Here is a 144,179-nt window from a genome sequence, read left to right on the forward strand (position 1 = left end):
TAACTTCCAGAACACCTGTAAGCATTGCAATAAACCAAACCCAAGCAATGGAACCCAACAAAACACACAAAATCCAATTCCACCATTAGAGAGCTATAATTAAGTTCTTTAAGCTCAAACTTAGCTCACTCTCAAATCAATCCATAATCTCAGCTCAATTTAACTTAATCAACATCAAACAACCTTTAGAATACCAAATTAAACCATCTTAAATCATACAGCAACTTATCACACAATTTCTTCAAAATAACTAACTTAGGTTTAAGAAAAACTTAAGGAAGAAGAATAGGGGTAGTTACCTTGAATTGGAATCTTGGAACTCAATTAAAATTCTTGATATTCAGCTGAAAACTCACAGCCCCCTTACTGCCTAGAAAAATCGAGAGAGAGAGAGAGGAAGAAGAAGGTTGAGGGAAAAAATGGAGACTTTTCTAGTATTTTCTAGTTTTGTTAAAAAAATAAAGGTGAAGGGCTCATTTCTATAAATGGAATGTTTTAAAAAAATCAGAATAAAATAAAATAGAATAAAGGAAAAAAAGATTAATAATTCTCCTCTAATTAATTTCTAATAACTTAGCAAAAAAAGGTTTTCTAAGGCATTTTAATCATTGAAATAACCCAACTAATAACCAATACTATTAAACCTACTATAATGCCCCGGAATAAAACAACGCTATACTATACAACATATGACTCTCTAAAGGCCCAACGCCGCTGTCCACCGCTTCCGAACACCAACACAACAATAGAGAAATTACATAAATAGCATGATAAATATATATGCGCTCAAATAAATTCCCATAATCATAATATTATTGATAATAATAAAATCTCATACATAAACTTTAATTATTAAATAATTCAACGTATTATTCGTATGCGGTCTTTACAACTCAATAGAGGCTTGAAGCGGGAACATTGTAATAATTGTGTAATATTTTTACTTTTTCAGTATATACCCGAAAAAATCTCGTAGATCGGTAAGGTAACTAATTAATATATGGAGATTTTAGAAAGATTATTTTTCCATGGGCTTAATCAGACAATTGTAAAGAATTCAAGGACCTTTGGTGCAATAAACCTAGATAGAAAAAATTATTATAAAACAACAATAATAAAAAAGAATAGTACCATCAACCATGATAGAAATTAAAATAGCACATTATGTAAACGTTTGAGAGAGTAGAAAAGGGGTTGGAAACAATGGATGGTTACAAATAGTTGTCATTTTGCATCAAAAAGGGCATCTTATTGATTGTCTTTTAAGAAAATAAACAAAACCAACCACAGCCCATCCCAAAAGAATCCTTATCTCTTTTCATTGGCTTCAATCAATAAATATGATATGGACACGTGTCACTCACACAATATGAAAGAATCTTACAACAAGAATCCTAGCTCGAGGTGTGATTTCAGGGAAATTAAAATATGAGAGAATTGACGATTGTAAAATGAATGATCTAATCACTTGCCACGTGTCTGTTTTTGGTTGGTGAGGATAACACATATTTGTTTTTTTATATGAAATTATAAAAAAGAAAAGCAATAAAGAGTGGAAGGAAGAAATGTAACGAAACCAAATATGTCATTGTCATTATTGGATATTATTATTATTATTATCAATGTAACAAATCAACAGTTACTAACAGTGCACCAAAACTATTGCTTTCTTATCAATGGAATCTTTCACATCACAAACGTAACAAATTTGCTTTTTTTTTTTTTTTTTGAGTTTCTATTTTCTATAATTGTATTTTTTTACTAGGAATAACTGCATTGTTATTTATGGGAGAACATTGTCCCACAAGAACATGGGTTACTCCACTCATTACCAATTGGTTTTGAGATGGAATCTCATGATTCTCAACATGGTATCAGAGTCATATCCCTAGCGGGCTTTCGATCCACACTTATCAAAGAGTTAGCCAGCCGCAAGCGAGCAAAATGGTACTCCCAGCCGCGATCAAGAATAAGCGAGCAAATGGAACTCCCAGCCGCAAAACAAAAAAATAAGTGAGCAAATGACACTACTTATGATAAGGTGATTCAAGATTGGTGAGTAAAAATAGCCACCATCTTGAGGGGAATATTAGAGAACATTGTCCCACATGGATTAAATGTAAAAGTATTGAGCCATATATAAGAACATGGGTACTCCACTCATTACCAATTGGTTTTGAGATGGAACCCCATGATTCTCAACATTATTAGATAAAAACTTTGAAAATTTTGGTAGTAGACCTTTTAAAGAGCGATTTTTTTTATTTATTTGGCATCATAAAACATGTGCATACATTTTACACATAAAAACAAGTGAAAATATATTTTCATATTTTTAATTTTTTTTTTAAAAAAATATATGTAGTATTTCATTTAATTTTTCTTTTATATTTGTTTATAAGATAAAGTTATATTTTTATTGATAATTATTTTGCTAATATAGTTTATTTTAATATATATGATTTTATTTATTTATCTAGAATATAAATATATATTAAAATATTTTTGAAAAAAATATTTAAATTATATTTCTTTAACAATCTTGAGTCATTGTTAGATTTTTATTGCATAGTTTCTTATCGATGTGATAAGATCATATGATCATGAATTTACAAATTTGTAAATTTATGTATTTTTAATTATACACGTATGACTCATTCTTATAAATGAATTACGTTCATCACTATTGAATTTAAATCTGAAGTTCAATGTCATATAGTATGTATGAGTTTAAATAAATATTGATTTATTGTGATATATTAAAATTCTTACATGTGTATTAATATTATTAGATATCACAATTTAAAAAATTCTCTCGATCAGGGGGAGATAAGCAATTGGGATCGATGATAATTTTTAAAAAATAATCCTTACACAAAGTATATAAGAAGCATATAGTTCAAAATGATACATACCAACTGCAAATCAATATTATTCAAAGTTGAGTTAGAATGAGTTAAAACGTCTGAAGTGTAAATGAATAATGTAGAAATTATTAATAAATGTTCATTTAATTTGTCCTGAAGTTATTAAATCTAGAGGTACTCATGGAGATACCTTAATGTTATAAAGTATTGATGATTTAAAAATGATAACCGTGATGGAAACGGTACTCTAGAAGAGACTCTTAAGAGAAGTTAGACATAACATATTTGATCATAATTGAATCCATGAAGTAGTTCTATATAGGTACCTATAAATGATAAATATATTTGAAAAATATTTAATTTAAAGAGATCTCAATAAGTTATGTCAATATGAGAGAAAATTATCATATACTAAATTTTTTGTCAACAATAGATGTTGAATGTGTTAGAGATTTTATAACAATGGAAGAAAATCAAGATTTATTACAACTCTATTGTAAAATAATACAAGGACTAAAATAAGAGATTGATTAAATATATGGTACAATACATATATATACACTATATATTACATATATATATGAAAGGTAGAAGAGAAGATTACAACACATGTAATATAATATATGTATATATAATAAGAGAATAATATATATACACTCACTCACAACCTTGAGTGTAGATTAATGGGGATCACCATGACTTGAACAAGGTATTACACCTTTGTCCAAAAGCTTATTTCCCCCTATCTCTAAGCACTAAGGGAACTCTCTAGGAAATAGCTTTGGGAATTATCAAGCCTTTTAGGGTTTTCTAGCAAAGTGCTTTCTTGATAGAAAACTTGACATCTCTTACAAATGAGCACCAAAGACCTCCTTTTATAATGTATAGGTGATCACTTAGAATTCAAAATACACAACACTCATTTCTCTCATATAAATGAGTATTAATATAGTTTGTAACAACTATATTTCATACCATTTGAATCCTATCATCAAATTATGTAACAACCCTTTTATTACACTAATAATGTGTGATCAACACATGAGTTACAAGTGACAACAAATTGTAACTCCTCTCCAAGTTACAACATGTAGGTTACAAAAGTGTAGGTTATAAAATCATAGGTTACACATTTATTTACCATACACTTAATATATATTATTCACATATATTTATCACATTTTAATCTACTTTATTATTATATTATAAAATAATATAACAATCCCCCACTAGATTAAAATGTGTGACACACTTGTAACACACTTGTAACATTTATTTAATCAATCAAAATATTATATCAAAATATAACATTCCCCCACTTTGATTGAATAAATATACACTTTTAAAAAAGTCTTGCTTAGGTGCATTAGGTAAAATGTCTTTCGACTTGAATTTTACCTTAGTGTAGTTACCACAAAGTTTGATAAAATTTTGGTTGCCGTAGCATTGTACCACTATCCCTTTAATACAAACCGGTGATAACACACACACCCTCGCTAATGCTCACTTGAGACCGCATGTCTCGCTCTTGCACCGTTAATGGCCATGTGCAAAATTCCAATTCATGGACTCTCTAGAGAATAACTCCCAATTCTCATAAGAGGCGGCACCACCTCTAGTCCATATAGGTGGAGTTTTAGTGTCTCACCACTCTTTAGACACTTCTTAAGCTTAAGTGAGTTTTCTTAAGCTTAAGCTCCATTAAAAAACCTTTTGGTTTTAACCCTCAATTTTCACAACATGTACTCATCCATAGATGGGACAATTGAGTACCATATTCACTCTATTGACTTGTTATTACCTATTGAACTTAAGACTAGATGTTTACTAGTGTCAAGATAGGTTACCATCAATGAGAGAAACACTAAGGGAGTTTAGGTCCCATCTCTCGAAAATTCTTGCTTTAATCTTGTACGGAGATTAAGCGATTTGTTATAACCTCTCACTATTGATTCCATGTGAATCATGCATGCCAAAATATAGTGTTCACTTTGTGACCACTTTTCTCCTTAAGTACTTAAGCTTTGAAAATTCAATCATAAAAGATTAATTTTCACACAACTCAAATTCTCAATAATATTGATACCAAGCATATCAAAATTAAGCACTAATTTAGACACTAAATATGTCTAAATTACACTTTATTTTAAGACACCAAACATGTCTCAAATTCTCATATTGGAGTATGCACCCCCACACTTTCACATTTGACTTATCAAAGATAATATCTTGATTTAAAATATAGAAGACTACTTTGTCTCTATAATTTCTCTTAAATTTAATTTCTTTCTTGAAATTATTTTCACCAAAATTTGATACCAAATATGTCAGTATTTTCACATATGGACATAGCCAAACTTGATTTAGAATTTGAATTCAAAATCAAATAAATTAATCAACAATGTCTCAACACATTTTGATTAAATTTGTGGCTCACCCCACATTTTTACCATAAAGTGTATATAAAATATCACTTTTGTGTATTTCCTCTTGAAATGACTTTTTAAGGTCACATTAAAAAATATTATTTGATATTTTTAGTTTTCTCACAAAACTAAAAACCAAACTCACATTACTACTCACAAAATAATGTGATTATTATTACCCATTATTTTGAAGTTATCTTCTCAATGAGATTAACCCAAATATTACACTAAAGTTAACAAAATTCTCAACAATTTTGTTCACTACTTTGATCATTTAAGATTCAAAATTGCTTCTCCAATTTTGTTATCTTTTCATAATTTTTAAATCCACCATGATTCACTTTGATTTGAGTCTAAAATTGCTCTTTCAATTTATGACTCATTCACAAGTTTGGATCCACTTTTGATCCATTTGTTCTTGCTATGACAAGACAATTCTCATAAGTGTAACTCTCATATAGTTCACTTTTCTTATCTCATAATATGATATGATTATCTCTTATAATCCAATAAAAGATGTAACTTCTCAAAAGCCATCTTTTATTATCTCATAAAGTGAGATGTTCACCACTAAATTGAAAAAGAATTTAAAATATTCTTTATTCACAAAATAGATGATAATAATTTCCACATTAATAGCAATAAACAATATTATATTATTACTATCAATATTATTATCATACTATATAACTCATACATTAATATAATATGTATGTTACTAATCAACATCTTATGTGTAACATACACATGAGATCAATATTAAATTCACAATATATATATTACATATCTCATATATATAACATATATACTATAATATACATATATATCATATACACATAATATATACATTAATTACACAACTATATATGTTACATACCTCACACATATATAACATATATATACACATTAATATACATGATATATATTATATACACATATATAACATATATTATGTATGCATGTCTCATATAAATACATAAAAATAATTATTTCTACATATTTAATCTCACTAATATATATTATATCACATGCTCTACATATATATATAATATATATTACTCATATATACATGTTATATATTATATATCTCACATATATACATAAAATAACATGATATAAATTTCAAATATCATATATATAATATGATATAAACACATTATCACATATATATAACTCATATATATAATATATATTACTATTATATAAAATATAGTAAATCACATAATATACACCACCATGCTCACCCATGAATGGGTTTTACATAAAATCTCTTATCCTTGTATTCTCACAATCTTGATTTATCACCTCTTCCATTGAAAAGGGATAAGCTTTTGATTGTTAGAGATTTTATAACAATGGAAGAAAATCAAGATTTATTACAACTCTATTGTAAAATAATACAAGGACTAAAATAAGAGATTGATTAAATATATGGTACAATACATATATATACACTATATATTACATATATATATGAAAGGTAGAAGAGAAGATTACAACACATGTAATATAATATATGTATATATAATAAGAGAATAATATATATACACTCACTCACAACCTTGAGTGTAGATTAATGGGGATCACCATGACTTGAACAAGGTATTACACCTTTGTCCAAAAGCTTATTTCCCCCTATCTCTAAGCACTAAGGGAACTCTCTAGGAAATAGCTTTGGGAATTATCAAGCCTTTTAGGGTTTTCTAGCAAAGTGCTTTCTTGATAGAAAACTTGACATCTCTTACAAATGAGCACCAAAGACCTCCTTTTATAATGTATAGGTGATCACTTAGAATTCAAAATACACAACACTCATTTCTCTCATATAAATGAGTATTAATATAGTTTGTAACAACTATATTTCATACCATTTGAATCCTATCATCAAATTATGTAACAACCCTTTTATTACACTAATAATGTGTGATCAACACATGAGTTACAAGTGACAACAAATTGTAACTCCTCTCCAAGTTACAACATGTAGGTTACAAAAGTGTAGGTTATAAAATCATAGGTTACACATTTATTTACCATACACTTAATATATATTATTCACATATATTTATCACATTTTAATCTACTTTATTATTATATTATAAAATAATATAACAGAATGTGTGTATATGCAATAAACTAACATGAGATAGAAAGGATCATGGTATTAGATTTATCGAGAATTATTGACATATATTTTGTTTTTGGCTAAAATATTATGACACAGTCCAGGCAAGTTTACTCGCATAAAGTGAAGTAAGACCTGTAGGGTGTGCAAATAAATATTTCTAATAAGAAATTTGTACATATGTATTTGTACATAATGAATTGTTGTACAAAGTTTGCATAGAGATGAGATTAATTGAAATAAGACTTAAATATTGAGAAAATATAATCATGATTTGATAATTGTCTGGAATATATTTTATGAGAATTCATAAGTGTCACATAAATGTTGTAACAAAAGATTATTTATTTGGAGCTCCTAATATAGTGAGAATTTGAAATAAGCCTAATCTGAAAATTCTAGAAGGATTTAATACATGTCTTAAGTGATATAAATTCAAAGTAGCGCGCACTATATGACAAAGATCTTTATATGAAATAAAGACATGTAAGTAAATTATTAGTTGAAAAATATGTATGATTGCCTATGCAATATAAATTCGTAAATTGTACGTTGTGATAAACTCTTGAAGAGTTTTTGATTATATTATAAATGATTGAAAAACAAATTTTTATTTCTTTTGTATATTGAGAAATATTAAATATAGGTAGTTTGTTCATTTGAGGAGTCCTGAAGTACTTCATATGTATCAAGAATTGTAAATATATAATCATGTGATATGGAAATTAAGATCATACAACAAGAATGGACCAAATATATGGTCTTGGAGTACCATCATTGTCACAAATGAAAATTTATATTATCATTAATATGCTATGTTCTATCTACTTGAAATTTTAAACTTTGGTATGAACAAAGTTGCATACACACATGAATGATACAATTAGTTGGATAACTATTGATGTTCCACAAACCCCTCATCCATAATTTAGAAGTCCACACATACTCGGGAAGAGTTATAGAAACTATATGATCATAGATAATATACGATGATAATTTAAAAGTGATAACAATAATCTTATGACATATATTATCACTAAAATAATTGTGGATCATATGTACATGTGGGGGAGACATATTCATGTTGCACTATTTTTCCCTTAGTTCAACTTTTATCTCACTGAGTTTTCATGGCAAGGTTTTTAACGAGACAACTTGCAAATAGTTATGAATATGAAATATATATTGCACTTTTTTCCCTTAGCTCAAATTTTTTCCCACTGGAATTTCCTGACAAAGCTTTTAACGAGACAACTTTAAATCATGTTAACATACTTGCACTTTATGAAGCAAGTAGAGAATGTGTGGGAGTGAGATCATTGACATAATATATTTAAGGATTATACTTAATAAAGAAGTATCAACACAAGCAGTTCTCTATGAAGATAACGCGAAATGCATTGCTCAACTAAAGATATAATGAATAAGGTATTTTTACCAAATTCTTCTTAACTCATGATCTTTAAGGAGGATGACTATATTGATGTTCAACAAATTCAATCAAATATCAATATTACAAACTTATCACAAAATCATTACCAACATCAATATTTGAGAAGATAGCTCACAAGATTAGAATTCATCGATTAAAAGATCACCACAAATGCCTAAATGAGGGGGAATTAGTTTACACTACACTCCTTTTCTTTTAATCAAGTTTTTCAGCAAGGTTTTTAATGAGACAATTTTTACGGACATCTGAGGGGGAGTATTATAAAATATTTTTTTATGGATGTTTAACTCACCATATTAATTATCACCATTAATGCTTGATTGTATTTTCCTTTATTACATTAATTTAGTTTTTTATTCCTTTAGTCAATACTTTTGTATAAATAGAGATGACCCCATTGAAATAAATAACTGAGAAATTTTCATTTAATTTCTCTTTCTCTCTTCATCTTCTTCTTCTTTTCTTCTTATATATTTTATATTACTTTATAACAGTTATTTCTTTGTTAATAATTATAAAAAGAAATAGAAATATTACTTTTATTTTGTTCATCTTTTTTTATGCCAAAAAAAATGTTGACTGAATTTTTAGTCAACCGACACGGAGTTGTAATAAATGAGATTTAAATCAAAATCGTAACAATAAATGCAATTAATGACGCCAGAATTTGCAATAAATGTAAGGAAAGACACCAGAATTTAAAGAGGTTCAGTCCCAGATATTGGTAATAGCCTACTCCCCTTGTGTTTTATTGATCAAGGTTGTAAAAGTCAAGAACATGCTCTTGATTGCAAAGAATGAAAAGTGTTTGTTTCTTTCTAAGTGCTCATATTTTCCATGCACATTTCAAAATATGGTGTAAAGTTGTTAAAGAAAAAAGGTAACGTCAAGGTATTTTAAACAATAAAATAACATAACATAGCCTAATATTTAAATAAAAAATAATAATTTTAAAGTTTGTTAATCAAAATAAGTAACCAAATATGTATGAGATAAGAAAAATTAGGTTGATTTTTTTTAATAAAAAGTAACCAGTTGATATATTATTTACATAAAAAGAAATCAAAAGATTGTTTTTTTAAAACTTACAAAAAATTGAAATTTCTAGAAGCAAGACTTTTTTTTAGTTTTTTCATTTTCAATAATTAGTTTAGATTTCGGTATTTTAAGTTAATGTGGTACAACGTTATTTCTGTAAATAATTTTATTAAAAATATTTTTGTAAATAAAATTAAAAAAACTCTTTTAATTTTAATTAATATTAGGTGGGAAGCATATTTATTTGGGCCTACCCAAAATACATAAAACTACTTTTGTTTGAAAAGTTTATATATTAGTTTTTGAATTTGGGTTTGGGTGGAACTTAAATACAGGCTTAGTATGCCTTCGCTCAGAGTCAAGGTTATTTGAACCATGATCGCAGACCTAAATCCAGTCTCAGACCAAATATAAGTTGATGAATATTTTATAAAATATTTCATTAGAATTTTCGAAAACAAAGTTATCCTTACATCTGATATTTAACAAAACAAATCTAATTATTAAAAATTTTAAATGCAATTTTTATTGTACTAAAGCATCAAACCATACAAACAATACTCTTATTTTATCTTAAAATTTGGGTAAAATAGTAAAAATCCAAAAAGATAACAACAATGATAACTAATTATTTTCATTATTCATTTTTTTTCTAAGGATTTTTATTATTCATTTTTGAAATTGCATGTGTTGGGTTTTTCTTTAGAATATATTTCTCGAGGGTGCATGATAAGAATATGATTCTCGACACATGGAATCCAAATGTTAAAAACATGAATAAAAATACAACCTCAATATAAGGAACAAAAGTCTTTTAATGGAACATACAGATTTGGATCATAAAATATTGGACATCCTTTTTTTTGCCTTAATTTATAATAATAATAATAAATTTGTAAAAAATGTGATATTCCAACAACAACAACTATACTAGAAAACTTTGGAATCCAATGGTCAAATTGCATTGAAAAAATTATATCTATTAACTCACTTGTCCTGGTGATACCAAAGTTAGATATATTTGCTTCTATTTTTGATATATATAGGTCACTATATATAAAGTGTAGGGATTAGTACCTAAATAGATTTTGTTCAAGAATACTAGTATGAATAGGTGCAAGCATATATACTAATTTTATCTTTTGAGATCGATATCATCTCTCACCAAGAAAATTTAGAACAATATTTAACTTTATGTGAGAGAATATATATTTTTATATATAATAACGGTGTGTAAATTATACAAAAAAAAAAAAATGGTAATACTTGTATAAAAACTGTTTTTTTTTTTTTTTTTTGAGATATGTATAAAAACTGTTAGTTAAATATATTTAGGAGAAATTGTCTAGTTTTATTAATATAGTTAGAATCAAACCATTTTAGTACTTATCAATTATCATCGCTAATTGAAATTGGGTAATATAAAGGATATCTTCATAAAAAAAGTAATATAATATATATAAATATATTACAGACTAGATTTTTTTTTTAAAAAAAAAACAAATTATAGGTTAATGTTTTCAATCTCAATTTCAATAAAATGTACTATTTATGTAACGTTCCCGCTTCAAGCCTCCATTGGCTCCTTACACCTACTGTATGAATGACTCTTATACACGAGTACGTCACTCTGGCTGCTTCATAGACTGACGACTGACCCTACAGACCAACATGAGTGTTTCCAGCATGCTTTGTCCTCACTAGTTTTCCCAGGAGGTCACCCATTCTGAAATTGCCCCAGGCCAAGCACGCTTAACTGTGGAGTTTTTTCATTATGGGCTACCGAAAAACAAGATGCACCTTGTTGATATATGTAGTATTAATCAATTCATTTAAGCCCTCTTCAACTGTGTAGTCACATACCTACACAGCCTCAGAATCATCCCACTTGACCTTCCTCAGGCGATGTGGGATTGCACAGCTTGCCCAGTATTTTCCCTTACGGATCACGGGACTACTGACTATCACAATTTAGAACCATATCAATTATTATTTATTACACCACTTGGATGTTATAAATATTGATTGTTATATCATGTTATTAAAACTCTTCACTTTGCCGCTACTAAAATTTCTAGGAGTTATGTTTAATTTTTTATTTTTATTTCATACTATTAAGATTATCTAACGTCTTACGGATGTTCCTCTAGTTTCAAAGGAATATTAACAAGATTTATTCCCTTATTATATATGCTAAAAAGAGTGAGAAAGAAAGATTAATTGCTAATGTTGAGAAGTATGGAGTTCTATCTTAAAATTAATTGGTAATAAGAGTAGTAACTGTATCAAAGTGTGTGGCTCTGATACCATGTTGAAAAGCAAAATGTTTCATGTTACAGCTAATTGGTGATAAGTAGAATAACCCATGTTCTTATATGACTAAATATTTTACCATTTATTCCATATAGGACAATGTCTACAATAGTTAACCCTAAATTAAACCCAAAAATAATTTAATACCAAAACGAAAAATTATGATTGTATTTTTATTTTTTAAAAAATAGTGTTAATAAAACTCTTTGCATTACTAAATACTAATTAAAAATTAAAATAATTCATTAAAAAACCTCATAAATCAGATCAAATCAAACAATCGACCAAAAAATTCAAATCAAACCTCATAAACATGCCATAGAGTTAAATTGACAAGCGAATGCATGAGCGATACTATTTAAAGCACTCACAAGAATTTCTCTACTCTATATAATTCAAAATGCCTTACCAAAATCTTAATTTTTTTTTTTTATTTTAGCTCAAATTTTTACATTACACCATACATCAATTTCTCTATATTAACTTTACATTATTAAAATATTATATATTCATTATTTATTTATTTATTTAAATTAATAAAAACTTAGTAAAAGAATAAAAACTAAATAAAAAAGAATAAAAATTATTTAAAAAGATTGAAGCACTCTAGCTATCGCCACACGTAGTGATATACTGTAGCATATGTAAAATGTATATGTATAATAGAGAGACTGATGGATGACCACTTTTATACTCTTAGCTATTTTTCTTTTACATATTTAGCTACTTTAAAATAGTTGTTGTGGATGTTCTTAGTCGATTTGGTGAAATATAGTAGTAATAGTAAGTGTTTGGTATAAGGTATTCAAAATAATTTGATTAATTGGAATAATATTAATATCTAAAACAGAGAATATGATTATCTTGAGACTTATAATTGTGTTTGGTTATGCATAGAAATATCTAATTAGGTTAATGTTAATTGAATGATATTGTTTGATTGAACACATGAATCTTATAAATTATTATAAAAAGTTATGTAAAAATTTTAATATATTAAATTTATGGTATTAAGATTAAGGGGGTGTTTGGAATGGGTTAATGCTAATAAGGGAATGGTAATGTGAAACATTACTTTGTTTGTTTTGAGTCTTTAGCCTTGGAATGTTATTCCCTTAGTATTATAACTACCCTTGAGGAGGGTAATGTTGATACTTTAAAAAAGGGTAGGATTGAATCATTACCTTCTATTATATTAATTTAAATATAATTTTTGAATTAATAAATTAATTTAAATACCAATAAAATTATCATTTATTATAAATAAAATATTACGGTATATATTTAGTTTGTGAGATCGATTTTTTTAATTGAGTTATTTTTATATTATTAGCAATAATATATGTATATTCATTATACATAAATTTTATGCGGATGGTGTACACATAAATGACATAGCAAACAAAAATAAATAATGTAGTGATAAAATATATAGAAATATTCATTTTAATTAATAAAAAATACAATAAAATTTAATATGGTCTTTTTCATTTTTACACTTCAAAATATATATATTTTTTGCATTTTTACGAAATTCTACATAAAAATCTCTATTGCAACTAACGCTGCAACCTAAACTGTAACAAAAAATCGTATAAAACCCATATTGCAACTAGCGCTGCAACCACTTTAGAAACCCAAACCGTAAATTTGAAAAAAAGAAATAAAAAAACAGTATATGGGATAATTCCCCAATTTAATATTTACTTATTAATAAATAAATTTCTTTAATAAATAATTATTTTATTTTTATATATAATTAACATTTTATAAATATATAAAAAATATTTTTATTTTCATTTTTTAAAATAATATATAAGAGTCTTGTACTCAACCAAACAGTTTAATTTAATTAACAGGAATATGATTACATATTACCCTACACAACCAAACACAATTTACACATTTCCCTATAATCATATTCTCCTTCATAATATTCTTTATAATCAAATTATTTTGAACACCTCGTACCAAATGCCCCCTAAAGGTAATGTTTAGAACCTACCTTTTTGAAAGAATTTAAGATTAGCTCTTAAGGGGGTAATCTTATTTCCATATTATATAATATTCACATACTTAAATAAAAAAAATCTCATACCAAAGATGGGAGTGCAAAAGATTATTATTTCTTATAAAATATTACTTCATACCAAACAACTCTTAGTAATGTAATGGAATAAGAATGATCGCAATGAAATTTGATTATGATGTTTGGTTTATTGTTGGAATGAATATTATAACAAATGATATGCATTAGCTTCTATATATAAGAATGATATAGTTCAAAATAAAATATACCAACTCTAAATTAATATTATTTAAAGTTGAGTTAGAATGAGTTCAAAAATACCTAAAGCATAAATAAACAATGTAGAAATTATTATTAAATATTTATTTGGTTTGTCCTGAAAATGTTCAATCTAGAGGTACTCGTGGAGTTGCCTTAATGCATGTTATAATAAAGTATTGATAACTCAAAATTGATAATCGTGAAGGAAACAATACTCTAAAGGAGACTCTCAGGAGAAGTTAGATATAACATATTTGATCATAATTAAACCCTTAAAGTGATTCTATATCGGTACATATAAATGATATACATAACATGGGAGGAAATTAACATATAATAAATTTTTTGTTGACAAAAGATTTTGAATGTTTGCATATGCAATAAACTAATATGAGATAGCTAGGATCATGGTATTAGATTTGTCGAGAATTATCGACATAAAATTTATTTTTAGTCAAAATATTATGACGCAGTCCAGGCAAGTTTACTCGCATAAAGTAAAGTAAGACCTGTAGGGTGTGCAAATAAATATTTCTAATAAGAAATTTGTATATATGTATTTGTAAACAAAATGAATTGTTGTACAAAGTTTACATAGACATGAGATTGATTGAAATAAGACTTAAATATTGAGAAAATATAATTATGATTTGATTATAACTGGAATATATTTAATGAGAATTTATAAGTGTCACATAAATATTGCAACAAAAGGTTATTTATTTAGAGATTCTAATATATTGGAAGTTTGAAATATGCCTTATCTAAAAATTCTAGAAGAATTTAATACATGTTTTAAGTGATATAAATTCAAAGTTGTGCGCACTATATGACAAAGATCTTTGTATAAAATAAAGACATGTAAGTAAATTATTATTTGAAAAATACACGTATGATCATTTATGCAATATAAATTCGTAAATTATACGTTGTGATAGACTTTTGAAGAGTTTTTGATTATATTATAAATGATTGAAGAACAAACTTTTATTTCTTTTTGTATATTGAAAAATATTAAATGTATATAGTTTGTTCATAAGTAGAGAAGTCCTGAAGTACTTTATATGCATAAAAAATTATAGATATATGATCATTTGATATGGAAATTAACAAGAATAAAATAAATATATGGTCTTGGAGTATTATCATTATCGCAAATGAAAATTTATATTATCATTAATGTGTTATCTTCATATTACTCAAAATTTCAAACTTTTGTATGAAGAATATTGTATATACACATGCATGAATGATTCAATAAGTTGGATAAATATTAGTCTTCCAGTCTTCCACATATACTCTGGAAGAGTTATAGCAAATATATGGTCATAGATAATATACGATGATATTTTAAAAGTGATAACAATAATCTTATGAGGTATATTATCACCAAAATAATTATAGATTATATATGCATGAAGGGGAGACATATTCATGTTACACTCTTTTTTGCTTAGCTCAGATTTTATTCCACTGGATTTTTCTGACAATGTTTTAATGAGCCAACTTGCAAAAAATTATGAATATGCAACAAGAATTCAGATCGAGTGAAGTCCACTTGCGACCAAGAAGGTCCTGTCAGACTTGGGGGGTAAATGTTATCCTATTTTTTGCATAATGATGTGGCAGAATACTCGTCCTACATTTCCTATATCTGGACGGAAGGGAATGTTCCAAGCAGACTCCATATTGTACATCTGCATGTATAACTTTTGATTACCCGAGCAGGGTGAAAGGCAGATCATCTGGGCAGGCATAGATTTGGTTTTCCGAACTACTTATCATGATTTAACTACTTTAGAATGATCTCGTGAAGTCCAGGCACGAAGGCAATCCCTACGATCGTGGGATTGAATCAGAAAAATATGACAACTTGTTCTAATTTTCTATTTCGTGTATCATAATTATGTAATAAATGTAATTTCCTATTTTATACATTGTTAGCAAAATGAAAACATTTCCTCATGCATTAAGACCCTATAAATAGTGATTTAGCCTCACTGTAAAAAGGATCGAAAGAATTATTTCAGAGAGGGATCTAAGAGAATTTCTCAGAGATTCATTGTAAGAGCTTTGAGAGAGAAAAACACTTCGTTCTTTATCTCAAGTTAATACAATCTAAGGGGAGTAGGCTATTACCATACCCACGGGGCCGAACCTCTTTAAAATTTGGTGTTCTTTATTGCTTATTTGTTTTTGCTCTATTTTAATTATTTTCTTAATCGCTTATTAATTGATTCATTGTCATTGGCTTAAATCGAGGTCAACAAAAATATATATTGCACTCTTTTTTTTTAGCTCAGGTTTTGTCCCACTGAGTTTTTCTGACAATATTTTTAACGAGGTAACTTTAAATCATGTTAACACTTGTACTTTATGTAGCAAGTAAAGAATGTGTGGGAGTGAAATCATGATATAACATATTCAGGAAACATATAGATTGCACTCAATAAAAAGTATCAACACCAACAGTTCTCTATGAAGATAATACTGCTTGCTTCGCTCAACTAAAAAGATGTACATTAAACGAGATAGAATTAAAACACATTTTACCATGTTCTTCTTAATACATTTCAAGAGAATGCATATTGGTATCCAATATATTCAATTAAGTGTACTCAATCTTGCAGACTTATTCACAAAGTCATTACCAATATCAATATTTAAGAAGATTGTTCACAAGATTAGAATTCGTTGATTAGAATATCTCCACGAATGCCTAAATAAAGAGAAGTCCATTCATACTACACTCGTGTTCCCTTGGTCGAGTTTTTGTTCTATTAAATTTTCTAGCAAAGATTTTTAATGATACGGTTATAATAGAAATTCAATAAGGAGTATTATAAAATATTATCTATAACTACTATAAAAGTGAGAATATTTTTAGGCTTTCTCTATATAAATTACATAATTAACCTTCATTAAATATTAAATTACAATTTTTTTTTTATGAACAACAAACCCATTAATATTTTTTTATACTTTCAAAAATAAAATATTATATTATAATCATCTAACTCAATTACATCTAATTAGGAAATGGTTTATTTATTATTTTATTAAAAAAAAAAAGAAGTTTGCTTATACATGTATAATTAGTGTATATAAGATGTTAATTTTTTTTTTTAAAAAAAGAAAACTATATATTTATATCATATATAAAAGGTGAAAATATTTTTAGACATCCTCTAATTGAATTACATAATTAGCCTTCAACACATATCAAATTACAAAAAAAAAAAAAAAATTGATAAAACAAGTACCACATTACACTATACTACTTCTTAAGGGTAATGCTAAATAAGTTTGTCATCTAATTGACATTTTGTCTTATGTGAAATATTTGTGGAGGTGATTATTTTATCAAAATCTCTCAATTACAAATGTAATTTTAAATTAATAAAGTTTCTTTATTATTTGAAGTGAATATTTCGCATTTGATAATTATATAACCAATATATATACTAATAATCATACCATATAATAAATGAATTTATTAATATGTATAATTAAATTGAGATAATATTTATCTATAATGTATAATTGTAATAAAATTGTTAATAATTTTGAAGTTCTATTTACACATGTATACTTCATTATTAAAAAAAAAAATCAAACTTAATAAAAACCTTATGTATTATTTATTTTATAAAATTAATTAAGTATTTTATGTATTGATTATTTCTCTCTTTAAAAAAATCTAAAGTATTCGATTTTACAAAAATAGAATGTGTGTAAAAGATCCTAAATATTTTTAAGAGACACAAAATTAATAAATAATTTTGGCCCTTGTTAATTTACAAAAAATAATGAAGACTAAGAACACATCTCGAATGAAGATGCAAAATATAAGTAATGCAAATATAAAATATAGCATACTTTGTCAAAAGTCTACTCTAATGGTATGTCAAATTATGATGCAATTATCTCACATAACAAAAAGTGATCTAAATTTAGATCACAATATAGTATAATGCAAAATTTGTATTACAATGAATGCTATGATTTTATAATTACTATTATGCTATTTTTATTATTTTATTATAAAAGTTTAGTTAGCATGTTTATTTGCATTATTATTTTATATTTTTAATAAATTGTTAGATGAATATTTAATCGTATATTAAATTTTGCATTAAAATTTATAATAATACATTGGAGCATAATAGTAAAAATTGATACAAAAATATCACAAAATTATTATTTGTACTAAATATAAATCAACTTTTACATCTCTCATTAAAGATGGTCTAAAAAAATAATATATTGCAAATTTATTGAAAAAATATTTGAACTATGGGCTCACGTGCGAAGCACGTTAAACCCAACTAGTATATATAAATGTTCAAATCACTCAAATCAATAATACCATAAATATTATTGTATTTCTTTTTATTTAATTAATTTAATTTCCTATTTTTAACCATATTTTTATATAAATAGAAGTTCAAATTATTTAGAATAAACTAAATTATCATTCAATCTCTCTTTCATTCATAATAATTTTATAACATATCCCACTTATTCATTTTATATTCCTTTTCTTTCTCTGCTTAACTATATATTATTATTCTTCTTGTTCAATCCGTTGGTTGGTATCAATTTTCTCGAATAAAAAGTCCAAATTATCATAAGAAAAAAGTTAGTTGTTACAATTATATTTTGTCAAAAAAAAAATATTTAAAATAGTAAATAAGCATAGGTGAATTAAGATTTTTTCCTCCAAACTTTGACATGTACTAAATCATGCCCTTTGAACTTTTTTGGGCGTCAAAAATTCTACCTGAACTATTGAATTTGTTAGATTTAAGAACTTTTGTCTAATTTTAGTAAAAAAAATTCTAACATGAATGAAAGTTCAGGAAACATAATTTAGTACATATCAAAATTTGAAGGCCATGATTTGGTAGATATTTAAGTCTGAGAAGCATGGTTTAGTACATCAACAATCACTGAAACAGTAAAATTGAATGAAATTAGACAAAAGTCCTTAAATCTAACAATCTCAATAATTCAGGAACGACTAAAAGTTCAAGGAGTATGATTTTGTACGTATCAAAATTCCATAGAAAAAAAATCCTAAGTAGGCTATAAATTAAAAAGGTGTGAATCTTTGAATAAATAATAATAACTTTTAAGAACGGACATCCTTGATATTCAAGTTTTGTAGTTACAATACAATTACTTTTTATGTCAATTATGTGGGCTACCATTAGTCTTTTATTTCATAAAAATAGTAACCAATAATGTAATATCTTAATTGGGTTATGCCAATTATTAATTTCAATTACAAAAGAAAAACAAATAGTAATTTCTTCCAATCCAAATCATAAATAATCTTCCCATCCATCCAAATCAAATATCTTCCAATAAAAGCATATATTATTGTTTAGGGTTCTAAATAAATCTACAATAAGCCTACGAGTACTTTAGAATAATATAGTCCATATTTTGTACGCTATCGGTTACAATCTTTATTATGAGATTCTTTCATACCCACATATAATACTCTTGATTAAAGTGATTTGATGTTCATAAACGTTGGGCATCTTTACAATGTGTATCTCTAAATTGGCATAATTTAAGGGTTTTAATTTTTATTATTTCTTTTTTATAATATGTTTATTGTAGTTATTATAATAAATATTCATTAAGTTTTTGAGAAATTTTAAATAGTTTTCATTGCAAATAAAATAATTTAATATATATTTTCAAAAAAAAAAATAATTTAATATATCTATTCTATATAAAGTGTGCCTATATAACTGAATTATTGGTTTATGAGAAATTCATGGATGTGACTTTTTATTTATATTTAATAAAATAATAAAATATTATTTATATATAATAAAATAATAAAATAAATCTCATTTAAACTGATATTCACTACAAGAATTACCGTTTTTAGGGGCGGAGGGGTCCGCTAGTAATAATTAATAAATCCGCCGGTAATAAGTTTTAGCGGCGGGGTCCGCCGGTATTGCTCCGCCGGTAATACCCCGTCGCTATTAATGATTAATACCGGCGGACTGACACGTCCGCCGCTATTAATAATTAATACCGGCGGACAATTAGCGGCGGGGTCCGCCGGTAAAGGGTTTCCACTGACATTTAAAAAAGACATTATTACCGGCGGACCCCCGCCGGTAATAATGTTTTTTTTAAAAAAAAAATAAATAAATATTAATAAGAAATAACGTTTTTTTTTATATTTTATTAATTAATTTTCTTTTTAAATTTATATTATTAATAAATACTAAAATAAAAACTAACAAATCCACACATAATTATCATTCATACATTATTTAAAACTTAAAAATTAATTATTATCATCCATACATTATTTAAAACTTAAAGAAATCCAAACATAATTAAAAACTTAAATAAATCCATACATAATTAAAATTAAGATAAACTAATTATTATTGTCTTGATCAAACAAATCATCTTCGAAATTTGAGCCAGTAGCGTTTAAGTTAATATCAGGATTTGGTGCATTGTCCTGAGCTTGTGATACTGGCGGTGATGGGTAATATGGTTGTTGGGAAGATAAAAGCTCCACAAATGGCCGAGTCTGTCGTTATTGTGGTAAATTCGGAGATTGTTGCTGTTGCGAAATATTTGGAGATTGTTGTGGCGAGAAGTTCGGGGATTGTTGCTGAAACTGACCCGGGAAAAAGTATGGATTTTGAGAACCGAAAAATTGACCCGGAGAAGTTTGCTGCATTGGACCCCCGAAAAACATCGGCTGCTGAGATGAACTCCCAAATTGGCCCAACATCGGCTGTTGGGACTGTGATCCTCCAAAAAAATCATAGTAGAAAAATGGAGGAGACTGGGAGGAGTGTCCAAACATGTTTGGAATAAGAGGAGATTGGGAGGCACTTCCTTGCACATTAGGAGATTGCTGAGTCTGTTGTAAAGGTTGTTGCGGCCTTGGACATGTTGCACTACCCTGAGGTTGGGTAGGTAAATATTGTTGGAGGAATCTGTCAAATCGTGGGTCATACATATCAGAAGTGTCCTGTCCCGGTGGAAAGCGTTCACGCAATCTCTGAAACATCTCAGCCATAATACCAACATCTTGAGAAATAGTAGACCCTGCTTGAGATTGAGTTTGACTTTGGCTCGAAGAGCTAGATGATGTTGTTGATCTTTTCCCCTTCTTTGCTATGTTGTAACCGACTCCTCGAATGTAGTCACTCCTGTCACCCATGACCTTGCCCATCACCTTGAATTGGATGTCAGACGGCACCTCCGAAGTTCCAGAATCACTGCCAGATTGGCTTTGAAGCCTACTTCTCGCCATCTCTTCTTCCATTTCACGAGTGAGTTGCTCCTGAACATAAATAAAAATTGTTAAATAATCAATTATATAATAATTTATTAGAAAATAAATGAAATATTAGTGTAACTCACAAATTTCTCTTTAGCAGCATCATTGACCCAAGTTTTATCCTTCCTCAGATGGCTGTCTCTCCAAGTTGGTATAACATATTTTTCGGGCTCCTTCTGTAATGTTATCAGTGTTAGATTCTGTAAAAATTATTATTTCAATAAATGAAATATTTGAAGTCTACTTACAAATTCATGACGCTGAGCTGCCATTGATTTTGTGCCTTGAGTTAAGGGATACTTCATTTGTTTTCTATTTTGCTTGTTTTGATTGGAACGCGCTATAAATTTTGGGCTCAAAAACAAATCAATAATCTTTTTCCAATGCTCTCTTGTTACATAGTGCTCAGGAGGAGCATTGAGTGCCGCCTCAAGATTATCTGGGTTCCCCTCATAATATTTTTGGAAGAAAGTATGCCTAATGTTTTTTCTTTCTGAGTATCTTTTGCCCATCTCATGGTAAAGAGTCCTCATCACTTTTTCGGGTTCAGCATGACCATCGATATCATAAAAATACTACATTTGAAGAATTAAATTATTACTTAGTTTAATTATACATGAATAAAATTTATTATGTCCATCAATTTATTACCTTCATTCTCTGCACAACTTGGTCCTTGTGATGTTGAGGTACATCACAGAAGTCCAAGTAGTTCCCCGGCAATAATGTGCTAACTTCAAAACTCACTTGCCGGATGAAAGCTTGGTTCTCCCCGCCAACTACTTTTCCTGTTGCAGGATCAAGTATAAGCGGCAATGGCCCCTCATTCGCACGTCTGCGAGCCTCTAGTGGTATATTAGTAGCACGACCACGACCTTTTCTTTTGGGCGGTGGTGCTGCCTCGCAGGCTGAGGGTACTCTACTAGGATCAGGTGGATCTAAACCTCCACCGTCTCCCCCGTGAGAAGAAGCTACATCGGCTGACATTATGACTCTTCAATAGCAAAGTTGTATGACTAAATTAGTATAAATATAGATTACCAAAAATAGTTATAGTTTGAAATACAATTAACATCATCAAATTCATCACTTATAATATTATTACAAACAAATTAATAACATATGTAAACTAATAGTCACTATCACACTCATCATTTTCAGAAACAATATCGTCTTCACATCGATCAATTAGCAACTCGTCACCTTCGTCATCTATTACGTTATCAGCGTCACCATCCACATCATTTTCATCAGCCTGATTTAGATTCAAATTTTGTGCAGTATCAATTATTGTCGCCACTTCAGAAGGTTACAAAATTAACTCTCCTAGATCCACAGTCAACTGAAAATTTGATGAGCTTAAATCATGTACAACATCTTCATCATCTTCATCCTGCTCAATGTCCCAAATTTGCCGGTGGTTTACATTCTCGACTATTTTCCAATGTCTACCCCTAAGCAAATCATCGAGGTAAAATACTTGCTTAGCTTGGGTAGCAAGTATAAATGGATCATCTTTGTACCATTCACCACTAACATTGATACTAATGATGTTATTCTCAATGATTGTTTTCTTCCTCTGTGGATTGGTATTGAACCATTTACACTTAGAAATAATGTCACTGAATACACACCACAAAAAGTGAACATCATCATATCTTCTAAGGTTCCATAATAATTGAATCCTTCTGTTCCCGCCACGGAGACACCGCTATTCTGAGTAGTACGCTTCTTATCACGTTCAGCTACCATGTAACGAACACCATTCACTAAAACCCCTTCATAATATGTTACTAAGTGATCTGACCCACATGCTAAAGCTAGCAACTCTTCACCATTCTCCAATGATCCAAGCTTGTGTAAATCATATATCTAAATGAACAAAATTATCTTAGAATGACTCATAATTAATCATGATCATTTTCAAATCATAATTGAATCACTCATATCACCTTCTTATGAAACCATCGCTGGAAAATTTTTTTGTGTAAAATGTTATGATCTCCATCTGGGTACTGAAGTTTTATCTCTTCTAAGTGTTCACTGTAAGTCATACAACATCACTATGTTAAATGTTAAATAAGACTATGTAGAATAAGACCAAATATAGATTGATAAAGGAAAAAACTTACTCTAAATATGGTCTGATTTCAGGTGAATTGTCAAAGATGAACCACTCAGCCTTTTCACGAGTCTTTCTGTCTAGAGGCATGATATTTGATCTTGTTAAGGGACGACATTGTGATTGGAAGACGGTAAGAATTCTAGGAATCACTTCATCTTCGTTGCGATCAAGTCGGTTAAATTTGGTTTCTACCCCCTTAAAATACATAGAGCAGAATGTCAATGCCTCATCTGCAACATAGCTTTCAGCTATTGACCCTTCAGGACGAGCTTTATTTCCAACATAATTCTTCAATTTTTTCATGTACCTCTCAAAAGGGTACATCCATCTCATAAACACAGGTCCACCCAAAATTGCTTCTTCAGGCAAATGTAAGACCAAATGAATCATGATATCAAAAAAAGCTGGAGGAAAAATCAACTCCAACTTACACAATATCAAAATAAGGTCTTTTTGTGCTTCCTCCATATCTTTAAAGTTTATGGTTCTTGAACATACTTGCCTGAAAAAGTTGCATAATTCAGCAATAGTTGTCGATACATCTTTAGGGAGAAACTTACGAACACCAATTGCCAATAATCTTTGTATAATTACATGACAATCGTGAGACTTCAATCCAAGAACATTTGATAAATCATTGTTCACTTTCTTCTTCAAATTTGAGCAAAATCCATCGGGAAACTTCACATCCTTGATAAATTGACAAAATTTCAATTTTTCATCAGCTTTGAGGACGTAAGGGGCGTGTGGCTTCATTAACTTGCCATTATCATCTTCATAAATCCACATCCATTCCCTTATTCCTAATTTCTTCAAATCATGTCTTGCGTTAGTTGTGTCCTTTGATTTCTCGTTGTCCAAGATTGTGCCCAACAGACTGTCACACACATTCTTCTCAACATGCATCACATCAATATTGTGTTTCAAAGTATTTGACCACCAATACTCAAGCTCATAAAAGATACTTTTTTTCCTCCAATTTTGATCTTCTGCAACTCGTCTGCGTTTTACACCACCAAATTGGTCATGTTTTCCAGGAACTTGTGGCACAAGTTTGTTTACTTGTTCGAGAATTTCCTCACAAGTAAAACGTCTTGGTGGATGTCTTCTTTCAATTTCTCCATCAAAGTTGGTGTCCCTTCTAAATCGATGGTTACTGGGCAAGAATCTTCTGTGACCTACATATGATGTCTTACCAATCACTCGTATCGAAGAAGTGTCTTCGTTACATGTTGGACAAGCCTTGTATCCTTGACCACTTCATCCAGACAAACTACTTCGAGCAGGAAAATCATTAATAGTCCATAAAAGGGCTGCACGCAACTTGAACACGGTGTTTGTCCTACAATCTCTCGTATCAACTCCATCAACCCACAACTCTTTCAGCTCATCCACCAATGGTCTTAGAAAAACATCCATGTCTTTTTCTGGTGATTTTGGTCCAGGAATTAGTAGGGCCAACATGAAATTATTGTCTTTCATGCACATCCAAGGTGGAAGATTATAGTTTGCTAACACGACAGGCCACATACTATATGCTAGGCTCATGTTGCCAAATGGATTAAAGCCATCAGCAGCTAAACCTAAGCGAATATTTCTAGGTTCACTGGCAAAATCAGGATGTTTAGCATCAAAGTCCTTCCAAGCAATCCCATCAACCGGGTGACGCATCACTCGTTCATCCTTCGATTTTCCAGTATGATGCCATACCATGTGTTTTGCAGTATGTCTTGAACCATATAATCTTTTCAACCGAGGTGTCAATGGAAAATAGCGCAACACCTTACGTGGCACCCTTTTTCCATTAGCTTTTGTTGAAGTAATCCATCGACTAGTTCCACAAATTGGACAAGCATCTTTAGTGGCATGCTCTTTATAAAACAAGCAACAATCATGCTCGCACACATGAATAGACTCATAGCCTAAACCTAATTTTTTTAGTCTCTTTTTAGCCTCATAGTATGTCGATGGAATTTTATTTCCTTTCGGAAAAGCAAGATTCAATAATTTTAATAATTCATCAAATACGCCGATAGGAATTTTTCCACGAACTTTCAAATGCAATAACTTTGCTAGAAAGTTAAGTGAAGAAATCCAATGGCATCCAGGATACAATTCAGCTTCAATCTCTTCAAATAACTCGTCGTAATATTGAAAAGAATCAGAATTGCGTTGAACATCTTCAGTTGTTGGTCGAATGAAATCTTCAACAATGGGAATCATCTCGTCATCTTCATCATCTAAAATATGCTCAACAACTTCCGTCCGTGCAACAACTTCTGTTTCTGACTCCCCGTGGTAAATCCACTTTTGATAACCATTATCAAAACCCCAATCAAATACATGCGCTTCCACAATGTTTAAAGGCTCAAATCGAGTATTTAAGCACTTAACACAAGGACATCTAATTTTCCCATCAGAATTTTTATAATTTGAAGCCATCGCCAAAAATACTTGTAGACACTCCCAATATTCTTTACCGCGTTTTCTCCAAGAAATCCAAGACTTATCAATCGTCATCTAAAAGAATTTTAAAGTTTTATGAGTTTAAGCAATGTTAATAAACTAATTGAAATCTTATGCTATTTTATGAAATTTTATGAATTCGACGTGATAAATTAATTAAAAGCTTATGCTATTTTAAGAAATTTTATTTGTAATTTGTTTTTATTAGCAAAGGAAAATTAATCAACATTGTAATTTATTTGGTTAAAGTTTATTTTTAGTATATTGAAACAAAGTGTACACCAACATTGTTTAAAGTTTTATTTGGTTAAAGACTTTATTTGGTTAAAGTTTTATGAAATATTAGTTATCAATTTATTTTTTATTTATTATTAATTCATGATATTCATTTACGAATTTTTTAATTATATTTTATTTATTAAAATTAATATTCAATACTATTAAATAAACTCATTTTATTTCTCTAATTTTTTTTTAAATAATTACTTATATAAATATTTAATTTACTTATAAATAAATATATCAATTTAATAATTACATAAATATATTTACAAATAAATTTAATTATCATATTATTTAAAAAATTAAAAAAATATAATTAACTTAATATAAATAATTAAATTTAAGTTTGTTAAAAAAATATTTTTTTTTAATAAAAAAGTTTTTTCTAATTATTCTAATGTTTGTTAATTATTTTATTATATAAATACTAATTATTTTTATCAATAATATTAATTTATTATTTACATAACTTTCTTTAAAAAATTAATTTCTTTTTTATAAATAATCACATATTTAAAAATAATTACAAAATAACACTAAATTATTAAAATATTAAAAGGCAAAATTTTATATTTTCAATAATTATTATTTTCATAAATTGTATTAATTCTAAAATTATATAAATTTATTAAAAACCTATAAAATTTTACTTGTTAATTAAGAATAATTACACAAATATTCATATAAGTTTTTTATTTATAATTAAAACATTTAAACTCAATTTATCAATTTTTTAATTAGTAAAATTTTACTAAATACAAAACTGAAATTATTATAACCAAACAAATAATTATAACTAAAATCAAAATACATAAACAATTAAACTCAAACAATAATCTATATATTACACATAAACAATTGAACTCAAACAATAATCTATATATTACACATATTTACTAAGACAAATATTATATATACTATATATAAAAATGTATAAAGATATATATACTATATACTATTTATCTACTGTATAATATATAATATATAGAATACACTATATACTATATACTGTATATATTTATATATATATACAACACATTACAGATTTTTTTTTTCAGAAAAAATTACAGATTTAACAAATTAATACATTTTTAATTTATATACTAACAATATTTTACACATATTAATTAAAATATTTATATATACAATACATTTCAGATTTATAATACTAACTACAAATTTTACAGAAATAAAAGACATACTTTACACAAATGAAACTTTCGGATCTCTTCTCCAAGCAAAAAATTTGAAACCTCTTCTACAATTTCTGAAATTATAACATAAAAATTTACATTAAAAAACAAAACTAAAAAAAATAAACTGTAAAACATATATTGGTAAATATAAATACCTAAACCACTTCAAACGGAGACGGAGGCGAAGGCGGACACGGAGACGACACTGGCGGAGACGAAGCCGGAGGCAGAAACAAAGAGAAAAAATTAGGGGAGGCGGGTTGGAGAGTGTTTGCTTCGGTTTTCAGAGAGAAAATGAGAGAAAAATGAAATTGGGGAAAAAAATTGAAAGGGAAGAAATGGGGGAACCGGGTGTGGGTGTGTTTATATAGGCGAACAATACCGGCGGGGGTCCGCCGCTAATACTGGGCCCCGCCGGTATTAATAGGAAAAATATTATTTTATTACAATTAGCGGCGGATCCCCGCCGGTATTGATCCGCCGCTAATTGTAATTTGAATTAATGAGCGGGTCTTTTCCCGCATTAACTGTGCCTCGTAAATACCGGCGGGGGTTGTCCGCCGCTAATACTGGTACCCCGCCGGTATTACTATTTTTTAATTATATTTTTAATTTTTTTAAAAAAATAAATACTAATACCGGCGGACCCCCTAAATCCGCCGGTAATAACCTTATTATTAGGGGCGGACCTTCCCCGCCGGTAATAGGTCCGCCCCTAATTATCAAAATTCTTGTAGTGATTTAATATTTGAACTAATATTATTTATATATATACAATATTATATATTGTTCTCATGTGATATTATTTAAACCATAAATTTACTATCCTATTTTGAATTTAATTAAAACCAACAAAATATACATACCTAATCTTGTATGTATATCTCTCATTTTTTCTAATTTTTTTTTATTAAAGTTAATTATTTTAAATAAATAAAAATTCATAATAAAAATCTAATTTCTAAATTTTCTCTATTACTATACTATTTTGAATTTAAATAACACCAATAAAATATATGTACGTATATTTTTTATTTTTTTAATATAAATTTTCTATATACATATATATTTATACAAAAAAATAGAGATAAAAAATAGTAGTGAAGAGATCCAAAAAATTTCACATAAGCTCCAAACACACTTTAAAAAAAGTATCATTTATAATTCTATGTGTAACTAATTTATTTGTTTATTTGGATGATTTTAGTCTATATATCTCAAATTATACTTTTTAATTTTTATAATTCGGTTATAGCAAGTAAGAATATTTGGATTGATGTAATCATAACAGTATATATATAGCTTTAGTTGAGCATGAATTGTCCATTTGATTTTGTTTTAAGTTTAGATTTTACAATTGTATTTGAATACTTAGCTATATATATATGTGGATCTTGAGTTTATCGGGTTAATTTGTTGAAAATATATGTTTACTGATTTGTTCAAAACAAATATACATAAACACATATATTTTGTTGAATCCAAATATACATAAACACATATATTTTGTTGAATCTATCATGAAGTGCTATGAGATTGATGAGAGGCTTCAAGAGAAGAATGATATTAAGATAAATTTGGAGAGCATTGCTTTGTTATAATATTATTTGGAAGCTATCATATTTCTTGTTTTTTATATTCTTTCTTTCATATGTTCAGTTATATGCCTGCTACCCCTATTCTTTATAATTTTATTATTACCGGCTCGAGTTAAGTGTCCGTAGTAAGTGTGTAGCATTGTTATTTTTTAAATATATTTCAAGCTAATCTCCATTCTCCTCTTCTCTTTCTGCAAATTTTAAATTTGACTTTTCACTATTGATTTTCAAATAACCCCACACACTAATTAAAATTAATTTTTAAACCATTTTAAATTATATGATTTTTTATTGAATCTTTCTCAATTAAATTATAGAGCAACTAACATAAAATTAAGTATACGTGCCTTGCACGTAACTTTCTTCTAGTTATTTTATGTGTACATATATTAGATTAATATTAGATGTAATTAACGTATACATAATTAATAAACTATCTTAGATTAGATTCCTTCAAATCAAAGATTATTTTATATTAACTTTAACTACCAAATTATCAATAACATCCGTTGTCGTCCAGCGGTTAGGATATCTGGCTTTCACCCAGGAGACCCGGGTTCGATTCCCGGCAACGGAACTTTTGTCCTTTTTCAAAATTATAATTATTATTGCGTAAATAGTATACCATACAATCAATCAGAGTTCGACACGTGATGGACTCGGAAGAAAGATAGGCTGCATTGTCCCATCAAATTAAATAGCTGCTCTCGACCTCGTATCAAATCAAAAAATTAAAATGAAATCGACGCCGTCTGTGGGAATCGAACCCACGACCACGTGGTTAAAAGCCACGCGCTCTACCGGCTGAGCTAAGACGGCTTGGTGACTGTATCACTTAAAACATATATTATTAATCATTGTAAATGTTATTTATTTTAATATTTTCATCAATATCATCTCTTCTCTTTCACGCTAAACACCTTTGAAAGTCCATTAAATCATAATTTAGGTTAATATAGCAGATTTGTTTAAATGGTAAACCTTTGTGTGTGAAATAAAACCAAATTCAACTATTGAAGAATCAACTCATCAAGTAGAAGCTAATGCTGTAGTGGGTGGTCTTATTAAATTATATTTGTTTCAAAAACATTTCCTTTTCCTATTGGACGCATAGAGAGTATAAATTGACTTAGCAGTTAGCATATCTTGTAATTTACATTTTCTATATTCAATTATTCATACAGTAATAAAGTCTATTCTGGTTATATAAAATATTACGAGAAGAACTATACATTGGTAATGAAGACAACGTATTGCATAATTATTCCTTCCAGAATCTCAAGAGTTTCAATTTAATTACGTTAGAATTTAAGTAGATTGTATTTGCAGCAAAGGGGGGTTTTCCTTAAATGACACGTGGCAGGATGGTGGATCTACTATACCTAAAACTTGGTCGTTACTCGTTAGTTAACTTTCATTTCATGGCCAGATTCAAACTTGGGTTATGTTGACATAACATCCAAAATAGACACTAATTATTCTTCTGGAGTTTAGCTGTTGAATTTTGATGTAAAAATGTAATGAAAGACACTTGAATTAAGTTAAATTCTATCGTTTTACAGAGTTCCTATAAGCCAATGTTTATGGACAGTGTAGAAAATTTATAAACAATTGAGACAAAATTAAATTAAACTCGAAACCGAAACCAAAACTACCTCCTCTTCTCTTGGATTTGAACAAGGTGGGGAGGGAGTGATTCGTTAGTCAGTTTTCGTTAAATGAGCAGCTAGTAGTTTTGCAACGGTAAAGCCGACAAAAGAGTCAACATCAAAGAGTTCTTTCAGCTTTTGATCACTTATAATTCTCCTCTTGTCAGATGGATCCTTCATGAGCAAGCAAAAATATAGTTTGAGGTGACTTTTACAGGTAAAATTAGAACGCATAAAGTAAAGGTATGGAGTCCAAAAATGCATTAGGTCTTAATAGAAACTTCCTTACATGCAATCAAAAGGGGCTAGTAGTTTCTAGTTATGAGCTTTAATCATATGATTAATTCGATCCATACCTGAAGATTGTTTTGTTTAATGTAACCCCACATTCTCTTTATTACTTCAGCACGTGATAAAACACTTTCTCCTGTACCAAGAAAATTTACCAGAGCATCTGAAAGTTGAAGTGGAGCATTAAAACCTGAGGTTCCACCCTTCTGTCTTTTTTCCTTAGGTTTTGTTTCATCCGACTCTGAAAATGAAGTTAAAGACTGGATTAACAAAATAATGTAGACAAAAATATAAAAGAGTAGCTTATGCTAAATAAAAGTAAAAACTAGCATATGCTAATTGATCAACACTTCTATAGTCCTATTTATGTCAAGCAGTGAGTATAATAAACAAGTTAATTGTAATTATTTTCTTTCTAAAGAGTGCACAAATTTCGGGGTTCAAGTAGACATGATGTTAAGAAAGATTGCCAATGAAATAACTAATTTAACCAAACAAAAAGAAATCCTATCAATGGGGTGAGGTAAGAGATTCATCCCAAAAGGATCAGGATAGATGTGTAGAATTAAAACATCTCAGGTTTGTTCCAAAAGTTTAATTTAAATCACTTGAAAGAAAAGCCTTGTAGTCTAACCTTCTTTCTCTTGCTTTCGCTTCTTTTCCGACTCTCCTGATTGGTTTGGATTCACTACACAAGAGAAAAAAGCCACAAAAAAAAAAAAGTTAAAAGATTTAACACAACGTGTCTTAACAATATAAGGGACTGAACGAATGCTAAAAAGTTGCTAGTACTTCTATACAATGTGTACAGAAACAGAGCAGTTAATGCTTCAATATCAGAAAAGCAAGCAGAGTGTTGTGGCATACCATTGTCTGAATCCAAAGACCATATATGCTTTGACAATGCTTTATTCATTTGGAACATATTGATGGAATTAACTCCGAAAAGATCAGTCAGGGGTTCATCACAAATTATATTTCTCCTATCATTTGGGTCTTGCAAATTTCTCTCTCTAATATATGTCCACATTTGCTTCACAACCTACAGACAAAATAATGAACATGTAAAATAGTGACACCTTAATTACTAAACTAAGAAATCAAACTTTGAATGTAACATCTCTATAAATTCATAGATATACCTCAGTCCTGGCCATTTCAGAGACGCCCATAAATTTCTGAAGTTGTGGAGAGAGGGCACATATTTTGCTAAAACCACCACCCCCTCTTTTCTTTTTATCATCGGGAAGCTTCTTTGACCTATGAGTTTTAAGACAAAGCAAGTAGTTAAAGTTGATTACCATCAAAGATTCTTTACACCTTTACATAGAACTAAATTTTAAGATCACTTGAAACTATTTTTTCTACTTCCCCAAAACAAAAAGAAAAATACATCATTAGAATTAGAAAGTTGGTCATTTTCAAAATAGAAGTTCACATAAATTTAGGAAAATCCAGTCAAATATATTAATAACATAGATACATACCACTGATTTTTTTCTTTCTTCCCTAAATCAAATTTAAGATTTAATAACTAAACAAAACCAGAATTTTTTTCTTTCTTCCCTAAATGAAATTTAAGATTAAATAACTAAACAAAACCAGAAAGAAGTATAGGCTTCGTTCTGTATAAAATGAAAAATAAAAATTTAAGGGATGCTGCTACTGGCAGAATTTACAGGTTAACAAAAAAAATGTTCATTTTAAGAAAGAAATTAGGTAAATATATCACCTAAGCTAACAACTTATACTCAACTAGAATATATATTTTTTTAAGAAAAAAAAAATGAGTTCTTTTAAGATAAGAATAATCTGGTGTCGATGGCGTTCCACAGAGCAGTGATAGACACTGGATTATGAGGACCTGTTCAGATTGAAACAGATTTCTTCTCAGTGCATGTTATTGGAATCTTGATCACCATCCTCACAACTATATATACTACTCAGTCATATAAGGCAAATTAAAATGACATTTTGGACTAATTCAAAAGGTTTCCACAATTGGATTAAACAACAAAGCAAATAAATTTATGTTAGAAAATAGTACATTGAAGAAGATCATAAACAATATATTTAATTGAAGAACAAAGATTAGAAAGCCGAACGTTCTTTAATCAAATATTTACTGTCTTCTTCAATTATATACAATTTTCTACCAATCTAAACAAATTAAACAGGAAAATTAACTACAAACTCCATAATGTCTATCCGAATCCCCAAATTTAAACGCGAAAGTTCATAATTAGATCAACTAAGTAATAAGTAATTACGGAAACTGACCGTCTTTTAACCTTTCTGTGTTTGGATTCTTCAACTGGTTCATCCTCATCGTCTTCCGGCTCCTCCGTCGTCGATTCAAATCCGTCGCCTTCTTCCGACTTGATCTCTGCCGAATGATCATCGTCCAGGTGTCCGACTTCAATTTCCTCTCCTTGTTGCGGTTTCGCGAGCTCGCTTTGAAGGAACAAGTCGACCTGCTCTCTAATGAAAGCCTTCTTATCAGATAAGTCAACTCCGAAATCCTCCTGTAGCTTCCGGCGAACGATAGCCGTGGTCGTCGTGTTGAGGTCGGAATTTCGGAGAAAGTCTTGGAGCCGGTCGATGAGCTCCGATTCCGAAACCATTTCTCCGGCGTGGTCGAAGAGAGAGAGGTTAGGATTAGGAGGGAAGTTAAAAGGAAAAGAGAACAAAAATGGATAAAATATATAAAAGGAAAAAAGAATTCTCTCTCTTCACCCGTTTCTCGTTTTTAGTTAGTCAGAAAGAGAAAGGTACGTTGCCACTTTCACTTATTATTTATGCTTCTCTACCTCAAAACTTTTTCTTATAAGCTAACTACAATTTTGTTTTGTTTCATAAATTAGGGGTATAAATTAATGGATCCAATCCAATATTAAGAATTGATCAATCTAATAATAATAGACAGTCAAATATTAGATATCTATTTACGATCACTAATTATATTTTATATTGTTGCACAAAAAATTTTAATATATATATATAAAAATTAATATTAAAATTTTACTCGTTTTTTCTTAGATTGGATAGATCGAGTCCAATCCAATACATACTAAACTTAAAATATTATATGAATTCGATGTGATCCAAAAAATACTAGTGTAATGTAATGTATTGAGTAAACCCAAATTAAACTAATAAATATATATATATATATGAAATACATTCAATGGATAGAACTGATTCAATCCAACATCCCAATGGATATTGGATATTGGATCGATTAGATGATTGAAATTAATTGGCTCAGATTGGATTATAAAATCAAACATCTAATATATAATTGGATCGGATCTGAATATGTCTAAAAACATTGGATGTGATCCAATGAATACTCCTAGTAAAACATATTAATTTGACCTAGAGTTTTCTGTGTGGAATTTGTTAAACGTGTAAAAAAAACTGTTATGAAGTGTAAAAATAAAAAAAACTTTTTTATTTTATTAATTGATAAATTAGATTATGTATTTTTTAAAATAATACAAAATAATATTTTGTGCTGATTTTTATCACAATAAAAGTTAATAATAACTCGATCTATAGTTATTATGATAAAATTAAGTACATTTTCTACATCTGTTCGTGTTAAAAATTATCTTCAAGTTGGTTATATTAAAAAATTGAACTCAGAGTACTATTTTGTACCATAGAAAATACAGGGTCCAATTTATCATTTTACAAAATAGAAGGTTTAAAATTAATAACTTTTGCAAAATACATGATTGAGGGCTCGTTTGATACGTCGTATTGTGTTGTATTGTATTAATACTATGTTTAGTATTGACTTATATTAATAGATTATATAAAGTTATAATATATTTCAATACACTCGATCCTAACACCGACTATGGGTCAAGTCCCGAATTTGGGTTTGGGTCCCGAGTTCGGGTTCAAGTTCAGGTTCAGGTCTAGGTCCGAGTCTGGGTCCAGGTCCAGGATTGGGTTTGGGATTGGGGTGCGGGTCTCGGGTCTGGGACTAGTCCAAGACTGGGTTTGAGTCCCGGTCTAGGTCCGAGTTCGAGTCTGGGTCCTGGATCCAGGTCCAAATCAGCGTCGGGGTCTTTGTCCCGGATCTGAGTCTGGGTCCGAGTCCGGGTCTGGGTCTAGGTTTAGGTTCGAGATTGGGTCTTGAGTTTGGGTCGAAGATTGGGGTTGACTCCGAATTTTTTGTAAACATTATAATACAAGTTAATACATACCATTTGTTATGTATAAAATAATACAACTTACATGTTAGGAAAAATTTTGGTCGTAATAATTAATATAATATATTGTTTTATCTAAATATAGTGTTATTTATTATTTAATACAATATACTCTTTATACGGCGTAACAAACGAATCTTTAAAATAATATTCTCGCATGTTTATTTGGGGAAGAAAAATGTGGACAAAAAAGAAAGTATATCTCTCAATGCTTAATATTATTAATTTGTTGAATCTATTTTTTTATATATATAAACAAAATTAATGAGAAGTTGATATGTTATATCATCAAGGTCAACTTTCAAATATAGTTTTAATAAATTCTTCGTCATTATAAAATTATTGCAAATATCAAAGTTTTTTATTTTTTATTTTTTTTTAAATGAGAACAAATTAGTTATGAAAAAGGTAAAATCTCAAATAGTCAAAGAGTTAAAATATATATTTAGTATTCTCAACATTGCATAAATTATAATTTCAACTCGAAGCATAAAGATATAAGGTTGCATATTGGGTGAATTTTTTGGGTCTAAGTTTCAAGTTTTAGGTTTTGCAAAATTGTGTATCGAACCACTCATTTTGGGGACCGAGTTTTTCAGGTGAGTCAAGTGTGCGCGGGTAAGGCACCAACTTTGCATTTGGACTGGGCTACCAAATTAAGCTTTATGTTTTATTAAATAATATCATTTTTTTAAATAATAATAATAATAATAATAAAACCCTTATCGTCATTCTCGTTCCCTTTCTTTTCCCCTACTATGACCATGTCTCTGAGTCTCTCTTCAGGAGGAGGCTAACGAATGTGCTTTCACTACGGGCGGAGGGACGAAACAATGAGAGAGAGATCTAGAAAAAAGTTAAAAAAATAAAAGAAAAAACAACAAACCTGATGTGGTCGGTTGGAGGCGTGCATGGCAAACCCGGCCTGAAAAGAACCCGAGTTGAGCTTGACCTGCTTGCCAACATTGACAAAACCTTTTTTTTTTGGGGGGTTTTTGGGTTCGGATCAGTCGAGTTGAGCAGAGGGGTGGGTTTTGAGTATAAATGTCCAGCCCTTTTGTTATCCAAAATTTTATACACCTGACGTGGCATGTCCACATAAGTCAAGACTAAGGACAAGTAGAATACAACATTGTCAATAACAAAACAATGTCTCCTTACAAGGGCATGGCAAAAATGTCAAGCAACAAGCAAAATGAGTTAAGCAAGCCGTCAAGAAGTTGTACAACCATGTTTGGCCAGCAAAGGGGAGTACATAGATCGGTGAGGAGAAGCTTGTATGGCCGACCAGGGTTTGAGCACAAACTGGCCGGCCAAAGAGTGACTATTAGACCCAAAGGGCCTGTTCGACCAAGAAAGTCTGACCTTTGCAAGGAAAGCTGTACAAAGAAGCTACCAAGGCTGGCCAGCACATGCTAAGGCTGGCCAACACATATTAAGGATGGTCAACACTTACCAAAGCTAGCAGGCACATCCCAGAATTGTAGGAGCAATACCTGGTTGGCCATAAGAGTACATAGGTCGGCCAGGCTCTGCAGAATAAGGGTGGGTTGGCCAACTCCTCTTCTGGCAGACACTTTTGGTGTCTCTGTGGCTTTCAACCTGGACAGACACTCTCAGCTACGAATTGACTTCAACAACTCACGAAAATAGGGGTTCAACTACCTATTCTTTAGGAATAATTAATAGGTTATTTTCTTATATATTTAATATGTAACAAATAGGTGATATCTCCTCATTTTAAAGGATATCAACTTACTTTGAACTAGATCTGTTGTAAGCTCTCTCCTATATAAAGAGTACTAGGCTAAATCTAAGGGGCTAAGTCATTCTAAGTCTTTCCATATGCTACAAAGGCTGTCTTAAGCCTCATACAAGTGCACCTCTCTCTCCCTCTCTCAAGTCTCATATCTCATCCATGCCACCCAGACACTAAGTCATCTTCTCTTAAGTCTTTGAGAAGAACTCATCAATTCTTGGTTTGCAATACATTGTTCTCACTATTGTAATTCAAAGAGAGCCACTCTAAAACTCACAACACTTGTGATCTGAGTTGTATTATCTATAGATCAATACAATTAAAAAGGGAGTAGGTCATTATCCGCTACACAAGGGGATTGAACCTTTATAAATATTTGTGTCTCTTTTATTATTTATTGTTCTTATTTACACATGGTGATTGTCTATCATAAATACGACTCCGTTGCTGGTTGACCAAATTCTAAGTCAACAGTTGGTGTTTTCATTGAGAGCATTTTTCTGATCAATCACCATAGTTCTATAGAGAAGAAATCCCCCCTTGGATCCTCCTCAAGATCCCCTAGCATTAAATCCCAATGCTAGTGTTCCTCCCACCACAAAGGGACCTACCGATTTGGATAACACCATCAATCCAACCAATCATGTGAATATTGTTGATCCTACCATTCCTCCAAGGCTGGAACAACCCACAGGATTTCGTGTAGGAAAGCAGATCAACAGGGAACAACCTCCATAGAACACAACAAATGTTGTTGTTCCACAGTGTTGCGTAGGAGAAATAGTGTCAGGAATCAGCGAACCATTTATTGGTGAGCCTTAATCGGCGAACTTATAAAATTTCAGAAAAATCTAAATAATTTATAGTATCGAAAACAAGGTTTAAACAGTTAATTACTATGTGTATAAGAAAAAAAAATTGTGGACACAATATAATATTTAAACCTTATTTTCGACATTGTAAATTACTCGATTTTTTTTAAAATTTGTCGGTGGTCCTAAATAAGTATAACATATACAAATATATATATAAAAAAAAATAGCTTTTTTCAGTTTTAACCAAAAAAAAATTAACAATATTACAAAAATACTTCTAGCTGGCCAAATAAACAAATATACAGCCCAAATAAAAAAAATTACACAAATACCACTTACACACACCTTCAACCCAGGATCCATGTTTCCTGGACAGCTATCGCGCAACTACGCAGCAACCCAACGCAACCAAAACAAAAATTCAACCAGAAAAAGAACCACCATTAATTTCGGCGACTTCACTTGAGAAGACGATCAGAATCAATCAAAACAGGGGTTGTTTCGAATTCATAAAAAAAAAAGTGTAGAAAAACTACTACGAAACTAAAATTCAACTGGAAATCCAGTTTTATTTGCATAAAACTAATGTCCTGACTTCAATTTTTAGATCCATGAAAGGCAGATCTCAAAAAGTTAAACTGGAGTTCCTAAACAATCCAACTCAAGTATAATCCAAAAAAAATTACATCAATACTATAGTAAAATGTTTATCCTGGTGTATCTTTGTTATTTTCCAAATTTCTGATGGTAAATTTGTTCATATTAAATCATAAGGAGACATGTAGATAGAGTTACGTATGTGGAAATATTATTCTGATTTTTAATGTTTCACAAGAGTCGCATTGCAGTTGCATTACAGTAGTATAAACATTTTGCTAACAGTTATTTCTTCTAATTGAAACTTTTATCTGATGCAACCTTCTGCCAACCACTCAGAAACTTTCGTCTGATTGAAATCTTCGTCTAATGCAACCACCGCGCAATCACGCAGCAACCACCCTGCAACCATCGTCTGATTGTGTAAGTGATAGTGTAAGTGGTATTTTGGTAATTAAAATCATATAAAAGGTATAAATGCTGTATTTACCTAATGGATGTATTTTTATAAATAAAGTATCAATTTATATTTTCTATGTAATAATTCCAAAAAACAAATGAACTAAAAAGCTTTCAAAATAGATAAGATATTAACCAAAACACTGATAATGTATAATAGAATTACCTTATAAAAATTGATTAAAAAGCATAAAATTAAAAAACAGCAAGTGCGCATGAAAAATAGTTTCAAATTGGTATCAAATTCAATATAATTCTCTTTGTTTCCATTGGAAGCAAACTGGTCAGTCGAATTTTACATGGCTTTTACTTTATGCGGTATTTATATAATAGTTTTTGATAAAGTTGGTATAATCTTTCACACAAATTTATTCTTATTCTGATCTGGTTATTCAAAAAAGAAAATATAACTTGGGTAAAGAAAACTATATTATATACCAGTATTTTGTTCGGTGGGATAGTTTTCGTTTTCGTTTTATTTTTGTTTTTTATTTTTTTTTTTTGTGTGTGATTGAAATTACATATCAAATTGCCACAAAAATAATTAAATTAATTAAAATCTTTTAAAACTTTTAATTATCTTAATAAAATCGGGTGTGGCGTGTGGGGGCGATTGGGTGAAGGTTTTAAGTAGTAGCAATTATATTAGTTAAGTGGTTTGGTTTTGGACTTTAGAGTTTTTTTTAATGGGAGTTTTGGACTTGAGAGTTGACACGAAGAAATGAAGAATGGTAACCTATTTTTAAGAAACATAATGATAAAAGAAGAATATAGTAAAGTGCGGAAATGTAATTTTGAAAATGAAAAAAAAAAAAATATTAGGACAATAAAAATAAAATTTCTCTTTGACTTTTGTAGAATTTTACCGATGATAAATTTGAGGGAAACTGTGTTTGATTTCTAGCTATGGAAGATGTTTCAAATATGTCAAATATTAACCATGTTACATTAGTTTTAGTTATATTGGATCGTTATTTGTGATTAATTTAAAAATTAATTAAAAATACTTAACAAATTACTTTTGACCTTATATAATATTTTGAATATTTAAGGAATAATGGATATTAAAAGGAAAATTTTATTTATGTTTGTTTTTAAAAGGGTAAAAGTAAGGAATAGGGATCCTATGAAGTTTATGAAGTAGAATGCTATAATTTAGTTGTTACTAGCCAAAGGGTACTCCCTTTGGCTAGTTCTAGTATTTTATAGGGAGATCTAGTTGCTTAGTCTTGGTGGTTAGTTGATTCTATTCAGTTTGAATAGTTTTCTAATTAAAGTTTTATTCTGTTTTTTGATATTTTTTCAGGTGGAATTTCAGTATTTTATTGAGTTGGGAGCGTTGTTGGAAGATGTTATAGCTTTATTGTCTAAATTTCCGGGGGCAGTTTTGTCCCATGGGGCTCGCTCTAAGATTTTAGCGGCCAATGGTTGGCAAAGCATGCTCTGCGGTTAGACGATGAGCTATCCTGGTTCGAGGAGGTTCCAGCGCCGGTGGCGGACGTGGGCGTCGTAAATTCATGAGTGATTTTAATCACTTTGTCAAAAAAAAAAAATATGATTTCATTTCATTTATTAATATAATTTATTTACTTATAAAATGAGTCACATATATAATTTTTTAGTAGGACGATCTAATAATTAATCTAATTTTAATAACGTTAAATTACTTGAAATTTACTTTATTAACAGTCTAATGATCATTATTGTGATATGAATAACTCTTTTATGATAAACGACATACTAATGAAAAAATGTTTATTACATCGGTCCAGTCATACATGATCAAATTATGCACAATACTTTTACTACATGTCTATCCACATATGTGATCTGAATCAAAATTACACACACTAAAAGTATAGTGTATAGTAAACCGTACTTAGCAATTCCATATTAAAGATTCTCATACTTTAATAAACTGTCGACTTATTTTATTATATCATATAATCTTAACTTTTTTGTCATCATTATAAGATTATATCTTCTCTATATGAATAAGAAAATTTTAGATATTTAATAATTATACTCTTATGATTAATATATTATTTATCTTATAATTGCATTTCATATCTCTAATATGTTATCTATTAATTACTTGCTTGTAGGGTATAAATCTCAACAAATACTTCTCACGTCCCTATGTTATGTCGAAGAGGCAAATGTGAGGCATTATCATAATGTGGCAACGAGACGAACTATACTAGGTGCTTTCCTTAGTCTTTCAACATACTCACAAGTATGTAAGCTCTTAAAGAATTTATTATCTACCTTTTCCAATAGGTTGTTGTTCTTTAGTATATACTGTGTATCTTGAGATGAATCTTTTGCATTGATTGTTCGTCTTGTTGGCCTCACAAAGCGGTAGTTATTATTCACGACTCACCCTTATCTTTGAAAGGGTGAGTTTGAATATTTCTAGCAATTTATATTTTCTAAGATGAGTTTATTGAATTTATTCACTACATTATAACAAGATTTGGTTTATTTTTCAACTTTTTCATGTGTCATAACCATATTAATTACTTAAAATATGGGTATTATAACAACATGACTAAGATCACATTACATGTAATTTTTAGTTACACATCCATACTTGATCTATGCCATTAAATATATTTGATATAGTGATAATTGATGGGTCCAGGTACAAAAAAATGTAACGAATGTCGCTTTGGTCTCATATTGGTATAGGAGATGGACCAGATTATTTAATGGAGATGTTTTGAGAATAATTAGCAAGTTTGTGCACACATAAGATTATCAAATGTAATTGTTATTTGAATTAATTTGTAGCCCAAGTGGGAGATTATTAGATTATTTTTAATAATGGGCTTACAAATTAAAAATTTATTTGAGTTAATATTCTAAATTAGGCTAAATAAGTGATCTAATTAAATGAACCTTATTTAGTATGAGCTTCGTAATGTGTAATACCTAATAGTAAACCTAATTAGAGTTTATAGGACTCTAATTAGTTTGCTATATAAAGAACATTAGAGTTTGGTCCCCAAGGCTAATCTTAACCACTCTTCTTCTCCATTTCCATCAATTGAGTGAGAATCCATAAAGAGAAGATTAGTCTGTGGAAGATCATGTACCTACAATCTCATCTCGTATCTGACATCATAGAATCAGGTATATCTTCCATCTTATTGATTCATAGAGTAATCTTGATAATTTAATATGAGTTCGAGATTCATATATATTTTAGATCTAATTATTTTAATTTAAATATATATTATTTAATCAATCAAATATTATATTATAAAATAATATAATAATATATAATATAAAATTAAAGACAAATAAATATCTGCATTTTATATCACACAATATTTTAGAGAGGCATAAAAATAAAAGATGACCATTCTTATCTTAGTTATATATATATACTAGATAGATGTTACGTACCAAGTCACGTATGTTAATTTTATTTTAGTTTTTATTTTTTTTTATATTATAATTTTAAAATTAATAATATTCAATGTAGTGATAATTATTGAAATTTAAAAGCATAATAGTGATTTAAATAAAAATAAAAAAAAATCACCCAATAATTTTTCATAAATCAAAAATTCTGTTATAAAGCCATATTTTATATAGAATAAATGTGGAGCCAAACAATTATAACCTGATCGAGGTAAAAAAAAAATAATAATAATTCTTTAACAATATATATAATATATAAATAGTAGTAAATTCTTATTTAGAATAAAATTCAACTATATAACATAAGTATATTTAGAAAACCTAATCGTAGATGTACAACAGCAAAAACCTTTTTTGATGTAATGGGATTTATTTTATTATATATAAATAAAAAGTGACCCATGAATTTCTCATAAATTATTTTATTTTTAATAATAAATCATTTTATTTTTAATATAAATAAAAAGTCATACCCATTAGTTTTTCATAAACCAAAAATTCTGTTATACAAGGCTTAATTTAAAACCATCAATTAAAAATGTGGGTTTGAAATGAGTGAGCTCACTATTTTAGACACATTTGTAAGTCATTCCAATTAACCCTAGGTTCTATTTCATTCAATATTTGGGCGAGACAATCCATATAGAGAGCCCTTAATGTAAAGGACAAAGCCACATGCATGAATGGGTTACATCATTTTTAAACTCTTTTTAGTTTTATTATCTTACTTTTAGTTAACTTAAGTGGAATTATATTAATTTACAACATGCTTGATATCCTATTGCACATTTTGTCTATACAAATCCAATCCAATATAATGTCCCTTCATTGCAATTATCGCCTACAATGACAAAATTCCAATTATGCCTACGTAAGATTTAGATTTTAACTTTATACCATACACATAAATAATTTTATCTATTCACACACGAATAGATCCAACTCAAAGCCAAATGATACTATGAATAAAAGACTTTTAAATTAATTAACGTGGAAGATAAGCATCTCAACTTCTAACGTTCAATCTTAAAACTAAGCTACTTTCAACCCAATTTTTCTAGGTTGCTTATGTACTAAGATAATATTATTATATATTTATATATCAATATCACCACTTCAATTTCATCTCTACATTCCCTTATTATTAATTTGGACCAAACTTATTAAGTCATAAAAAGCTTAATTTTGAAATCTAAAAAGAAAAGCAACCCAACGCACAAGTACAAGTATTCGTGTGTGATAGGAATAGTGTAAAAATGAGATAAAATAAAGTCATTTAATTTACATTAGATAAATTTTATTAGAAGAGAAGTGTTAATTATATAACCTTATATTACAACTCTTTCTTAATTTTTATGTTTGAAAATATATGCTGATTTTTTTAATTAGTGTTTATTATAAAATATATGTTTAATATAATTACAACATCGATAATTGTTGTAAATTTTTAAAAAATTATAAATAATTTACAGTATTGATAAATAAAAGTTCTTGATATTCAAGTTTGTTATGCGTGTTCAAACTTCAAATTTATTTTCGACACAATAAATTATTTGATTTTATTTTTTTAAATTTACAAATATAATATTATAACTGTAACGAATATCATCACATTTATGCATATATATATATATTTTTAAAAAACTATTCTAATATATATGTTTTAAGATTTAAATTAAAAAATATAAAAATATATATGTTGTAATTAGCACTCCCTCCTCTAAATATAGAGAGGATAATGATTGTTATCACTCATTTAACTTACATATATGTTTTATAAATAATAATGTATATTTATTTTTAATTAAATTTGACTCCCTACTTAAAATTATTTAAAATATATATTATTTGGCTTTTTTTACAATGCAATGCACCCCTAAAAATGATTGTTGATAAACTCTATCTATTTCGATATTAGAAGAATATTTTAGTTTAATTTTTTTTATAATCGCGTACGTTATAATTAATTAAGACATTTTATAAAATTTTGAAAAATTTATAAAAAGCAGTACTTAAACATTTTATTTTACATTCACGTAAAATAAAAGAGTCACGTATATTTGACTGTTTCAACCCTGTTATCGACATGTTAATTTTTTTTTGAAAATCTCACAAATTTATAAATTGTCTTAAATAATGACAGCATGCACAACCATGAAAAAAATTTAGCTAAAACATTCTCACAAATTTCTAAAATTATATTGGTACCACATTTTTGGGAACGCATTGTAGAATTTTCCTACATTATTTTTTATATTTTATTTTAGGGTGATTTTACGATGCACCCTCCCTTGTGTACTAATGCACCATCTACTTATTTTGGCATCTAAAAAAATTTTTTAGTCTAATTTTTTTTTCATATTCATGTAAGTTATAGCTATTTAAGATATCCTACAAAATTTTAAAAAATTCGAAATAATTTACAATATAGAAAACAATGTTCAAATAGTCTATTTTACACACGTATATAATAAAATAGTCACTCGTGCAACACACTACTTGAACGCAATTTTCGACGTGTTAAACTTTTCCGAATTTCTTAAAATTTTGCAGGATGTCTTAAATAACTATAATTTACATGACCACGAGAAAAAATTTGACTAAAAAATTATTTTTGATACTAAAATAGATAAAAATATATCAAGGTTGTAACAGTATTAACTAATTGTTAGTTAACAGTTAGTTTTCTGTTTAGGTAGTTAATTGGTTGTTATCGTTTTTCTGTTTTAACTGTTTTGTACTCTGTATATAAAGTCACATTTCCAATCAATACAATTCAGCTTTTTGCCATTTGTGTTCTCTCTGTTCTTGTTTTCTCTGTTCTGTTTCTCTACATGGTATCAGGAGTCTTGACTCTCGACAATGTCATCGTCAACTTCCGATCCTCAGGCTACGCCGCATGAACAACGCTCCTCCCGGCTCGGGCTTACGCCTCTCAACCCGGCCCAAGCTGGATCTTGGAATCCATTCTCGCATTCTCTGTCCTCCTCCCTCACTGTGAAACTCGATCGCACCAATTTCCTATCCTGGAAATCTCAGGTTACTCCCACTGTAATCGGCCATGATCTCGATGAGATCCTTTTCACCGGAGTCTCCCCACCTCAAAATCTTGTCAACAACACTCCCAACCCTGAATTCAATCAATGGAGAAAGAAAAATCAACTCCTATTGTCATGGCTACGTTCTTCGATGTCTGACTCTGTTCTTGCCTCAGTTGCAAATTACAATACCTCTCATTCCGTTTGGCGTGCACTAGAACAGAAATTCGCCTCCCAAACAAAGGCCCGTCGTCTCCAGCTTAAAGGCCAGTTCTCCCATGTCCAGAAAGGCGGTCTCTCCATCTCCGAGTTCATCGAAAAAGTTCAAAGTCTTGCAGATTCACTAGCCATTGCTGGCTCTCCCGTAGATGATCAAGATCTTGTTTTACAAATCTTGAACGGTCTTGGCCCAGAATTTGATCCAGTTGTATCTGGAATCACGTCAAGAAGCGATGTCCTGACTATCGAAGAAGTTCAAGCTCTACTCCTCTCCCATGAAAGTCGCATTGAACATCATGTTGCCATGAGTGATCTTTCCCTAAAAATGCAGGCTAATCTTACTCTTGGAAATGGCAGATCAGGAGGTGTTCGACCATTTTCCAATTCTACCTCAGGCTCTCAATATCACAATTCAACTACTGGCCGTGGCAGGGGGTTCATGAAGTACTCAAATCCAAGAGTTATCTGTCAAGTGTGCATGAGAGTTGGCCACACTGCTGCCGTTTGTCACTATAGATTCGATAAAAATTGGACAACTCCCAAACCAGGTACTCCTGTTAATCGTGCTTTTCTCACTGATCTTGACTTTGATTGTGATCCTCAGGCCTACAACACAACCATAGTTCAAGACTTTGGTGAGGACAGCTCCTGGTATGTTGATTCTGGTGCCAACACCCATGTCACATTCGACAATACCAATCTTGACTCTTCCAAACCTTTCACTGGCACAGAAACTCTAGCCATTGGAGATGGTAAGAAACTTCTTGTTTCTAATGTTGGCTCTGTCTCCATTCCTTCCTTTAATCCAAACTATCCCTTACATATGCATTCTGTGTTAAATGTTCCCACTATTACCAAGAATTTGGTTAGTGTTTCCAAACTAACTGAGGATAATGACATTTTCCTTGAATTTCATAAAAACTGCTGCTTTGTCAAGGACAAGACAACAGGAACAGTTCTGCTCAAAGGGAGAGTTAAAGATGGCCTTTATCGCCTTGGTGATGCCTCCAAACAGTCCACTCCCACCCTGCAAAGTCATGTTGTTTCTGTGTCAAATAATGCTTACAATTGTACTACTGCCTCTAATTGTAATTCTGAGTGTTCTTACTCAGCCAACAATTGTAACAACAATTCTATGAATGAAAATTCTTTTAACTCTTCTGTGTCAAATCCATGTACTTTTCATGTTTCCAAGCCTGCTGATATCAACTTATGGCATTGTAAATTAGGCCATTGTGCTCAATCTACATTGCAGCACTTATTACCATCTCTTCCTCATACAGGCACATTGAAAACTATTCAATTTTGTAAAGCCTGTCAACAAGGCAAAAGCCATCGTCTGTCTTTCCCTGTATCTCAATTTCGAGCCAGTCAGCCCCTTGAACTGATCCATACAGATCTTTGGGGCCCTAGTCATGAACCATCGAAGGATGGATTCAGATATTACATACACTTTCTAGATGACTATAGCCGTTTCACCTGGATCTATCCTCTCACAGTTAAATCACAAGCATTTGACAGGTTTATTACATTTAAAAGTATGGTGGAAAAACAGTTTGGGTTGCCTATCAAAAGTGTACAGGCAGATGGAGGTGGGGAATACAAACCATTTGCTCGTTTCTTGGCTGATCAAGGCATTCTTTTCTCACACCCGTGCCCTCACACTCACCAATAAAACGGCAGAGCAGAGAGAAAACACAGGCACGTGACAGAAACTGGACTCACCTTGCTTGCTCAAGCAAACTTAAGCCTCAAATACTGGTGGCATGCTTTCCATTCTGCTGCATTCATCATCAATCGACTTCCCACTCCAGTTCTAAATGGAATCAGTCCTTATGAATGCCTATTCAATGACAAGCCTGATTACACAATATTAAAGAGTTTTGGGTGCGCATGTTTTCCCCACTTGAGACCATACAATTCTCATAAACTTCAATTTAGATCTGACCAATGCTTGTTTCTTGGATATTCCTCTGCTCACAAAGGATATATCTGTGAAAACAATCAAGGTCGTATCTACATTGCAAGAAATGTGGTCTTTGATGAGAATCACTATCCTGGTAATTCATTCAACAAGAGCCAACAACAGGTACACTCTGACCATTTCACTAGTTTTGTTCCTACTGCAACTTTTTCAACTTCTAATACTAGTGATTTTTCTGTTGCTACTACTGGTGTTTCTGAGACACTAAATCCTCCCACACATCCAGATGCTCCCTTACACAACTCCCCACTACCAACCAACACAAATTTCCCATTAGTCCTGCCATCACACTCACCATTACAAGCCCAACCAACTCCCTCAAACACTTTTCATGAACCTCCCCAGAATCAACAAATATCTGACACAAATATAACCACAGTTCCCATTCCACCCATATCCACATCCTCTACTCCCTGCCTAAATAATCCCTCCAGTGTCTCAGAACACACACAGATTATGAACAACACTCACAGGTCTCATCCTATGATTACCAGATCTAAAAATGGTATTGTTAAACCAAAATCGTACCTGGCCACCAAGCACCCGTTGCCTGAATCACTTTTACCATCTGAACCAAAGTCCTTACAGTGTGCTCTTAAGGATCCCCACTGGTTTAAGTCCATGCAAACTGAGTTTTTTGCTTTAAAGAAGGCCGGTACTTGGACTCTTGTCCCTTACCAACAGGGTATGCATGTTATTCCAAACAAGTGGGTACATCGCATCAAGTTACATGCAGATGGCTCTCTAGATCGATTCAAATCCAGGCTAGTTGCTAAGGGCTATCTCCAAGCTCCTGGAATCGATTACGAAGAAACTTTTTCTCCAGTAGTGAAACCAGTCACAGTGAGAACTGTTCTCACCCTTGCTGTCACTGGTAATTGGGTAGTAACTCAATTAGATGTGAGTAATGCCTTTTTAAATGGCAACCTCACTGAGACAGTATTCATGCAACAGCCTCCGGGGTTCATTGATGACACAAAGCCAGATCATGTTTGTCGATTACACAAAGCACTTTATGGCTTAAAACAGGCGCCTCGAGCTTGGAATGATAAGCTCAGAACTTGCTTACTTCAATGGGGTTTTCATTCATCAAAGTCTGACACATCTCTGTTTATTCATGGTAATGGAGATAATCTACTTATACTTCTTGTATATGTAGATGATATACTTGTGACAGGCCCAAATAAATCTCTGATTACCAAATTGGTCACTGATCTTAATCAAGAATTCTCACTTAAGGATTTAGGTGAAGTTCATTATTTTTTGGGAGTGGAGATTCATCGAAATCAACAGGGTATGTTTCTTTCTCAGACAAAATACATCACAGATATCCTATTGAAAGTTAACATGGAAGGAGCCAAAGTCTGCTCAACTCCTTTAAGCAGTTCCACCAAACTGTCTCTTACTGATGGAGACTTGTTTGATAATCCGACTTTGTACAGAAGTACAGTTGGGGCCCTACAATATCTTGCTCTTACACGACCTGATGTTGCTTTTGCAACAAACAAACTGAGCCAATTTTTGAAGGCCCCAACCGTCTCACACTGGGAAGCTTGCAAACGGCTACTAAGGTATCTCAAGGGCACCATTTCAGAAGGTCTACTGCTCAAACCAGCAACCTCTTTAACCCTTGCCAGTTACTCTGATGCTGACTGGGCGTCTTGTGTTGATGATCGACGCTCCACAGGTGGATATCTAGTTTATCTAGGTGACAACTTGATTAGTTGGTCAGTCAAGAAGCAACAGGTCGTTGCAAGATCCAGTACAGAGAGCGAATTTCGTGCATTAGCTAACACGGCTGCTGAACTACGATGGATTGTTTCCTTGTTGTCTGAACTGCATATCACTCTGCCTCAGTGTCCTGTAATATGGGTTGATAACCAAAGTGCTACTGCTCTAGCAGCCAATCCTGTGTTTCATGCACGATCAAAACACATTGAAATTGATTTGCACTTCGTCAGGGATCAAATTTTGGCCAAAGAACTATCTGTACGTTTTGTTCCTAGTGTTGATCAAGTGGCTGACTTACTTACAAAGCCTCTATCCAAAGACCGGTTTATCTACCTAAAATCCAAACTCAAAATGGCCAATACCCCTTTTCGTTTGAGGGGGGATGTAACAGTATTAACTAATTGTTAGTTAACAGTTAGTTTTCTGTTTAGGTAGTTAATTGGTTGTTATCGTTTTTCTGTTTTAACTGTTTTGTACTCTGTATATAAAGTCACATTTCCAATCAATACAATTCAGCTTTTTGCCATTTGTGTTCTCTCTGTTCTTGTTTTCTCTGTTCTGTTTCTCTACAAAGGTATCCCTTTGAAGAGGATGCATTATATAATTTTCCTTTATTTTAAACTTAAAAAACATTTCTTTTTTGTTACTTCGAGTTTAAACTTGGTATCATCCAACATAAAAACGATGTCGTTCCGTTTCAAAAGAAAAAAAAAAAAAAACGATGTCGTTATCTAGTAGCCTGTTCTATCGGGTAGAAGATTCCACCAAATATTCCGTAAGCAACAATACACTACTCCAGTCTCCAGATATGCATAAGCTCTATAAATAGTTGACTAATCTGAACCGTTGACACATCAGACTCTATTAATGTTTTTAGCAACTAACGGTCCAGATTTACTTTCCTGCTACTAAGTTAGGTGAGCAGGAGGTCAGAAACGACCAAATTACCCTTAAGAGAAATGATCACAATCGGATCTAAGCTACACCAATGAATTCTACTGCAGATGATTATTGCTTTTGGGGTCAGAGTCAGATAATAGTGGGGGTGGGGGCACTCGGACTCCCAAGTTCCAAGTCACGTGACCTGCACTGGATTTATGAATTATCCAAACAGGGGCTAAAACGGTTATTAACGGAAACTAGAAGGGGTTAATTGTAAAAAGATAAAAATAAAAATAAAAATAACAAATACTAAAGCAGAGCAGGTCAGAAGGCCAAAGCCAAAGCAATGCCGCCTACAAAGCAACCACTTGCAAAACGACGTCGTTTTGGGGGAACTAAAATCCTGATAACAGTGACATTTCTTTTGTCTTATTAGTCTTGGAACCAGTAAGTAAATATCTCCTTCTCTATATCATTTCTTCCTTACCTATTTCTCCAATTATTATTTATTATTTATTATTTATTAAAATTAAAAAAATAAAGTCATCTTGTTATACTGATCCTTAAAAAAGATATTAATCTTCATCGTCGCCGATCACAGAAATCTCAACCTCACAAAATAGAAAAAAGAAAATAAAAAAGAAAAAAGAAAAAAAGACAAGAAGATTTCTTGACGAGTTCTGACCGAGTCCACAACTCAATCCGAGTTCGCCTGAGTCAAGACACGGATCTAATCAGCTCGCTGCTCTGAGTTCTCTCTATCGATCGTCTTGAGCTCTGTTTTGGAATTAGTCGTCTAATGTGAACGACTTTTGGTTTGGTAAGGAAGGGGAAGAGGAAGAAGATTTAATCAATTCGATGAATATGGATCGGTCTGCGATTACTGTCGGACCGGGTATGGATTTGCCGATCATGCATGACAGTGACCGATATGACCTTGTTAAAGATATTGGTTCTGGAAATTTTGGCGTTGCTAGGTTGATGAGAGATAAGCAAACTAAGGAGCTTGTTGCTGTTAAGTACATCGAGCGAGGAGACAAGGTTAGTTTCGGTGTATTGTAATTATAATCACTGATTTTTATTTATTTTTATTCTTCTATCTTTTCGCTACTTCTATTTATGTAAACTGGTTTGATTGACCTTAATTACTTCTTATGGCTAATTTTTATTAGTTTCCTGATTTAGCAAATTGGTTTGGCTTTAGTTTGTAGTTCGGATTGAATTTAAATTTAAAGCTTTTTTTTTGGGGGGATATTTACGAACTCTATTATCCAGTTATTTAATGCACATATAATGAAAGTCTCGTGAAGAAAAAAACGTTGGATTAACAGATATTCAACTGAAGAGAAGAAAAAAAAAACAACTAAAGAGAAGGGGGAAAAAACAGTGTTGACTAACTGTGTTTCTTTAAGCTCTTTTAACCCGTGAAAGGAATTATTCGCAGTTCACAGTTCACACAAGCGTGGTTTATTTAATTTTCGCCAAAAAAAATGAAAATAAAAAATTTATGCCATAATTTGATTTATTTAATGCGGTACGTGATTTATAGAAATAAATTATTTGCAAATTTAATGCAATAATGTGTTTTCTTAATTTAAATGGGTGGCCTTGATAAGTGAGGGGTCTTAGGATAGTCTTAATTTTGAATGATGGGCAAGAAGTGGTTTTGTTGAACTGTAACATACTCTAGGTGATTGGAGTATTTACAAATACAATGCATCTCTAAATTCTGCATTTAAAAGATGTTGGTAGCGATGAGATTTTGGAAGTGTTTTTCACCATGACGATTTTGTTTTGCAGATTGATGAGAATGTTCAAAGAGAAATCATTAACCACAGGTCTTTGAGGCACCCGAACATTGTCAGATTTAAGGAGGTTGGTAGATTTTTTGCTTTTTTTTTTTAATCTTCCAATCCATCCCCTTTCCATTAATTAATTCGTTGCTACTCTTGCTAAATGTATAGGTCATTTTGACACCTACTCATTTAGCTATTGTGATGGAATATGCATCTGGAGGTGAACTTTTTGAGCGAATTTGCAATGCGGGTCGCTTCAGTGAGGATGAGGTTCTTATTCAGATATCCTTGTTTCTTCTTATTTGTTCCTTTATTTTTTTCAGGCTGTATATTGTTGTTTCTTTTCGTGTAGGCTCGTTTCTTTTTTCAACAGCTCATATCTGGTGTCAGCTATTGCCACGCAATGGTATTCAAATGTTAATTTATTTTCATTTAACTTTAATGTGGTATGTCCTTTATAGCCAATGATATATTTGTTATTGTTTTCTATTTTTCTTTGTAAAGCAAGTATGCCACCGTGACTTGAAGTTGGAAAATACTCTGTTGGATGGAAGTCCAGCTCCTCGGTTAAAGATATGTGACTTTGGCTATTCTAAGGTATCAAGTTATTTTCTTACACCTCCGTTTGGTTTGAGTATTGGTCCTGTATGATTAGATTAATATAAGGATTTTGGGGTTATACTCTAAAGGTAGTTAAGTTAGTGGGAGAGTTTATTCTGTTAAAATTTTGTTGGGCTTTTACATTGTGGAGATAAACATAAAATTTTTTGTTTGGTGAGATAAGCTACCTAGAATCCTACCAGGTTTGATGAAACAAATCTAACCAAACAAAAAGTATTTGCACGTCAATGCCCATGGTTCTTGTTTGTTCTTTGTTCGTGAGACTGATTTAATTAGAAAGCTTAATAGATGATTAAGGATTGGTGATCACAAATACTTTTACATGTAAACAAGGGTAAGGTGCTAATCTTTTTATGCGTGGAATATTTTTTTTTCAGTCGTCAGTGCTGCATTCACAACCAAAATCCACAGTGGGGACTCCTGCATACATCGCCCCTGAAGTATTGTTGAGGCGAGAGTATGATGGCAAGGTATAATAATGTTTTACTTACTATCAAGTCATGTTCTGAGAGTGCCTCTCTGCTTTGAATTATAATATTAAATAATTAAGAATAAATTATAAATATGTATTTAACAACTCATTGATTGCTGGAACCAATCATTTGGTGAAAAAGTTTGGTACTAGGCTACTAGCAATATTTATCGAAAAATCTTTCTCTGTTTATTGTGCTTATTCTGACTTCGTTGGAAGAAAGATCTCTATGTTTCTGGAGTTTTGCTGTGCTCTCTCTCTGTATATATTGTTGTAACAAAAATAATTTTAAAATGTTGTGCACATGGTCTGGATTTAGGCCACAATGAAGTCCACTATAGACCTAAACTTGACCTGCTATGAATGTAGCAAAATAATAGACCTTCCATACATTAAAATTATGCAAGGAGGAACAAGATTAGGCAAGGTGCTTGGGCTTCTAATGAGTGGAGCAGATTGGTCATTTAATCTTTAATTGGGTACTGAATATAGGTATGCCTTGGGATGGTAGAATGAGGATATATATATATAACTACGTTCTCTACTTCTACTTATGAGGGTATAGGTTGTTATGCCTTAGTTCTAAGTGTCTCGGATTATTTGGAATTTCAATTGTACTATAACACAGCATTACAGCACTCATATCCTCCAGTTCTTGGATTTACTATGGCATTACTTATTTCTAAGAGTCTGTTTCTACTGGTCTGTTAAGTTAGATCATAAAACAAAATAGTGATTTCTGTTATATTATCACTAAGAGAGGTTTTGTGGCCAACAAAAGCCTTTCTGCCACTTGCTATCTCTTGTTTACTTTTATGTTTTTGTAAAAAATATTTTCTCACTATGGAAAATGAAAGATTCCTACTTTAGATTTTATTAACTGTAATCTGTTCCTTCAATAAATATATGCTGTTTTGAGAGAGTGTTTTAATCATAGATTGCAGATGTTTGGTCTTGTGGGGTGACTTTATATGTAATGTTGGTGGGAGCTTATCCTTTCGAGGATCCCGATGAACCACGGGATTTCCGGAAGACAATACAAGTATGTCAATTTATTTTTATTTGACATCATTAGGTACTATTATGTACATTTCTTGACTTAAGACATGTCATTATTGGTCCATGCAGAGAATTCTCAGTGTTCAGTATTCAATCCCAGAAGTTGTTCAAATATCTCAGGAGTGTCGGGAGCTAATATCAAAAATTTTTGTTGCTGATCCAGCTATGGTTAGTAAGTTTTATTCTCTTAAGATTGTTCTGCTGCAAATCTTTAGAGCAGGCTTGGCTTGCCTCTAAAGCTTTCCTATCACTAGAAGTTGGGTTTTTATATTTTTCTCGCCATAATTGGTATTTTAAGTTTTATTTCATGAACTTGCGTCTCCAACACATTCTTAAAACTTAATACTTACGCAAATTCAATGTAATCTAGAACAAAGGTGAAGTCATGTTCCATTTCCTCTCTTGCTTTTTGTGCTTCTCTCTTATCTGAAGTAAAACATGCATTGTCAAGCAGTTGAACAACACTTATCTTATCTGAACCATTTGCAGATTGTGACGCTTAACAACATTTTTGACTTTTTTAGGATAATTCTTCTAGAAAGTAATATAATATCGTTGACAAAGTCATTGATTTTTCTTTTGTTGTTGGTTTGTGCTCTGGACAATCCCAACTGTAGAAGATTTGGATTTAGCTTTCACATTTGCAAAATTCCCATCATTTTATGTGAGACTCATGAATATATTATGCAGAGAATTTCCATGCCTGAGATAAGGAATCATGAGTGGTTTCTAAAGAACCTCCCTGCAGACTTAATGGATGAGAGGGGCAGCCAGTTCGAAGAGCCTGATCAACCCATGCAGAGCCTTGATGCAATCATGCAGATAATTGCTGAGGCCACAATTCCAGCAGCTGGAACTCTCGGTCTTAACCATTATATGACAGACAGCCTGGACATGGACGACGACATGGATGACTTAGACTCCGATTCTGAGCTAGATGTTGACAGCAGTGGTGAAATAATCTATGCCATTTGATTACCGGACACAGCTGCTGGTAATTTCAAAGGAAAATTTCTGATGAAAGCACGCTACTTTTTTTTTTTTTCCGAGTTATGGCTTTGCCTGAAGAACCAGCGATGGGAATGTGTATGATAGTCTTTGATAGGTTAGAATAGGTAAATTGTTACTTGGAGTCATATGAGTAATGTTTATAAGAACATGCAGTTTTATACCTTATGTTTTATGGAGGCATTTGAAGCTTAGTGTTTTATGAGAGGTGTGGTAAAGTGGAATGAACCAGAAGTATGTGTGATAATCCCCACACCCTCATTCCTCATCCCCCTTCCATTGAACCTATTTTTATTTATCATTGCTTTTCGTTTGGTTCTGTACGTGTACTTTCTTTTCACTCTGGTGGTTTATTTGGTCATAAAATATGTGTTTGTATACTTTGTAACAATAGCTGTCTCAACAGTTTTTATATGAAATTCGGTAGATCAGTCATCATTATTATCAGGGTAAATACTATTTTGGACCCTGTGTTTTGCAAAAGTTACAGATTGGACCCTGTATTTTGTTAAATGACAAAATGGACTCTGTATTTTCTAAAATAGTAAAAATAGGACCATGAGCTTAATTTTTGACAACTTTTTTTTTAATACAACCAACTTGAAGACAATGCTTAATACGAACAGATACAAAAAATGTAAACAGTTTTGTCATAGCACTTTTAGATTGGATTATAATTAAACTTTATTTTGACAAAAAATCAATTCAGGGTCCTATTTGTACTATTTTAGAAAATACAGGGTCCATTTTGTCATTTAACAAAACACAGGGTCCAATTGGTAACTTTTGTAAAACAGGGGGTCCAAAATGGTATTTACCCTTATTATTATGCCTTGTGACAATTTGTATGCCTAATTTCATATTCCAATTTATGTTGTTGATTAGAATAGAAAGTGGGTTTAGCAATAAAATGAAAATGCTCAGATTGTTACCAATAAAAGAATTAATTGTTTTATCACAACAATAATGTCAACAGATGAAAAAAACATAATAAAGGTTAAAGAATGAAAGCCCTTTGAAAGAAAACAAAGTTCTATAAATGACTATCAATTAACTTACAAACCAATCTATGTGTTAAACATGAACTGAAAGTGGAGACATTGCATTGGATGATGGACTTGCCATACAATACAGGCCAATCTTCATCACAAATGGTTAGCCTAGTTCTCAAATTGATGGTTCTCAAGCCAATTTAAGTTAACACCATCCTTGGCAACCTTAATCTCTGTTTTTGATTCAGGAAGCAGATGAAATTCCCATAGTTCTTTTAACTCCTCATCACACACAACATTCTCCAATCGTTTTAAGTCCAGAACTGACGAAGGCAACCCCGCTAATCTGGAGCAGTTGTTCATATTCAGCTTTGTTAAATGGCACAACTGACCTATGTTTTCAGGCAAGTTCCGAAGGCTATAACAGTTGGACATGTCAACAAATGTAAGCTTTGAGAGCTTGCAGATGGATTCTGGTAAGTTTTCCAAATCGATACATGATCTAAACCTCAACACTAGTAGATTAATCCAGTTCCCGATTTCTTCAGGCAGTTTCGATAGATTGTGACAATGTGTTATGCTCAGCTTCTTTAGCTTGATCAGATCACATAGTCCAGCAGGAAGTTCCTCCAAATCATCACAATAGTCAATGTTTATTTCTTCTAGATTTGGAAATACTTCTGATATCTTCACCGAACTGAAAGCTTTACCGATTTCACACATAAACAGAGACAACTTCCGCACTTTCTTCAGTACAATGTGAGTTTCTTTCAGAGAAGGAATTGAAATGCGCTCTAGTCTTATTCTTGTAAGATTGGTCAAAGAATTAAGCAGCTGAAAGTCACTTAATTCAGCTGGGAAGAAAGCATAATTTGTGATTAGGAGAACCTTTAGGTTGCTCATGTTCTTCACAAACTTGGGCAAGGCATACTTCTTCATTCTAAAGTTTAGAACTAGAACCTTAGCTTTCGGTAGTTGGATGTCAAACAATTCTGATGAGAATGATTCATCTGCAAAAATGAAAGGAAATCAATTTGATTAGGTCCAATCCAGCTGATATTCTATAGTATATTTGGATTTAGTCACTTTAGTTGAGAGTGGAGGACCGAGGTGAGAGAAGCACCAGTCGAGATAACTACTAAGGCGGCATTGAAAGGCTGCGCCTTTTCTTCATTCCACCACGTGGGAAGATCATTTCCAGTTAATTCTACAATCAATCTTTCCCTCTGTTCTTCTGGAACCTGTCTGCTCTGGTGGATAGCAAGCTCTCTAAGCATATCATGCTGAGTAACGAAGTGTTCACTGTAGTAGTCATCGACTTCGTTCTCATCTTTTCTGCTCTATCAAAAAAATAAGTTGCTTAGAACTTTATTCTTAATGAATGAAGCTATTTTATGTATGTTAAGTTAAAGCTTAAGAGGTATTAGGCATGAGCTATGCAGTGTGGCAGAAATGAATTAAAATTTTCTTTGACCATTGAAAATAGAGTTTATATTATTATCCGAAGACAATTAAGATGTAAGACATTTTCATACATTAGACTATTTCTATCAAATTGCTATAACATGATATAAAATTGCAGCATCAACTTGAAACTTTTAGCTAAGTGAAAACTAAAACAAAGGAACTCATACCTTGTGACCACAAGATTTGCCAGGTTCCGGATGTTAAGATCGTCAAGGTTAGTAATGGCATGGTTTTCTTTGACTCCATACAATTCTGTCATTATATCAATGAGGGCAGTTGCAGGGATTCTCTGGTCTTCCGGGAACAAACCAAGATCCATGAAACAATTCTTAAGAACAACTTGCTTCTCATCCAAGACATCTAAGATGGTTTGTAAACAAGAAAGAAGTTCACTCTCAGAATTGAGAATAGAAGAGTCTGTAGACCAGCTTTCCAATTCTCTCTCCCAGATTCTTTGGTGCTGTCCCCTTAGCGATGAACCAATTAGTTTAAGGGCAAGAGGAACTTTCTTACAGTGATCCACTACCTGCAATTCAACACACAAAGAAAAATCAATTATTATTTAGATGGTTCCTGAAATGAAATCACTTTATCTTATCTGTGCCTAAAAAACAATAGCAGCATAGTAGCAATGTACCTTCTTCACAAGAATATCTGGAATGTCTACATCCCCATCTTCTATTGATGCATAATGCTTGAAAATAGCCATTGCATGTTCATCACGCAACGGTTTTAATTCATATGGAGGTCCGAATCTTGTAAGCTGAAAACGGGACGTCACCAAAATCTTGTACTCTAAGTCTGGTATTTGGAAAACAAACTTCTCAACGAGTGACTCTGATCCGGACCAAACATCATCAAGGACCAACAATATAGGTTGCTTATCAATTGTGTCGAAAAGTTGTTCCAATTTGATTACTGCATCGTTGCTGTCCTTGAAAGCAGGCACACAACAACCTTTGTGTTCATAAAGTTCTTGAACAATAAGATTCAAGTTGGGACTCTTTGAAACAGTCACAAACAAGATATTGCTCTTGAATTTGTCTATACAAAATACAAAAGAAAAAAAATCTTAGTGAAAGATGCTCTAAATAGAATCATAAGCAGATAAATACACCAAAATATAAAACTACCCAAATTTAGCAATTGAAAGTAAACTAAAGAGGCAAATAAAAACACATATTATCAACAGAAACAAAAGGGGCTATGACTAATGTTTAGATATGAATGGGTGCCTTAATTTAACACATTATCAACAGAAACAAAAAGGATTGTTTTCCATTTCAAGATATGAAAATGGTACCTCTGATTTGATCATCCTTGCAAATCTTTCTGGCTAATGTGGTCTTCCCACATCCTGGTGGAGCAGTAACTACAATTGGTACTGTTGACTCATTGACCCTTAAAAGCTTCATCTTCAACTCCTCAAGAGGCTTATTCAATCCCACTATAAAGGAGGGTGGTTCAGGAACATAGCAGCAACCCTTTAGCTCATTTTGACTAGAAAACACATCACTACTTGACTGGATTCTTCTAGTTAGAATGTCATGACTTTCCTTGGTCAAAAGAAGAGTTTCATTCATACTTCTTAAAATCTGAAAATCTATAATCTTCAGCCAACGCTCAAGATCCTTATCAAATTTCTGAAGCTTGGTGGTGAATTTAGGCCTTTTGTAAAAGTACCACCAATTACTATACTTGATACACTTATGAACTAGCTTTGTTCCCTCCAAGAATGTATCTTTAATACCTTCCAACTCTGATTCTGGCCGATCTAAAGCCAAATTGGATTTATCTATCTCCTCGATCAAGGGTTTCAGAGATTTTACAGTTGACTTGATGTTCTTGAGCTCACCAGAAAATAATAGAACCTTCTGTAATGGAATTTTGACCACAATATCAAACAACATTTGGAATGGGGGTCCTAGAGCTGCTCCACCAACTAATGATTCCATGCTATCCTTCATGGGTATTCAAAACTAGAACGGAAAAAATCAAATGGGTGTGTTTCAGAACCCAAGAAAATGGTGAAACAAGAAAAACCCAGATCAAACTAATCTTCTTTTAGACAAAAGAAAAACCATTCCTTTTTGCACAATCTGAAAAGAAAAAAAACAAACAAACCCATATCAAACCAGAGAGAGAAAATGTGTATGTAGTCTCAGTGTTCGTAGTAAGGAAAATGGAGGGAATAAGTGAAAATACTGAGTTGTGAGTCAGTTACAAGGATTTCATGATTAAATATTGGTTTTTTGGTTGAGAATTGAGAAGATGTTTCTTAGAATTTTCTTAGGAAAGAAAGGTGTGAAAATATTTGCTTGGAAATGAAGCTAAGAAATTGCGAATTGACTGAGAAAAAAAATTAAAAAATGGAAGTCAATTAATCTATCTGGTATCTATGATAAGCAAAATAAATTAGGTGTTAATTTCGTACTAGTTATAATTTTGTTCTGTTTTAACAAAATTATTTTTTTCCCTTAAACATCTTCCCAAGTTCTTTTTTTTTTTTTTTGATAAACAAACATCTTGCCAAGTTGTGTTAAGTTAGTTGTATTTTCTTTTCTTTCTTTGCCTATATTTGCTCATAATAAGTTTAAGAGAATGTTCAAAGAGATTAGTGGTAGTGGTGCTTAAGACTTTCCAATATGTTATATAGTTATTGGTACAATTAAATATTGGTCTCATTTAATTTAATGTATTAATTTTAATTTTTATGAAATATAGCTAATTAATCATAAGAAATCATTTATTTAAGCTAAGTTTAAGAGCATTGTCATTGGACACTAACACTATGTTTGGTAAGAGGAAGAAATAGGTAGATGGAGAGGAGAGGAGAGGAGGGAGAGAGATGGGAGGAGACAACAAATCCACTTGTTTGGCAAGATTGATTGGGAGAGGGAAGGGATAGTTGGATAGAGAACAAATCTTTTCAAATTTCCAATTTAGACATTCTCTTTCTTTAATTATTTGAAATTATAAATATACTCTCATAATATAATATTAAAAAAATTACATCTAAGGACAATATAATAATTTCATAAATAAATAGTATACATCATTTTATCACTTTTTTTTTCCACCAAACAACTTAAAAAGATTGCTACTCTCCTTCCCTCTTATTCTACATCCTCTACTCATTCTCTATTCTTCCTATTTTCCATCTTTAAATGGCGCTCTATGATTGGTTAATGATATTTCTAAAACGTTATTTTCTTAAATTATATAAGATTCGATACTTAAGTACACTTATGACACCAAAAAAAGTGTTAAGCACCAATAATATTTTTTAACAATTCTCTACCACATTTTAACTTAGAGTTGAGACTTAAAAATTACTAAGACGACATTTGGTTGAAATGACATTTTATTATTTTTAAAATAAAACCAAACAAAAAAATAGAATAAAAGTTATTTTCTTTTCATTCTATTCATTTTTATTACTTCCAACCAAATACCACCTAACCTGACAAATTACTTACATATCATTTTCTTTAGTTTTAAGGCTGATGATTGTAACATATATTTGACATTAAACTTTTAAAATCATATTTGGCTTATTACCTACTAAAAAATTGTTAAAAAAAAAAAAAATAGAGAATGTAATTGAAGCCGACAACCCAACCCAAGAGAACACACTCCATAAAATGGGTCGAAGAGGGCAACTCTAACCAGGCCAAAGCCCAACAACCATTTGGAGTGAGAAACGGGCCAGGCCCAATTATTCCCTCGGCCTCTCTCAAGTCCTCTCCTCTCCTCCCTCTGAAACTCAAAGCTGACCAATGGCCATGTTTTTGATTGTCGAAGCGAACTCCTCCTTGCTCCAGCTTCACCACATCAACGGTAAGACAAGTGTTATTAACCATCGCAACCACACTTTTCTTTCTTTCTCTCTCTAACTATACATATTATATTTTTTTCGGCAGGGTTAAGCTATGAGCTGTAAAAAAAAAAACGTAGAATTGACACTTCTTAGAGACTATAAATTAGAGAAGAAAATTTGATTGATATAGATTATGAACCTTTGGAGCCCACTATAGAATCAGGCACACATTTTTTTTTTTTTTAAAAAAAATATTTATCTATCAATGGTTGAGTTTCTTGAGTATTATCTTTTTGACAATGTTTCTGTTATTTTGATATTTGAAATTAGATTGGAACACTAAAAGAAAGCTGTGCTGATGTTATTCTGCTTGATTGGGTTGGGAGATTTTTCTTTACTGTTCTATTCTTTTTTTTTTCTTGATGGTAGTGATATATTTGGTGCTTTTTAACTTTAAGAATGTATTTTAATAGTTTTGTGCTATATTTTCTTACACTGATTGTGATGTTTTCTTTCTTTCACTTGGATTGGTACTCTCAAAGAAAAAAGATTGGTAGTTTCTGTCAAAGACTCAAAGGAGCAAAGGAAGCTATTTGCTTAATTGAGAATTTCTAAGAAAGGTATTTTATTCACTTTCATAATTTGATTAATATCTAAATCTTAATTTATATATAAATTAATTTGTTGATGCTGTCTGTGCCTATATATAGATTGGCTTGCCTAATACTTGATAACCCGGATAAATTTGGATTGCTAACTTTATATATCTATACATGTCTGCTATAATAGTACTGGCATTTTTCATGCGTATGTGCAAACAATCATTTTTTTTCTTTAGAAGCATTCATATAATTAAGTACATTTGTTTGATTAATTCAACACACTTTTGGTAAATTGGTCTCAAGAAGTACAAACTCTCTTGGATATATTTTGATTGTTAGTTTCTTACATAATATAAAATCACTATGTATCGAGTGAGACCAATTCTACCTTGCTACTTAGGAAGAATCAAAAAGGCTTCCTTAGAAGTAAACATTATGAGTAAGGATTGTGATAATTTTGAGTAGATATTTGTACAAAACTTGGTGAATGTTTGCTAATCCATTTAAAAAAACAAAACAAAGAAAAAAAAAAGGCTTTTTAAGCATCATTAAGGAAAAAAAAGTGAAAAAATAGCTATAATAATGTCTTCTTTCTCTTAGGTGATTATTCAACTTACTTTACACTACATTTCTTTTTTCTGAATCCCAAAGCCCTGTACTTGGTTCTTCCCTTCTGCCCTGCACCTAATTTTGAGTTAAAATTGTTGGCAAGTGCAAATATATTACTTTTTCCCCCTTACTTCATTTATAACTTTCACATTCCATGGATTTTGGCCTCTTAATTTATTTGGGTGTCAGCTTTTGAGGGGTTTGGTTTAGAGTTTAGATTCAAAAGTTGGTCTTGCTTTTTATTTAAAGGTATAGGTACAACGTGTGAAGGTTGTCATTTTGGCTGTTTGAAAATTTGGGATGCTTGACTTGTTATTCTTTCATGTGCAGAAATGTAAATGTTTGTCACTAATTTGTATCACTGGAGTTCTCTCAAAATCCTAACTTCAACAAAACTCAACACATCACATTCACATAACATTTTTCGATCATACAATTTCGTTTCTCGCTGTTCTTCCTGTGCCTCTCACCTTTTCTCAACATTCTCTTGCAAAACCAGTCTAAACGAACAATCATGCGTGCAATATATTCAGAGGTGTGGGACCTTGAACCAGCTCAAACAAATACAGACCCAGATTTTCATGGCCGGATTACACCAAAGTAGGGGTCCTATCAACAAGCTCATGGCCTTCTGCACAGACCCATCTCTTGGTAACATGGGGTACGCTGAAAAGATATTTGATTTCATTCAAGAACCATCTCTGTTCATTTACAATGTTATGCTTAAAGCTTTAGCTAAACAGGGCAGCTTCAAAAGAGTGGTTTGGCTTTTTAATCGTTTAAGAGTGGTTGGCTTGTGGCCTGATAATTTCACGTACCCATATGTTCTTAAAGCAATTGGGTCCCTGGGAGATGTTCAAGAAGGAAGAAAGGTTCATGGGATTGTGATTAAAACTGGGCTTGAGTTCGATACGTATGTATGTAACTCCCTCATTGACATGTATGCTCAATTGGGTGAGGTTCAATTTTTCACCAAACTGTTTGAGGAAATGCCTCAGAGAGATTCTGTTTCTTGGAATGTCATGATTTCTGCTTATGTTAAGTGTAGGAGGTTTGGGGATGCTATTGATCTTTTCAGATGTATGAGAGTAGAGAGCAAAGAAAAGCCAACTGAAGCTACTATTGTGAGCACCCTATCCGCTTGTACAGCGTTGAAAGATATAGAACTTGGTAAGGACATTCATGATTATGTTAGAAACAACCTTGATTTCACTGTCAGAATCAACAATGCATTATTAGATATGTATGCCAAGTGTGGTTTTTTAATCGACGCTCGAAAGATTTTTGATGAGATGCCAATGAAAAATGTCATCTGTTGGACTAGTCTGGTTTCTGGTTATGTACACTACAACAAGTTGGATGAAGCTAGAGAGTTGTTCGAAAGAAGTCCGTTTAAAGATGTGGTGCTTTGGACGGTTATGATCAATGGATATGTACAACACAATTGCTTTGATGAGGCAATTTCTCTATTCCAGGAGATGCAAAGACAAAGAGTGAAAGCAGATAGATTTACAGTGGTTTCTCTCCTCACAGGTTGTGCTCAGTTGGGAGTATTAGAACAAGGGAAATGGATTCACGGCTACATAAACGAACATGGAATCAAAATTGATGCTGTTGTTGGCACTGCTCTAATTGAAATGTATGGGAAATGCGGGTGCATCGATGAATCTCTGGAAATTTTCGAAGGAATAAGGGACAAAGATACAGCCTCTTGGACTTCAATTATTTGTGGACTTGCCATGAATGGGCAGGCAAACAAAGCACTAGAGTTTTTCTCAGAAATGAAAAGAGTTGGCATTAACCCTGACTATATCACATTTATTGGTGTTTTAAGTGCTTGTAGTCATGCAGGTTTGGTTGAAGATGGCCGCCGGTACTTCCACTCTATGACAACTCTGTACAACATTGAGCCAAAGTTAGAACACTACGGGTGTCTGATTGACCTTTTCGGTCGAGCTGGACTGTTACATGAAGCAGAAGAGTTTATAGAAAAGATCCCAAATGATAATATTGAGACTATTATTCCACTTTACGGTGCATTGCTTAGCGCTTGTAGAATCCATGGAAATGTTGAGATGGGGGAACGGGTGGCAAGAAGGCTAGCAGATATTGAATCAAGTGATTCTAGTGTTCACATGCTTCTTGCTAACATTTATGCCTCTGCTGATAGATGGGAAGACATGACAAAGGTGAGAAGGAACATGAATAATCTCCGAGTTAGAAAGGTACCAGGATGTAGTTCAGTAGAGATTAACAGTTTCGTCTGTTAGTATTTTATTAGAGATGTGAGAACACTAGAATGAAGAAATCCTTGTTGAGATCAATAGAGAAATCTGCACCAAGAGTCCAATTGCATCTTCTTGTGTCCTTATTGTTGAAGCTATGAAGAGACATTTGAAAGAGTCCAACTGCTGCTTCTACTTACCATGTTCTTCATTGGCCTAGTGTGGTTTGTTTAATTAAAATCACAAAGCCCCTTGTGCATGTATTAAGAATAGTTGATGGGATGCACTTACTGTTCGTTTCTTACGCTGAATTATATAATATTGATTTGTATAGTATTATTTTAAATTGTATTGTATATTATATTTTTGTGTAATATTATGTTGAATTTTGATTTATATAAAAATATTGTATATCACACAATACTAAAATATGTACCAAATGTTGGCTCTGTGAACCACTTTGTTTTCAAGTTGTAAAGGAGTGTTGGGAGGAATATCCTTCGGTGGGGATTCAAGAGAAAATTCAGCGGTGTGGGGAGATTCTCTCAGAGTGGGGAAAAGACTACTCTAGAAACTTTGCTTCTCGCATTAAACACTGGAAAAATGAGGCGAGACGATGGAAGAATGGCCGTGATCCTGATGCCATTACTAAGTACAAAGAGGCCGAGACTGAGCTTTTCGAAGTTCTCACTCAAAAGGAGGTTTTTTGGCGCCAACGCTCGAAGCAACTTTGGTTGCAAGAGGGAGATAAAAATAGCAAATTCTTTCATGCTACGGCTTCATCTCGGCGGCGGACGAATGCCATTGATAAGCTTCAGAAGGACGATGGAACTTGGGTTGACTGGGATTCGGGTTTATCTGAGGTTATGTGTTCTTATTTTCGAAATCTATTTACTAGTTCTCCTTGCCATATGGATGATGTTCTTGATGGTATTTTACCCTCTATTTCTTCGGCCCAGAATGATTTTTTAATGCAACCTTTGACTGATGAAGAAGTGAAAGCAGCTCTTTTCCAGATGCACCCAGATAAGTCTCCGGGTCCTGATGGTATGACACCAGGGTTCTATCAAAAGTTTTGGGCTATTGTGGGCGCTGATGTGATTAAACAGGTTCGGTCTTTTTTCTTAGTTGGTCATTTGCCAATTGGTCTTAATCATATTAATCTGGTGTTGATCCCTAAGAAGAAAAATGCCACTACCATGGGAGACCTGCGCCCTATTGCTCTCTGTAATGTTCTTTACAAGGTGTGTTCTAAAGTGCTTGCTAATCGGTTGAAGAGTGTTCTTCCCTCTGTGATTTCTGAAAACCAAAGTGCTTTTATCCCGGGGCATCTTATCACTGATAATATTATGGTTTCGTTTGAGGTAATGCATTATCTTAAGCGGAAGAGGGTCGGTAAGGAAGGTTATATGGCTCTGAAGCTTGATATGAGCAAAACTTATGATCGGGTTGAGTGGATTTTTCTTCGTCACATGATGCTTAAAATGGGTTTTCAAGACCGAATGGTGGATTTTATTATGCATTGTGTTTCTTCGGTTTCTTACACAATTACTCATGGGGGTCGTGAGATGGGGCCGATTACACCGGGAAGGGGTCTTCGTCAAGGTGATCCCCTCTCTCCTTATTTGTTTCTGTTGTGTGCTGAGGGTCTTTCTGCTCTTATAAAGAGATTTGAAGCCAGGAGTGTTCTTCATGGGTGTCGTGTGTGTAATGGTGCTCCTGTTGTTTCTCATATGTTGTTTGCTGACGATTGCTACATTTATTGCAAAGCCATTGCTAGGAAGGCTCATAGCATTCTTCTTTTACTTCAACTTTTCGAACAAGCTTCAGGTCAGTGTGTTAACTATTCAAAATCAAATATATTTTTTAGTTTAAACACTACCTCCGCTTCTCGACAAGATATGTGTAATCTGCTCCGCATGCATGAAGCTCCTGACAATAGTATGTATCTCGGCCTCCCCTGTGTTATGGGCCGTAATAAGAATGCCATACTTGGTTTCTTGAAGGATAAAATGCAGAAACGAATTTTGAGTTGGGAAGGTCGTTTGCTTTCTAAAGCAGGTAAAGAGGTGTTGATCAAAACTGTTGCCCAAGCTCTCCCTACTTATGCTATGTCTGTCTTCTTGTTGCCTGTGGAAACTTGTAATAAGTTAGAAGGAATGATGAGTAAATATTGGTGGAGCTCGGGCTCTAATAAAAAACGTGGGGTCAGTTGGTCAAGTTGGAAGAATATGTGTCGGCATAAACATCATGGTGGGCTTGGTTTTCGTCACTTACGGGATTTCAACTTAGCTATGCTAGGAAAACAAGCTTGGAGATTAGTCTCGAATGAGCATTCTTTGGTTAGTCGGGTCTATAAGGCTCGATATTACTCTCATGGGTCGTTTTGACTGCTTCTCTTGGTCAGAATCCTAGTTTTATTTGGAAAAGCATCTTCGAAACACAAGAGCTGATCAAGAAAGGCGCTCGACGGGTTGTTGGTCCTGGTACAAGTATTAGTGTTCAGTTTGATCCTTGGTTAGAAGATGCTTCACATCCGTGGGTCACTACTATTGCTAATGGTATGGAGCAGTGGAAGGTTAACAATCTCATGGTGCCAGGAGAAAGATATTGGGATTTGGAAGTGATCTCCGATATCTTCAATGATCGGGATAAGGAGTTAATTTTGAAGACCAACATTGTTCAGGAGTCCACGATTGATACTTGGTATTGGTCTTTGGATCTGCATGGTGCTTACACTGTAAGAGAGGCCTATCGTTTGCTTCATCAGGCTGATGTCTCTAACACTAGTGACTTTGAGATGAAAATTTGGAAGATCGCTTGGAAGCTTCAAGTCCCTCCGAAAGTTCACCAACTTATGTGGCGTGCTTTGACAGGCTGTTTGGCTACTAAAGTTCAACTTAATACCAAGCACATCCCTCTTGATCAAATATGTCCCATGTGTCACCAAGCGACTGAGACGATCATCCATCTATTGGTTCTATGTCCCTTTGCAGGATCATGTTTGTAGAGGTCGAGTTTAAATATGGTCTCGGTGTCTTTGACTTCATTTTGGGATTTGTTTAGTCAGATGATACTTCAGCACTCTACTATGGCACAAGAGGAATTATTAATGGTGATTTGGGCAATTTGGCATGCCCGAAATGAGCTAGTTTGGTGGGAGAAATCACTGTCAGCGGCGGAGGTTATTCTATTGGCAAGAGTAGTCCTTAATCAATGGAGAAATGCTCAACAAAGGAGATTGGGGTCTTTATTTGTTCCTTCGGGTTCGAACATAGACTTGGAGCATTGGGTGAAACCGGTTATGGGAAAGATTAAGGTAAATGTTGATGGCGCAATCTTTGAAAATGACGGAAAGTTTGGAGCGGCTGCCGTGGCTCGAGACCATGATGGTCGGTTCATTGAAGCCTTCACGGTCCTCTTGGAGGGGTCCGTGGACCCGGCCATAGCTGAAGTTGTGGGGGTTAAGGAGGCTCTGAGTTGGATAAAGAGACACCAATGGGGTCGGGTTGAAGTTGAGACAGATTCTTTGGTTGGTGTTCAAGCAATCCGAGGTTCGGTCATCATTCCATCTCCTTTTGGCCAACATGTGTGTGCTTGTCGTACATTGTTGGCTTCCTTACCTTTAGTCACGATTCATTTTGTTAAACGTTCTGTAAATAAAGCTGCACACTGTCTTGCTCGTAGCTCTTGTTTGTATTTAGATCATATTTTCAGTGAGAGTAATGCTCCTGCTGATCTTTTATCTATTGTAATGGTTGAAAGTTCATTCTAATAAAGTTTACCATTTTCCTTAAAAAAAAAAAAATATGTACCAAATGAACTCAATAAATGAATGAAACATATCCAAGAACTTACAGGGAGACTTGCCTTCCATAATGAGCTTTGGGATATAATATTTAATTGATTACTTGACCAAGAGCCAGCTATATATTTTAGTGGGGCAATATATAAATATAGATTTAAAAAATATAAAATTTATAGGGATAAGAATATTAATTTTAATAGACTAAAAAGTAAAATACTTAAAAAATTTTGTTAATGAAAAATTGAGGGAACCATATGACCCACATGCCCTTTTTCCTTGTGGTTTCTTAAAACAATTTCTTTTTACTGTATAATCTTTAATTAATGAATTAATAAATCCATTTAAATGTCTTTTTTGTCCATTAGGATAAGAAGTGTCATCAGACAACTTTTTTTTTCTTTTTTTTTTTTTTTTTTACTATTACATCTAATCCGCAATCCCCATAATACTCTTTTACTTTTGACCTAATCCACATAATTAACGACTTGGTTAGCTTTTTTTTTTTCTTTCAGTTTATAAGTAATTTAGTTTAAAATGCTATTAGATTTTTTTTTTTCATAATTATTGTAAAGATCATAGTTAGCCTATTATTGTAATTTCAACTTGAGCTATATGTAATAAATTATGTCCAATTTATCTACTAATACAAATTTCCATTTACCTTTAAGAAAAAGATCTCCCAAAGTCACCAAACAACTTATAATAACAAGTTTTAAAATATCAATACTCATTTTTAAAATTTGTGTTCCTATTCTATGTGATTGTTTATTATGTTATAACAAAAATGAAACAAATAAATAAATAGAACTACTTTCTATTTTAACCTTAATTCAAGAACTTCATCTTTAAGGTTCTCTCACACGGTACATTGACTTTACATTATGTAAAAAATAAAGAGACTGTTTAGCTATGTTTTCAGTTTTCAATTTTCGGAATTGTATTTTTAAAACTAAGAATAGAAAACAGTTTTTTGTTAATGGTGTTTAGCTCACATTCTTTCAAACTATTTTTAGAATTCTTTTTTACTAAAAAAAAAAAATCAATATTCTACACCAGACCATGACATGAACCCATCCTACTCCGGACTCAGACCAGGACCTGAACCTCGGACCCCTGCCTGAACCCAGACCCAGACCCCAGACCCTAACCCGAACCCAGACCCAAGCACGAACCCAAACTCAAACCCTGACCCCGGACTCGGACCCAGACCCTAAACCAAACTCAAACCTGGACCCAAACATCGGACTTGGACCCAGACCCCGGACTCGGACCCGGACCCGGACACAAACCCCAGACCCGAATCCAAACTCGGACCCCAGATCCCGAACCCTGACCCATACCTCGGACCCTGACCGTACCCCAATCCCTGACTCGGACCTGGACACCGGACTCGGACCCGGACCCGAACCCTGAACTAAGACCCGGACCCCGGATCCCAAACCCGAACTCGGACCCTGACCCAAACCCAGACCCAGACTCGGACCCCACCTGAACCCTGGATGCCGACTTGGACCCTAGACTCGGACCCGACCCTAGACCCGGCCTAGGGCCTAGGACCTTGGACCTAGCCCCAGGTCTGAATTTGGGTTTGAGTTCGGGGTCAGGGTTTGGGGTCGAGGTTCGGGTCTGAATTTGGGTTTGTCTAGTTTTTTTAAAACTCAATTTTTAAAAAATTTGGCTAAACAACTCTAAAATAGAAAATAATTTTTGAGTTATGAAGCCAAAACACTTAAAAATTAAATATATTTGCAAGATAGTTGGTAATTTTTTAGACCAAATTACCAAAAATGTGTAAAATTAATCAGACATATGTATATATTTTTTAAAAAATAAATGAATAAAAATTTACTCATTCTACACGTGTAAAATAAATCCAAAAATTTATAAAATTTCTTAATAAATACTATATACACCATCATAAAAAAAATTAGAATTAAAACTATTTGAATATAAAAAACATGATGATGGGAGTGTACAAACACAATTTCTATTTAAATGATATACATTTATTATGTATCATGTATATGTCCATATTTTATATGACTCTTATAGATTAAACAAAAATAAAACTTGCATGGCATCACAAAAAACCAGTCATTAAACAAGAATATTTCAAAAACTCAGTTAAACTTCATGAATTTCTCAATGTCATCATGAGTCAAGCCAATATAAGTTAACATCATCCTTGGCCAACCTAAGCTCAATATTGGCATCAGCAGGCAAATAAAATTCCCATACTTGTTTTAACACCTCATCACACACCACATCTTTAAGCTGTTGAAAGTCAAGAACTGATGAAGGCAACTCCACCAATCTCCAACAGTTTTTCATGTTTAAATTCCTTAAACTGCGTAGCTGACCGATGTTTTCAGGCAAGTTTCGAATGCTGATGCAGTCTGATATGTCAAGAAATGTTAGCTTGGATAGGGTGCAGATGGAGTCTGGTAACTTTTCTAACTCAATACAAGATCTTAGCCTCAACACTTGTAGATTGACCAAGTTCCCCATGTCATCAGGCAGTGAAGACAGATCATGACAATGTGTTATGCTCAGCTTCTTCAGCTTGATTAGATCACAGAACCCATCAGACAGTGTCTCCAAATCATTGCAATAGTCAAAGTTAATTTCTTCTAGATTTGGAAACACTTCTGATATCTTGATACAACTGAAGGCTTGCCCAATTTCACACATGAAGAGAGATAATTTCTGCAGTTTCTTCAGTACAATGTGAGTTTCTTTCAGGGATGGAATCGAAATGCGCTCTAGTCTGATTCGAGTCAGATTGGTTAAGGTGTCAAGTATCTCAAAGTTGGTTAATTGAGCTGGTAAGAAGCTGTAGTTTGTGATTATTAGAACCTTTAGTTTGCTCATGTGTTTCACAAACTCTGGCAAGGCATGAGTCTTGGTTTGAAAATTCAGAACTAGAACTTTTGCTTCAGGTACTTTGATGTCACACCAATTCGATGTAAATGATTCATCTGCAAAGATAAAGGGAATCTCAATTAGACCAAACCAAAAATTTATATTATGTCTTTTTTGAATGAGAGGGAGAGAGAAAGAGAGATCAACCAGTTGAAAAAGCTACTAAGTGGGCATTGAAAGGCTGATCAATTTGTTTTTTCCACCACTGAGGAAGATTTTCTCCAGCTATTTCTACAATCATTCTTTTCCTCTTTTCTAATGGATCTTGCTTGCTTTGGTGTAAAGCTAGCTCTCTAAGCATACCATGCTGAGTAACAAAGTGTTCACTGTAGTAATCATCTATTTCATCTGCATCTTTTCTAAATATATATTAAAAAAGTAAAGTTAGCTATGAGCAAATAACTATGCTGTGTTGAAAATAGACAGTTTTTGAACCAAGAAAAGTCATGCTGCATCATACCTTGTCACAACAATATTTGCAAGATTTCGATCACGAAGCTCATAAAGGTTAGTGATGGCATCATCTTCTGTTACTCCATACAATTCTGCAAAAATATCAATGAGAGCAGTTGCAGGGATTCTTCTGAGTTCAGGGAACAAACCAATATCCATGAAACATTCCTTGAGAATAGCATGCTTCTCATCCAAGACATCTAAGATGGTTTGCAAACAAGAAAGAAGATCACTCTCAGAACTGAGAATAGATGAGTCATCTGTGGACCATTTCTTAAGCTGTCTATGCCAAAATCGGGGGTCCTGCCCCCTTAATGATGAGCCAATCAGTTTAAGTGCAATAGGAACTCTCTTACAATAATCCACTGCCTGCAATTCAACTCACACTTATTAAAATCATTTTGTTTCTTCTTTAATCTTGTTTATGCAGATATTGCAGACTGATATAATAGTGTATGTACGTACCTTTTTCAGTAGATCATTTGGAATGGCTGCATTTTCATCTTCGAACGTGGCATAATGCAAGAAAATAGCCTTTGCATCTTCATCACTCAGTTGTTTCATTTCATATTGATGCTTAAATCTTGGAAATGGATACCTTGATGTCACCAAAATCTTGTAATCAGGTATTTGGAAAACAAACTTTTCAACAAGGGACTCTGTTCCAGACCAAACATCATCAAGTACTAACAATACAGGCTCTTTTCCAATTTCTCTCAAGAGCTCTTCCAATTTGAGTTCTGAATCTTTGTTGTCTTTGAAATTAGATACAGAATAGCCTTTGTGCTGATAAAGTTCTTGAACAATAAGACCCAAGTTGGGATTCTTTGCTACTGTTACAAACAAGATGTTGGTCTTGAATTTCTCTACACATAACAAAAAACACAAGAAGAAACTCATAAGTAAAAATAGGCAAATCATATAAGCATACTATTACGATGAAACAATTTATAGAGTTAGCGAGGGAACCTAGCAAAAAAAACTCTAGTTAGACTGGACTTGTTCATCAAAAGTTTCAATGAACTAGAAAAGAACACATTTTTACTTCAATTGGACTTCTCACAGATACTGAGTCCATTAACTATAAATCACTAACTAACTATATGGGCTAAAATGACAAAAATGTTAATGTAAGCCCAAAATTAAGTATTCCACCCTAGAGATCTAGTTCAATATTAATGGTCAAATAAAGTCACAATCTTGAGTATCATTATCATATCAAATCAGAGTGAACTGAAAGCACCTAAATATTATAAGAAATTCTCTTAGATATGAAAAGGGTACCTTTGATTTGATCATCATTGCATAGCTTTTTAATCAAAGTGGTCTTCCCACACCCTGGAGGAGCAGTAACCAAGATTGGTTCAGTCATAACATCATCAACTCTTAAAAGCTTCATCTTCAACACCTCAAGAGAGTCACTCAAACCAACAGTAAAGTCTGGTGGTTCAGGAACATTACAAGAACCCTTCACCTCAATCTGTCTTAAATTCCCTTGGCTTGTTCCTCCAACAGTGCTGGCATGGATTTCCTTCACCAACATATGAGTCTCATTGGTAGTTCTGGCTATCAAAAGAGGTAAAATCCTGAGCAAACGGTCAAGAGACTCATCCAAATCCTGAAGCTTGGTAGTATAGCCATGTCTTTTCCACATGTATTTCCAATTACTATACTTGTCACATTTCTCAACTAACTCCTTCCCTTTCACCATTTTGAGTACAAACTCTTCCATCTCAGATTTTTGCCTATCCAGAGCCATATTAGACTCTACTATTTGGTTGATTAAAGGGTTCATAGCTTGGACTTTTTGCTTGATCTTGATGATCATGCCTTTGAACATTACAGCTTTTTCTATTGGGACTTTTACCAAACAGTCGAACAATATTTGAAAGGGTGGTCCTATTGCTGCTCCAAGAAACAAATCTGCCATATTGATCGAAACTATGTATAATATTATTCTTGTGAAATAAATGATGAAATATTTAAACTAATAATCCCAAGAGAATGATCAAGAGTGAAATCAGAAAAAGTCTACGTTTGACTAATTCTGATTCAAAGTTCAAAACCTGATATGTATTCATAATAACTTTTTAATTTAGAACGCGTGTGTGTATTATAAAAGTTTCGATGTTAAAGACATGTAGAGATATAAAGATGGTAGTTGCTTAGAATTGAAGCAACAAATTGGGACAGAATAAATTATGGAGCAGTAAAGATGTTAAATTATGGACCTATACACTCTTTTTTTTTTTTTTTTTTTTTTTTTTTTTTCATTTTTTTTTTCACTTTAAATTAATTTTTTTTTTCCAAAATTCATATAACAATCCACATAGAAACTTAAACGGTAAATTAAAAAAAAAAGTATATAGAGTAATTTTCCTAATTTTTTTTAGTTTTGACCAGCTAAATCCTCTCAAGTCTCAACTATTATTTCACTTGCATTTAATAACCTTCTAAGCAAGCTTAAATTTTGGTATAAAACGCTCGAAACTACTAAATTGTTCACAAATTTAAATAGCGTGCACGCGACACGTTTATATTGTTACATTTAATATTATTATTTAAAAATTATTAAAATAAAAAAGTCTTTTCATTTATATAGTTTAAAATAATTTTTTTTGTATTTTTACAAAAATTCACATAGCAACCAAGAGAGCAACTTAAATTACAACTAAAATCCACATAACAACCCACATAGAAATTACCGGAGCAATTAAAACCGTAAATTTAAAAGAAAAAAAAGTTAAAAAATGGTATACATAGTAATTTTCCTAAAATAAATTCAAAAATTATTTTAAAACAAAAAAATAATTAAAATTATAAAGTTATTAAAAAAATTAAAAAATTAAAAAAAAAATATTTCAATAAGAAATCCAAATAAATAAGACAGACAATATTCGAAAACTTTACATTTTAAAGAAAAAAATAATAATTAAGTTTACGGGGTAATATTTTTGGTTTTTAATTTTTTAATCACAAAAATAAAAATAAAATTTATGTTTTTAAAAAATAAAAATATATTCCGTAACCACTTTTATTTTTTAATTTTATAAGCAGAAAATAAAAATGTATTCTATAACTTTAATTTTTATTTTTATTTTTTAATTTTATTTAAGTCGAGTTCAGGTCTAGGTCTGAGTTCGGGACTGGAGCCGGGGTAGAGTCTGGGTCCCAAGGTCTAGGTTGGGGTCGGAGTTCAAAATATTGATTAAACAAAAAAAAAAATGTTTAAATAATTTTTAAAGTACTTTTTTTTTTGTTTTCGAAATTTTTAAAATTTTAATTCTCAATTAAAAAATTGAAAATTAAAAAGCAGTTTTATAGAACACATTTTTAAAAAATATTTTTACTTTTTAATTAAAAAACAGAAAATTAATTAAAAAAATATTACTAAATGCACCCTAAATTTTTATATATTTAATAAAAGACGTCTATAGTATTGCTTTATGTTTAGTACAAACAAATATATTTCTAAATCGTTACAATTAAGACTGAGCATGGGTTGGAAATGGGCCGACCAAACCGGCCAACCCAACCCAAAATGGGCCGAAACATGGTCATATTTAGTGGGCCGAAACTCACATGGGTTGAAAAGGGCCCAACCCGCAGCAAATGGGTTGATTTCGGGTTGAAGGATTTTCAACCCAATGAACCCAAACCGGGCCGGCCTAGCCCAACTAAAATTTAAAAAAAAAAATTAATATACATGTAGATTTTTTTTATCTTTATTCTTTACATCAGAGAAAACCCTAAACCTAATACATAATCCTTCCTCTCTCTCCTTTGTCCAAGTCTAAACCCTTACAGCCACTCTTTTTTGTTTTGAAAAAAAAAACTCTATTAGTGCTCTCACTCCCAGCTCAGTTAGGAGGAGGAATAGAAGATCAATCTTCTTAGCCAGTTAGTCGTGCCCCCTTGCCCTGCTAGTGGTTGTGCCTCCCATCTAGTAGTCTTCTCCCACCCGCGTCGTGCCAGCCAGCTGCACTAGGCACTACTGTTGAGCTCTCAGCCGCGCCAGCCAGCCACCACCGTCCAGCTCTCCAAACACACCAGCCGCACCTACTAACTTCAACGTGTAAGAAATTTCTTTATTTTTTTTCTCTTTGCTGGATGGAAGTAAAAGTTTGTAGGAATTAGAAAAGATTAATTTCATAAAGTTAGTAGAAATTTCTTTTTTTTTGGAAATTTCAGGTCACCTATAGAGTTCTCCTATCGTAATCCATTTGGTGGACATCTCTTTGTGAATCTGTGGTTTTAATCTTGTGATATTTGTTAATCAATTAAAGATTTTGATATATGAAAGTTTAGAAATTAGGAATTTTGTTTGACATCTCTCTGGTTGTAAATCTTTTTTATGTATATATTGTATATTTGCTTAATATTATATAACAATATATGTTCAGATTTATGTTTGAACATTTTTTAGAATTTGGCGATATTGAAACCTGAATATTTTTTTGTTACAGTAGAACCTCTATTTAAGAATACTCTATTCAAGAATAACCTCTAATTTGTTATAAAAAAATCAAGTCCCAATTTGGGCCAGTTATAAATAAGAATAACCTCTAAATTGTAATTAGTTATACATTTTCTAAGTCCCGTATATTTACTCTAAAATATTTCTATTATTATATAATATTAATGATTATTTATTGTTATTATTGTTACGTTGATATTTTTTTGTTTTTTAATTTTTTTTTAGTGTAACTCTATTTAGTTATAACCTCTCAATTAGAATATAATTTACTTGGTCCCAAGTGTATTCTTGGATAGAGGTTTTACTGTATATGACATAGGGGTTAATCGGTTATAACCCAACCCGAACCAACCCAACCCATTAATGAAAAAAATGGGTTGGGTTAGAAAAAATTTAAGAGTCAATGGGTTAAAAATTTCTAAGCCGATATCATTGGGTTGGGTCATTAAAATACCCTCAACCCGACCAACCCAACCCATATTCAGCTCTAGGTATAAGCATTTTATCCCTATTTTATTTTTTACTGTAAAGTTTATTACATTTATAATAAAATTCCAATATTTGAATTTTATTTTTGATATTATATATACTTTTCAATTTGTAAAGTATTTTAGAGTGTACTCTAAACATTTACAATGTATATAAAAAATTATATGCATCAAAAACATTTTTTGACTTGTGCTCCTTGTAGAAAATTTAGCTTCGATGACTAACGCTGATAGCATTTTGAAGAATGCTTGATGAGCTAGAAAATTTAGATGGTAAAATATATAGATATTGTACTATTGGAGATAAAAGAATATTATTTTTAAAATTTGTATTGATGCCACACAATGGCATTGATGCCATGGGCGGAGGTACTTTAGGGGGTGGTGTGGCCAGGGCCCCCAAGATTTTATGAAATGTGTAATATATGTGGTGTAGCTAAATTATATATACATATTTACATATAAATGTGTAATATTGCATATATAAGAAAATAAAGTTATAAGTGAAAAAATATTTAAATTTTATTTTTGATACTATAGTTTGAAATTTTTTAAAGTTTATCGATGATTTTAAATAACTACAGCGGTACACAATCATGAAATAAAACGTACTGAAAAATTTTGTTAGATCTCAAAACAGATAGAGCGTACTTCTATAAGGTGTACTATACATGAATATATATATATATTACATGGTACAAAAATTATTGGATAATTCTATAGTAAATCCCCTAGAATGGAAGTTTCTATCCCTATATATTTTTGTATCTAAAAGAATTTTTAGTCTATTTTTTTTTTATAATTGTCCACGTTATAATTATTTAGAATCACATTTAAATTTTTAGAAAATTCTAAATAGTTTACAGTGCTCAAAATAAGATTCAAATGTTTTATTGATGCGTGTCTGTTATTTCTTATACATATGGTAAGCAATAGTTAAAACTTTATTTTCGGCATTGTAAAATATTTAGATTTTTTTAAAAAAACGTACGCGCTTATAAAAAAAATAAACTAAAAACTTTTTTTTAAGTGAAACAAATAAGATGTATACCAAAAGAATCTTTTAAGGGGGTGCAATATAATTTTTGTAGAAACTTTTATGATTGGCCACCCTAGTATTTAAGTCCTCGCTCTGCCCTGATTGATACTATATTTCTTTTCACAATAAAAAATTAAAGGTTCAATATATATATATAATAGTTTAATAAAAAAAAAGATTTATATATAATAATGTTTGATATCATAATTATAGCATTCTTAAAAGATGTTATATTATTAGAGTGTTTTTAAAAGTAGAGATGTCAAAAATAATGTGGAAGAAAGATCAGATAAAATATTATATTTTTGAATGATGTGAAGATCTATAACACCTTTAAAGAATGCTACCATTAGAGTTGCTCTTAGTAATTATATTAGAAAATGGAAAACTTACAAAATACTGAAATTTTGGTTAACTTTTACAAAAATATTGTTACATGGAATTTTTTTTCAAAAATACTGTGCTTTATAAAACAACAGTGGAACACTAAACAAAATAAAAAACAATAATGGAACAACAAAAAAATAATAGTGGGTCGGGTTGAGCAGGTCTGGGTGGGTTGGTCGAGTCTGGGTCAAATCCGGTCAAAATGTTCAGTCCTACTCAAAATAATAGTGGAACAATAAAAAAAAAATCGTAAAACAACAGTAAAAACTTAACACAGTATACAATATAAAAATTATACAGTAATAAAATATTGGTGGTGCCACATCCATTTTATATTTATTTATTTATAGCAAATTTGAATGAGGTGCACCGACCTGCAAACTATATAATATGCGCGTACGTACGTGGCAGTTGAATTAAATTAGTCAATTTAGATATTTAATTCCAATTCAATCCAAATATGAAACCTCATTGTCATTACATTTTCACTCTCATTTTCATCCCATTTACAAAACAAACGTCTAAACTTTTATATTCAACTTTTCATACCAAAACAAGTAATTGCATTGTAACCCTTAATTAGAAGTACTCTCCCTTTTGCTTACCTTTTATAAATTCTATTTGAACTTTTACAATTAAAAACGTTCTTCTAAGTGTTTGAATAAAAAATAAAAAGTTATTTTTTAAATTTAACTTCTTTTGAAAGAAGCTAAGATTTATAATTTTTTTCTAAAAGAAGTTTGAGAAGTTATTTTTAAAATAAGAGTGTTGATTAAGAATCAAGATTTTTTATTAAAAAGTGGTTTACTAATCAAAATTTAATACATCAATTAATTTTTTATTTATAAAAAAATTAAACATCTAATAAAACCAATAAAAATAGTTAATATATTTAATATAAATTAAATTAGTTGATGTGTTAAATTTTAATAGGTTTAACTTAGTATGACACAATAATTTTTAACAGGATATCTTGATTCGTTGATTATAACCTCTTAATCAATTTTTACCTCAGAAATTTATGAGTGCACACCGGACGAGTTAGTATTAAAAACAAAAAAAAAAAAACAAATTAGAACTCAAATGGGTGTTCGAATCTGTAACATGAAAAAACCGAGATTGGAACGACTCCTTGTTACACCAACGACCAACTGCCATAGTTTCGCACTATGAAATTTCTCAAACTCAAAAAATCATCCCATTATGCGGCTCTCTCTCCTATTTCCTAAGACCAATTTCTCATTCTCATCAAATACCCAGATGACTAGACCTCTTCCTCAGAAGACTTTCTTCAAATTCAATGCTAAAGATGGCCTCATTAGCCGATTGTGCGGGGACAAGAGATACAAGGAAGCCATGGACATTCTTTGCAACCAGAAACGTTTAACTGAAGCACTTCAGTTACTCACCCACATAGAACGACCTTCTGCTTTAATATACTCAACCCTTTTGCAGCATTGTCTTCAACAACGAGCTCTCGAGGAGGGAAGACTTGTTCACGATCACATTAGAGGTTCTGGGTTTGTGCCCGGTCTGTTTATGTATAATCGTTTTATTGATATGTATGCTAAATGTGGCTGTCTTCAGGATGCGCAGAAGGTGTTTGATGAAATGCCTGATAGGGATTTGTGTTCTTGGAACACAATACTTTCTGGGTATGCTAAGGCTGGTCAGCTTGATGAAGCTAGGAGATTATTCGATGAAATGCCCGAACGAGATAATTTTTCTTGGTCTTCATTGATGTCGGGGTATGTTCGCCAGCATCGGCCTAAGGAGGCTTTGGAGTTGTATAGGATGATGCAAAGAAATCAAATTTCGAAATCAAATAAGTTCACGGTGTCTAGTGCTCTGGCTGCCTCAGCGGCCATGCCAAGTTTACGTTTGGGGAAGGAGATTCATGGTTACATAATGCGAACAGGGTTGGACTCAGATGAGATTGTTTGGAGTGCTTTAACAGATATGTATGGGAAATGTGGGAGCATAAAGGATGCTAGGTGCATTTTTGATAAGATGGAGGATCGAGATGTTGTTTCGTGGACGGCTATGATTGATAGATGCTTTGAGGATGGGACAAGGGAAGAGGGATTTGCTTTGTTTTCGAAGTTGATGAGTTCAGGTACTAGGCCTAATGACTTCACGTTTGCTGGTGTTTTGAATGCCTGCGCTGATCATGTGGCTGAGGAACTCGGTAAGCAGGTTCATGGATACATGACTCGAGTGGGATTTGGCCCGTTCTCATTCGCAGCCAGTGCACTTGTACATATGTACTGTAAATGTGGGAACATTGAGAATGCCAAGAGGGTGTTTAATGGAATGCCTAAACCAGATATAGTATCATGGACTTCACTGATTGTTGGGTACGCTCAGCATGGTCAGCCCAAGGAGGCTCTTAAGATTTTTGAGTTGTTACTCGAATCAGGTACGAAGCTTGATCACGTTACTTTTGTAGGTGTCCTTTCTGCTTGCACTCATGCTGGATTAGTTGATGAAGGGCTTGCATATTTCCACTCAATAAAAACAAAACACAAGTTTAAACATACTGCAGATCACTATGCTTGTATAGTTGATTTATTAGCCCGAGCTGGCCGGTTTGAAGAAGCTGAGAAAATTATCAATGACATGCCTGGAAAACCCGATAAATATTTGTGGGCTTCTCTACTCGGTGGTTGCAGAATTCATGGAAACATCGAGCTTGCTAAAAGAGCAGCCGAAGCATTGTTTAAGATAGAGCCTGAAAATCCTGCTACCTATGTTACTCTAGCTAACATTTATGCTACTGCTGGCATGTGGAGCGAAGTGGCGAAAGTCAGAAAAATCATGGACGAACGAAGGGTGGTAAAGAAACCTGGTTTGAGCTGGATTGAGATCAAGAGGGAAACTTATGTGTTTACAGTAGGGGATGAGTCCCATCCAAAGTATAATGAAATACGTGAGTTTTTGAAAAAGATTTCAAAGAGGATAAGGGAAGAAGGGTATGTCCCTAACACAAATTTTGTGTTACATGATGTAGAAGAAGAGCAGAAAGAGCAAAACCTCTCCTATCACAGTGAGAAGCTTGCAGTGGCATTTGGTATCATATCTACTCCACCAGGAACACCAATCAAGGTTTTCAAGAACCTAAGAACTTGTGTAGATTGCCATACTGCCATTAAATTTATTTCTAAGATCGTCAAGAGAAAAATAATAGTTAGAGATTCAAATCGGTTTCATTGTTTTGAAAATGGGAGTTGTTCATGCGGAGACTATTGGTGATTTGAGCCACTCAGAAGACTCACAATCATTTTAAGAGTACATAAAAAACTAGAGTAAGAGAACATTTAAGCATAAAAAATATTTATGGTCAGTTGGAGAGTGAATAAGTTTATTTTAATTCTAATTTATGAGCAAATATTATTTAATTTTAAGGGAGTGATCAAGCAAAATCATCTTTACATAAGTTTAAAGCATTTTTTGCATAATACAATGTTTTTACTTAATCTGGAAACCACTCTCATAATGAAATTTCAGCTACTGCTTCCACTCATGAAAATCTTCATCAAAACCACCATTCTCCCCAGCTCCTCCATTTGAACTGAGTTGCTCTTCAAGGCAATAACTTGGTCTAAACTTTAAAGGAAGATTAATCTCAACAAGCTAAAGAAGTGAGGCAGTCAATAGCATGAGCTTCTTGAAGTAGTTGTACTTCTTCAACAAGTTCCACCAAGCAACTTCTGAACACTTTCTTCAGAAACTGCTCTGTTATCCCCCAAATCTCAACGATTTCATCATTTGAAGAATGACCCATCTTATCTCTTTTTAAGCGGTTGACTTGTTTCATTATAGCACAGAGCTGAACATGCATAAACCATGCCTTCACAAGCTTGCAATTAAAAAGTGTTGGTTTCTTTTAAGTTTTGCTTGTAAATTCTTTGGCTAAAAACAGTTGAAACTTCTTCTAAACTACTGGGGAAAAGTATGTAATTTATTATAAGAAAAATATATAGAAATGGAAAAAAAAAAAATTAAAGTGGGGGATTTGAACCCGACGTGAATCGAACACGCAACCTTCTGATCTGGAGTCAGACGCGCTACCATTGCGCCACGGATCCACTTTGTTATACATCCATAACAAATTTTATATATTCAAAATAAAGAAAAAGTAAATATTGTATTAATTCAAAGTCTAGAAAAAGGAAAGCCTTCTAATTATACACAAGTACATATCTTATTGAGAATTTAACCTAAACAAAAGCCAAACTAATCAACCTTCTTCTCCTTTTCTAGGGTGGGGGTGGGGGTGGGGGTGGGGGTGGGGGTAGTGGTACTACTAGTAGTAGTTGTTCCCATCATGCTAGTCACCTTCTTGATCACTTTCTCATCAAACATGTCATAATACCTATGCAATTGTTTCTTCACTCCTTCACTAAGCCTCTTAATGTTATCTTCATATTTGGAATATATTACCGGTAATGTCATGCCCATAACAATGCCTACATAAGGAAAAAAACCAAAAGAAAAAAATTATACATCTCAACAGACAACATTACTTCAAAAACATATTAGTCTTATAATCTGAGATCAGTGATTGAGTGTTTGATTATTATTACCTATATATTGAATGGTTAAGAAGTCAAAGTAGTTTCCCACTTGGGATAGTAACCATAGTCCAAAAAGAGTTGAAGCAAAAGTTAACAAATCACTCTGGGCACCAACTTTGAACATCCACCTTATCGATTCTTCTGTCCATGTACGAAGAGCCATCGCCACTTTTAATGCTGATTCCACTGTAATCTCCTCTCCTGACAACAATTCTGTTGTCTCTCTATTTATATAATTAAATCCAAAAAAAAAAAAGCAAATGCTTCAGTGTCAAATTAAAACACAAAAGCCATGTCCTTTGAAGAAAAAGTTTCAATTTTTAATAAAACCCATGTTTTTACTAACAAATTAAACAGAACAAGAAAATAAATAAATGATTATTATTAATTTTTTTAAGTAAGTAAAAAAAGTGGCTAGCTTACTTTCCAAAAAGCCTAAGCAAGTTTCCCCAAAGAAACAATGAAACGACAATAACCATGGCCACCCATGAAAGAACTGTAACGAAGTTGAATTGATAGAATTGAAGTAAAACCCATGTTGCTGTTGATATGAGTAGAACAAGTGAGCTCTGTTTCTTCTTTTTCCAGAAGAATATGTCTCTCATCATGGTTCCTGCACCAAATTAATCAAGTAAAACAAAGGCTATATGTATTAAGTGCTACTCTGTAAATTTAATCTAATTACCTGAAGTTGAACTTGGTAATACTGAAGAAGATTGAGTTGTTGTACTAGACATGATTTTCTTGCTGTGTTTTCTTATAGGATTGAAAGAATTAAGTGAATTCACTGAAGATGATGAAGAGTACTAGATTATGGTGATGATGATTATTGTTGTGTTTTTTTCTGTGAGCTGCAGTTGAATTTGGTCTTCTTGAATGAGGAGTGAGATAATATTAATTAGTAGTAATAGTAGTATAGTGTTAAGTTTTTCGGGGGGCTACACGTGTAGCTCCGGTGGGACACGTGGAGGCTGGACAGCATACGTGGCACTTGATTATGAACCAGAGACGAGAGCATACGTGGCCTGAATTGTCAATCTCACCAAGGGTCAGTTTGACACAGCCGTACTGTAAAAAAAAAGTAAAAAAAAAATAACTATAGTTGTGCTGTAAAAAAAACAATTATAGTAAAACTGCAGAAAAAAATTAAGTTGTGTGTTTGGTCAATTATAAATTTCAAATTACTTAAATTATTAAGATCTATTATAGTGATAATGATAATGTTATAATCTAATTTATTATAATCACAAATATACAAATATGTAAAAATTTATTTTATATAATATTTTATTTTTTTTTATATATTTTTAATTTTTTTTAAATATAAATTTATATGTATTTAATAAAAATTTATAGTATTTTTTTTATTATATTTGATTAAATGTAAAAAAAAAATAAAAAATTCGTATAATAAAAATTCTAGGTTGATATTGTTTATTAATATTAAAATAAAATATAAATTATTTTTTAAAAATTTAAGATATTTAATAATTATTTATTTTATTATAATTAGTTTATTTTATTTTATTTTTTTAATATATAATAAATAAGTAAATATGGTTTTAGTATAAAAAAATTATTATAGTTTTTTAATCAAAATAGTTTTTACTAAAAGTTAGGTTGGAACAACTTTACTTTTTAGTTGTAGTTTTTCCAAAAAAAATTCAAAAAACTGTTTTTTGACTGCTTACCAAATACATTCTTATTACCGTTTTTTCAAAAAGCAGCTTTTAGCTTTTCCAAAAGAAGTTTTTACACCACATACTGAAATTTTTAAATTTTTTACTTTTTTATTGTGGGGTGGAATTTTTTTCAAAAATATTGTGTACTGTGTTAAGTTTTACAGTTCTTCTACGGTTGTTTTTTAGTTGTTCCACTGTTGATTTAATTATTCTGTTTTGTTATTTTACGGTTATTTTATGAAAAAGACAGTATTTTTGTAAAAAATTCCACCCTACAGTAAAATTGTAAACTTTTATCCAAAATTTAATATTTTTATAAAAACTCTTTTCCAAAAATTGTGCCAAGCGGGGTCCAAATCGGTTCTCTGCTGAGATGTGGCCCAAATTATAGCCCATTGGTTGAGAAAACAAGTTGGCCAAATAATTATCTAATTATCTCTTTTTTCTTTTTCTTTTTCTTTTTTTGTTGTTGCAAAATATCATATTTTAAAATTTTATCACTATGCTAAATAAGCTCAATTATTTATTTTTTTTTCCCCCAAAGCTCCCGACTGACTTATGGTTTGGCTAGTGATGCATGTGGTGCTCTCTACTCTCATCGAATGCCAATGCTTTTTTTTTTTTTTAACATGGATAATTTTATTTACCAACCTTAACTGTTCTCATCAATAAAATTAGCAATACAACGATTAATACAGTCATTGGTTCATTCCGGGGATGGGCCTGAGCAATAGAGTGCTCTAAGTGTTAATAATATTAAGGTGAATGTCGATGCGGCTGTGTTTAATGATTCTTCTACCTATGGAGTTGGTTTTGTGGCGAGAGATTCCAGTGGTTTCTTTGTTGAAGGCGGTATAAAGTTGTTTCATGGCTCGATTTCTCCTGTGGTGGCCGAAGCAATTGGAGTCCGGGAGGCATTAAGTTAGATCAAGGATCATTCATGGCTTCATGTGACTTTAGAAACGGATTATCTTTCAGTTGTTCAAGTTGTTCGTAGCTCTATGATTATGACTTCTTTATTTGGCAAAGTTGTTAGTGATTGTAGGAATTTGTTAAGTTCTTTACGTAATGTTTTTTTTTTTCATTTTGTAAAACGATCGGCAAATGTAGTGGCTCATTTCTTTGCGAGGGCATCTATATCTCACCCTGATTGCCTGTTCAATTTGGACACTCTTCCAATTGAGTTATTGCCTAGTTTGGTAACGGAGATTTTTGTTTAATAAAATGACTTTCATTTTTACAAAAAAAAAAAAAGAAAACTCGTTTTGAAGACTTAATTAATTTATTTTGTTTACGTAAATAAGATTATTAGATTTAAGGACTTTGTCTAATTTTAGTAAAAAAATTCTAATATAGATGAAAGTTCAGGGATCATGATTTAGTACATATCAAAGTATGAGAGGCATGATTTAGTAAAAAGATGTATGTTTCAATTAAATAAAAACTAATGATACATTTAATTAATTAATTATATAAAAGATATTTTTCAACATACCCCAATATTAGATGTGGTAATATGCCTAAATATATATATAGCTCTTCTATTATAAAATAAGTGGATGGGCATATATAATTGTTGATGCACTAATAGCGGTTCACATTATTACTTCTTCTCCATGCTACGTTTCTTCACACTCTTTACAAAATCCATCTTCATCATTTAATGTCATCATATCTTTTTCATCTTTATATAATTTACTCATTGCTTCAACTACTTCACCTTCTAAATTTAAATGCTCCACCTTTTTTTTTTTCCACACATTTAGTTGATATATGCATTAGTAAATGTCTTAATTTATATACATTGGCTGAATATAAAACTTCATTAGTTTATTAAAATATTTAATATATATCATAATATTAATAACTATATTTATAGTTTCCATTCAAAAAAAAAAAAAACTATATTTATAAAAAATGCTTTAACTTATAATAAAATACTATGCATATATACTTATTTTTCTTCTTCTGTTAATGCATATCAACATGACACACATGATGTGTTTAAAGTTTATTAACTAGTTGATGAGTCCATATTTATCTAATAAATATGATTAATTTATTATTAATATTCTTAAATTGATTCTTTAAATTATTGATTAGTGTGATTTTAATTTGTTAGGTTATTTTAAATACTATTCATCCATTTAGAGTCTTTTGGAGGGATTTTAACATATTTTGGTGGAAAATAATGGAAGTCGGCGAGCTCGATTATACAAGACGGAACTTAATTGCAAATTCGGACGAACTTAAAAGCAGAATTGGACTTGGAGCTCAACATAAAAGTTTTAGATCGCGTTCTTAGCTTTCCAGAAAATCTTGAATCGTCCAATTCCGAGTAATATTGAGAGAGTTATGGCCAAAATACTATCAGTCGTCGCAGCAGGAAATTTCTAAAAAAAAGATAGCGAAAATAAAGATAATTTTTCAAGAAGAGTTGCGATTTTTTATCTTTTGTTTAAAAGATGAGTTATCTTTATCCGAGATATTTCCTAATACTACTATAAATAGAATCCTAATTCTAAGAGGATTTATTTATCCACTATAAATAGAATCCTAATTCTAATAGGATTCAACTAACTTTCCCATTACTATAAATAAGACGTCTTAGACTATAAATGGAGGAGAATCCAAAAGCTACAAATTAGAGAGAGAAAACCAGAGAGAGAGCAAGGAAGAGACGGAGATCGGCTTTGAAGTGTTCTTCATCATAATTCTTTTTCTTCTCCTTCTACTTTTACTAAATATTATGATTTTGGTTATAATGTCTAGTTCTGAGTAGTTTTCTTTTAGTTAAGGGTTATTTCAAAACCCGAAACATGAATTCTTAATTTCATTATTGAATGTTAATTTTTAGTTTCTATTATATCAAATTGCTTCTATTCTTCTATGTTCAATGTCATGATTATTGTTTTAATCTTGTTTAGATGGCCACTAAATTAAGTTTTACTTTAATCTACCGTCATCTTAGGATTACTATTCACCTAATAGTCTAGGATTCTAAGTGTTTGTGACAAATTACAATTTGTGATGAAGAATAGAACCTAGGTTAAATGAATTATATGCTTCATTGATTTGTTGCCTAGATTAGTCTATCTCCATAAATTTCAATGCTTTATCTAAGTTAAATAAATTGCATGTTTCATGGATTTACTGCTTTAGGTAAAAGAGTTAATTATTGAGTGTTTCGCCTTGATTACATACAATAGGAGATTGGGATAATTGACTGCTTCAGCGTTATCTGCGGGATTAATAGTTTGATTGGAAACTGAAAAATTACATTCTTTAATAGGAATTAGGAATGATTGTTGAGGGTGGCGAATAACCTTTAACTAGTTTCTCATATCGTATTCTTTACTTTAAATTTGTTCTTTTCTTTAATTTTTATTTTTATTCTAATCTTCAAAACCCCTCTTTTTCCTAATTCTTACTAATTTGTGAATAATTGAATAAACATAGTCCTCGTGGAATCAACCCTTACTTACGATTATACTAAAATAATTGGAAGTATTGGAATAAAAAAAAAATAGTAAATTTGCTGTGGCTTACATCACGTATCACTAGTTCAATCACTAAGTTTAAAAATTTCCAATTATAAAAAGTACTTGTGGTGTACTTAATTTTTGTAAAATAACTACTAACCATCGACAAGTAATTTTTCACCATCATATAAAAAATCAATTATAAACTAAATCCAAAGCGTGCAAGTGCAACCATACCATATTTATAAAACCGACAAAAACTATAGTTGTTCTAAAACAAAATATTCCCTATATATGTTAAAAAAAAAATATTCCCTATATATCTAGTTATATATGATACTGTAAATATACATTACAATTGTTCTCAATTTTTTTTTTTTTTTTACGGAAAGATTTTTTTTTTTTTTTTGAAAATGAAATATCAACTTCATTGAAATGATTAGCATTCAGAATACAAGAGGGAGATTAACTCCTCCCAAGCATTATACTCAAAAATGCTACGACCAGAGAGAAAACGAGAATGCCTTGCAACAACATGGGCAACTCGATTTGCTGATCGTCTAATAAAACAAATCCTAACATTATTGAGAGAAGAAAGTAAAATTTGACAGTCATGAATAAGGGCCGTGGTATTACTTGGATGTCTTGGGAAAGAATGGCAAAGCCCAAGTTGGAAGGTGGTATGGGTTTTCGAATCCTTCATGACTTTAATCTTGCAATGCTTGCTAAACAAGGTTGGAGACTTCTGTGTAATTCTGATTCTTTGGTGGGTAAAGTATTCAGAGCCAAATATTTTCCTACCAGTGACTACCTATCGGCCGATTTGGGAAATAATCCCAGTTTTGTATGGCGAAGTATTTGGGCTGCTCAAAGTGTGGTTCGTCTCGGGGCTGTGCGTATTATTGGAAATGGTGAAACTACCAGGATCCTCTCTACCCCTTGGCTACCTGATAGTGGGAACAGACTTGTAACTTCAACTCATCCAGCCCTTTTGCATAACACTGTGAGTTCTCTCTTCTCATTGGAAGCTCGTACTTGGGACCCTGAGGTTGTTGAGGACCTGTTTAACAACCGAGATGCCAATCTGATCTTGGGTCTTCCGCTATCTCTCAATTCTGGTTCTGATTTCTGGTCTTGGTCGGGAGACCGCTCTGGGTTGTTCTCTGTTAAAACTGCCTATGTCATGCTGCAGAAGAATAAACCCCAGCTTACTAGCGCTGATAACTCTGGGTTTTGGCGTAAGCTATGGCAATTGAAGATCCCTCCCAAGGTAAAGAATCTGCTATGGCGTGCAATTACTGATTGTCTTCCCACTTGTCTTCAATTAGTAACAAAACATGTGAACATTTCTGGGGTCTGTCCTGTGTGTACAAACCAAGCAGAGTCAATTGTTCATGCTCTTCTCATATGCCCTTTTGCTATGTCATGCTGGAACACTCTTGGCATCTCTTATGATACGAACCACCCATACTCTTTTGGTGGTTGGTTTGACAAAGTGATTACGGCATCTGATGAGGATCTCGCCTCACGGGCAACAATGCTCTGTTGGGCAATTTGGAAGGCCCGTAACCTTGTTGTATGGAAGAATAAGGTATCCTCGCAAGCTGAAGTCATTGCATCTGCACAAACAACTCTTGATCATTGGCGTAACGCTCAAGATAACTTTTCCCTATCTTCGCTATTCTTTGAGAATAGAGGAGATGGAGCTGAGCGTTGGACTAAACCTGAATCAAACAAAATCAAGTTAAATGTAGATGCGGCTCTCTTTCCACAGGATAATTCTTACGGGTTCGGGATTGTCGCCCGAAATAGCTCTGGCGGGCTCATCGAGGCTAAAACTAAGTACTTCGGCGGGGTCTATGATGCAGAAGTCGTTGAAGCAATGGGAGTCAAAGAAGCTCTGAGTTGGATAAAGAGCAACAATTGGTCTGATGTTGAGATTGAGACAGACAATATGCTCACTGTGCAAGGCATTCGTAGTAATCACTCTGTGAATTCTATTTTTGGTTTACGGAAAGATTTAAGTTTTCATTTAACAAAGAAAAAACAGACAAAATCCATTACAAAACTCAACAATAAGCAAAAGCAAATCAATACCAACAAGGGCGAGCAAACAGCAATAAAGCCAATAGACCGACCAATCGAGGTCATAGTCATTTTCAAGTACCATACCACCATAAATAGAAGGTAAAGAACTAATACAAGGATACAAACCCTCAAATCTCTAACAAGAAAAGATCCATTACTAGACCAAAAACCTAAACTTAAAAGACAAACATAAAGCAATAGATCTGAAAATAGATCTAAAATAAAACAACATCAATATATAAAAACAAGACCATAGAACCCACACCAACGGGAGAGGAAGAGACAACTCGCCACCAACAAGCTCTCGGAGCCGGAGGGAACGCAGAACCCGACCGCCCCTCCATCTCAATTCGTCCCCGAGCTTCAAAAGGAAAGGAAGAGGGCCAAAAATGCAAAAACCAGCCAAGAAAAATCGGCTGACATTGTCGGAGGCCCATCGGTGCCACCTTCGGACCTCAACCGCTGTAGACCACGAAGCCCCAAAAACCTTGCCCTCCCCTCGACGGCGACTCCGAAAAAGCATCACTGTTGCCGGCTTCTCCATGTTCGTCGTGCAAGGAACCATGACCAAGAGTACCATCATCCCTCTCGGCTAGAGAACACCAACCGCACAGCCAGGCCAACGGCTGGGTCTCTAGCCGAGCAAGAAAAAGAGAAAGAGATGAAACCCTAGCTTATAGAGAGAAGAGAGAGAAAAATGTAAATATATATAAATGTTATATTCAAAAAATTTAATTTGATGCAAATAAATCTCTAATCAAGAAAAAATAATAGCAAAAGTATTCAAGCGCTTAATTTTTGTAATTCTATTAGTACTCATTTTAACTCATCCGTTAATTTATTGTAATAGTGCCACATGTTGATATTTTATTGGTTCAACTTATAATTTTGATTTAAAAAATTTAAAATTAAATAAAAAAACTAAACAAATTATCTTAAAAATTAATGAATTATTTTTCTCATATTTTTTTCTTTATCTTTTTTTTTTATTCTTTTTTAAATCGCTATTCTATTTTGTGTTCATCTCTTTCACCTTTTTTTCTTCATTATTCCTCTCTGACAGACGAATGGATGAAACCACTACCACCACCACCGCAACCATTACGATAGATGCGTAGTCCCAAATCTAAGTTCAAACTTCAAAGACCGTCTTTTTGAATATTTTAATTTATTTCTTTCGAAACTGTAATTAAAGTACAACAGTGCACTTTGCAATAACATATTGAAATCTTGTTACAACATAACACAGATTTGCAATTACAAAATAGAAACAGAAATAAATTGTGCAGAATTTAAAACTTGATACAAGATAATTGTATGTGGTATCAGTGGTCTTTCAAAAACTACTAGTCCATGGGGCAACGTCCAGAGAATGAAATCAATTAATAAAGTATCAAAGATTACAAAAGCAATTGACTTAAACAAATTTAGACTCTCTTTAATAATTTGTCGTAATCTTTTGTAATTCATTTTGCCAATATGATTTCTGAACACCACCAAGCAGCGAACTCCCTTCGAATTTTGATGTGTGAGTGCTTACTTCCTCCCGAAGTAAGGCTTGAACAAGTCTTCTCCTGAAGACCCTTCCCTTGGTCAATGACGCTCTACAACCTATTCTAAGAATATAGTATAAGAACAATAAACAAAGTTAAAACCTAGCTGAATACTCTAGGTTTTACAAAAAAGAAAAAAAAAACTCTCTCCCATAAAAATATGAAAAATTAAACTAGAAGAGAATATTTGACTGCTCTCCAGGTCCTATTTATAGAGCATAAAAACTCTAGAGACAAACACAAACACATTTTTCCAGTTGTACAAATTAAATTTTCCTAATAAAATCCTTGATTTGCAGCATAAGTTTGGACTTTGCTGCAGCAGATCAGGATTAAATGGAAATCTTTCTAAATAGGACCAAGATCACAATTTGGTTTTCAATACCTGCCAAAAAAATATTATTTGATTTGTTACATGCATAGTAAAATCAAAATTAACAACTAGAAAAGGAAAAGTCATTTTTTCCAAATTTAAGTAAACCTTCTATATAGAGAATTTTTTCTCTTATAAGAGAAGTTTCCTAAAAGAAAAATACAGCTATTAACAAAAGTTTCCTAAATAGAAAGGGAAATTTGATATTATATGCTTAAAATTAATTTATCCACTAAAAATATGCTAGCATATTTTGCATCATGCAAAATATTCTTACACCATTTTCCCATCCAATTTTACCCTTAAACAAATAAAAACCAAACATCCATCTCTCTCTCTCTAGGATACTCACACCACACACACGCACACACTCTACCAGCCAGACGACCCATCACCGGAGGTAGTGTTGTTCGGCCGCCTTACATTTTAAAAAAACTTTTCTCATTTTTTGCGTTTTTTTCTTCTGGTTTACCAGTTTTTTACGATATTTTGCGATATTTAACGATGTATTTGCAATGATAGAACAAATCTGAGGTTAGGGATGAAGTTTAGTGATGATTTGCGATATTTAGCGATGTTTCGCGATGATATTCGCGATGTGTTTCGCGATGTTGTGAATTGGAGACATTTAAAGATATTTTCGTGATTTCGCGATGTTTCGCGATGATGTTCGCGATGTGTTTCGTGATGTTGTGAATTGGAGACATTTAAAGATGTTTTCGTGATTTTGCGATGTTTCGCGACATCTAGCGATGATGTTTCGCGACATCGTCAAAAATTAGAAAAAAAAAATGCAGAAAACAAGCATTGTTGTGAGACATTTAGAGATGTTTCAAGATTTCGCGATGTTTCGCGACATCGTCAAAAACCAAAAAAAAAATGCAGAAAACAAGCGCTAGATGGGTCAGAAACCAGAAAAAAAAAATGTGGTGGTCGTGGGTTGTCTTGGGTGCTTCTCGTGGGTCGTCGCGAGTCGTCATGGGTCTTCTCAGTCGTGGGCCGTCTTGGTCGGTCGGAGCTCGTGACAGTCGGGGCTGGATGGGAATAACAGAGAGAGAGAGGGGGGAAGTTAGACAGAGAGAGTGGGAGATGAGAGCTTTTGAATTGTAAGGGTAATTTTGGGGTTTTAGGATGTTTGGAGAATATTTAGAGTGTTTATTTAAAGGTGGTATATTAAAAGAATAGTCTAAATTTTTAAGTATATTTTAACAAATTTTCCAATAAAAAAAGGGCAACCATACACACGAAATTAAATACAATAAAACTATATTTATTTCTCAATCAATATTTACATTAATTAAAAAATACTTTGACAATTAAATTATCAAAAAAAGACGTTACCAAACTCCTCTTCTTCTTCTTCCTAGATTTGACTTCTAAGCCCCAAATTCCAAACTCTATTTAAGAGGCACTCAAATCCAACATTCAAACAACACATAATAGCTCTCTATTTTCTATCCAAAAACACAATAAAAATCAATAATAACTCAGATTTATAGCTAAGAATCAATTGTCTTTTCGAAAAACTCCATAATCTATGAAGACATTTGTGAAGAGCTCAGATCTATAGCAAAAGAAGAGTGTGATCTCCATGCCCAAACTCTCCTTACGTTGTCATCCAACTTCCTTTGTCGTTGTCCAACTCGACCCCTTTCTTCGTCCAAATTTGTAGAGATGAAGAGCTTGTTTGGCTGTGTTTTCAGTTTTCAGTTTTTAAAATTGTGTTTTTTATAGTGAGAATAGAAAACAGTTTTTTGTCATTTTAAAAATTTAATGGTGTTTGACACAAATTTTTAAAAACTGTTTTTGGATTTTTTTTTTTTACGAAAAAAATCAATATTTTAGCACCATACCATGATATTAACACATTCGGATCTAAGTTGGGGTATGGTTTTGGGTCTAGGATCCGAGTATATGAGCAAAATATAAAATATAATATGTTAGACAAAAAAAATTGGTTTTGAAAATTGAAAATAGCCTTTTGATGTTTTCTGTTTTCAAGTTTTTTAAAACTCAATTTTTAAAAAACAGTTTTTAAAATTTTTTGCCAAACGACTCTTAATAGTTTTTAAAAACTGTTTTCAGTTTTAAAAAACAGAAAACAGTTTTTAAACTGTAAAACCAGACAACCTCGAAGTTTTTCTTTTTTTTTTTCCCCTTACTGACTCAGCCTCTCCAAACGGGTCTAAGGTATTTCGTGCATGTGTAAATTTTTAAAAAAAAAATTATCACTATGTGATAATGCAAATACAAATATAATTTTACTATCCTATCTTTGGTGTATAACCAAAGAGATCAAGAAAAGATAATAAAAATTTAATTTTATGCTATTTTAATATCTTATGCTCATTTGTACTTACTTTATAATTACACTTACTTTATGCTAATTAGATTAAATTCTTACTATAATTACTTTAAAATTTTATTTTATTTTATTTTTAAATTATAAGTATAAATATTTAAAATTTATAAATATCACTTCATTACATTTTAAATTTTATAATAAACATTAATTTATAATTTTTTATTTAATTTATTTAAAATACCCCCTCTCACTCTCTTCGTCTCTCTCTCTCTCTCTGACAGAACTGAAAAAAAAAACATATAGTCCGATGGTCGGACCACATGGTCCGATGGGTCCGATTGGTCGGACCCGATCGGACCATGTGCATTTGTTTTTTTTTTTTGTTCGGTCCGAGAGAGAGAGAGAGAGAGAGAGAGAGAGAGAGAGAGAGAGAGAGAGAGAGAGAGAGAGAGAGAGAGAGAGAGAGAGAGAGAGAGAGAGAGAGAGAGAGAGAGAGAGAGAGAGAGAGAGAGAGAGAGAGAGAGAGAGAGAGGGGGGTATTTTTGGAGTTTTGAAAAAAAGTGTCATATTTTTTGTAGTGTAAAATGTATTGGTTTAAAAAAAAAATTGAACATTTTTAAGTATAGAAAATCAAATTTCCCATTACAAATTACAAACTTTTTAATCTTCAAAATATCATTTGCTTTCATTTTCAATTTTGTAATAAATATTCATTTACAATTTTCTATTTTATTTATTAAACTTAAAAATGACAACCTTTTTAAAGTTCATTACTTACTTACTTTTTAAAATTAAACAATAATTAGTAATTTATAATTTTGACATTTATTCAATTAAATTAAAGATTACAATTTTTTTTTTTAAAAAAAATTGATTACCTATTATATTTTATAATATATACTAATTTTTTAATATTATTTATTTAAATTAAAGATTACAAATTTTTTAAAATAAAAAAGAAATTTTGATTACCTATTATATTTTATAATATATATTAATTTAAATTAAAGATTACTAAAACAAATATTTTGATTACTTATTATATATTTTAATATATACTAATTTATATTTTTCTATTTTATTTATTTAAATTGAATATTATAAAGTTTAAAAATTTCAAATACATTTTTTGGAATACTTTTGACATTTTATGATATACATTATTTTACAAATTTTTATTTAATTTATTTAAATTAAAAATTACATTACATAACTATCTACCAAAATTTGGGCAACATAACGGCTTAAAAAGCGTAAACCCAAATTTTTCAAAACCTATCAATATAGCACAAACAAACTTTCGATAACAACATATGAAAAACAATAAATCACACCACCGATCAGACTGCAGTATTTTATCACGGAACCTACTTCACTAACATGTATAGGCATACTAACTTATAACAAAACTATTAAATTAATTACTAATATAAAGAAAAAAAAACAAACCTGAAGCAGTCCAAAAATGACAACAACAAGCAGGAGGCGGTGCTTCGGGCCGGTAGACGGGACCTAATTTCAAAAAAATAAAACTCAATAATTAAAATATCAACATACATACACACACATAAATATATATACATACACTTATACTTAAACTTACATATATATACACATACACATACATACACACACACATAAACACATACACATACATATACACACATAAATACCTATATACTCTCACATATTTACATATACTCTCACATAAATATATATACACATATACATATATATATACATACACCCACATACACATACACATATACATATATACATATATACACCCACATACACATATACATATATATACATACACCCATATACACATACATACATACACATATATACATCCACATCCACATACACATACACATACATACATACACATACAGAAATACATATATACATATATACACCCACATACACATATACATATATATACATACACCCATATACACATACATACATACACATATATACATCCACATCCACATACACATACACATACATAAATACACATACATAAATACATATATATACACATATATACACTAATAAACATATTTACACATACACATACACATTTACATAAACTTTTCAAAAAAAAATTAAAATTAAAAAATTAAAAAATACCTTCCACAAATAACAGGAGGTGGGGCTTCGGGTGGTGTGCGGTGGAGGCTACTGCGGCCGGTGGTGGTGCCCGACGGACGGTGGTGAGTGGCTGCCGGCGATGGGGATTTTTTTCAAAAAAAAAAAAACAAAATTTTTTAGAGAAATGAGTGAGATTTTGAGTGAGATTGATAGAGATTAGTGAGATTGAGTGAGAATGAGTGAGATTGAAAGAGAGGGATGAAGGAGATGAAGGAGGAATTTTTTGAGAGAAAAAAAAAATTCAGAAAAAAAAAATGCAGAAATGGGGTCTGCTCGTCGAAGGGGATATATGAACACTTTTACCGGCGCATTGAATTGCGCCGGTAAAAGTGGTCATATAACCCTAAAACCAAACGCACCGTTTGGCTTACCACTTTTACCGGCGCATTAATGCCCCGGTAAAAGTAACCCCACCTACCACCAATTTCCACGCGTTTTATTTCCCCCCAAATTTTCACGAGGGCGGTTAACATTCCCACCAAAATTTGGGAAACTTTTACCGGCGCAATTGTGTGCCGGTAAAAGCCTTACAGAATTGGACATGTGTTCGCGCCATTTGGCGATTCAGTATTCATCTTTTACCGGCGCATTTCATTGCGCCGGTAAAATGTATAGCTGAATCCAATCCCAAATTCAGCATCTCATTTATGCTGATAACTTTTGCCGGTGCAATTGGTCAACTGCGCCGGCAAAAGTTGCTTTTCTTGTAGTGTCGAGTACATGGTAGAAAGACCAAATAGATGTGGATATGGAGGGTTTCGGGTGGCAAGGGGGGTGGTGGGGAGAAAAATAGAGAGAAGAAAAAGAAGAAGCGAGATAAAGAAAAAAAATTAATAATAATAATAATAATAATAATAATAATAATAATAATAATAATAATTTTTATAATTTTTAATTTTTTAATTTTTTTAATTAAAATTATGAGTTGGACAAATAAAATATACTGTTAGGATAAATTAACAGATTAATTAGTTAAAATGAGGACTATTAGAATTATCAAAATTAAGAGCTTGACTTATTTGTATCGAACAGAATTTTTGGAGGACTTATGACACAATTATATATCCCACAAATAATAATGAATGAGGTTACTTAACTATGAGTTTATGGCCTATGTACATTATTATGCTCTTGAATTTTTTAGCCCTTTAAAAATAGTCTCAGAAGTATTTAAAGTATTGTAAATTAGTCTTATGTGATCAAGTTTTTATGATTATTTAGACAAGTGTTATATCAGTAACACGTGTATAATTATTTTAAAAAAATAATTTAAAAATTTTTTAATTTAATTTTACATATTTTTTTAATTATTAATTAATTTTAAGTTTAATTATTTTTTTTAATTTTAAATTATACACGTGACACTGACAATGAATAGGGTGAACACTATTTTAGCGAGCACGTATATCATTAATTCAAGCCATAAATATCCTAAATAACCTATAACAATTTGGGTGGCGTTTGGTTAGAGGTAATGAAATAGAATGGAATAGAAATGAAACAATTTTCATTTTATTCTTTTGTTTAGTTGTATTTTAAACTATTAGAATATTATTCCAATAAGATGACATTTCTACCACTTTAATGGAATGACTATTCAATTTTAAATTGAAAGCAAAAACAATTCCAATACAAAATTTAAAAAAAATTTAATAATTTTTTTTATCAATTTTTTTATATATTTTAAATTTTATTCTATTCCATTCCTATTTCAATTCTTATTCTCATTCTTATTTTTATATTTTCATCTCTCCAAAACAAACGCAATGTGATTCATGGAAAATATGTGAAACTTCATTTGTACTAGTGCAAAATCCATTATGGCTAGCAGCTTCATGCAATGCTACGTGTGGTGCCCACACGGTCTTTAATCTTAATTATTATTTCTCTATACCCTTACTTATATAATTTGCTCTCTTTCTGCATATACATATTATAATTATTAATATTTATTTGATTTTGTTTTATTTACCTATGTGATTTAATTTCCAGTTGTCACATACAACATTACAAATAGGAAACATCTCGCGTGGTATCCCATGATTAGTGGGACCATTCTCTTTTAATCTAAAATTGTTTAATATTGTAATATATGCTAATCTCTACCAAATTTTGGGAGAAAATATCAAATAAAAATAAACTTATATTCCTTTGATTAAGGCACTAATAATAAGTTTATATAATCAAAAGGCACCTTATTACTTAAAGTGTGTATTCAGTCCAGCCATTTTCTACTCATAAGTCCAATATTATTACTCAATATATATTATATAATATATCACTCTGATCCTTCTAACAAGTACTACTACTTAATTAATTAATTACTTTTATATTTCTGTATTCTATTAATAAATCTCTGTTAATTTCTCTGTTTATATATACTTAATTGGTTGACCAACAGTTTTATATATTTTCTTTAATGATATATATGCTCAATGATTATAATTCCAAAAAACCTAAATGGGATATATTGGTAGCTGTGTACTGAAAGCACATGGGAATATATATATGTTTATATTTAAAAAATATAACTCTCTCTTTCTCATGAATAATATTATTATTAATCGAAAGTTGATACCTTATGTTAGGTTGGTAGGCCTCTTAATCAAAATTTTGGGTGTTATTTGATTCGTCCACCGACTAATTACTCAATTATCTCTTTGTTTTGGGTATTTACAGAAAAGTCAAAAAACATATGTACATGAAGTTTGACTACTACAACAAGTTGTTATCCTTATAAACTGAGCCATGCATATTTATTAGCTGGAGTCAAGTAACAATGGGTCTGGTTGGTTTTTTATGTAGTGGACATAAAAATGGTGTCAATTATATATATGCATGCAAATGCAATGAATACCCAATAAAGAGAAAATAAAGTTGACCCTTTTCTTTATTTTCAAATAATAATCACGTAAAATTGGTATGGGATAAGTTTCAGGCACATGGATGACACAAGTGGTCTCTGATTTTTCACTCTTTTTTTTTTGTTTGCTTCTGTTTCTGTTTATAATTTTCTATAATATAATAAAGTGTTATCTGAACTGAAATAGTACACAGTTTTCACCATTTGCCATTTTCCCAAGCACAAAGATAATGCAAATAAAATAATAATAATTTAATAATAAACTAATAATAGTTAATCAATTTATTTGTTCACAAGAAAATTTGTTCGGAATATAAGATTTTTATTTTGAAATTATATTTACGGTTTTACGGTTTTAGTTTATATAATTATCTATTGTTAAAGGAACTTAATATCTGCGTCTGTGGGCTTTTTTATTTAATTGAAGTCCAGTTCAATTTAGGGTTATATTATTAGGTTCTTAACTCTATAAATACAAATTATGTTATTATTAGTGATTTAAAGAGAAAAAGACTTTCTAAAGTTAGCATTCTTCCATTTTTTTCAATTATTATTTCAAGATCAATCAGGTATGTAATTTATATTATTTCGTTACAATAGTATTCTAAATTTTATGTAATTTAATATGTTAGGTGGCGTTTAATTAGAGGTAATGAAATGGAATGAAATGAAAATAATTTTTATTCTATTTTTTGTTTAGTTGTATATTGAAGTATTGGAATATTATTCCAATGGAATAATCTTTCTACTATTTTAGTAGAATAATTATTTTATTTTGAAATAGATAGAAAGACTATTTCGATACATGATAAGAAAAAATTTAATAATTTTTTTTTTATGTATTTTAAATTTTATTCTATTCCTATTTTTATTACTATGTTTTAATTTCTCCCAATCAAACATCATCTTAGTGTTTTATGAATTTGTAACATAGATCATACTAAATAGATATTATATATTTTTACTAGTCAGTGTAATTTGGTTTAATGATAGGTTTGTCATGTTTGTTTAATTAAGTAAGTACACAATAATTATATTATTAGAGGTAATTGAAATGTTTCAAATTCTTTAATTTTTATAAACAATCGTGAAAATTGAATGTAATTATACAGTACAATGATATAATATTATCGGTTTTAAATAATCAATATTATTAATTACTAACTCCTTTGCCAGGAAAATAAATTTCATATATAATTACTACTTAAAATCCAAACACACAATCTATTTTAAAATAGAGGGTACATGGGTAAATTGTAATTAATACCCTATTAATTATATTACAGTTGCTTCCAAATAAACGAAAAGATCCAACTTTTGAATGTGAAATGGAAAATGAGAAAAGAGAAAGTAATTAGTATGAGAAATAAGAAGAGAATGAAAGCAAGGTCCAATCACTGGCGAAATTAAGGGAATTAATGGGCATTTTTGTTTGGTGAAAAGTTTATATTTTTGTTGTGTGTGGGGTGTAGCCATTCCAGATTATTATTACCTTTATTACAAATATGAACAACAATCAATCAATGAATGAGTTAAATGCCTTTCCTTTCATTTCAAGCAAATGACAACTATTACAACGCGGTTTCATTTCATTTTCTTCTTAATAAAGTTTCGGTTTTTAATATTAAGCTCTACTATTATTTTACACTGTATATTATGTCTACTGTATAGACTCTGGTCCCAACCAAAGTTCTACTCTTTTTCAACCACACCAAAAGAAAAAAAATAAAGTAATAAGAAAAGGAAAAAAAGAGAACACTATCTGGAGAACCTCTGTCTCTCTCTTTCCCGCGTTACCTTATTTAAGGCTCTGCCTCTGACCAATTTATCTTGAAAAGGATAGGCCTTTCACCCTCAAATCAGGTAGCTTTCCCATACTTCTTCATATAAATATATATAAAACAGAAGTTGATAGCTTATATTGGAGTTGTACATAACAAAGTTCTTATCTTTGGTCTCTCTCTGACCTGTGTGGCAACATTTTGATTTCTTTTTTCAGGTGGAGAGAAACTTGACATTGACAATGGAGAAGAAAGTTTTGGTCCATTTAATATGTGGGCTTCTTCTTTCTGTTGTTTTGAGTAGTGTTTGTGTGGTGAAAGGAGATGACCCTTATAAGTTTTACACTTGGACTGTGACTTATGGGACTATTTCTCCACTGGGTGTTCCTCAACAGGTTGGTTGCTCACTTTTGCTCTTTTTCTACTTCAGATCTATTTTTTTTATTGTTTTATTTTCAATACCATAAATATTAAGTAAAAATATTCTGAAAATTTTGTGTCTGTTTCTTAGGTTATCCTTATCAATGGTCAATTTCCTGGTCCAAGTCTAGAACTGGTGACCAATGACAACATAATCCTCAATCTCATTAACAAGCTTGACCAACCTTTTCTATTAACCTGGTGAGTCTCTACTCTCTCTCTCTCTCTCTCTCTCTCTCTCTCTCTCTTGTAATTGTCCCACATTAGATCTGCAAATGATTTTAGTCCTTTGACTGCCATTGTTTTTTGGGATTATGGATTTTTACACTCAAATGCTGCTATGGTTTGCCTCATAAGATGTTTGGTGTGTAGCTGATGATTATGCTGAAGCTTTGATGTCTAATGTAGTATTCATATTTGATTTGTTATGGTTTTTAGGAATGGTGTTAAACAGAGGAAGAACTCATGGCAAGATGGGGTTTTTGGAACCAACTGCCCCATTCCACCAAACACAAACTTTACCTATAAGTTTCAATCTAAAGATCAAATAGGTTCCTTCACATATTTCCCATCACTTCAATTTCACAAAGCTGCTGGAGGGTTTGGAGCTTTGAACATATACCAAAGACCTAGGATTCCAATCCCTTATCCTTACCCAGATGGTGATTTCACTTTGCTTATTGGTGATTGGTACAAGACTAACCACAAGGTACGAATTTCAATTGTCTACACTCATCATCACTTAAAAAAAGATTGCATTTTTAAGTTCTGTGTTCACAAACAATACGTCATTGTGTTTTAATTGATATTATATGCAGGCATTACAAGCTACTTTGGACTCAGGAAAAACTCTTCCCTTTCCTGATGGTATCCTCATAAATGGTCAGCCTACAACTACCTTCACTGGTGATCAAGGTATATATTTATTTATATATATATATATATATGCATGTAATATTACAAGTTTCATTTGTTGCTCAAAAGAATTAGATAAGAAAGATGAATTAGTATTCACCATTGTTTTCCTTTGGTTCTTCTTTCAGGAAAAACATACAAGTTCAGGGTCTCAAATGTGGGATTGTCTACCTCATTCAACTTTAGAATTCAAGGACATAAGATGAAGCTAATTGAAGTTGAAGGATCGCATACTATGCAGAATGAATACGACTCTCTTGATGTACATGTTGGCCAATCAGTAGCAGTCTTAGTAACCTTAAACCAGGCTCCAAAGGATTACTACATTGTTGCTTCCACAAGGTTTACCAAGACTGTTCTTACATCCTCTTCAGTGCTGCATTACTCAAACTCGCATACCCCAGTTTCTGGACCCTTGCCTGCTGGTCCTACTTACCAAATTCACTGGTCTATGTTGCAAGCCAGAACCTATAGGTATACAGATATCAATAACACACAATCCATATGAGTCTACACATTGCTCTCTTGTTGGGCTAGCTTATTGTTTATCATGTAATGTAATCTAATAGTTGATCTGTTTCTTGAAGGTGGAATTTGACAGCAAATGCTGCAAGGCCAAATCCTCAGGGATCATACCATTACGGAAGAGTACCGATAACAAAGACAATTGTATTGGAAAACTCAGCTCCTTTGGTTAATGGAAAGCAAAGATTTGCAGTCAATAGGGTGTCTTATGTCAACCCTGACACCCCTCTAAAGCTTGCTGATCACTTCAACATTCCAGGAGTCTTTAGTGTTGATTCGATCCAAATACTCCCCTCCGAGGGTCCTGCAACAGTAGCTTCATCTGTGGTGCCGCTTTCGCTACATGATTTCATTGAAGTTGTTTTCCAGAACAATGAGAACATTATGCAGTCTTGGCATCTTGATGGTTATGATTTCTGGGTTGTTGGGTAAGTAAGGAAGCAATCAATCAATCAATCAAATGCAAATCCCATTTGTGTTTTAGCTTCAATTCTTATAAGAATAGTTGGTATTGATCATAATTCTTTCTCTTTGACAACAAACAGTTATGGCTCTGGACAATGGACTGAAGCAAAGAGAAACACCTACAACCTTGTGGATGCTCTTACAAGACATACTGCTCAAGTAACTTACATCAACTCTCATACTTCTCTTTTATAAAATACCATTTCTCTTTTTAATCGAGATTTTTCTAATTGTGATATGTTTTGGTTTTGTGAAGGTGTATCCAAAGTCATGGACTTCAATATTAGTGTCACTAGACAACCAAGGCATGTGGAATCTGAGGTCTGCAATTTGGGAAAGACAGTATTTGGGACAACAACTATATATGAGGGTTTGGAACTCAGTTCATAGTCTTGCCAATGAATATGATATTCCTTCTAATGTTCTTCTATGTGGCAAAGCTGTTGGGAGACACCCTTAATTTTTTTTTTGTTACTGTTTGTTTGTTTTTAAAGTCTGTTTTTTTTTTTTTACTTAAAAGTCATAAGAGTTTGACTGTAAAGAATGAAAACAAAATATGAGAAGAAAAGTGAAAGAGTTAATATTCAATATTAGAAGATTGGTTTCTTTATTTGTATACCTATTTTGCGTAGATAATGAAATTAATATATTATTAAAAATTATTATTTTTTGTTTTGTTTATCAGAATCAAGTTGGAACATGTCCGTTTCAAGCTAATTGGATATTTAATAATTTTTTTTTATAAATATATTAAAAATATAAAATATAGTATTTTGAAAATATAATTAGATTTTTTTTCTTAATATACTAATATAGTAACTTAAAAAGCAAAGGGAAATTTCATTTTTTGCCCTTAATAATATATCTTATATCAAATTTTATACCCCTTACTAATTTATACAAAACAATTCCACTATTTTCAAATTCTACCCAAAATACCCCTTCCATTTAATTTTCCCACTCTCTCTTTCCCACTCTCTCTTTCCCTCTCTCTCTGTCTTTCCCACTCTCTCTCCGACTTTTCCTCTTCGTCCCTGCCCAAAAACAAAACAACCGAACAACGAAATCGAACCCGACGACGACGACCACGCATACGCCGAACCCAACAACCCTCTTCTTCCCACTCGATTTTTCCCTCTCTCTCTCTATCTATCTCGGTCTTGAATTCGACCCGTGCTCGTGGAAACCACCACGAACAGTCGCCAACACAGGCCGTCGCCAGTACCCGTGCTCGTCCAAACCCAACACAGGCCATCGCCACCACAACCACGGACCGTCGCCACCACCACAAAGCTCAGTCAAAGGTAAGTTTTTCTTTTTCAAAAAAAAATTAATTTTTTAATAGATTTGGATGTGAAATATTGCATGCTGTTGAAATTAGTGGAATTTTTGTATATTTTGTGCTCTTTCTTGTGGTAGGTTGTATATGTTGGATATGTTTCAATGGTGTTTGTGTGTTTTTACATCGTTATCGATGAAATGTCGATAGGATATCGATAGGATATCGATATATATAGGTTTCTGTTTATAGGTTATCGATATAATGTCGACAAGATTGGAAGTGTTTGAGTCTGTGTTGTTAGTGTATGTCGATAGGATATCATTGGTATGTCGATAGGATGTCGACCTTATTTGGAATAAAAGTGGATGTCTATAATATCGATAGGATATCTACCTTATGTCGATATCTTGTCGACTATTGTTATGTAGTTGATATATGTTAGTGTATGTCGATAGGATATCATTGGTATGTCGACCGAATGTCGACCTTATTTGGAATAAAAGTGGAGGTCTATAATATCGATAGGATATCTACCTTATGTCGATATCTTGTCGACTATTGTTATGTAGTTGACATATGTTTGATAATGTCGACAACATGTCGACAGGATGTCGACAGATTGTCGATATGTTGTCCACAATGTTATTTTATACTGTTTCTGTGATAATGTCGACAACATGTCGACAGTATGTCGACTGTTTGTCGACCAAATTTTTGTGTGCTTACTGTTAGATAATGTCGACTGAATATCGACATGATGTCGATGTTATGTCGACCATTTTTTTAATTTTTCTGGCAGTTATATTGATTTGTTTTTTGTTTTTTCAGATGGCTCCCAGACTCATTATTCCAGCACCCGAGCATTTCACTGGCCGCGTCACATATAGGGGCACTAGAATTTTTGCAAAAATTAAAGCTCGGTTTGAGGAGTTCAACCTTAACAACACGGCGAAGGAAAGCCGTTTCGGGAGCTTCTGGAATGCCGTACCACTGACATTCTCCTCGGTGTTATTTCACCAGCTGATGCTCCACAAAATGAAAGTGGATGCTCAGGAGGAGTTGAGGATGAGGTTTTATGTTGGTCGGAAGGAGGTCCGATTCGGGGTGGTGGAGTTTGCACTCATTACGGGTTTGGACTTCTCCTCGGGGCCAACAGAAGAGGAGAAGGCTGCGCAGGTCGCGCGCTCGGGGTCAGACCGATTGATCAACAAATATTTCAACCGGTCTGATAGTGTGAAGACAGAAGCACTCCAACTTCGCTCACAACCGCCGTAACCCGGAAGACTTGTACAAGCTCGGCTTGTGCTTGTTTGTGGAGTCAGTGCTTCTGGGCCGCGAGGCCAACGCGCTGATCACGCCTCACATACTTAGATATGTGGAAGACCTCGAGTTCTTCTTCCGGATTCCTTGGGGGAAGCACTCATTCGCCAGACTCATGCACTCGCTTCAGAAAGACATGTTGAAACAGAAGGCCAACTACGAGAAGAAGCTGAGTTCGGATGTTCAGCACGAGTGCAAATACACAGCATATGGCTTCGCACATGCAGTCCAATATTGGGCGTACGAGGCCATTTTGGAGGTTGGCAAGAGGTATGGCACGAACCACGGGATTCGGTTCCCCAGGATGCTTAGCTGGACGAGCAAAGGCGATATTGGGAAGAAAGACGTCAGCGCATTATTTTCTAGACGGGTATGATTTTCACTTATGTTCTGAATAATTATTTAACATAAATGCTTGTAATAAATGCTAAATGGTTTTATTTTGATATTTGTTAAACCATAAACAGAATCTGGAAGTGGTGAAGGGGCTCCTTCCACGGACAGAGGAGGAGGCATTTGTGAGGACAATTTCTTACGATGGTGTGGAGAACCTGGTTGATGATGTTGTGGATGACACAGAGGCTGAGGCAGGTAGTCAGGTACCGTAGACTCGTGTCCCGTACACTCGGAAAGAGACACTCAGGTACCAATTTCTGGAACTTTTTTTTCTGTCTTTATTTTTTATTATTTTTTTTATATAGTGGAGGGTATATCGTATGCTTACCGTATTTTTTTGATATATATTTTTTCAGCCATCGGGTTCGAACCTCAGCCCAGTGCACCATCTGCATCAGGCGTTCGGGGTGCCGAGTACACTGATTTAGTGGCTCGGTTGGATAGGATCGAGGGTGACACTCAGGGTCTGTATGCTGCTCATGTCGAGCTGAAGAAGGCATACGAGACCAGCCATGTAGAGCTGAAGGGTGGTCAGAACGTAATTATGGAGCAGCTCAGACACATATTGGCCATGTTGAATCGTCCGCCAACGATGCCTTCAAGACCGGAGGCCCCAGCAGATCCATCTACCCCACCACCACCGCTTCACCCCCAGAAGAGGATGAGGTCTTCCCCGACGATTACGATCCTTATGAGGGAGCTCCGCCGACTCCGATCGAGGCACAACCTCTTATCCATGTACATGACACCGAGTCGCAGGGTGAGATTCTGTCCATGCAGGCACAACCCGCAAGTGGTTAAGAGCTCGGAAGAGGAAGAGAAAGCCTCCTGTATGGTTCGGTGACTATACGGAGATGAAGAGGAGACATAGGCCATCTTCGACTTTTGATCCCCTGGAGCCACCGGATGAGAAATTGTTAACCACTTTCCGAAAGTGGTGTGTTGGACTCATTCCGAACCACCGACTTCGGGATTTGAGAAGTGGTGATTACGGTCCAGGATTCTTTTGGATAATGCTCACACCAAAGGAATGGCTTACAGATGACGTAAGTAAAGTATTTTATAATATTACTTCACTTTACAACTTTATGTGCAATTAATATATTTTTTTGTGTAAGTGACATTTCCGTTTATATGCAGCATATAGATGCAGCAATGCATATGCTGAGGAGGCGACGCACCGACTATCCACTGACATTTCCTCAGAAGGGTATCATTCTCTCCACATTCGTGACCGCCATGATCAGCAGTGCATGGACGAGCCACAAGGGTCCGAGGAAAAACTTTAAATGGGAGGAATATATCCTGGACTACTGCACAGGGTTTCATAAGGTATTGTTTTAGTAAGATTTTAAATGTTAATTGTTTGGGAATATTATTATGGTTTGTTAATTGTTTCGTTGTTCTCTGTAATTACAGTCCCAAGTCTTTGAGAGATGGAGGGGTAACGAGTTTATTTACTTCGTTCTGCACCTTCCCACGGCAAGACACTGGGTCACAGTTGAAGTCGACATAGAGCTGTGGAAAATTAATGTCTACGACTGTGATTCCAGCGTCTGTCATTGGACCGCCATGGAACCCATCATGAAGGTTTGGGCGTAACCGTCGCCCTCGCTAATCCTTGCAACCGGGAATTTCCACATAACAACCAGATCATGGCAGTAGCTAACGGTGACATCACGGTGCTTCCAAAAATGCACGCGACTCGAGCCACTCACGACTTAGTTCCTAAGTCACAACTGTACATAGCGATAAAAAAGTACTATAGTATTAAAATATGTTTTACGTTAGATCGACTTTACATTTTATTTTGCATTTAGTGGTGATTGTGGCGTGTATTGCATTGAGTATGTGGAGCATCTCATGATGCGGCGTGGATTGACCGATGTGACGCTGCACGGATAGCCATGTTTCGTCAACGGTGGTGTGTCGATTTATTTTACCAAAATGTCGGCTGATTATATGTGTAATTATTGGGACATTGTATATTTTGTGTAATTAACATTACAGTTATGTATATATAGATTTTCTTTTCGTTCAAATTTTGATAATTATTCGTGGTTTCAAATATAAAATATCAACATTATTCAACAAAAATAACTATTAAACCTAAAAATAATTAAAATATTTGAAAAATATTCAACCTCAACAAAAATAACTATGACAAAATATGCATCATTACAATATATCAAATTTCCCAACGAATACGTACAAGACGCCTCAGATGCGGGCTTTGCATGTTGCTCTGTTGTGGCCTGAAGCACCACAATGGCCGGTTTCGTGGTACGTAACCTTTTTATCACCGGACGGAAACGGTTCTCCCGTCTTCTTCCGGCGTTGCTTTTTCTTGGACGACCTATGTGCTTCTTTTCCACAGTACCCCAACTTTCATATTCTTGATGTGTTCGGAGAACCCAATCATCCTCGTCACCGCCGAGATTGATGGTATCATCGTAAAACTTCCTCCACGTTTCTTTTGAATAATAAGGTGAGCAAAGCGTGTACACACTTGTGTTCGTTTTCAATGCCGCGGCACATGCATGAAGGCAAGGGAGTTTCAATAACGTGAACACGCCGCAGGTGCATGTTTTTTCAACTAGATTCACATCACCACCTCTTTCACCGTTAGGTCCCCTACCAACGTTATACAAATTGGCTCCATTTCGTTGGACGCGCCTGTACCTTGCATTTTCATGAATTTTTGCCAAGTTTTTTTCGAAGAGCGTGGCCAAAGGGGTGGCACATTTGTCAGCATTTTCGAGGCGATCAGCGAACCATGATTGGAGTGTGAACTTGATAAATTCAACCAAAGTAGTTATTGGATATTTCCTGAACTCTTCTGTGACACTGTTGAAGCTTTCAGCAGCGTTGCTCGTCATGATGTTGTATCTATCGCCCAAACAATAAGGGTGAGCCCACTTCTCAAACCCTATACTCTCCACATATGCAAAGCAATGGCCGGATTCATCTTTCTAAGCTTCTCGAACTCTCTATCGCATTCCGCCTTCGACCATGCGTAAGCAACATTATATATTTGGTTGTGAAAAGCATCAGCCTTGAATTTGGCGTTCACGTTCATAACAATGTGGTGATAGCATGCACAAGGACTGCTTCGGAAAAACGAGTTCAACAGCATGATCAATGCTTTGATGCCTATCTGACACAAACACTAAGTTCTCAACCACGTCAATTGCTACCCTCAACTTCTGTAAGAAATACGTCCAGGAGTCGTTATTCTCACCGTCAACGATACCATAAGCAACCGCAACAATTGGTTGTTCGCATCGTATGCCACAAGCAACTAACATTATACCGCCGTACTTCGTCTTCAAGAAGGTGCCATCGATACTCAAAACAGACGACAAAAAGAAAAGCCCCTTCTACATGCACCGAGTGATATAAAACAAGATTTGAACCGCTCATCCTCTAAGTACAAGTCGCAATGGTACTCGGATTCTTCTCGTTCCAAAGATGTACAAGTACCCAGGGAAGCTTCATGTATGAAAACTCGGGCGTACCCCTAGCATACGTAAGTCCCATCTCCCCGCACCTCCACGCCTTCACATAACTCATACCGATACCGTAGTTGTCAAACATGTCCCTCTCGTATGTCTTTAGCCTTGTACTTAGTTCCGTCTTGGGTGTACTTCCCCTTAATAAGGTGGCCAACTACCCATGGTGCTGCTTGACGGTGATCTGAACGTCTCGCATTCAAGTTACATGTGTGTTCATTGTTAAATACAGTGACCTCAAAGTTGTCAGAATGCATCTTCTTCCTCCCCTCAATCTCCATTTACAATCTGGAGCCTTGCATGTAACGTACAACACATCGGGGGATGACTTCTTCACCATCCACTCGAAATTGTTATTAAGGGCAAACCTACCCACAACTTGTCTCGCTTCTTCCTTGTTTTCATAAAAATTACCAAGCTCTATCACCCCGCTTCCTTACTTTGTAAACAAGTAGTTAGCTCATGATTTTCCATGATATCTTCCTTTGTCCACATGGGAGCTTTGAACTTGGTACAAACTTCAAAAGAGGAGGACGTTGAGAACGTTGCATGACGAGCATGTTCTTCGCCCGCCCGGTCGACTACCGCTAGTTCCGTGTGTAGTGCGATTTTCACTACGAGGTTGTCGTTCTCGCCGTGTACCTTGGTTACTCGGTACACACTCTAACCTCAACAATGGTCCCGCTACGGGTTCATCGATCGCTAAATCATGCTCATCGTCCATATTCAAATCTACAATAGGATCGTTATTGTAGAAGGGTGTATCGAACTCTTCAAACCGATGAAATCTCGTCGCTTCTTGTTCTTGCCCTACATTGGTCGGAACATCAAAATTGGTCGGAACCTCTAAATTGGCCGAACCTCCTCATTCACACCAATCCCAACATCTCGTTTCGGGAACGCAAGACCCTACCACACTCCGAGGGAGAGGATTAGTAGGCGGCGTAGGCTCCGAATTCCCAACTTTTCTCACCTTGGTCACGAATAATGGCATAAACTCGTATTTGACATTGTTGCCCTCATCTCTAAAAACGTTCTCGGTTGGCGTTCTCTCTTAATAACCTCTCGGCGCAACCATTTTTCCCTTCATGTACAAGGAACAAATCTCCAACTTTAAATCATACGCTACGGATCAACTTCCAACTCTTCATATAAAATTTGTCGCAGCTTCTTGTAGGGTTGTCTCGGTTGTAAATCGTCAACGTCAAGCTGCTATTTGCTTTGTAGATCCAATTATAATTCTCACATAACCAAACACCATCGTACGATACAACAAGGAACACTTTGTCTCCTGCAATTGCAAACCAAAAAAACAAGGTGAGTAAAGGAAAAAACACCAAAAAAAAATAAAAATCGACATCCCATCGATATCAATGTCGAGAAGCACAACACCAGAAATTAGGGCACTGATTGTCGACATTGTGTCGACATATTATCGACATACAATCGACAACAACAACAACCATGCTCGTCATCGACATACTATCGACATACCATCGACATTCAATCGACAATTAAAAACGGTTGCACATTTAATGTTAATAAATTTTACATACGTTCCCAACAACCCTTCCCAACTGAAACGTTGCATGTCAGACACGTGTCCTATCGACAACATATCGACATGAAGTCGACATTTCGTCGACAAATGTGTTAGCAGTGACACTAAATTGGCATGTTGTCGATAAGATGTCGACATAGTATCGACATTCTGTCGACAAATACGCCATTTCATGCGTTTTCCCTGTACAGTTACGCATTTAATGACCATTAAATTTTCATACATTCCCAACATTTTTACTGCTCTATAAAAGCAAAGGGAAATCTTATTCATAAGTGCTCTTGTATTCTACCTATCTCTTACTCTTAAAAATTTCTCTTATTCTCTTAAGTTTGAAATATGGCCCCAAGAAAGAACGGCAAATTCCCCATCCTAACTCCTGAGGAGCTGAAGCAGGAGCCTGATGTTGGCATAGTTACTCCTGCAATGCAGAAAGTTTTGGACGCCGCTCGAGCTTTCGAAAGAGAGCGAAATGGTAACGAGTTCAGGTTCATGCAACTTGAAAGAGAATTTTGCAAAACTGGTGTATGGCCGGCTCCACCACCTGGGTTCCCCGAAGGATGCCGTCGTTGCAAACTGGGCATCTTCAATGGTAAACCGGTGAAGCCTGGAACATTATGCAAGTATTGCAAGGCTCACCCACAAGCCAAAGAATTTAAAAAAAAATAATTTCTTATGTTATGGTTTGTGGTGAGTTTTATTTAATGTTTGTTTTTTTTTTTTATGAACTTTTATTTTCTGTTTTTTTTTTATGTTTTTTTATGTTATTTTTAATGAACTTTATTTTCTGTCAATGTTATGTTTATGTTTATGTTTTATCCACGGTATTTTTCCATTGCATCGATATTTTGTCGACATCATTGTCGACAAAATATCAACAACTTCTTAAAAAAACAAAAATGCTTGTTGTCGACATTCTGTCGACAAACATGTTGACAAAATGTCGACAAATAGTTAATCCCAAAGTTGGTTGCATGATGTCGACAACATGTCGACATCATGTCGACATCATGTCGACATAACGTCGATAATGGTCGTCACTGACCTTTCCTTTGTAATCATCGACAAACCATCGACATATCATCGACATATCATCGATAACACTGGAAAACCCAGAAATCGACTGAAAACCAGATCTGCCAGATCTCAACAATTTCAGACCAAAAAACAGCAGTTCCAACAATAAACACACGTATAACAATTTTAAACTACATAAAGTCAAACAAAATGCTTAAAATGCAACTTACCCATTATAATGGTGTAAGATTCTTGAGTGATGTTGTATTGTGCTTCGGTTTTCCACCAACACCCACCGAGAAAACAACCATGCAACAGCAAATAAAGAGAGTGGGACGGATAGAGGGAAATTTTTTCATAAATTTTTCAATTTTTTCCTAGAGAGAGAGAGTGGTGCACGAGAGAGAGGGAAGAGGGAAGAGAGAGAGAGAAATACACTTTCAGATTTTAGCTTTTTTTTTTTTTTTTTTTAAAAAAAAAAAAAGGTAAAATGGGAAGTTCATGTAATTAATGGACTAAATTTGTACAAATTATAAAGGGGTATAAATTTTGATATAGGTTGTATTATTAGGGTCAAAAATTGAAATTTCCCAAAGCAAATTAGGTATTGTTTTCTAAAAATTAGTTATATTTTTTTAATAAATAATAGTAAACTACAAAATATTATATTTTTAAAAGATAAATTTAAGATTTTTTTGTTAAGGATTATTTGGACCTACAAAGTGTAATATTATAAAATTTAATGGCAAGTCACACATATTCAAGTTAGAAATTTTTGCTTGTGCTATGTAATTATTTAAAGGAATAATTACATAAGGCACCATTTTTTATAAAATATTTATATTTTTACGTTCAAAAAATATTTTTTTATATTTTTACGATTTTCCAAAAAATAACACGAAAACAACATAAAATCAACAAGAAAACAACATAAAAGTAACATGAAAATAACATTAAAAAAATAACAAAAAATAACATACATATAACAAAAAATTAACAACAAATGAACAAAATTTCAACATAAAAGACCGTATTTTATGTAAATAAAATAAAAAATCGTAAAAATGTTTAAAATTCCGTGAAACCGTATTTTTGTTGTTTTTTTTTGTTGTTTTTGTGCATTTGTGAAATTAATCCTTATTTAAAAATGAATAAATTTCAATTTTAAAAAATTATATATTCTACCAAGATATTTAAGTCCTTTTGGAACAAACTATTCAAGACGAAATAGAGTATTTTTTCTTTTTCCTTTAAGAGCAAGTTTAAATAATTTTTTTTTTTTTTAAAATAAGCGTATTCATTTATTTGATTAAACAAAATTAGACCTCGCGGTCATTACATAAAAGGTCCTTCGGAATGGACGAGGCCGGAATAGAACCATACAACTTGTGAGTAAAAGGCCAGTTAGCCACATTATGGACAGCAAAATTATAATTTCTACTAACATACAAGAAATTACAGCAAATAAAAGTGGGAGATGACTTAAAACAAAAGGAGACATAGTTCTCAAGCGCCCAATGTGATTCCGTCCCATTAAAAGCATTGATAACTATCCTCGAGTCACTCTCCACCAAAACATACTTATTACCTAACTCTTGAGCCAACGAAACAGCTAAACAACAGGCCACTGCTTCTCCACATAACACATCCGAGAAGTCCAACCGAGCCGTATGAATCCGAACCACTCTACCCAGATGGTTCCTTGCTACAACCACTGTGCACATGCTTTCTAATGGGGTAAGTTGAAAAATACTACTTTTATTAATCAATTAATCAAATTTACCTCTAATTTTATATTTATTTGAAACATACTTCTTTTTATATGTATTGTACCCAAAATACCCAGACATAAGAGAGTCACATAGAAAGTATCTTGAAGTGACAGGGGCAAAATTAGTACAATATTTAAAAAAAGAGATAAAAATGATAGACTTTAAAAAAAAAGATAAAAATAAAAGAGTTCAATATAAAAATGGTATAGAGTGTAATTTCCTCCTTTCTAATCCTACCCTGACATCACAATGATAATCTAAAATATTGAGGAATGAGAAGTGTAAATAATTGAATCTCTTTAAATTCGTATATCTTTTTTTATCAAGGAATCTACCTCTTTTACTATTTCCTCCAATAATAATCTAAGATATTTTACACAATATTTTAAAATTATATATTTTTTTATATATATATTTTTTAAAATTATTGTTTTCATATTCTTGCTTTTTTTTTTTTTAATTTACATTTTTATCGAAAACAATATAAAAATAACATAAAAAATAACTTGCAAATAACATAGATGTTAAAATTAAAACACCACAAAACAACCATCCCTATATTTGTAAAAATGTTGAAATAGGGAGATTTACAAAAAAAAAAATATATAGAAATTTAAATTTGTAAATTATAAACATGGATAAAAAAAAATATCGTGAAATTATGACTTTTTTTGGTTTTTTTGGTTTTTTTTTTTTTTTTTTTTTTTTTTTTTTGTAATTTTTACCATAACTAGTATTAGTATTAGTATTGAATTAGCTATCTTAAATCAGTTACCACAACATCATCATGGTAACCGATTATTATGAAAATTGATTTGGTAGTAGTCAATTACCACTATCAATTTCTAAAAACGATAAAGAAAAATCCAATAAAAATGTGAAAAAAAAAATAAACAGAAAAAATCATAAAAAAAATACGCAAAGTTAAGAATTTCATATTTACTAAACTAACTGAAGAAAAAATAATCATATTTTATGTAATTTCTTAAAAACAAAAGTGGTAAAGAGTGTTAAAAATAGGCATTTCTGAGAAGATATATGACCCTTCAAATTTAATTTTGGGAAACTTACAAAAATACTGAAATTTGGATTAACTTTTACAAAAATACTGTCATACGGAAATTTTTTCAAAAATACTGTATTTTATAAAAACACCCGTAAAACACAAAGCAGAACAACTCAAAACAACAGTAGAACACCAGTAAAATACTAGTAGAACACCAGTGAAAACTTAACACAGTATACTGCAGTATGAAACTTATAAAAAAACACAGTAAAAAAGTAAAAAATACCGCCTGGCAGTATTTTTGTAAAAAAATGGCAAAAGTTAGTATACCATATAAATTTCCCTTAATTTATCACATCGGCCCAAATGAGCTGGGCTTAATTATGTACCCTTCTATTTCTAAAAATATAAGAAATTTTACAATAATATATATTATTTATCTTATTTACATTAATAATATTACTACTATTATTATTAGGTTTTCATTTTTACACTTCAAAATAGTTTTTTTTTTTTTTTTTTTTTTTTTTTTTTTTACGAATCTCTACATAGAAACCCCTATTACAACTAGCACTGCAACCTAAATTGCAACAAAAAATGGTACAGAAATCCCCATTGCAACTAGCGCCGCAATCACTTAAGAAATCCAAACCGTAAATTTAAAAAAAAAAGTTAAAAAAATAGTATATAGAGTAATTCCCCTTATTATTATTGATGTTTTCTGACATACATGGTATTTTATATTTTTTATTATTGATATAATTTGAGATATATTTTAATTATCCTCAAAATTTATTTGTATGGATCTTAATAATTAATTAGTTAATATTAAATTATATTATGGTAACTTATAATTAAAAATATATTTAAATAGTAACCATATACAAATAAGTTTTTAAAGAGTAATCAAAATGTATCTCAAATTATATAATATAAAAATAAAATTTTTATATATATATATATAAAGGTAAATAATTGATTTCTTATCAAAATTATTCGTAACCAAGAAGTTACTATTAAAATGCAAGAAAATAATTTAAGAAAAAAAAAACAAAACATATCAGATTTGACTGACGTGCTATGTTAGTAATAGTGGTAACATTATTATTATAAATTAGATGCAAAAAATGTGTATTATTGAAAAGTTCCCTTTAATTCATATCTCGTCGACCGAAGATCCTAAAATAGGCCCATCTATATTGTAGTAGAAAAAAGACATATTTTTTTGGGGAATTATTTCAGAATTACACAAAAATAACAAAAAAAACTACAAAAATATGATTGTACAAAACTTTTAATATTTTTACGATTTTTAAGATTATATTTATAGAAAATAGTAAATACGATCTTTTGATATTTTCATGTTATTTCTATGCTGTAATCTTGTTATATTGTTGTTGGTTTTTTGTTATTTGTATATTATTTTGATGTTGTTTGGATGTTGTTTGGATGTTATTTTAATGTAGTTTTCTTGTTATTTTTGTGTTGTTTTTATAAAACACCGTAAAAGGTAAAAAAAAAAAACACTAAAATTAACATTTTTACCAAAAATAATACTTTGTGTAAATTTTTGTTTGGTAAATACCATTTTAGATCCTGTACTTTGCAAAAGTTATCGATTGGACCCTCTACTTTGTTAAATGACAAATTAGATCCTGTATTTTCTAAAATAGTACCTTGAACTAATTTTTTGTCAAAATTAAACTTAATAATAACTCGTTGTCTGTCTTTTTATTACCAATTGAATATTTGTAACAAGTTGGAAGGTATGATTAGAAAATATTGGTGAAAATCTAATCCTTCTAAGAAGTATGGAGTTAGTTGGAAGAATTTGCGTGCTCATAAGTCTTATAGTGGGTTAGGCTTTCAACACTTGTGAGAGTTCTATGTTGGGGAGACAAGCTTGGAGGTTAGTCTCAAATAAGTTTTCACTAGTTGGTCGTGTTTATAAAGCCCATTATTACCCTCGTAGTTCTAATCTCTCTGCATCTTTGGGGGGATAATTCAAGTTTTATTTAGAGGAGTATCTTCGAATCTTAGTCTCTAGTGAAAGGAGGAGCTCAGTGTTTTGTTGGGTCTGCAACTGTTGTTAATATTCATCGTGATCCTTGGCTACCAGATATAGAGAATCTGTATGTGACTTTCCAGTTGATTGGGTTGGATAATTGTATTGTGTTTAATTGTATGGTTGTTGATTGTAGAGAATGGAATGTGAATCTAATTAATGATGTTTATGAGCTTAGGGATCGTGAGTTAATCTTGAGTATTCTATTGAATTCCTCCATTCAAGATGATGGTTGGTTTTGGAATCATGATGTCACTAGCTTATATATTATTAAACAAGGTTACAAGCTAGTCTCTTCAGCCATCTCTTGCGTTAGTGGTGGCTAATGTGGATTCTGACATGTGAAAGATTGCATGGAATTTACATATTCCCCCTAAAGTAGGTCATTTTATTTGGAGGGCTTATATAGGTTGTTTATTTACTAAAGTGCAATTGTTATTCGAACATGTACATGTTGATAGTTTGTGTCCTGTTTGTCATGCAGAGGATGAAACTATTCTTCATAGTTTGGTGACTTATTTGTTTGCTCATTCTTGTTGGAGTAGGTCAAGTATTAGTGTAGGGACTGTGTCTGCTTAGGATTTTTAGAGTTGGTTTTCTGATTTGTTGCGGTAATAGGCTTTGAGTGTGCATGAGGAGCTAGCTATGGTGGCTTGGGCGATTTGGAAGGAAAAGAATGATATTGTTTGGATGGATAAGACTTCTTCTACATTGGAGGTTATTCTGTCAGCCAAAATGGTGCTTAATCAATGGAAAAGTACTCAAGAAAGGAAATTGGCCGAGTCATTATTTATTCATGGGTAAATAATGTCTTAGGGCATTGGACTAAACTATATTTAAATACAATTAAGATAAATATTAATAGTGCAATCTTTGATTCCAAAAGTCTTTTCGGAGCAGGTGGGGTAGCTCGAGATGGTAATGGTCGTTTAGTGGAAGCTTTTTCTATAAATTGGGTTAGTTGTATAATTAATCAACTCGCTATGGCAGAAATAGTTGGGATTAAGGAGACTTTGAGTTTGATTAAGCGTAAGAATTAACATATTATTATTGAAATTGATTGCTCAGTTCTTGTTCAAACAATTCATAGTACGGGTGCATATGTCATCTTCGTTTGATTCTTTAGTTAATTAATGATTATAAGCTTCTTTTAGCTTCTTTAAGTTTTGTTAAATTTTATTTTGTTAAATGTTCTATGAATAAGATTGCACATTGTGTTACTTGTGGCTCTTGTTCATTCATAATAATGCTGAAGCTTGATTGATTAATAAAATTTCATTCAATTTAAAAAACAAAGTAATAATAATAACCTGATCTAGAGATATTATGACAAGGCTGGTTACACTTTCTGCATTTGTTCGTGTTAGGAATTGCCTTCATCAAGTTAGTTATTATAATTTATTTTATTTATTTTTGTTTTATTTTTTAATATTAAATTTATAATAAAATTTTTATCCTTTAAATTATACCTTACAAAATAACTATCATATATTATAATTTAACTCAAAATGGTAATTTAGTTAATTTAAGCATTCCGATTACATTTCCTAATAAAATAAACAAGATAAATAACTATTATTCCATTTCTAAACAGTTTTAGTAAATAACATATTACAAATATTGATTTCGATTATTCTTCATTTATTCTGTTACTTTTTTCCATTAATTTATTCTGATTCCGAATACTGTATATTAAACGTGCCATAAATAATGTCCATCAAATATTAAACGACGTTTGTTAGATAGTTCTACACAATGATTATGTGTGGAAACTTAATAACATATACAAGATACATGAACTATTTCACTCATTGATAACTAGTTTTGAGATAAAACCATAATAATACGTCTCACCTTATATTACGTTCTCAACTACATTTTCCACATTCTAACATGTTGTTAGGACAAAACAAAACTTAAATCTACTTGTAATGTGGAAATATTGAACAATAAAAGTGTCGGTTGTGATCGAGTCGTATGCTAACATAGTGCCACAACGATAATGTGTGGAAACTTAACACTACTTGTAAAATTATGTGCTATACCTATTGCTAATTAGTTTTGAGATATTTCCATGAAAATGAGGTGGGTAATAGGCGGGGAGTGCTACCCCTTCCCTATTCTCGTTAACTATTTTGACTCATCTCTGCATATATTTCCTATCGGAGGTGGGGTGGTGAATTCCCGTTGGGATGGGTAATCCCGAACTCCTATTAGGGGTGGGTATTCACAGGGTCGTCACTACAATAAATGTCACTTTTACCAGCACAGTTTGCTACTGCGCTGGTGAAAGTAACTTTTACCAGCGCATTTCGCAAACTGCACTAGCAAAGAGGTCAAAGTTTTACCAGCATACATTTGCAGTGGCTAAAATTTAACTTTTACCAGCGCATTTACGAGCTGGGAAAAGTCATTTTTGTCAGCGCTTTTCATTTTATGCTGACAAAAGTTCTAATACCAACATTGATTTGCCAACTCCTTTTGCCAACACATCACAAGTAAATTCTATTTTACCAGCGTAATACCAAAAGTGACATTGCGTAATTGCATTTAAAATTTGCATCCCTACATACATCTCACCCCACATAACTACATCAACATCGATCATAAGGACTATCACTATTCAATCCATTATAATTATGGGGAATAAATAATTTACAAGATCAGTAAAGTAAGTACTTTAAGCTCAAGGTTACATTTACAATATGTGTTAACAAACTTCATGCAAGATTACATTTACAAAATGTTTTAACAAAATTGCAAGAGAACATACTAGAACAAACTAATACAGGCATTATATATCCATCCCAGTGATTTTCTCAAAAATTTCAACCAATAAACAACACATTAACATGATCAATATCAGTGAATAAACACTATACAGGAGAAAAAAAAATGTACTTTTAGAACTAATATTTAAGTTAATGAAAAGTACTGTGAGGAAATATTGAAGGAGTACATACCAGGTGGTTGTTAATGATCTGTAAGTATACTGAGATTAGCAAAAACATAATGTTGTTAATTAGTTCTGAAGATATGTTGGTGCAGCTTTTCTCTGTAATTAAGCAGCCTTCCCTACATAGCTACCTACCTTTCTGTGTATATTTCACTTCACACTAAAACTAGATGATGGTTGGTACCAATTTTGTGACAATTATAATAATGGTTTTTTTTCCTTATAAGTTAATTAAGCATAATAAGATCATCAATATGACTAATATTAATTAATATTATAATTTTATAATTTTTTTTTGGCTTAATAAATATTGATTGGTAATTCACATGCATCATGCAATATGGCACGTGATCAAAATTTAATATCACGTGATTTGTTGTTGGATTGAGTTTCATTGTGCCACCACCCGACATGGCACCAACAAGTGAGAAAGAGATAATTTATATTGAAAAGAAAAGAGAACCAAAAAAAAGTGATAGGAATCTTGTGTTCCCAATATGAGATCTATTCTTGGGATGTATGGTATCATTTTTAGACCACTTGTTGACTTGTCCCTCAATTTAGCTCCTAACTAGTTGACTTTTTTAATTCAACAATTATTAACTTAGCTAGGTATACTATAATTAATTTGTTATATATGTTATTTATGCCTAGTGCCTACACAGATTTTTCCTTGTTATTATTTTCTCAGAGAGAAAATATACCCTATCACTAATGTAAGTTATAACGTTTAGTAAACTCCCAATGATCATAGTTTTTAATAACCCCGTTGTCCCAAAATTTAGATAAAACACGTGGCAACGCTTAAGACTGTTCCAAGTGGCAAGGGACCCACCTGCCATTACTACAAAAAAAAAGTTTGTAAAGGTGTTTTTTTTTTTTTGCCCTTTGCGATTTTGGAGAAATTTATAATTCTTGTCGTTTCATGAATTGCTAAAGTGGGAGTTAATCGAAAGTATAAGCCCTACATGGCAGCAGTTATTTTATAATAATGATAGTCTTGCTTAAACACGAATCAACTCCTATAGTGTCGATTATTAACCGATATCCTATAAATAGCGTCAGTTATTGTATAATAAATCACATCTTATGGCTCTTTTTTTTTTTTTTAAATAATTTGAAATATGATTTTTCGATATAAAATTAGATTTTTTTTTCTCTATTTTAATATATTTAAATTAAATATTAATTTTATGTAACTAAAAATTAAATTGATAAGCTAAATAAATGTACATATTTACATTACTTTACATAAATATATTACACAAATATTCTAAAATTACTCTAATTGTTTAATAGTTATTTAAATATAGAAAAAAAAAAATATTCTTATACATGTTCTACTACTAAATCATCGCAATCAATTTTATTAACCATTCTTGCTGGTAACAAATCTTTTTTTTTGCGTCACATCAAAATAAGTGTCCTAAACTGTAAAAAGAAAATATAAATATTTTTATTAGTATATGTATTAGATTCTTCGTTAATAAAATAAATAAATTAATAAGTACAACTTACTTTTTTCTCTCTATGAATCTACTAGCATTGCAGAGTTGACGATGTAAGTGATGTATTCTAAGACATAAAAACTGCATTATTGATTTTTTTTGAGCAAATTGCCTACTATTTTTGGATATGGTCAAAGGAACTCATTCGTCCCCGATCTTCTCGTATGCCTGTTTTGAAAGTTATATTACTATTTCAACTACTTAACATAACTTAATTAGCTAATTAATTTCTTATACTGAGAGTAATTGAATAATTATCTCCCTAGCATATCATCAATTTATTTAGAACATTTATAGAGCATTTATAGAGTTTAAATCTTCTATGGTGTAACGATCTTGAGCGTCCAATATACACTAAAATACACACACACATGTATAAGATAGTGTAAAAATAATTTTAAAGAATATGACAAATATTTTTAATTATCTCTTAAATAGTAGGCTTTACTTGATATTTCAAGAATAAAGAACATTTGGTGTTAGTTTCTCATCGTTCCTAACCAACTAGTGTTAAACCTGTGAGCCATGAGCAAATACACACCATGAACAAGAACATGAAAGAAGGAAAGAACAGAGAAAGATAGAGAGAAAGGTAACAGAGAGAAAGACAATGGAGAAGAAAGAGTATCTCGTTGAATGAATGAATGTACAAGATATTTATACAACATTCATGTAGAAGCAGCAAGGAAAACAACTAACAGAAATCAGTTGCAACAACCAACTGAAAGGCTAACAGAATTAACAACTAACAGACTCAACTAACTGCCTTAACACCTCCCCTCAAACTCAGAATTGAAAGGTCTTCAATTTTGAGTTTGTTCCTGAAAGTAGAGAACCGTTGGCTAGAAATTGCCTTGGTCAGCCCATCTGCAAGTTGGTCATATGCTGCTACATGTTTGATGTGCACCTGCTTATTCAACACCTTCTCTCGCACAAAATATAAGTCTAACTCTATGTGCTTCGTCCTAGCATGCAACACAGGGTTCTGAGTGAGCATAATTGTGCTAAGATTGTCACACCAGATGACAGGTGACTGAGGAAGTTGGATGTTCAGCTCAGAAAACAGGTAGTGGAGCCAAGTGATCTCTGCAGTGACAGTTGCTACACTTCGATATTCAGCCTCTGTGCTGGATCGAGAGATGGTCTGCTGCTTCTTACTCTTCCATGCTATCAAGTTAGAACCAAAAAATATAGCATATCCTGAGGTAGACTTGCGATCATCAGGGTCAGATGCCCAGTCGGCATCGCAGAATGCAACAAGATCAAGTGTGCGAGGTGTTGTGAAATGAAGACCATGATGCAAAGTGCCACTTATATACCTGAGGATGCGCTTCACGACTTGCCAATGAGTAGATAAGGGTCGTTGCATGAATTGACAGACCTTATTCACAGAGAAAGACAATTCAGGTCATGTGATAATGAGATACTGCAGGGCACCTACAATGGACCTGTAGTGCTGAACATCAGCCACTGGTTCTCCTTCATTGGCAGATAATCGAAGGCCACTAACCATAGGTGTAGGGGCAGACTTTGAACCAAGCATTTGAGCTTTGACAAGAAGATCTTAAGCATATTTTGTTTGACAAAGATGAAGACCTTCATCTGTGTGTTTGACTTCTATGCCGAGGAAGTAACTGAGGGAACCAAGATCTTTTAAGGAGAACTTGGAGTTCAAATCAGTGATGAGAGCATCGACAATAGCTAAGTCATTTCCTGTTATCAAAATGTCATCAACATACACTAGGACAAGAGTTGTTGACTGAGGTGAATGATTGATAAACAAGGAATGGTCAGACTTAGAGGAAATGAAGCCAAGAGATGTCAAACAGTGTTGGAGCTTTTCAAACCAAGCTCTAGGAGCTTGTTTGAGTCCATATAAGGCTTTATTTAACTTGCACACAAGATGTTCTTGTCCAGGAATTTCAAACCCTGGTGGTTGTGTCATATACACTTCTTCTTGAAGATCACCATTCAAAAAGACATTGTTGACATCCAATTGTCTAACATCCCATCCTTTGGACAATGCCAGAGTGAGTACAACTCTTATAGTAATTGGTTTGACCACAGGACTAAAAGTTTCTGTGAAGTCAAACCCAGCTTGTTGGTGAAATCCCTTTGCTACCAACCTAGCCTTATGTTTTAGAGCACTACCATCAGGATTCTCCTTTTTCTTATATACCCATTTACATCCTATGGTTTGTCTCCCTTCAGGAAGCCTAACAAGAACCCATGCTTTATTTCTAGCCAATGCTAGAATTTCATCTCCCATAGTACGGTTCCAATGTTCTTGCTGAAGAGCCTCTTTGAGAGAAGTAGGTTCTCTTGAAGCAAGATAGGCTTTAGGTTTGAAAATCCCCAATTTAGACCTTGTTGTCATTCTGTGAGTGTTGATTCTATCAGGTGCAGCAAGACAACCTGCTAACAGGGGCAGAGCAGCAGGGGAAGAACAAGCAGGAGGAGGCCTTGGATCAAGAGATATAGATTCTCTTTGTGAAGGAGAAGGTGTATCAAGTTGAGTATCCTGCTGGGCAATGTTAGAGAGAGTGCCAGTAGCCTCATTAGCAGGTGTGATTCGATCCAATGGTTGCTGTATACCAGAAACAGCAGTAGGCTCAGCAGCTTCAGGAAAAGGAGTTGCAGCAGTCGTGCCATCTGCAACAAGAAAAGATGGAAAAACTGAACAGGAACCATTGTTAGCAATATTGCAAGGATCTGTAGTACGAGAGATGTCATGTAAAGCATTTTGGTCAATTTCAGCATTGTGGATGGGAGGGGGCTGAACAAGATCATGCATAGTGTAGGGGTGTCTGTAGTGAGAGCAAACAGGAATGATAGCTGAGACAATAGACTGCATGGGAGTGACTCTATTACTAACAGTGTGACCAGGTTGTTGTTCATAGGGAAAGGAAAACTCATCAAATACAACATCACGAGATATGTATAATCGACCTTTGGTGTCTAAGCACTTGTAACCTTTATGGTTAAGACTATAACCAAGAAAGGTACAAGGAGTAGATCTGAATTCTAATTTGTGTTTATTATAAGGTCGTATGTTCGGGTAACACTTGCAACCAAATGTTCTAAACATAGAGTAATCGGGTTTAGTGTTGAATAGAGTCTCTAAGGGAGATTTGTTTTGCAACAAAGGAGTAGGCAGTCTATTATGAATATAAACTGATGCTCGAAATGCCTCATCCCAAAACTTAAGTGGCAATGAGGCTTGAGCAAGAAGTGCTAGACCATTTTCAACAATGTGTCTATGCTTTCTCTCAGCCAATCCATTTTGTTGATGGGTGGTAGGACAAGGGTGTTTATGATGAATTTCATTGTCAGCTAAGAAAGTGGTAAAGGATCTAAACTCACCCCCAATCTGTTTGCAAGGTTTTAATGGATTTTCCTAATTGCAATTCTACTTCAGATTTGAAGTGTTGAAATGTTTTGAGGGCATCAGATTTATTCTTTAATAGATACAACCAAGTGAACCTTGAGTAGACATCCACAAAGTGGATGTAATACTTGTATCCATTAAGGATAATGTGTGAGATGGTCCCCACAAATCAGACACTACAAGCTGAAGTGGTTCAGAAATAACAGTGTTAGATGCTTTAGGAAAAAGAAATTTGTGTATTTTTCCAAGACAACATGCATCACAAACTGAGAAATGAGAGTCTTTATTAACAGGTGGCATATTACAAGTTTTGAGAACAGTTTGGACAACTTTCTCAGATGGGTGGCCAAGCCTATTATGCCACAATGTGAAGTTGTTTTTGACACTTGGATTACACTTAAAATAACTTGACACAGTAAAGGCAGTATTATTTAGAGTAGCTACAAAGGTACATTTAGACACAGATGAAGTAGACAAGCTGCTACTGGTTTGATCTTGGTTCTGTTTGCTGCAGTGGGTGGGTAAAGGACAGCTAGGGCTCGAGTAAATGGTGCTAATTTGAGACTGATCAAAAGAATACAAGCCATTCTTGTGCCTCCCCATCAGCAAGATAGTATGACTCACTTCCTCCTTGACAAAACACAAATCAGAATGGAATTCAAAATAAACATTATTATCCTTGGCAAACTTAGCAACACTGATGAGATTTTTTTGTAATTTCGAGTACATGAAGTAAGTTGTTTAAAACAAGAGAATGAGATGAATGCTGAGGAATAAAAAAGGATTGACCAATATGCTTTATAGACAAACTTGTACCATCTCCTACATACATTTGATCTTGACCATCATAGTCAAAGCAATTCGCAAGGTTTTGAGCTTGAGGGGTGCAGTGATTGGTAGTTTCAGAATCTGGGTACCAATTTGCATCATTTGAGTGGTTGTTAGTAGCAATGTTGGCCTGTGGTTTCTGAGTTTGATGCAAGCCACTGCTACTGGTGTTTGGACCTGTTTGTGAACTTAAAAAATTCTTGTCAAACCGGTAAAAGCAATCAGTAGCAGTATGACAATACCTCAAACAAAATTGGCATTGAACTTTGTTATCCAGATTGGAACCAGGTCTGCCTCCACGATTGGGAAAAAAGGTGCCTCTGCTAGAAGCTTGACCGCGATTTGGAAATGAATTGCCAAACTGGTTGTTAAAGTTCATGTTTCCATTATGAGATTGGAAATTTCCACGGCCAAATTGCTGTCTAAACCTTCTCCAGGCTAGATTGGCTTCCATAGTTGAGTCTTGATCATCAGTAACAAGATTAGCACTGAGATCTAGCTTTTTTCCAGCTTTTTCAATCCTTGACTCAGATGCAAGAAGCAGAGCCTCAATTTCCCCTACAGTGTATTCTTCAACCCGAGTATTTGTTGAGATGACGAAGGTGTCGTACTTTCTCGGAAGTCCTTTGAAAATAGTAGCTATATGATCTCGATCGCTCAAGGTTTCTCCTACAGAAGCAAGAAGATCAACATTTTGTTTCACTTTCAACAGGTAATCGTTTAAGCTCAGACTTCCTTTCTTTAGATTTTGAAGCTTCGTACGAAATTCCAAGATCTTCGAAGAAACCTGCAGAGTAAAGTGTTTCTCCAGAGTCGTCCAAATGTGTCGAGCTGTGTTGTAGCCTACCATGCGTGTGAGAAGAATCTCAGACATGGAAGACAGCAACCACGAGACCAGCAACTGATCCTGAACCTCCCAATCAACATAGACCTGATTGACTCTGTTTTGGATACGATCTTCTACAGACAAGAACTCTGCTGGAGGATACTCTTGGATGAACTTGAGAAGACGATTTCCTCTAATCGCAACAAGAACTTGCTGTTTCCAAAGGAGGAAATTATGATCATTAAGACGTATCGAGATGCTATGGTTGAAATACACTGGTTCTTGAGGAGATTGAGATCTGGTTTGAGGAGTTTGAGCTCCATTGGAGTTGGATCCATTGTTACCGATACCTGCAACACCTACAGTTGCCATATTAGCACTGAGCGGAGGCCAGCGCTCTGATACCATGTTAAACCTGTGAGCCATGAGCAAATACACACCATGAACAAGAACATGAAAGAAGGAAAGAACAGAGAAAGATAGAGAGAAAGGTAACAGAGAGAAAGACAATGGAGAAGAAAGAGTATCTCGTTGAATGAATAAATGTACAAGATATTTATACAACATTCATGTAGAAGCAGCAAGGAAAACAACTAACAGAAAGCAGTTGCAACAACCAACTGAAAGGCTAACAGAACTAACAACTAACAGACTCAACTAACTGCCTTAACAACTAGCCAATCTAGTACTATTTATATGTTTTTTTGCTGTGGATTGTGAGAAGCTCCGAGTCATAAACTTGAAAACTTGTTTCAATTTAGATAAGCTTTCCCAAATATACCTACATTAAATTGTTAAGTATTTTTTTAAAAATTTAAGCAGAAATTTCCCTATAATAAATAGGACTACCCAGCCTGTAGATATTTAATAATATAAGTAGTCAGTATAACTTTTCATGGCGAAGTTCAAGTTAATTAGGTTAATAAAAATATATTTCATACCGAAAAACATGCCTAGGTTTCCTTGGTCCATAATTTGAATTATATTAGTTGTCTATGTTCGACCTCACTTACGTAGCCCACTAGGACACTCTAATGTTGAGTCTGAACTTGAAGCTAAACCTAAATTTGACATATCTATAACATAAATAAATATAATCACAAGTTAGTTATAGCTGAGTAACTATATACGCTACAACATTTTTAAGTGTATTAGAGGCGGACTAACTCATTTTTTTCGTTGCTAATGGTTATTAGCGGCGGGCATCCAACGCTAAAAACAGGACGCTATTAATAATTATTAGCGCCAAATTTCTAGTCCGCCGCTAATAAGCGGTGGACTCTGTGATCCTACCACTAATTTTTTTGGTCAAGTTCGGCTTACAAAGCTGACAAATTATTAGCAGCGGGATCCGCCACTAATATATTTAGTTTTTAAAAAACAAAAGATAAATAAATTAAATATAATTAAAAAAAATAAATAATAAACTAATAAATTATATAAAAAATTGAATATAATTTAATAAATTAAAAATATTCTAATTTAGTACCAAAATAAATACAATATTTATTACTATTATAATGTCTCAAATTAAACTACATATATAAAATAAACTTAATATTTGTAATGTTTGAATTATTAACATACTTAAACTAATTAGTCTATAAAATCATCATTAAAAATCTTAATTTACATTAAGATTGGGTGATAGACATAGCGGAAAAGGAACATATAGTTGATCTGATAATAATCTAAGTGTTTGTTTCCGTGATTGAGCTTCATTGAGTATTGAAGTAATAAAATATTGCGAAGAAGTACTCCCAAGCCCACCAAATGACATTATAGTCTTTTTCAACAAATCAAATATACAAGAGAGGTTTCATATATATAGTTAGAAAATATGTTAACTATATATCGATGTTCATTTAATTCAATTCGCACTATTTTTTTTATAGTATATTCGAGCCGCACTAAAAATAAATTTTATATTTTAGATCCAATCCGCATAATAATTTAAATCTAATCCACAAAATACCGATTAGAACACAGTTATTTTAAACATAAGATACGTTATAGCATACTTAACACCTTCGTATAATTATTCTATTTCTGTATGATAAATACATGAAGAAGGGAATATTTTCAATAATAGCTATTAATAAACACATTATCGAAGAAGCAGTATCTACGAAAGCAAAGTCAACTAATAATATCTAAAATTGATCATTAATTAAGATTGTGAGAGGAGATCGATCTATAAGCTGCTATAAACTGTAGTAAGTTAGTAACTCAACAGTTAAATATTAATTATTGAAAATCACACACACACACGAATTTTATTATATAAATATATTTATAACAATTTGATTGACTAGTATAAATAAATATATATTAAAAAAAAAAGAATTGAAAGCTCAATTAATAAGCGATCCGTTCTCGGCTGCGATGCTTTCGGTTTCTTTGGATCTTTCTTTGTTGTCACCACCGACAATTTCCAAGCTCTCCACACAATTAACCTCTTTCTATACTGCCTACGTATACACACCAAAAACAACATTAATAAAATAATCTACAACTACGTAAATATTTTGCATGCATTTATGATTAGAGTCAAATGGTGCAACATGGGATTAATTGTTTTGGTTACGATAATATAATTAAGTACGTATTTCTTCTACTGATAAATTAATTAGCTATAGCTAGAAGAAGAGAAGTCTCATTCATTAATTATATATGAGTTAATTTGTAAGGGAATTAAATGAGTGGCATGTATTTTTAGCATGAAGTGCGCCGCAAATATGAGCATTGGGGAGTTTTATTTTATTTTTGGCATCGGTTTTCAAAAATATGTCTGTCACATCCCATTGTGTCACAGCCAAGGCACTGATCTTTATTAGTTAATTCTTTCATATTCTAATATTCTATGGGGTAATGGGTTTGTAATTTTTTTTTTAATTTTTATTATATATATAAGCATAGGCTTTGGTGTTCGTACTCACCACTCAACCATTGCCACTTTTCTCTTATTCACTACTTCTTTACTACTCTACATTCTCCTTTCAAGGAATTTCTCGTTCCTTGGGGAGAATTCTATAACTCAGGTATATCATATATATATATATATGCTAGCTAGTAGGATTTATTTTGTCTTTTTTTTTTTACTTTGAATAATATCTATATGTATAAGTAATATATAAGTATATTAGAGCAACTCTTATGCAAATCACAAATTAAATGAATAATGGTATATATTGTTTCTCTTTTTGCAAGCCCTGCAACTATAAAATATTGTTTTATTTACTTATTATTTTTGGCTTCATATAACCAAATTGTGTGTACGTAATCAGAATATACACACACACGTATATAATATAGTTTGGCATAATATTGAGTTGAAACAATAATTTTGCTTTTATGAATTTACAGATACAGTACTTGGATTTTATTATTTCCTTGGAGAAATATATATAAGGAAATGATGAAAGAGACCACTTTGTTGCATATCTTGTTGGTTATTACATTGGCTTGTCTAAGTTCAATTCATGCAGAAGACCCATACAGATTTTATACATGGGAAGTCACATACGGCAAAATTTCTCCTCTTGGAGTTCCTCAGCAGGTATATTATAATTTAAATTATATATAACAAATATACCTATATATATATAACCAATTAATTAATGCTTGGTTCACTTAATTAATTTACAGGGTATCCTCATTAATGGGCAATTTCCAGGCCCAACTATTGATTGTGTGACCAATGACAACATCATTGTAAATGTCATTAACAAGCTAGATGAGCCTTTCCTCATCACATGGTAATTACTAATTATTTATTTAATTAATTTTATTCAACCAAGGACATATTTTTTGAATTTATTTAATTAATATATTATTATATTATATTATAGGAATGGAATTAAACAAAGAAAGACTTCATGGCAAGACGGAGTGCTTGGAACAAACTGTCCAATTCAACCAAGGACAAACTGGACATATAAATTTCAAACAAAAGATCAGATTGGATCATACTTTTACTTCCCTTCTACTAAATTGCACAGAGCTTCTGGTGGTTTTGGTGGTTTCAACATTGCACATAGGTCTGTCATTGCAGTCCCATACATAATCCCAACCCAAGAATACACTGTACTCGTTGGTGATTGGTTCAAAGCTGGCCACAAGGTATTTATTTACCATTATACATATTTTGTATTATTATTCTTATTATAATTTTTATACATGAACAAATAATTCATTCAAAAAAAAAAAAATTAATATATAATTACTGCAGGCATTAGCAAAGATATTGGACTCAGGCAAATCTCTTCCTCTTCCTGATGGTCTTCTCATCAATGGGCGTTCTAAAAATAAGGCTGTCTTCTCAGGACAAAAAGGTACACACTCACTCCTCTCCCCTCTCCACTACATCTTTTTTTTTTTTTAAAAGAAATATATAGCATATTTTTTTTTTCTAAAAATAAAGTTAAAGAAAATTCACTGCTATATAAATGAAAAATAGAAGAACGAAAATAGAAATATTATGTCCAAGTGTAACACAATATATTAATTCTGTATAAACTAAGTACACTTTGCTATATATGTACTATATATATATGTATTTTGATTTTTACCTTATTCCAAATTTTAATAGAGCTGGGTTTAATCAACTCAATCATGACCAAACAATTATAGAGATAAACTAATTACACTTTGCTATATATGTACTATATATATATATGTATTTTGATTTTTACCTTATTCCAAATTTTAATAGAGCTGGGTTTAATCAACTCAATCATGACCAAACAATTATAGAGATAAACTAATTACACTTTGCTATATATGTACTATATTTATAGAAATGATTAAGTTTGGTTTGGTTATATTGTATAGGAAAAACGTACAAGTTGAGGGTTTCAAATGTGGGGATAGCAACATCAATAAACTTTCGAATTCAGGGTCACAAAATGGTACTAGTTGAGGTTGAAGGAGCACATACACTCCAAGAGGTGTACGAGTCAATAGACATTCACCCAGGCCAATCACTAGCTCTTTTGGTCACCTTACGCAACAATGTTAGAGACTATTACATTGTGGCCTCTACACGTTTCACTAAGCCCATTCTCACTACCACAGCAATTCTCAGATACGCTGGCTCATCCACCCCACCTCAAGGCCCATTACCAATCGGCCCAACTTATCATATCCATTGGTCCATGAAGCAGGCCCGAACCATCAGGCTAAACTTGACTGCCAATGCTGCTAGGCCCAATCCACAAGGCTCATTCCATTATGGGACGATTAAGGTTGCCAGAACAATCGTTTTGGGTAACTCACAAGCCCAAATTGGTGGTAAACTTCGATACGCAGTGAATAGTGTGTCTTATGTTGATCCAAGCACTCCATTGAAAATGGCTGATTGGTACAATATTCCTGGGGTATTTACCTTAAACTCGATTAAAGATACTCCTACTACGGCTCCTCCTAGACTTGGCACATCTGTTATTGGAACTGCTCTTCATGATTATGTTGAAATTGTTTTCCAAAATAATGAGTCTAAGGTTCAATCTTGGCATTTGGACGGAAATAGCTTCTATGTTGTTGGGTAAGTAATTTAATTTAACTAATTAATTATTGTAACAATATTCAATATCTAATTATTATGTTATTATAATCAGATATGGGCCTCGGCAATGGGAACCTAAGATGAGGAGACGTTACAATTTGGTTGATGGGATTCCAAGACACACTGTTTCGGTAATTTTTTATTTTTGACTATTGATAAAGGTTATTATATTATGATAATAATAATAATAATTAGGTTGATGATTTAATTAATTACAGGTATATCCAAAATGTTGGACTGTTATATATGTGTCGTTGGACAACAAGGGGATGTGGAATTTAAGGTCAGCAATATGGGAAAGAAGATATTTAGGGCAACAATTGTATGTGAGAGTATGGAACGATGAGAAGAGCCCTTACACTGAGACTGACATTCCAGCTAATGCTATCAAATGTGGCAAGGCTAAAAATCACTAGTTAATTCTTATTATCATTGATTATTATTATGATTATTTAAGTTGTAGCCATCCTCCTTTTATATTTTTATTTTTTTTTCTTCTTTTTAATTTATAAGTTATAAGTGTATGTTTGAGTTTGATGATGATGATCAGTTACGAGGGTGTGACTGTCAAGAAATTAAAACAAGAATATTTATATATATTGGTGTAATTGTTACTCTTCAAGGAAGAAAATGAGACCAAATTATGAATATATTATTTATTAAGTGTGCAGCTGCAACAAACATTATTAGTTAATATGATTAATGAGTTAGATTATTGAATAATTTATCTATTAGATCAAAAATTTCAAAAAAAAATTACAAAAATATGTTAACATAGAATTTTTATTTTTATTTTTATGGTTTGAGCTTTTCCATTTACAAGATTATATTTTTAATAAAAATAATAAATATTTTTTTTTGTTTTATAATTTATTTATAGTTGTATTATAATTATTTTGAGATTAATTTTTTTTGATTATTTTATAGTTTATTTATAATTGTTATGAGATTTATTCATCGTTATTTTTTTAATTATTATTTTATTCTTTACTTAAAAAAATGTATTTTTATATATATTTTTTTGATAAATCAGCAATTTATTATTGATCCACAACACTTTTGTACAACCATTTACAAAGAAAGAGCGTCTTTATGTTAAAAACCTTATGAACAATACACCTCACTTTTCTTTTCTTTTTTTTTTTCTTCTTCTTTTTACAATGAATAAAACCAATCTCTATCTTTTTGACCAATTCTTTTTGGCCAAAACAATTCTATTCTATGTTTAACACTTTGTTTGATTTTTTGTACAATTACATCTTTACCTTCTATATTTTTATAAATAAAAACTTTAGTTCTTAAAAAATTATATATTCAAGATCGGTCCTATTATAGTGATTAATTAATTTGATTGAATATGATCTACATATACCAATTTTAATCTTAATTAATCTTGCATGTATTATGTATATCTAATTAAGAGTCCTTGTTTTATTTATTTTTTATTATTGGATACGTAAATTTGTATTCCCCATTTAAATAGTTATTTAGAATTAGATCCGGGGCGGCCAGCAAGTTGTGGTCAATGACTTTGCTTGCACGTGCATCTGAATTAAAATACAACCAGATACTTAGTATTATTTTTTTTTCAAGGATATTATTACTTATTATTATAGTTATATATATAAATTAAGAAAATTTGTGACATGAATCATATATTTTTTATACATTAATTAATTATAACTGTACAATTAATTAAAATTTATGTAAAAATTATATACCATTTAATATATATATCCAACACTACTCATAAATTAGTAAATTAAAACAATTTGATTATAATTCCTTGCCATCAAAGGTGCAATTCAAATAAATATACATACATATTTATATATTATAGAATACTATATGCTGGTGAAAGAATAAAATGACCAATTTAAAAGCCTGTCCAACATCTATATATGGTGGCTGGAATACCTTTGTCCATCCATGATGGTACTAAGTTAAATATTAAAACTCACTACAAAAACGTGATTTGGAGCTCTATAATACCTGAAAGCTTTTACTACAATACAAAGAGAGCAAAGCAAATTTTAAGGTATCTAAAAACCTTGCACTATGGGTTGTATACTAAGTTCAATGACAGATTAATCTTTATGGGGTACTTTGACGCAGATTAATTGGACTTATTACTCAGATGATATAAAGTCCATATAGCATGATATTGGACTTGTTACTCGGATGATACAAATCGTGGTTGCTTGGTCAATTGTGTGTTCAACAAGCTAGTTTCCATTGAAATATTGTTATAGTATATATACTTTGCCATGCACCCACATCATTCATATATATGGTGCCACAGCAACATGCATGAATACTAGTACACTAGTCCCAAATAATATTTATCAGGAAAGAACGAAGCATATAGAGCTAGACATTCACTTTATTCATGACAAAATCTTGAAGAAGCAAATATATTCCATCTTACAATCAGTTTGCTGATTGTTTCGCAAAACATTCTAAATTTAATTTTTTTTTTGTTGAGAAACTTTGTGTGACTCATGTTAAACAAAAGATTTGGTGAATGAAATTACTTCTCATTATTAGAAAAATGTTTAGCATAAGTATAGAGTATTTATAAGCTAAGCAAGTTGCAATTAGGTAAGAGCTAATTACATAACAATTGTACTAATTACTAGCCTAGCTAATAAAAAACTAACTAATATTGACAACCCCCCTCAAACTTAGCGTCGTGGAATCTTGAGCACTAAGTTTGGACCTCAAAAGTGTAAAACGAGAACAACCTAAGGCTTTGATGAATATATCAACAACTATATCATATCTATGCAAATGATCTGAAAACTTAGTAATTTGCTGAGAACTTTTTTTTCTTACAAAGAAGAGATCAAATTAAATATGGTTTGTCCGAACATGTAAATTAAATAGGATTAGCTAACATCAAAATTTTACTTAGATAATCACACCAAGCAATTGGAGGTCTAGTTTGAGGGACTTTAATTCCTGAGAGTAGTAACTAAATCACGTAATCTCTATTGTAAGATGAGATATTCATCTTTAGTGCTACTTCTTGAGACAAGATGATCATGTAATCAAATTTTGACCAAGAAAAATATAATATCCTGAGGTACTACGTCGATCATCTGGATCACTAACCTAGTTAGCATCACAATAGCCAGTCATCTAGGTTAGAGGGCTTTTAGAGATGAAGATCATGATCTAGAGTGCCAACATATCTTAGTAGTCGCTTAACTGCGTTCCAATGTGATTGTAAGGTATTTTTCTTGAATTGGGAGGCTTTGTTGACAGAGAAATTAAAGTTATCTCTGGTCTAGTGATGCAGACATATTGAAGTGCACCAACCAAGTTTTTTTGTATAATTATGGTACGTACTAGTATGGGATCATTGCCTTCAACTGAAAGTTTTTCACCTCCAATCATGGGTGTTGTTAAAGAATATTGGAAAATTTTATCTTGGCACGACAGAGGATATCTGTAATGTACTTCTTTTAAGATAGAATGATTCCATCATCAATATAATGAACCTATAAATGCCAAAGAAATGGATGAGTGGTCCAAGATCATTGAGAGAAAATTGAGACTATATGCATTGAATAAGAACGGTAATTATAGAGAGAGAACTCCATGTTATAATTATATCATCTAAATAGACTAAGACATAAGTAATGTGTTGATTAGTGAGTCTTATGAATAGAGACTAATGTGATTTTTCATTATGAAACCTAAGTTATGAGAGAGTAGAGCGTTTAGTTTGTCATACTATGTTTGAGGAGCTTGTCTTAATTCATATATAGAGATTTATGTAACTTGCATACCAAATTTGGAGTGGAGGAGTCTTCAAAACCTGGTGGTTGGATCATATATACATTTTCTTGAAAGTAATGTCTAGTTGATGTAAAACCCAGTTGTTGGTGAGATTTATTATAAGAATAACTCTGATTGTAGTGTGGTTGACCACAAGATTAAAAGTCTCATGAAAATCAAAGCCATAGGTTTGGAGAAGCCCCTTTGCAGCTAGCCATGCTTTGTACTTATTTATACTACCATATGGATTTTCCTTGAGCTTATAAATCCATTTGCAACCAATATCCTTTCTGCCTTATGGAAGGGGAACCAAAGTTCATGTTTTATTGTGTTTTAAAGCTGTGTTTTTATCCAGCGTAGCTAAGAATGACAATGGGTCTGTAAGGTATCCTGCAATGTCAGTGGTTCTATTGATGCAACATACACTTTGGGTTTATAAAACTCAAAAATTAGATTGGTTGTTCCTTCTCCTTCCTAGGAAGAGAATGACTCCCTGTATGTTATTCCCTCAGTGTATTAGATCTCAAGCTATATTTTTCAAATGCATCCCCTTAAGGCCCTTGGTCCGATGGTATGTCAGGTGTGCTCTTTAGGAAATGTTGGGACATTGTGGGTGATAAGGTGATTAGATGGACCCGGACTTAAATTTCAATTGCAATTCTCTTATCCTGAAATTCAACAATGCAAATAGGGTGGATTTATTCTCGCCCATAAGTTTTTGTTATTTTTCGTGTAAGATTGTATTTTGTATTTTGTCGTATAGATTGAGATGGATCGTGGATAAGATTGTATCCCCTTTCTAGTCAACTTTTATGCCTGGAAGATGGATTGCAAATGCTACTCTATTAGCTCTAGAGGTGGCGGATACGATTAGGAATAATAGAAGCAAATTAAGGGGAGTTGATGGCGATTAAAATTGATATGCGCAAGGCTTATGACAAGATCGAATGGAAGTTTCTCAAAACTATTCTTCGTGCACATGGTTTCACTAGCATTTTTTTAGACTGATTATGACCTGCGTTTCGAGTGCTTCTTATGCAGTTCTCCTTAATGGTAAGCCTTTGAAGCGTTTCAAGCCGTCTTAAGGTTTGCGTCAAGGTGATCCTATCTCACCCTTCTTATTCCTTTTATGTAATGATAATTTATAAAGGTTGTCACAACATGCTCATGATAATAGGGAAATCAAAGGCATTAATATTGCGAGAGGTGTCATCTTGATTTCTTACCTTATGTTTGCAGTTGATACAATGATCTTTGCGAGAGAAAATAAATAGGCGGTTGTGACCTTGAGGCATTACATTACAAGTTATGGAATGTGGTTAGGCCAATTGTGTAGTAAGAATAAGTTGAGTATCCTTTTATCGAAGAATTTCCCTAGTGGCAGGTAAAAAGAAATTGAGAAATCATTGCGAATAAAATTGACTAATGCGACTGGTTTTTACCTGGGAAATCTTCTTATTTTGTCGAGAAATCGTATCAATGACTTCTTTTTCCTCAAAGAGAGGCTGAGAGCAAGATTGGAAGGATGTAGGATGAGAGCCATATCTTATTTTGGGAGAGTGGTCGCCTTTAATTCAATGGCTCTTGCTTTGTATATCTATTCTATGTCCACTTTCATGCTTCTAGCTTTTTTGTGTAGACAGCTTGATGCTTTGATTCATAGGTTCTGATGGACGGAAGGGGTGGAGAAGTATCATTTCTTGGGAACTAAGAACTAGAACTCTCTATGCCAACCTAAACAGCAGGGAGGTTTAGGATTCAAGAAGTATAAGGATATCAATAGAACTTTGGTGGCTAAATTGGCTTGGGATATGGCCTATAATGTTGAGAAGCCTTGGGCTAGTGCTTTTCAGGAAAAGTATTGTTCTTGGGAGTCCTTTTGGTTTGTTAAACCAAAACCTTCTGATTAAGCGATATGGAAAGGGATCCTGGGGGCCAGATAAATCATCTTGGAAAGGGCTTGTACGATTATTGCCAATGGAAGAGATGTAAACATTTAGTGGTAACCTTGGTTTCCTTGGCTTGGATATGATGATTTCAGAGCTGTCATGGAGAGGATGAGACTGAAGGCTCCTAGTCTCAAGTCAGTCTGTTGCTAATCTATTAGACAATGCTTAACTCTAGTGGTTAGTTCTCTGCTAAATCATCCTACTAGCTTGATCAAGGTGACTGTCTTGATCATGCTAGTCCTTCCTAGAAACTGATTTGGTCAAACAATTTACATCTGAGACATAGCTTGCTTTTGTGGAGGGTGTGCAATGGTTCTCTACCTATAAGGGATAAATTTGCTTGTGATGGTAACACAAATTGCTTATTATGTAATCTTAAGGTCGAGAATCCTTTGCACTTATTTGTCAACTATCATTTGTCTAGGCTGCTCTGGTTTAGCTCCCCGATTCCAATTAGAATTGATTGGATTTTTGATCAGAACTTGCTTGAAGTTTTGTTATTTTTATGCCAAGATCTAAAAGGGGAGCTTTTGATGCGAGTTTTGATTTATTTTGTTTCAGTGTGTGATACTATTTGGAACTATAAAAATGTTATTCTTCATGGTGGGAAGAAAAGAAGTATCGAGAGCCAGCAAGAAGAAATCACCATGAGGAGACTGTGATGGAAATTAGATTTGGTCCAAAGAAGTTGAGTGCTTAAAGGGTCTTTCAATTCACAAACCCTATTTACAGATGGTGCTTTCAGGGATGAGAGGTGTGGGGTGGCTATCCTAGCTATTGATAAAAGTAGTTTGGCTTGGGAAACTAAAGTGAAGATCTTTGAAGGTATCCCTGCCTTGGAAGTAAAACTGAAGGCTATTCATTTGGCAATTTTCTGGGTTGTTGAAATGAAGTAAAAGTCCATTGTTATTTTTACAAACTGTCTTGTGGCTGTTAACGCTCTAGAAAAAAGAAACTACCAGACTGAAGGCTTGCTTCAATTTTCTTTCTTGTCTATGCTTACTCTATTTCAAGTCTTAAGATTTGTTTTGTGAAGAGAGAATACTTAAAGTTCGTGAATGATTTGGCTGTCCAAGCTAGAGTGGAGAGAGTCCTAAACTCTTGTTATGTAGGGGAGGGATTGCCCCCTGTCAATCCTATTTTCCTTTATTAATTTCATAAACTGAGGTTCTCTTAAAAAAAAAAAAGAGTTAAAAGAGAGGTTTGTTTGAGATTTTCTCATTTTAAAAGAAAGAAAACTTGTATTGATGATATTGATTGGTTGGAGAGTTTGAGCTTAAATTTCAATTGAGCTCTTTCTCTTGGTGTACCTTTCTGGTGACATTTCAAGCAAACCTTCATGAAGTTTCAAGCTTCAGAAATTAATTCAAAGCGAGAGATGAGAGAAATTAGAGCTTTTTCCTTGTTGTAGCATTGGCATAAATCAAATCTTAGATACTTCTAGATCGTTATCGTTATTATTGCAATAACAAAGACAAAATAATCGTTAAGTCAAAGAATCAGTGACAAATAGAACAAAAACAAAACAAATGTATGATGATACATAGAGTGAGAGTTAGGATTACAATTAAGGAAAAAATATGTAAAGATTGTAGAAATAAGGTTGGAAAGGAGAAGTACCTACCCATGCAGAATAGAGCTTGAGACTGATCGTGATGATGAGAAATGGAAGAGAACGATGAAAATCGAAGAGAGAGAGAGAGAGAGAGAGAGAGAGAGAGAGAGAGAGAGAGAGAGAGAGAGAGAGAGAGAGAGAGAGAGAGAGAGAGAGAGAGAGAGAGAGAGAGAGAGAGAGAGAGAGAGAGAGAGAGAGAGAGAGAGAGAGAGAGAGAAGAGACGAAAATTGGAATTTATCTAATTTTGAAATTAGAAATTATTTTTATAATTTTGTCAAACTATCTATTCGTTCCTAATTTTGGTAAGTCCGTAACATTTATCTATTTTATTTTTAAGAGGTGGGAGGTGGTAATACGTTTTTTAAAGTGTTATTGTTTAATGTAGTTAAATAAAAAATTGTTGTAGTGTCTGTTTCAAAATCTTAAGATCTATTTTGATAAGAATATTTAAAGTTTGTGAACGATTTGGCTGTCCAAACTAGAGTGGGGAAAGTTTTGAACTCTTGTTGTGTGAGGAGGGATTGCCCCTTGTTAATCTTATTTTCCTTTCTTAATTTCATGATTCGAGGTTCTCTTTCAAAAAGAAATAAAGTTAAAAGAGAGGTTTGTTTAAGGTTTTTTCATATTAAATAAAGAGAAAAAACTTGTATTGATGATATTAATTAGATGGAGAGTTTGAGCTCAAGATTTTAATTGAGTTCTTTCTCTTGATGTATTTGAGTTTGTACACTTAATGCTTACTGAGTTTACTAAAAAAAATTAAAAGAAAAGGAAAAAATCATATACGCACTACAAAATTTTTTACTTTTAGTCACAATAAAATCTGTGACTAAAAGTGAAAAAATTTTGACTAATTATAAATTATAATTCTTATGTTGTGACTAAAAGATCCGTGGCTAAAAGTATTAGTTACAAAAATTACATTTTGTTATGACCAAATGTATTTTTTAGTCACAATACTTATTGTGATTAAAACAAAATTAATAACAACTTGTAACTAAATACTATATTTTAGTCACAAGTAATATTATGTTGTGACTAAAAATAGTTTTCACTAAAAGTAGCAGTTTTTTGTAGTGACGTATGGAGTGATAATCAAAGACTTATTTATATAACCAAGATTTGTATACTTTAAGACAAGAGACACTACTATAAACATTCTTACCATATATATTAGCTTATTATTCCTTCCTTTTTTCTTGTGCGGGAAAAAAAAAAAACAGTTTCAACTAGTTTCAATACATTCCTCTAGCTATCCCATAATAGTTAATTTTATCCTCTTTTCATGATAATTACATAGTGATAAAGATGCATAGTCTTATTTAAGTATTAATTTATTACACATAGAAAGAAGATGGTAATAAAGAAGCCGTATGTATATATAAAGTTTACAAAAGCTGGTGGATAGAGTAGAGGAAGGGAATCCTCTCTGACCAAAAACTCTGTACATGTGTATATATATTATATGTGTGAGTGTGTGTGAGAGAGAGAGAGAATCAAAATGCTGTTTAAGGAAACTACTCTTTCCCAAAAACCAAAGCTCTCTTTATTATTTCTCTGCTTTTTTACACTTCATTCTCCACCTCTCTCAGTACTATAGTTACTTTCTCGTAATAAAACACATCAACCATATATATACCAGCAAACCACCCCCCATCGAATCTTTATATAATCTCTTAAACTATATAATATTAATGTGATTCAAGTAAAAAGAGACCGAAAGCTTTAGAGCCAACATTATTAATTAATTAACTAATTCACATTCATTATAAATACTTTTTTACTTGATTTGGTTTCACGGTTCTCTGGTAAATTTTAACAAAGAAAAGGATATATTATATATTAATTATTCTTTTTGAACCTTAGATATAGATTAATAAAAAGACTGAACACTCTCAAAAAGTAGCCATATATATGCCACTATGCGCTGTATATGTTAAGCTTTTTAAGTTAGTAATATATATATTTGATATATGAAACATAAAGAATCATTACTCAGAAAAAAATATAAGTCAGAAACGTCTCAACACATATATATTGCTTAATTTAATTATCATATATTAGTCTCTGAACACACCACCATAATTAATTAACCTAATGAATTAAACACACCTCAAAACACACAACTACATGATATTAAGGAAGAAGAAGAAGAAGAAGAAGAAGAAAAAAGTGTCCCCGTGATATTAATACAACCCGTGGTGAAAAGAGAAAAGAAAAACAGAAATTGTAATTAATAATAAAGCCTTACACAACCCCAATTAACCTAATTTTTCTAACATATATCTTGATGAAAATGTAGTAGTTCCCCATCCCAAAAAAAAAAGAAAGAAATTTATATATATGAAAGGGTTTTTAAGGGTATGCACCATTAGTAGTAGTGGAAAGATCAGGCCATGAAAATGGCGGAGGATTAATATTCCAGAAACCCATTTGATGATCACCTGGTCCTCCAACTGAAATAATGATGATGATGATGATGACATTAATTAATGAAAAAGAAGAGATATTATTATAACAAGTAAATAATCTATACATTTATATATATATGTTATAGTATACCTGATGAGTGATGATCGTTATAGTAATTATTATTATTATTAGCTGGTGATGATGATGTTGTTGTTGAAGATGACGATCTTAACCTCTGATACATCTCTTGAATTCCATTATTATTATTATCATTATTATTATGATGAGGAAGACTAGCTGAGCTTATCAAACCGTTGATTTGTTGATAATGTGGATTTTGACTTTGATTATTATTGACTTGATTGTTCCTCCAAAAAGAGCTGCACAGACCAAGCGATGGAGCCTGAGACACTGGATCCAAACCCCCCTGCTGCTTCACTACTACTGACTCACTACTATTATTATTAATATTATTATTATTCTGTGGAGAGCTAGGGTTAGGGTTAGGGTTTTGAGGAGGAGTAGTAGTTGACCTAAGTAAGGCCAAGAGATGAGAATTCTGAGGAGAACCCCAAAGTATTGGGCTGTTAGAGGAGAGTTGATGATGATCATGAAGATCGAATAATCCGCCGCCGCCGAATCCTGACCGTCCAATATTATTAATCTCCGAACTACTCATCACCATCTTCATCTTTCCAGTACTATTAGCGACTCCTCCGCCGCCAGAAGCTGCACTCTTCCCGGAGACAACTGAGGAAGACACAATAGTAGTCTTGTTTTTCCGGCAACCGCCGCCTATCGGAACGTTCCTTAGGGCTCCACCTTTAGTCCAGTAACGGCGGCATGTCTTGCAGAAGTGGCGAGGCTGAGTGAGATTGTAGTTGTTGTAGTAACAGAACTTTGTGTTGGCCGAATCGCACCGCGGACACCTCAGACTCTCCGGTGTAGCGGTAGCCGCCGCCCCCGAGCTGGTGGTAGTAGTGGGAGTAGTAGTAGTAGTAGTAGGAGTTGTTATTGGTACTGTTGAAGAATTATTATGAAGTAAAGTAGTGGTAGTAGTAGTAGTAGTAGCTTCTAAAAGTCCTCCTCCATTAATAATGGAAGATATTTTCCTATTTTGATTATCACCATGAGTTGGAGTACCTAACAGATGATGATGATGATTATGTTGATGATGATGATGAAGATTATGATGACCAGAACCTCCTCCTCCTCCTCCTCCTAACAATTCTTGGATCATCTTTTGGGGACTCTTTGATATATCCTTTAATCTAGATCTACAACAATCCAAAAAAAAAAAGAAAGGAGAAAAGAAAGATGAAAAAAGCAGAGAAAGGAGAGAGTGAGTGAGTGGTGTCTTTTTTTAGTTAGTGGGAATGTGAGAAAAGCAAAAG

General features: G+C 32.3%; 12 protein-coding genes, 3 non-coding genes and 2 pseudogenes across 22 annotated transcripts in view; 9 read left to right on the forward strand and 8 right to left on the reverse strand.

The window, feature by feature from the left end:
- Nucleotides 1-22,977: 22,977 nt before the first annotated feature.
- LOC115717647 (uncharacterized) lies at nt 22,978-26,493 on the reverse strand. Its single transcript, XM_061113992.1, has 6 exons — nt 25,251-26,493; nt 23,981-25,151; nt 23,801-23,891; nt 23,472-23,720; nt 23,221-23,427; nt 22,978-23,103 (listed from the first exon to the last, which is right to left on the reverse strand). Exons 1-6 carry the CDS (start codon nt 26,491-26,493, stop codon nt 22,978-22,980), a joined length of 3,087 nt encoding a protein of 1,028 aa, XP_060969975.1.
- A 3,527-nt stretch (nt 26,494-30,020) lies between these two features.
- TRNAE-UUC (transfer RNA glutamic acid (anticodon UUC)) lies at nt 30,021-30,092 on the forward strand. The gene has a single exon. It is a non-coding gene; the product is annotated as a tRNA-Glu (tRNA).
- A 169-nt stretch (nt 30,093-30,261) lies between these two features.
- TRNAK-UUU (transfer RNA lysine (anticodon UUU)) lies at nt 30,262-30,334 on the reverse strand. Its single transcript has one exon. It is a non-coding gene; the product is annotated as a tRNA-Lys (tRNA).
- A 697-nt stretch (nt 30,335-31,031) lies between these two features.
- LOC115714560 (upstream activation factor subunit spp27) lies at nt 31,032-34,263 on the reverse strand. The gene is made up of 6 exons (XM_030643295.2): nt 33,736-34,263; nt 32,598-32,715; nt 32,323-32,497; nt 32,090-32,143; nt 31,521-31,696; nt 31,032-31,338 (listed from the first exon to the last, which is right to left on the reverse strand). Exons 1-6 carry the CDS (start codon nt 34,077-34,079, stop codon nt 31,216-31,218), a joined length of 990 nt encoding a protein of 329 aa, XP_030499155.2. The 5' UTR covers nt 34,080-34,263; the 3' UTR covers nt 31,032-31,215.
- Nucleotides 34,264-46,136: 11,873 nt separating this feature from the next.
- Nucleotides 46,137-46,261, forward strand: LOC133037595 (small nucleolar RNA Z247; annotated as a pseudogene).
- A 4,769-nt stretch (nt 46,262-51,030) lies between these two features.
- On the forward strand, nt 51,031-55,992 carry LOC115712410 (serine/threonine-protein kinase SAPK10). Its single transcript, XM_030640681.2, has 9 exons — nt 51,031-51,632; nt 52,392-52,466; nt 52,556-52,657; nt 52,740-52,793; nt 52,892-52,984; nt 53,386-53,478; nt 54,418-54,522; nt 54,609-54,707; nt 55,230-55,992. Exons 1-9 carry the CDS (start codon nt 51,450-51,452, stop codon nt 55,512-55,514), a joined length of 1,089 nt encoding a protein of 362 aa, XP_030496541.1. The 5' UTR covers nt 51,031-51,449; the 3' UTR covers nt 55,515-55,992.
- A 569-nt stretch (nt 55,993-56,561) lies between these two features.
- LOC115712406 (probable disease resistance protein At5g66900) lies at nt 56,562-60,587 on the reverse strand. Its single transcript, XM_061114481.1, has 5 exons — nt 59,310-60,587; nt 58,644-59,050; nt 58,174-58,532; nt 57,663-57,874; nt 56,562-57,549 (listed from the first exon to the last, which is right to left on the reverse strand). The coding sequence occupies exons 1-5, from the start codon at nt 59,971-59,973 to the stop codon at nt 56,708-56,710; spliced, it is 2,484 nt and encodes an 827-aa protein (XP_060970464.1). The 5' UTR covers nt 59,974-60,587; the 3' UTR covers nt 56,562-56,707.
- Nucleotides 60,588-61,590: 1,003 nt separating this feature from the next.
- On the forward strand, nt 61,591-65,636 carry LOC115712409 (pentatricopeptide repeat-containing protein At1g31430). 7 transcript variants are annotated; one of them, XM_061114483.1, is made up of 4 exons: nt 61,591-61,846; nt 61,930-62,204; nt 62,369-62,446; nt 63,368-65,636. In XM_061114483.1, the coding sequence occupies exon 4, from the start codon at nt 63,376-63,378 to the stop codon at nt 65,305-65,307; it is 1,932 nt and encodes a 643-aa protein (XP_060970466.1). In that variant the 5' UTR covers nt 61,591-61,846; nt 61,930-62,204; nt 62,369-62,446; nt 63,368-63,375; the 3' UTR covers nt 65,308-65,636. The 7 variants fall into 7 exon arrangements, with proteins under 7 accessions (XP_060970466.1, XP_030496539.2, XP_060970465.1 ...); XM_030640679.2 differs by having other exon boundaries at nt 62,157-62,204; XM_061114486.1 differs by having other exon boundaries at nt 61,592-61,846; nt 63,537-65,636.
- A 5,355-nt stretch (nt 65,637-70,991) lies between these two features.
- On the reverse strand, nt 70,992-74,598 carry LOC115712407 (probable disease resistance protein At5g66900). The gene is made up of 5 exons (XM_030640676.2): nt 73,730-74,598; nt 72,911-73,311; nt 72,453-72,814; nt 72,140-72,351; nt 70,992-72,048 (listed from the first exon to the last, which is right to left on the reverse strand). The coding sequence occupies exons 1-5, from the start codon at nt 74,373-74,375 to the stop codon at nt 71,222-71,224; spliced, it is 2,448 nt and encodes an 815-aa protein (XP_030496536.2). The 5' UTR covers nt 74,376-74,598; the 3' UTR covers nt 70,992-71,221.
- A 5,171-nt stretch (nt 74,599-79,769) lies between these two features.
- LOC115712408 (pentatricopeptide repeat-containing protein At4g37170-like) lies at nt 79,770-82,269 on the forward strand (annotated as a pseudogene).
- Nucleotides 82,270-82,852: 583 nt separating this feature from the next.
- On the reverse strand, nt 82,853-82,924 carry TRNAW-CCA (transfer RNA tryptophan (anticodon CCA)). Its single transcript has one exon. It is a non-coding gene; the product is annotated as a tRNA-Trp (tRNA).
- LOC115714663 (reticulon-like protein B13) lies at nt 82,925-84,300 on the reverse strand. Its single transcript, XM_030643415.2, has 4 exons — nt 84,099-84,300; nt 83,837-84,026; nt 83,423-83,637; nt 82,925-83,305 (listed from the first exon to the last, which is right to left on the reverse strand). The coding sequence occupies exons 1-4, from the start codon at nt 84,148-84,150 to the stop codon at nt 83,073-83,075; spliced, it is 690 nt and encodes a 229-aa protein (XP_030499275.2). The 5' UTR covers nt 84,151-84,300; the 3' UTR covers nt 82,925-83,072.
- Nucleotides 84,301-101,142: 16,842 nt separating this feature from the next.
- On the forward strand, nt 101,143-104,681 carry LOC115712489 (L-ascorbate oxidase homolog). Of its 2 annotated transcripts, XM_030640768.2 has the most exons (9): nt 101,143-101,779; nt 101,916-102,092; nt 102,209-102,318; nt 102,556-102,826; nt 102,936-103,032; nt 103,161-103,506; nt 103,620-103,985; nt 104,103-104,181; nt 104,279-104,681. In XM_030640768.2, the coding sequence occupies exons 2-9, from the start codon at nt 101,940-101,942 to the stop codon at nt 104,480-104,482; spliced, it is 1,626 nt and encodes a 541-aa protein (XP_030496628.1). In that variant the 5' UTR covers nt 101,143-101,779; nt 101,916-101,939; the 3' UTR covers nt 104,483-104,681. The 2 variants fall into 2 exon arrangements, with proteins under 2 accessions (XP_030496628.1, XP_060970470.1); XM_061114487.1 differs by having other exon boundaries at nt 101,773-102,092.
- Nucleotides 104,682-106,585: 1,904 nt separating this feature from the next.
- LOC133037151 (uncharacterized) lies at nt 106,586-107,821 on the forward strand. The gene is made up of 4 exons (XM_061113993.1): nt 106,586-106,994; nt 107,092-107,223; nt 107,377-107,434; nt 107,517-107,821. Exons 1-4 carry the CDS (start codon nt 106,740-106,742, stop codon nt 107,819-107,821), a joined length of 750 nt encoding a protein of 249 aa, XP_060969976.1. The 5' UTR covers nt 106,586-106,739.
- Nucleotides 107,822-107,832: 11 nt separating this feature from the next.
- On the forward strand, nt 107,833-108,622 carry LOC133037152 (uncharacterized). Its single transcript, XM_061113994.1, has 3 exons — nt 107,833-108,066; nt 108,161-108,352; nt 108,440-108,622. The coding sequence occupies exons 1-3, from the start codon at nt 107,875-107,877 to the stop codon at nt 108,620-108,622; spliced, it is 567 nt and encodes a 188-aa protein (XP_060969977.1). The 5' UTR covers nt 107,833-107,874.
- Nucleotides 108,623-130,175: 21,553 nt separating this feature from the next.
- LOC115712475 (L-ascorbate oxidase homolog) lies at nt 130,176-133,620 on the forward strand. Its single transcript, XM_030640755.2, has 8 exons — nt 130,176-130,500; nt 130,826-131,018; nt 131,108-131,217; nt 131,311-131,581; nt 131,691-131,793; nt 132,293-133,004; nt 133,078-133,156; nt 133,244-133,620. The coding sequence occupies exons 2-8, from the start codon at nt 130,875-130,877 to the stop codon at nt 133,439-133,441; spliced, it is 1,617 nt and encodes a 538-aa protein (XP_030496615.2). The 5' UTR covers nt 130,176-130,500; nt 130,826-130,874; the 3' UTR covers nt 133,442-133,620.
- An 8,761-nt stretch (nt 133,621-142,381) lies between these two features.
- Nucleotides 142,382-144,179, reverse strand: part of LOC115714563 (dof zinc finger protein PBF) — a 1,977-nt gene continuing 179 nt past the window's right edge. The window contains exons 1-2 of the mRNA XM_030643300.2: nt 142,936-144,179; nt 142,382-142,829 (exon numbers count right to left, since the gene is read on the reverse strand). The exon at nt 142,936-144,179 is cut by the window's right edge and continues 179 nt beyond it. Of these exons, the coding sequence (XP_030499160.2) occupies nt 142,729-142,829; nt 142,936-144,025 (1,191 nt within the window). The 5' untranslated portion in view covers nt 144,026-144,179 and the 3' untranslated portion in view covers nt 142,382-142,728. The remainder of the gene's footprint in view (nt 142,830-142,935) is intronic.

Source organism: Cannabis sativa, chromosome 4 (genome assembly GCF_029168945.1).
Source record: "Cannabis sativa cultivar Pink pepper isolate KNU-18-1 chromosome 4, ASM2916894v1, whole genome shotgun sequence".
Lineage (NCBI taxonomy): Eukaryota > Viridiplantae > Streptophyta > Magnoliopsida > Rosales > Cannabaceae > Cannabis > Cannabis sativa.

Excerpts from the sequence above, each read along its gene's own strand:
- LOC115717647 (XM_061113992.1), bottom strand. The coding sequence starts at position 26,493 with ATGACGATTGATAAGTCTTGGATTTCTTGGAGAAAACGCGGTAAAGAA. Across the intron at positions 23,721-23,800 it reads AGCGATGGTTTCATAAGAAG|ATATATGATTTACACAAGCT; the intron begins GTGATATGAGTG and ends TTGTTCATTTAG. Across the intron at positions 23,428-23,471 it reads CTTTTTGTGGTGTGTATTCA|AGGAAGAAAACAATCATTGA; the intron begins GTGACATTATTT and ends ACCAATCCACAG.
- LOC115714560 (XM_030643295.2), bottom strand. The coding sequence starts at position 34,079 with ATGGTTTCGGAATCGGAGCTCATCGACCGGCTCCAAGACTTTCTCCGA. Across the intron at positions 32,498-32,597 it reads CTGAAATGGCCAGGACTGAG|GTTGTGAAGCAAATGTGGAC; the intron begins GTATATCTATGA and ends TTTTGTCTGTAG. Across the intron at positions 31,697-32,089 it reads GCGAAAGCAAGAGAAAGAAG|AGTCGGATGAAACAAAACCT; the intron begins GTTAGACTACAA and ends CTTCATTTTCAG.
- LOC115712410 (XM_030640681.2), top strand. The coding sequence starts at position 51,450 with ATGAATATGGATCGGTCTGCGATTACTGTCGGACCGGGTATGGATTTG. Across the intron at positions 52,658-52,739 it reads GTCGCTTCAGTGAGGATGAG|GCTCGTTTCTTTTTTCAACA; the intron begins GTTCTTATTCAG and ends CTTTTCGTGTAG. Across the intron at positions 52,985-53,385 it reads GTGACTTTGGCTATTCTAAG|TCGTCAGTGCTGCATTCACA; the intron begins GTATCAAGTTAT and ends TTTTTTTTTCAG.
- LOC115712406 (XM_061114481.1), bottom strand. The coding sequence starts at position 59,973 with ATGAAGGATAGCATGGAATCATTAGTTGGTGGAGCAGCTCTAGGACCC. Across the intron at positions 59,051-59,309 it reads CAAGGATGATCAAATCAGAG|ACAAATTCAAGAGCAATATC; the intron begins GTACCATTTTCA and ends TATTTTGTATAG. Across the intron at positions 57,875-58,173 it reads GCAAATCTTGTGGTCACAAG|AAAAGATGAGAACGAAGTCG; the intron begins GTATGAGTTCCT and ends TTGATAGAGCAG.
- LOC115712409 (XM_061114483.1), top strand. The coding sequence starts at position 63,376 with ATGTTTGTCACTAATTTGTATCACTGGAGTTCTCTCAAAATCCTAACT.
- LOC115712407 (XM_030640676.2), bottom strand. The coding sequence starts at position 74,375 with ATGGCAGATTTGTTTCTTGGAGCAGCAATAGGACCACCCTTTCAAATA. Across the intron at positions 73,312-73,729 it reads CAATGATGATCAAATCAAAG|AGAAATTCAAGACCAACATC; the intron begins GTACCCTTTTCA and ends TGTTATGTGTAG. Across the intron at positions 72,049-72,139 it reads CTTAGTAGCTTTTTCAACTG|ATGAATCATTTACATCGAAT; the intron begins GTTGATCTCTCT and ends TTATCTTTGCAG.
- LOC115714663 (XM_030643415.2), bottom strand. The coding sequence starts at position 84,150 with ATGTCTAGTACAACAACTCAATCTTCTTCAGTATTACCAAGTTCAACT. Across the intron at positions 84,027-84,098 it reads ATTACCAAGTTCAACTTCAG|GAACCATGATGAGAGACATA; the intron begins GTAATTAGATTA and ends AATTTGGTGCAG. Across the intron at positions 83,638-83,836 it reads TTGCTTAGGCTTTTTGGAAA|AGAGACAACAGAATTGTTGT; the intron begins GTAAGCTAGCCA and ends TTATATAAATAG.
- LOC115712489 (XM_030640768.2), top strand. The coding sequence starts at position 101,940 with ATGGAGAAGAAAGTTTTGGTCCATTTAATATGTGGGCTTCTTCTTTCT. Across the intron at positions 102,093-102,208 it reads CACTGGGTGTTCCTCAACAG|GTTATCCTTATCAATGGTCA; the intron begins GTTGGTTGCTCA and ends TCTGTTTCTTAG. Across the intron at positions 102,827-102,935 it reads GGTACAAGACTAACCACAAG|GCATTACAAGCTACTTTGGA; the intron begins GTACGAATTTCA and ends TATTATATGCAG.
- LOC133037151 (XM_061113993.1), top strand. The coding sequence starts at position 106,740 with ATGCACTCGCTTCAGAAAGACATGTTGAAACAGAAGGCCAACTACGAG. Across the intron at positions 106,995-107,091 it reads GCGCATTATTTTCTAGACGG|AATCTGGAAGTGGTGAAGGG; the intron begins GTATGATTTTCA and ends AACCATAAACAG. Across the intron at positions 107,224-107,376 it reads AGGCTGAGGCAGGTAGTCAG|CCATCGGGTTCGAACCTCAG; the intron begins GTACCGTAGACT and ends ATATTTTTTCAG.
- LOC133037152 (XM_061113994.1), top strand. The coding sequence starts at position 107,875 with ATGAAGAGGAGACATAGGCCATCTTCGACTTTTGATCCCCTGGAGCCA. Across the intron at positions 108,067-108,160 it reads AGGAATGGCTTACAGATGAC|CATATAGATGCAGCAATGCA; the intron begins GTAAGTAAAGTA and ends GTTTATATGCAG. Across the intron at positions 108,353-108,439 it reads ACTGCACAGGGTTTCATAAG|TCCCAAGTCTTTGAGAGATG; the intron begins GTATTGTTTTAG and ends CTGTAATTACAG.
- LOC115712475 (XM_030640755.2), top strand. The coding sequence starts at position 130,875 with ATGATGAAAGAGACCACTTTGTTGCATATCTTGTTGGTTATTACATTG. Across the intron at positions 131,019-131,107 it reads CTCTTGGAGTTCCTCAGCAG|GGTATCCTCATTAATGGGCA; the intron begins GTATATTATAAT and ends ATTAATTTACAG. Across the intron at positions 133,005-133,077 it reads AATAGCTTCTATGTTGTTGG|ATATGGGCCTCGGCAATGGG; the intron begins GTAAGTAATTTA and ends TATTATAATCAG.